The sequence below is a fragment of the Haliotis asinina genome, chromosome 2 (assembly GCF_037392515.1).
Source record: "Haliotis asinina isolate JCU_RB_2024 chromosome 2, JCU_Hal_asi_v2, whole genome shotgun sequence".
NCBI classification, from domain to species: domain Eukaryota; kingdom Metazoa; phylum Mollusca; class Gastropoda; order Lepetellida; family Haliotidae; genus Haliotis; species Haliotis asinina.
The window spans coordinates 7150788-7294966 of NC_090281.1; the positions used below are offsets into that span (position 1 = coordinate 7150788).

The 144179-nt window shown below is 40.5% G+C and overlaps 6 protein-coding genes and 1 long non-coding RNA gene across 13 annotated transcripts; 2 read left to right on the top strand and 5 right to left on the bottom strand.

Moving 5' to 3' along the window:
* Window positions 1-2495: 2495 nt before the first annotated feature.
* Window positions 2496-11761, top strand: LOC137272226 (uncharacterized). The gene is made up of 6 exons (XM_067804585.1): window positions 2496-2807; window positions 5265-5352; window positions 5755-5972; window positions 8728-8802; window positions 9224-9406; window positions 11287-11761. Exons 1-6 carry the CDS (start codon window positions 2511-2513, stop codon window positions 11407-11409), a joined length of 984 nt encoding a protein of 327 aa, XP_067660686.1. The 5' UTR covers window positions 2496-2510; the 3' UTR covers window positions 11410-11761.
* A 4461-nt stretch (window positions 11762-16222) lies between these two features.
* On the bottom strand, window positions 16223-36457 carry LOC137272227 (uncharacterized). The gene is made up of 17 exons (XM_067804586.1): window positions 36221-36457; window positions 34059-34342; window positions 33561-33706; window positions 32672-32909; window positions 31519-31618; window positions 28329-28425; window positions 27750-27845; window positions 27260-27310; window positions 26941-27025; window positions 26264-26323; window positions 25652-25828; window positions 24865-24991; window positions 24300-24411; window positions 22215-22287; window positions 21097-21261; window positions 20388-20521; window positions 16223-18841 (listed from the first exon to the last, which is right to left on the bottom strand). Exons 1-17 carry the CDS (start codon window positions 36279-36281, stop codon window positions 18535-18537), a joined length of 2313 nt encoding a protein of 770 aa, XP_067660687.1. The 5' UTR covers window positions 36282-36457; the 3' UTR covers window positions 16223-18534.
* Window positions 36458-37777: 1320 nt separating this feature from the next.
* On the bottom strand, window positions 37778-61293 carry LOC137273187 (uncharacterized). The gene is made up of 17 exons (XM_067805678.1): window positions 61212-61293; window positions 58767-59074; window positions 58139-58293; window positions 56248-56482; window positions 55616-55715; window positions 53847-53946; window positions 53601-53696; window positions 53017-53067; window positions 45531-45615; window positions 45007-45066; window positions 43619-43795; window positions 42747-42873; window positions 41955-42063; window positions 41290-41362; window positions 40932-41096; window positions 40234-40370; window positions 37778-39530 (listed from the first exon to the last, which is right to left on the bottom strand). Exons 1-17 carry the CDS (start codon window positions 61270-61272, stop codon window positions 39224-39226), a joined length of 2346 nt encoding a protein of 781 aa, XP_067661779.1. The 5' UTR covers window positions 61273-61293; the 3' UTR covers window positions 37778-39223.
* A 2489-nt stretch (window positions 61294-63782) lies between these two features.
* Window positions 63783-80350, bottom strand: LOC137273188 (monocarboxylate transporter 12-like). 7 transcript variants are annotated; one of them, XM_067805684.1, is made up of 8 exons: window positions 80126-80144; window positions 76986-77119; window positions 69191-69292; window positions 68625-68720; window positions 67108-67251; window positions 65753-66607; window positions 65221-65271; window positions 63783-64689 (listed from the first exon to the last, which is right to left on the bottom strand). In XM_067805684.1, exons 3-8 carry the CDS (start codon window positions 69288-69290, stop codon window positions 64481-64483), a joined length of 1455 nt encoding a protein of 484 aa, XP_067661785.1. In that variant the 5' UTR covers window positions 69291-69292; window positions 76986-77119; window positions 80126-80144; the 3' UTR covers window positions 63783-64480. The 7 variants fall into 7 exon arrangements, with proteins under 7 accessions (XP_067661785.1, XP_067661783.1, XP_067661784.1 ...); XM_067805682.1 differs by lacking the exon at window positions 76986-77119 and having other exon boundaries at window positions 80126-80350; XM_067805683.1 differs by lacking the exons at window positions 76986-77119; window positions 80126-80144 and adding an exon at window positions 79993-80096.
* On the top strand, window positions 79164-94639 carry LOC137273189 (uncharacterized). Its single transcript, XR_010956127.1, has 2 exons — window positions 79164-79373; window positions 93881-94639. It is a non-coding gene; the product is annotated as an uncharacterized lncRNA (long non-coding RNA).
* A 12150-nt stretch (window positions 94640-106789) lies between these two features.
* LOC137274780 (monocarboxylate transporter 12-like) lies at window positions 106790-113773 on the bottom strand. Its single transcript, XM_067808114.1, has 6 exons — window positions 113674-113773; window positions 111399-111494; window positions 110398-110541; window positions 109467-110213; window positions 107452-107502; window positions 106790-106899 (listed from the first exon to the last, which is right to left on the bottom strand). The coding sequence occupies exons 1-6, from the start codon at window positions 113771-113773 to the stop codon at window positions 106790-106792; spliced, it is 1248 nt and encodes a 415-aa protein (XP_067664215.1).
* Window positions 113774-119609: 5836 nt separating this feature from the next.
* LOC137274781 (monocarboxylate transporter 12-like) lies at window positions 119610-135239 on the bottom strand. Its single transcript, XM_067808115.1, has 7 exons — window positions 135140-135239; window positions 125162-125257; window positions 124776-124919; window positions 123459-124205; window positions 122914-122964; window positions 122378-122483; window positions 119610-119715 (listed from the first exon to the last, which is right to left on the bottom strand). Exons 1-7 carry the CDS (start codon window positions 135237-135239, stop codon window positions 119610-119612), a joined length of 1350 nt encoding a protein of 449 aa, XP_067664216.1.
* Window positions 135240-144179: the final 8940 nt, after the last annotated feature.

A 144179-nucleotide genomic window follows, 5' to 3' on the forward strand; every position in this document is an offset into this window, starting at 1 on the left:
CATCAACCCACCCCTACTTCACCTCAGATGTCACTCATGTTGGGAAGCTTTGGCAGGAAGACTTAGTTCTGCGTGATGCCGACGAGGTTCATCGAACGACTGTGATTAGCCAGTGAGGCATTACTGATTGTATGTTCTGATGAAACCTCCAACTTCATGACCGCCCTACGGTTGTCTTATAATAGGGTCTTCCTCTAATCACTGTGATGCAGCCAGTTAAGTTCGACTGTCTGTGAAAAGATGTTTACTGGCTGTGTTATCTTGATGTCTGACTGAGTGAAAGCTATAATATGACACAACAATACAACTTTAATGCATATTTCATTCACAATCGATACATCTACACTCATTAGCACTGTTCTATGTACAAAGAAAATTACTGACGTTTTCCGTTTCTTTGAAACTTCATTCCTCTGTGCAATACTGCACATTTATACCAACACGTTCCACAAAGTTATAGGTTCACATAGATTACCCGTATATTTGCCTTTTGGACCAGTCGATCTGGTGTTGGATCTGGTGTCTGGTGTACCAGATGGTAGCTGCCGCTGATGGTGGTGTAGGAGAGGTAACTGGTGTTGGCTTTGTACTCTCTGGTGACAATACAGGATGGGATACACGGTCGAAATTATTTTTGTCACTCGGCCAGATATACATATACACATGGACAAATGTTACCGCAACACTCATATCTTTCATAGTACAAGTAACTTAACATATACCAAAGCGCGGGAACTTATCTTATCTAATGATCTGGATAAACTGACCTTTAATGTTAAATGGAAAATCTCAATGTAAACGAAACGAAAACTTGGACTCTTCATAGTAGCAAATATGACCGAAACTGATCAATTTGTAGTGATGAAATGGTGATGACTGTGGGCTTATGACCTTGACAAGTGCGGGAATTTCCACACATGATGTTCTCCAGGAATCATATCGGTATCAGCAGCCGAGCACAATGTCACTATCTGGTGTAACCTCTGCCAACTGCAATAACATCTCCGATCCCCCTATGTTACTGCACTGGACAATGGATTTGGCGATGAGGTATTGCGTTTATCTGTTTACGCAAACCAATGAAGTCCTGCGACTTTAAGAGGAGCTGTACCCTCAACTTTCGTGGTCGACCTGAATGCTGGCGTTTTCTAGGCTGTCGACTGACAGTCGATGAGTGAAACCAACATCCCTCATCGTTAGCAGTTATTCGTTGTTGAGGCCTTATGCTTGCTTATCGACATTGAAAGCAATTGGTGTTTCAAATTATAGAGCTGGAGGAACAGCTTACTAAAGCTTGATTCTTGATTAAAGACGGTTAACGCCTTTGACGCATATGGAAACACAATGTATGGTGCGGTCGAAGGGCCGAAATGGACATACACGCATACATACATGGTCATATGGGGGTTGATATCATATATGTCGCGTTTTTCCACGGATATACGTTCTCAGCGACATCTATCTTAAATACTATCACCTCACCTAAGGTTGTAGCCTGGTGGCAGCTGATCTGAATCAAACACGTCCTATGATCTATTTAGTTATATTTCCAGCGTGGGCACATAGGTCAAAGGTGATAGTATATTTTTCCGTTATTTAATATCCTCCCTTTTTTATAACACAATTGTTTTAGGCTCCACGTGTTGCATGTAATATATACGTGAAATATAGATATTTGACAATCAATATTCCTCTGCTTTAAGCCAGTCTGGAAGACAAGCACAATATTGTCATGGACAATGAATGCAGTCATATTCAGTGAACCATGTTTATACCCAAATACGGTCATAATGAATTAACGGATACAACGAACTGTCCTGGGGGCCCATGTTTTAGGCGGCAGTTCGTGATATCCGTAGTTACCTGTACGTACAGTATTGCCTACAGGTATGTCGACCTAATCATATCCCTGCTTGGGATATCAGAATTCACTGAATTGGGTGCAGAAACGGAAAAACATCAGTCCTGACAAAACTGTGTTCTGAAACCCTGGTCCAGCAACTCCAGTATCTCTGACGCCATGACCAAATGCGTCTGTTTCCCAAGCTCTGTTGATGGCGTGGCTTTGTTTCCAATGCTCTGTTGATGGTGTGGCATTGCTTTCAAGGCTCTGTTGATGGCGTGGCATTGTTTCCAAGGCTCTGTTGATGACGTGGCATTGCTTCCAAGGCTCTATTGATGTCATGGCATTGTGAATTAATCTTTGCTCACAAAACGGTTTGTCAGATCTAGACCCGCATTACTAATACGTTGACGTCATACACCCGGAATATTAATAAGCTCGACACTGCCAAACTGAAATCCATAAAAAAGTTAAAAATCAGTTAGCACCAGATCAATCGTATCCTCTTCCACGCATGAATACATTCAATCGGACGTGAAACATGTCTATGATCTCGATGTAAAGAAATCAATATGGTTGGGTGTCTGCAGTGCAACCTGTTAACTCAGATGTCTCCACAATTCCACCATCATTCTGATAGCAAAGTCTGTGACTACCAGTCGATACCATGGTGGCACTTTGGGCTGTGATCGCATATTTCCTTTGGTTACAAGTGCCCAGGTCGTCCTCCTCTGAATGTCAGCGTGTAGACATAGTGCATGGTGTTAAAGTAACGTCAGGCGTGGACAGAGTGGACAGAGGTGTCTCCCTTTACAGATGCATTGCCCATTGCCAGATGACGATAACATGCAAGTCCATCAACTACCACACAGAATCCAAGACCTGCGGGCTTTTTGACACTAGTGCTCCAGGTCTGACCTCAAACGAAGACTACATATTTGTTAAAATTGTATTATTTCGGAAGGTAAGAAGGTATTCGTTGTTATGCATGCTTTTAATCTCTCCAGTGAGTCAACTGAACAGTATTTCTAGGGCATAATAAACGTTACCGCGATACAGTACTCAGTGAGCCCTATGACTAGTTGGAACATGCCACTGAGCGGATACCGTAACTATTGCGGGTTAGAACTGGCCATAAGATCAATCACATGATTGTCTGATCCAGCCGTTATTGTTTACGTAGGACTATTCCTTAAGTTGGTATAACTAATTGCATAAAATATTTTGTTATGTCAATGTAAAACTTAAATTGTCTCGATCACATAGACGTTTGAGTGTTTTTATCAAGGTAATTATCTGTATTAGTAATAAACAGTTCCCTCATTCGTGTCCCTTTATTCCCGCTGGTTTATTCGTATGTTAGCACCTGTTGATAGATCATGCCAGGTGATAGATCATGTTTGTGAGGACAACAGGCAGTCCCTGCTTGACCTCTTCATCTCTGTCCACATATGGCCGTTATTCCCTGTCAATTGTATTCTGCCAGTAATGACAGGTCAGTGTGACCAACCATCAGTGAGCAGCAAGTGTCCATGCGTCAATCAAGAGTATCCAATAGATGTGTAGAGGGGGACAAACTGGTAACACCTGAACATTGTTTTGCTGGAAGAAGTCTTGCCAAACACGTGCAAATTTAGGGCGTTGTCGTGCTCCAAAGATCCAACACTGACGTTTATGATGGTCAGCCGTGAGGTTGAAATGGTCCTCTGGCAAAAAAAGTCTGCCTTTCCATGGCCAACTGTGCACTGTTTGGTCGGAGATTTGGCGCAGTACAGAGATGTGGATTGTTGTTGATGCCGTCGAGGTTGAAAGAAAATGTCTAAACCGGATATAGCGATCCTTTGGTGTAAATCTAGGGCGACCCGACCTTGGTCTGACATTAACACTTCCAGTATTATTGTATCAGGTTCATACGTTTGAGATGGTCTGTATGGACAAGCTGAAGTGCCTTGCCACCTCATGCTACGATGCATGTCCTTGTAAAGGGCCGATTGTATCGTTGAGCTTCTGTCATTCTCTCGTCGTCTGTAGTGACTTAAGGCAATGCATGTGAAGTACCATTGATGTTGTTTTTTAAAGTCTACAGTCATAGGCTTCAGCTCAAGGTGATTTCATGACGCACGTACATTTCATGTAGGCTGCGTCTTTGTGATTTTCTATAGACGTGAGTATTGTATTACGTTTTGTTTAAAGTTTCCCTATTCACAAATTTTGTCGTCGGCATGTATTTCCGCACGTGTTGGGATTCATCATGGGCTGGTTTGTGCAAAATATTTTCCTATAATTCAACTTTGTTTTGTTTCAATTTTGAAGAGCATATATGATGTTCACAATGAATCAGGGTGAACTAAGGATGTATTCTCTGAAGAGGGAGCAGACTGATAAACAGACAAGAATTCCCATGCATTCAAGACCTACAGCCAACATACAGTTTACAGAGTTATACATACGTATTTTTCACAAGACGTCCTTTGCTTTGATCTCTTAATTTACGGGCATGTTTCATAAGCAGCGACAGATTTCTGACATTTTGTTCAAAGCACGACATAATAATGAGATGACAGGCAAAACTCTGATATATGTCGCAGGAACTACAAAATCTTGTAATACAATAATGTGTTCTTATGACGTATTTCCCCATGTTTGGGATAAGCAAGCGTGAGATCAGGGTCATTCGAATGGATATCATACTGATTTAGTAGACAGAGTCATGGGTTTCTGTACTGACAAGTGTCTTTCAAAGTCTCGGATGTCTTGAAGTTGTCTTCTGTGTGTCAATTTTTCAAACCGTCTGTGTCCTTAATCTGGACATGTACTTGTTAGGAACTTTGCATATCTTGGGGCACTGTGCTACGTTTTTACAACCTGGATCCACTATCGATAATTTGCGCCACCTGACACGATTGCATTTCGATGAAGCCTACCACTTCACATATGAGGTTTGTCCTCAAAGACATTCGAGTGTGGTTATCAAACTGTATGCACATATTGCTTTGATAATAGTAAGGACAATATTCAAGTTGGCGACAAGAAAAGTATGTGGTACATATTTTCATATCATTTCTCAATATTCGCAAGGCTCCTTTTCAAAATGTGTGACTAATATCGGGTGAAATTCGCCACAGAGTTGATATAAAAGCTCTATGAGAGCAAGTTCTTAACTGATTATGAAACTCCGGTTTCATATATAGCGCTGACCAACCTAAGCCCGTAATCAGGGAGAGATTTGAACGTGTCTAGGATTCCAACATGCCCAAGAGACGCCACTCTGCACAACGAGTTGCCTCCCCCAGTTAGGAAACTGGACCACTCGCATTTCCAGTTTAAAAATCACAAGCCTATATTTGATCAGTGGATTGTGTTTTCTCATCTTGTAAATGGTAAGTTTCAAAAGATAATCGTCTTACGACTTTCATTTCAGTCTTTGGCAGGTGGCTGTTCCAAACTGAGGTGTAAGTCTGGTGCGAAATGTATAGTGGACAGACTGCACAGGGCGTCATGTGTAGCTGGTACGTTATCTGCAGTGATCAAGGAATATTTAGATATGTACATGGGTTTAGATAGATAGTTGAGTTCTAGGCTACCAATAGCCAATGTCATCTTGAAATACATAATGAACCAGATACATACTTCAATACTAGCAACGCCTTCTATGAATATATCGCAATAAATCATGTAATTACTATCAAATGTTTTTGGTTCATTAGATTCAACGAACGAACAATACTAGTTTTGTCACTGTTCAGTGGTGGCTACAAAGTACGTTAATTCAGAAGAATTGTAATTAGGGTTTGGCTTTCCATAGTTTAATTGATTACCGTATTGGGAGAATCGATTGATGTTTTGGTTACCGGGTGAATAGTGGAATTCGATTTGGTTTTTTTCACTTTCTGAACCTACATATTCGTCAGAATCTACAAGACCAACTCCCACGCCCACAAAACGCTGTGGCAATCCTCAAGAACATGACAACGCCACGGTGACTGTGATGGGACACGACGTGGGCGACGTGGCCACCTACAACTGCACCACAGGCCACATGATGTGCGGAGCTCACCAAGTTCGATGCCAGGCAACAGGAGCGTGGACGAGATCGGACTTCCGGTGCCAAAGTGACTATGTGCCTGTGGTATGGTTCATAACATAGCCCAATTACATCGCACAAATTTTTCTTATAACGCAGAAAGTTTAGAAAATACCTTTAACCAAAAGCTTGAGATTGCACTCAGTTTGTACAAAAGCCTGATATTGTACCATTTTGTACATATGATTCTCCCTTATTGTATATATGTTGTCACAGATAGCCAGTTTGCATACCTGTTAACAAAGGCTGCTCACACTTAATGACTTGTCACATTGAAACCCCGTGCACCGTGCGACGCTGTATATCGGTTGTTGCAGACAACTACCAGGAATGGTCTCCGAGAAGAAGGAATACGTGTGAAAACTCCAAAGGTTGCCCCCTTCCTTGAGAGTTGTAGTTGTGTCGCCATAAACCTGAACCTAATATATCTATATAGTCACGGGGAGGTTTATGACTGGATATTGTGCGTTGTGGCTCCAACCATTTTGGGTTCCAGAAAATAGGGCGTAAGAACTTACGTTCGCTCTCAGGTTACTAGTATTCCACGCTCACTGATGGGATTCTGGTAGCTCTGATACACACATAAGTGCACGAGTGAGTGAGTGAGTGAGTGACTAAGCCACCGAGTTAAGCCTTTAAAATGTGACGTGTGCAAAGGCACTAAATCACACTACACTTCTAAAATATGAATGCGTTTCTCTCACTGATAGTAACTATCATCCCTCAGTGAAGCCATCATATAATTAATTCTGAAAAAGTTACTTATTTACTTTACAATATTGAATTAAGAGGTTCGAGTGAATTAATAAAACCTCTACCGGTCGATCATGATTTCAAGCGAAAACCATTATATGTGGTTCACTGGTCACGGATTACTCAAGGAACATAAACAAATATCGAACGTATATCAACCCAATCCGAGTAACCACTGAAGAACGTATGTATTTACTAAGAATATCAATCTTAATTAAGAGATGATTGAAACTCGGGTACAAAACCTTTCGTGGCCTTTGCTACACTTTGCAGACGACAAGAGAGGCAGATTTAGATTTTAGATTTATCTCCCTTATATCGATTTGCATTCGCAATACATTGATAATTTCCGTACATCATACCTTTAACTCGTGACATCATATGTGATTCAGTGTTATTCGAGATATAGAATAACTACCACTAAGGACCATATGAGTTCGGCATTCTCAGCGAGCGGCTGCATAGAAATGTAACTCGCTTGTATGCGGGGTACATTGCAAATAATAGAAATACGACATTTGTGTTTGAGGTAAGATAATTATCGTTATATCTGCAATATTTCAGTCATATCGTGACCTGCACACAAACGCACAACCAAGACATAGAGGATATTACTTGAGTGTTCATGTCATACTACATTCTTCAAAAGAAAAAAAGAAAGAAAAGCGAAGCCAAAATATCAATGAAAAGGTGAACGACATGCGGGCGGAGAATCTGGTCGATGTATAGGCTGGCCATCAGATTGCCTTGGACAAGCACAAGTTCCGATCTGCGGGTGTATGAGAGTCTCATTTTGCGTTTCCTTTTTTGAGGAATGTATGTTTATGACTTGAGTGCCTAAATGTTGGTATACTCGGCACACAAAGAAACTGTGCATACAAAAACTTTAAAATCTAAATTGTTCAAACCTGTGTAGATACATAAGGATTTAAACTCAGAGATTAGTGGCATGTATCCAATATGCGTGCACGTGCCACGTTCCGTAACGACAGTGGTTTCGTTCTTGAGATGTGCAAAAAGTTGTTGCACGTGCATTCATGAAAAGAGAAACAGAGCAAATGAATGCCACACAATACTGTCACTTTGGTAAGCTCAACCCCTGCCCTTGCGATCGTTAAAAAGATTAAACGGCTATTGAAACGCATACCATGCCAAGGTTAACGTCTGTGGCTACACATTTCCACTGCTACCGGAACACCATGTCTGCACTGGTGTGACGCAACCAGAACACAAATGACGTCATGGATCGGCCACGTGCTGGACGTTCACGTGCAGCAACGTCATATGTCAAGTGGTATAATATTGCCGTAATATATTACATAGGGAATCTCACCCAAGTGTCTACTGATATCAAATATATCAACACAAGTTGATAAAGTAACAAATATCCGACATTTTTACCATTATCAACTAGTATTGATATAATTGATATCGGTAGACCCGAGGGTGAGATTCTATTTACCATCCAAAATCATTCTTCATTAGTTTTCAATGAATATTGTACGTCTCTGAACACTGCACTGGCACTAGATTTGCAGTGAAATGATGTCATAGCATTGTGACGTCATCAAGTTCATGATGTCATAGCATTGTCAGGGCATTGTGCACAATCTACTGCCACACAAGCTATATCTCCAGTGGAACACAGTGTTGGATGATAAACTGTAATATCTTCAACTGGCGAGTAATAAAGAACATTATAATGAGTGCTTTGTCCGGATCAGTGAGTAGTATTGTTCTACGACTTTCGCACGAAATGCAAGGCGATACAACCAAAGTGACGGCACCAAGGAGAGAGTGAGTGAGCATTAGTTTACGACTACTGTGTCAGATGCAAGGCGCTACAACCAAAGTGACTCCATCGGGGAGTGAGCGAATGAGGACTGTTTTGCGACTCTCATAACAGCTGAATAGTGAACACGTGAGTGAGTGAGTGAGTGACCACTTTTGTAACAGTTGTGAGGCAACGCAACCATGGGGACACCCACAATTTCGTATCATCGGATGATGTATATTTTATGATTTGGTCAATCTTGGTTTACCACAGGTGGAATGGATGGCTGCCTGCTTGTTAACTAGAGGATCCTCGGTGGTGCTGACTGCAATAACACCTCGCATGGGAGTAAGTACCACAATCCATTAGATTGCACCATCACTGCATACCGTCACCATCTTCATCACCACCATTGTCGTCGTCGTCGTTTCTGTCCTCGTCCTCGTAGTCTTCCTCCTTCTGGAAGCTTGAAAACGTTTTTTTGCTGTGAGTTGTATTGTAAGTGTCCACTGAACTCTTATCGTTGTTGAAAAACTTCTCCATAACACCATCCGTGGGCGAGAATATTGAATGCGAGCTGGGTCGCTGGGTACGTGACAGTGTGGTTTGACAAAGTCACCGGCTCCTCTGGTCCATGTAATAATCGTCTTTACAACATAGCAATAAGGAACAAACTGTGGTGTAGATAGGAGGAAAGGGAGGTATTCTTCTTTAAAGCCGTCTAGGCCGTACTTATTTATGACATGCAAAACATGTACCATTATTTCAGGTTCTTATCATAGAGATTGAAAGTCAAAACACTGTGAACAACCGACTGGAGATGAACCTTGTTACGGGGCATGCGACATGGTCACGGGGTGGAGGAATTACCTGGTCCGTGCCCGAGATGTACAGCTTTCAAAAAGAAACGTTCATCACCTTGAACATCACGTTGACCATTAACAGGATTGAGGTAAATAGGGTTGCAGTACTATCTGATACAGCGACAGAAGGGTTAGCCGGGCGTAAATTAGCTATAATTTGATGAAACAAAATAGAACATATGGCTCGGAGTAGAATATCTATAATTTGATACGAAATTAGACATAGGTCTACAAAGAAGAATTATGATCTGCTACAATGAACTAATACAAAGGTTTATTTAGGTTTATTTAGAATCTCTATAATCTGATATGACGAAATAAGACATAGGTCTACAAAGAAGAATTATGATCTGCTACAATGAACTAATACAAAGGTTTATTTAGGTTTATTTAGAATCTCTATAATCTGATATGACGAAATAAGACATAGGTCTACAAAGAAGAATTATGATCTGCTACAATGAACTAATACAAAGGTTTATTTAGGTTTATTTAGAATCTCTATAATCTGATATGACGAAATAAGACATAGGTCTACAAAGAAGAATTATGATCTGCTACAATGAACTAATACAAAGGTTTATTTAGGTTTATTTAGAATCTCTATAATCTGATATGACGAAATAAGACATAGGTCTACAAAGAAGAATTATGATCTGCTTTATTTAGAATCTCTATAATCTGATATGACGAAATAAGACATAGGTCTACAAAGAAGAATTATGATCTGCTGCAATGAACCAATACAAAGGTTTATTTAGGTTTATTTAGAATCTCTATGATCTGATATGACGAAATTAGACATAAGTCTACAAAGAATAATTATGATCTGCTACGATGAACTAATTCCAGCGTTTATTTAGAATGTCTACAATCTGATACGACGACATAGGATATAGGTCTACTTAGAATAACCATCATATGATATACTGATCCGTGATGAAAACGCACAAGGGTATTTTTTCCCCAGATCATTTTTTGAAACAGAAGTAGAAATGATGCTCTGAACATTTGAAATGAATGTTCAAGACGTGATTAGGAACAGTTCAGAACGGCAGCGGGAACAACGATAGATAGCCATGGAAGAAGGATCCGCCCATCGACATTCATTCTACGCCTGAGACAGGCCGGACTGAACTGCCGACGTACGTACCATGGCCCAGTGCTTCAGCCCCGTCACGGCAAGCCCGGCGTCAGTTTGAACAGCAGTATGCGCAACAACAACCGCTTTTCTTCCGTAGGCTTGTCTTTTCAGACGAGTCACGGTATTTTGTGTCATTTGTGAGCGGAAGACAGTGTGTTCACATAGGTCGTGGGAAACGTTTTGCAGAGGCCCATGTGTCAGACACGAAATCGAGAAATCGAGTTAATGGTAGCAGTGTAAGCCAAGCAACGAGGTTGCACTGGTCTTGCAGCAAGAATGGAGAAACATTCCCTCTTTGACTCATTGCGCCATCATCTCAATGCCTTCGTTAGGGAGGAGTCGAATGGAGGTCTCACAAGATACTGACAGTGTTTGAAGAGGTGGCCTTAACTGTACCACTCGCATCTGCTGATATCCAACATTTTTCAAAACTATAATCATTGTTTATTGCCCATGTCATAAACTGATAATGATTTTGCACCCAAATCTTAGTTTTTTGTCGTTTTTTTTCACATTAAAATCAATAATGCGTTTTCATTGCGGGTCTGTAGTACGGACTTGGGCATCGTACTCATTGTAATAACTAAACCATGATACGTTTACATGTGGTCATACATATATATAATTCTGGGTAAAATATATATAATAAGACATTGAACAACGTAGAACAGTAATTCCAAGCAATAGAACATAATTAGTTGCTGAATAACGTTAATTAGAATTAGGACATAATCCTGTGCAGAATAATCATTTTCTGATCAAATAGGGACCGTGAATTTACTTAGTGTAATTTATCGTATCTTGTGTTCTGTTTTCATCCTTCAGGTGCGAACCAACGGAAAACTGCATCCCAGTGCACGTGGTGGCTTATTCGAAGAAGCTTACAGCATTAACATCAGATCTTCGGAGGACACGGAGGCTATCCGTGTTGGCAACTGCTGCCTATAAGTATAACTGCACAATTTTGCAACTTCCGTGATTTATTAATACCATCCACAGCGTGTCCATGATTTATTAATACCATCCACAGTGTGTCCATGATTTATTAATACCATCCACAGTGTGTCCATGATTTATTAATACCATCCACAGCGTGTCCATGATTTATTAATACCATCCACAGTGTGTCAATGATTTATTAATGCCATCCACAGTGTGTCCATGATTTATTTATACCATCCACAGTGTGTCCATGATTTATTAATACCATCCAGAATGTGCTGAAAGAAATATAATGTTCTGTTTCCTTCAAATAGCTATGCCCATTGTGTCTTCAAGAACTAGGCTACAAATGTTACAATTAACCGTCTTTGTGTCCAAGAGCATTAAATGTGAAATGTGAATGTCTTTGTTCATACCGTGTACATTAAGCAAGGTCCTAACAAAGGGATTTGTCAAGATCATAACGACTGAACGTTATAACATGCTGCGTCAAAAAAGAAGGTTCATCTTCTTTCTTGAGGGCACTATAAGAACAAGAGATGGTAAGATGGTTAAAGAGTTATTATTTCATTGCTGAGATCTGTGTGATGTACCCGATACACCGACAGTGCCACAATCAGTTCCATTAGACTACACCGCCGTTCCAAAACATGGGTATACAGAATGTCAAGTCACAAGAATAAAAAGTCGAAGTTTCTCAGTTCAATATTGTGTGTGGCCGCCCCTCGCATTCACCACTGCCAAACACCGTCTCCTCATCGACTGCCTGATGCTTGTGAACACGTGGATGGGGATTCTCTTGCAAGGCAGCGTCAAGTTCCTGCAAATTCTGAGGTTGGTGCCTAAGACCACGAAGCCTTCTCCCAAGTGCACCCCACAGTGCTCTACTGGATTAAGGTGAGGGGACCTCGATGGCCAGTCCATGACGTTGATTCCTGCGTTTTGAAATAAATTTCGTGTCAACATCGCGGAATGCGTCCGAGCATTATCATGCTGGAACTGTAGACCTTGGCCATGAAACGCCATGAAAGGAACGAGTTCAGAGGGGAGCACCCGGTCGCGGTAAGCAGCAGCTGTGAGGTTTCCACGGATGACCAGAAGTAGGGAACGGTTGTTCCCACAGAAAGCACCCAACACCATGCAACTTCCGCCCCCGAATCTGTCGACTTCCTGTACCCAACATTGGGTATATCGTTCACGACGTCGTCTCCAGACTCTATGCCTGCCGTCCGCGAGTCTGAGGGTAAAACTTGATTCATCGCTAAAGACGACTCGATTCTAGTCTTTGGGCGATCAGAAGTGGTGCCAGTTTGTTGAAGACAAACCTGATTTGGTACTAACTTCATTTGCACAACGAAAGGATGGGTTTGAGTGTGTTTAGCTAACGTGTTTCTGGAGTCGAAAGATAGGGATACCATTTCGGATACATAGATGTATCATCAAAGAAAAAAATATTGATTATTTTTAAAAATTACATTTTGAGAAGTGTCTTTTTTGAATCAGTATATACAACGCGTGGCCATATTATTACGTTACAATTTTAATGGCGTCAACATCGTGTATAGCGATGCTCGTTTTCAATATACTGTAGGTCAAAAAATGACACAGCATATAGTTGCCATATTTTGTCACATGATCGACCACGATGTCACGTGTCTTTCACATGATGCTATTTTTAATCCACTTGTCGTCTGCTACATATATTCTGGTCATTTCCGGCAACAATGGGGAAATCGACTGACTTGTCGGAGTCACTTATGAAATTAACCGTACAAAAGTTTCAAAGCGGCGAAAAATGTTCTAATATTGCAAGATTCTTTGGAATGCCTCGAAGCAGTGTGAATTCGCTGGTAAAGAGGTTTATTCAACGTGGATCAGTTGAAAATGCGCCCCGAACAGGCCGTATGAGGAAACTGACTCCTCGGGACAATCGTAAGCTTTTCAGGTTGGTCAGAGGCAATCGGGCAAAATAACTGATAATTTTAACAACAATAGGACAACACCCGTATCGCCAAGGAGAGTAAGGAGGCGAATATACGAAAATACATTTCACAGGCGTTTTGTTAGAAGGAAAATCCGAATTCGTGACTATAATGTCAGTAATCGTTTAGCTTGAGCAATGGGACAACGACATCGCTCAGTGAACAATTACTGGAATCAGGGTTAGGGTCAGGGTTGGGGCAAGGGGACAACGATATCGCACAGTGAACAATTACTGGAATCGAGTAATCTTTTCTGGTGAGTGCAAAATTATCATAGGGGAAAACAATCATGTTTTTGTTTGGAGACAGCCCGGTGAAGAATACCTCCCACAATGCCTTTGTCCGGGACGACAGCCACCCGTCAGGTTGATGGTGCAACTGGAATGTTGTGGCCTGCACAGAGTCCAGAAGCAAATATTATTGAGAACTGTTGGCTCTACCTGCAAAGTAGACTTCAGAGACGCCAAAGAAACATCCAGTCGGCTGCCGACTTGGAACACGAAGTTCGGGACATCTGGGAAAATATTCCCATCAATTTCATCAGAAATCTTTATTCATCGATTCCAAGGCGGATGTTGAAAATAATAAGAACAAAGGACACGTCACAAAATACTGAGGCAAGACTGTTCATATTTAACGAATTACGACACTTTGAACTTTCGCGTAAGTTTGTCGTCAACAGTCGGTCCGCCATGTTTGTACCTAATAATATGGCCACACGCTGTATATCAGAAATAAGTCAACTAGGCAAAGTCTGCCCTTCCGTAATTATATTTATGCTATGCAGGAGGACAGAGCCGACTTCAGAACATTGTCTTGGTGTAAGCTCAGTCATCTCTTGGTCCGGTGAAGATCAAAGTTAGAATCGATCTTCAGTAACGCATGCTTGTGGTAAGATGCGATAAACGGGCTAGGCTGGTCAGGTTTGGCTGCTGATGATGTTGATCACTTGAATGTCTAGTCCAGACACGATTATTTACAGACCACCACCACATATCTGGAATATAGCGGAGTGCCGCGTAAAACTAAACTCACTCACACTCACAATCTCTTGCCAACGTATCCGCGCCGTGGGAGTTGTTGAAGTTGGAATAGTCGACTGTGTACACGTTGCAATACAGCGGGAACGTTGCTGACTGCAACTGACAACAATAAACAAACAAACAATGTTCTGGTTTACTGAAAAGCGTTGTTGTATTTGGGAGTTTTATTATGAGGACGAAGGCATATATATTGGAATGCAATACACTTGCAATAGTTATGAACAGTAATGCAAAATAAGAAAAACGAAGGTAAATGTAAAGTAAGTATTGACGTAACAAGGTAAGGGTTTCGGCGCTTTACACAGTGCCTAACAAGCGACTTCAGGATTAAAACGTCACCCAATGCTTTGTGGTGAATGCTGACCATTGGATACGGTCTGTAATCCTGTTCAACCCAACCCCAGTTGTTCTGGCTGTCTGCAAAATCTATCGATGGTCGCAAAACGTGTTGTTCCGTCCTTTAAGCCAGTCAAACCTAGCATTGAGGTGTTCGGTAAGCTAAGTACGTTGTTCACTGGTCCCTCGGAGGCCCGCTGAGCTCTCATGACCAGTGAACAACTTATATTGTCACCAAACAGTTATTGCACATGCAAACGTGGTCCATGTCATGGCTGATGCAAACTGTTTCACTCGCATGTTGTTAGAATATTATTAATTTATGTAACACAAATACATCAGTTATTTCAAACTTTCAGTGACGTCATATTCAGCTCGGGGGACACGAATGTAACAGCGGGGTGTACACAAATCATGATTCTATGAGCTAAGACGGAGACAATGACGCTGCATTTTCGTGAACACGCTAAGTAAGCTAGACATAATACATTTGGCAAACAGAAAGATTACTAAAATTCATCCCACTTTGATGAAGTTGGAAACGAGAAAGTGACCATTTCTTAAACTGATTTGTCGGACGCCAGTGGGTAAATACCCTGGTCCATTGACACATTACTGGCAGTCTGGCAGCTACTTAAGAAATATAGTTAGCTCTACCACTACGTATAGTGTGATGAAGCTTTAAGTGTGCTTTACTACACTATACATGGTGGCAGAGCGAACTGTCTTTCTTTTCTCAGAGGCCATGTTTCATACTTTCTAAGGATAAGTACTATTAATGCCTCGCACTGACGCGCAATATGTGGTGGCAATGCGTGTAATTTGTATGGTACGCATGAAAGTGTGAAGCCTAGTATGTGCACTGTTTGCGTCCTGTTAACGCATAGGTTACACACTTGACACACAATACGTGACCAAAACTGATGGCGCACATTGTCACGCAATGGCACGCTATCGCACGACTTATTTACGTCTTGGTCAGTTATTGTTGGCGCATTGTACACGCCTGGTGTACGGTACGATACGCACGACGCGCATGTACGAAGCAGTCATGGTATTTAATGATCCCGCTTTGTCCCGCTTGACCCCACGCTATAAAATAGCACGCATCAGCCCAGCTTAATACAAGATGTTGAACATCAGAGGACAACCTATTATTGCACAAAAGAACAGGTGTCTATCCACAAGGAAGATCCTAGAGTCTTTACCGACATTGCCTGAGAAGTTTCCCTGACTTGTTCCAAGAGATTGTGGAGAAGTTAATCCCTCATCTTGAAAAGATGACCACATTTATGAGAAAACTGCTGGCGGCGGAACCCAAGCTGGCAAGCACTCCTCGCGTTATACATAACACGCGAGTGATCACGCGAGTGTGTTTTTGGATGGTTAATATCCTGTACTGGGGATAAACATTGTATTTAGCGAGCCTTGGCGATATCTAAAATATATAACATAGGATTTCTTTCATATTTTTATTCATAGCAAATGATAATACCAATATATAATGTAATACAATAATATATGGCACATCTTCTCACATGTGATGAGATGTGATATCCAGTTGTGCAATATCTTCCTTTGCATCCCTGGATCACACATTTCCAGTGTGTAGCTAGCTGACCTTCCACATTCAGGCGCTACCTTCGGCCTGCATGTAAAACTTGTCTTCCTCCCCTCTGAGACGAGACAAACTCTGCTAGCTGAAGATTAGCCATCTTCGATGACTTTCTTGCCTTTTGACTTTCCCAGTTTTATACATCAGTATGAGATCATTCTATCCCAATGTTAAACAAAATGAGTGAGTGAGTGAGTTTAGTGTTAGGGCACACTCAGCAATATTCCAGCTATATGGCAGCGGTCTGTAAATAATCGAGTCTGGACCAGACAATCCAGTAGTCAACAGCATCGATCTGCGTAATTGGGAACCGATGACACGCGTCAACCAAATCATCGAGCCTAACCACCCGATCCCTTTAGTCGCCTCTTACGACAAGCATAGTCGCCTTTCAGGGCAAGCATGGATTGCTGAAGGCCTATTCTACCTTGGACCATCACGGGTTTTAAACAAAGTGATTAGTTTTAACTTTGACTTTTTAAAGCTAATTAAGACCATGTACACTATCTCTTTTACTCAAGTGCAACAAGAGGATTAATATTTGTTCATAATCACAAACTGTTGTAAGTAGTTCACTGCTATTATTGATCTTCTGATAAAGTACTGTCGGTTCCTTTGCTCTTTCACCGAAGTATCTTAGAAGACTGACTAATGAAATATGGACATGGAACCATTTAGGACTTCGTGCGGCCTTTCCTTTAGAAAGCTTGATACAACAGTCTCCTAGAGCACCTCGCACTGATCTCACCACCGGAACTGTACTATATGTTAAAGTGACCTGCTGTAAAGTATTTGCCACCTAGATCCTCGACTGAACGGTCGATCGATTCCAAAATATTAAAGCGGAACAGGCCTAAACCAGGAATTGACTCAATTTACAAACTTTACGATAAACCATTAATCATGAAAATTTATCATCACGTACCAGGGACGTTAAATTGAACTGTGTTAAACTTTCAGTCGCACACAGTTTCTGTTTGGTCAGATTTCACTGAATATTCATTTGAACAGCGTTGTGAGATATTCTCAATAATACATGAGTGTCTGTATAACGACCAGACTTTATAATACATACTTTTGACACATTCTTACTAACAAAACAAGCCAAGTGAACAAAGTAGTATAGTAATATGTATGTATGTGTGTGTGTGTGTGTGTGTGTGTGTGTGTGTGTGTGTGTGTGTGTGTGTGTGTGTGTGTGTGTGTGTGACAAAACATTCGACAGGCCAAACAATTAATGCAGAGGAAGAGTGAGTGAATGAATTTAGTTTTACGCTACACACAGCAATATTCCAGATGTATGGCGGCGGTCTGTAAAATAATCGAGTCTGGACCATGCAGTCTAGTGATAAACAGCACGAGTATCGATCTGCGCAACTGGGATACTGTGACATGTGTCAATCACGTCAGCGAGCCTGACCATCGGACCCCGTTAGTCGCCGCTTATGGCAAGCACGAGCGGTTGAAGATGAAAGTCTAACCCGGACATTCATAGGAAGAAGAACACTTACTCGCCAATTCTAAGTGACAGTAACAAAGACTATTTGTTCGCGTAGCGGTATTATTATATACATAGAAAACAGGTTTCTAATAACATTTCCCGCCATGCATGTACTATTGCAGTATTCACATGGAGTCGATTCCATGTGATATAGTTCAACACTGACAAAAAGGGCTTATTTTCGGGATACGCTTTTGTGGGCACAGATTCCGATCCTTTATTGCGAAACGTAAATACTAAGGCAGGTTTCACCTATGGTACATCATTCAGAAGCTATTGTTTCTTGGAAATGACATGTTAGGTTATCATGTGGTAATTATTGTACGTAACAGAAAGTAGCTCAGAACTACTGAAAATATCTAGAATGGCAATTATATTGCAGATTGCTTGATGCTCTCCATATTTGTCATGACCTGTAAGAACGATAGCTCTGTTTGTGGCAAAGAAAATTCTGCAGAATTTGGAACGATAAAATGGTTCAGTTTTAAATCCGCACCGAATTTTAAAGGAACCAAAACACGAAATCGATCAGTACGGAATAAAGAATTATGCCGTAACAAAGTAATTTCATATTAATACAAAACTAATCCCATGGGATGAGATGGAGGTTTGGCCATGTGTAGACCAACCAGTAACAATGCAGACAGTTCCGTGTTACATCATGAACATCACTGTTGCTAGGATACACATGACAACAGCAACCGTTGAAACTCTTTTGAGGTGAGATTTGTTAACAGGATGAGATTTTATTTCATATATGACACTACCCTGGCCGTCTGCACCTATAATAGTTTTCAAAGCACCGAACCGTACATCGTCGGCAAACCACATCTCAACACTCTCTCCCGCCTGACCCTTGACGTAGACAGTGATGACGTCACCGACGGTGACATTGACGATCCTGTTGCGGGACATTGGTACCCACTTGTCCAGTTCACCAAGGACGAAAACTTCTCTGTTTCTGCAACAAGACAAGAGTCAATGCGGGGAAGTGTTTACTACAGCTTACAACAGTGTTTTCAGTTACATAATGGCCTGTCAAACATTGGTGCCTGTGTCCACGTCTCCAAATGCTTTCTGAGCCTTGGACTCAGGGAGCGACGATGGGAGAGAGTACTAGGGAGCGTTCCTGTCGAACTCTCAACGCTTACATGCAATGCAGAACAACAACTGTGCAGATTCTGACACTTTTCGGTATGGACAATAGTAACAAATTATCAAGAAGGCTGAGTTCATAAAGCTGAAAAATAACACGATGGAATCAAACGCCTTTCAATGGTCATTTGAAACTTTTAAAGGGGTAGGGGTGTGCGCTCCCCTGCACACGAAAGGACGCACGCACGCAACGCAAGCACGCAGACAGACTCTCTCTCTCTCTCTCTCTCTCTCTCTCTCTCACGCACACACACGCACACATCCCTCTGGATCCGCCTGTGGGTTAACAACATCGCCACGATACTGGAAGTACACCCCATTTTCCTCAATTGTGTACAAACGTTTCTCAAAAAGCTGTATCCGCCCCTAGAGTCTAGAGACTATGTATTGAACCATACCTAAAATCCTCGAATAACACCCATACGTGTACACGGGAAACTGCAGTCAGGTTTAAGGGATTTACAGTATAGTAACGTTGGAGTAACCAAGGTGTATAAGGTGATAAAGCTTTGTCCCTCAACATGGCACATTTTTGTCAATTCTATATTCTGGGAGTGATATTCTAGCATTCGGGGACACACGATGTGAACTTTACAGTGAGTGAGTTTAGTTTTACGCCACACTCAGCAATATTCAAGCTATATGACGGCGGTCTGCTAATAATCGAGTCTGGACCAGACAATCCAGTGACCAACAGCATGAGCATCGATCTGCGTAATTGGGAACCGATGACATGTTTCAACCAAGTCAGAGAGCCTGACCACCCGATCCCGTTAGTCGTCTCTTACGACAAGCACAGTTGCCGTTTATTGCAAGCATAGGTTGTTAAAGGCCTATTCTACCCCGGGTAGACCTTGACGGGTATGAACTTTACATACTGCACCTATGTGAATAACGACACTAGTTTATCGACGTGACGTATCTCATCCCATAAACACATACTGAAAACGACGGAAGATAACGAATCATATTATAAGGTCTATGTTCAAGACGGCAGATTCCTACGGCAGATGATACAAATACCCATTTCGCTGCTATTTTCTTCTTTACGTCGTGAAACACTGATAAGAATAACGTGAACAAGTTATCACGTAGTTGGTGTTGTACACTGACTGCCAGTGTTTGCTTTTACACAGCTTTCAGCAATATGGGTTTCAGACATTGTACCCAAGTGGGGATTCGAACCCGGGTCTTTGGTGGGACGAGCCAACGCTTTACCCACTAGGCTACACCACCACCCGGTGTTGTGGGCAGCTCTTAACGTTCTTAGATGTTCATAATTCACATCATATGTATTTGTATAGTAACATGGGATGCTGATTTTTGCGAAATAAGAACACCGGCTGCCTTACTTGTAGTTTATAACTGGTGACGTATAGTACATGCAGAAGTCCAGTTGGCATGGCGGGATGCTGAAGGGTTTGCTGTCGCTGAAGTCGTAATGCTTTGTTGGATTAGCTGCAGAGAAGATCTTGCTGACTGGGTACTGCAACAGCAACAGTGTATACGTACTGAAGCCTGGAGACTGAAGCACTGGAACTACAATTTTCTGATGTGTCGACATTAATTGTTGTTTCGGGGATTTTACTTCATTCCAGGATCCATGAATGTCATTTTAACGAACCAACGCTTCAGCCACAAGGTCATCAAATCTCAATCTATCTACACACAACTGAAATATGTTCAGCGTGCTGATAACCGATCTCATTGATGAAGATAAGGTACCAAGTGTGGATAACATAACATAGGTAACTCACACCCAACTGACATTTATCCATTTGAAGAGCAAGTATTGGAAACATACATTTTACAGCTTATGTATTATGTACTGACACGTATCAATTAAAGAATTGTTTGGGAATGGAATTCAGCTGCTTAATGCACAAATATGAATATTAAACAAATCTGCAGCAAACCGTCGACACACCATTCGAGACGGGTCCTAGCTCTGCTTGCATATTCCAAAGTGCATGTAGATCCACATTCGTCTCTAGATGCGTTCTTTATGGCAATGACGAACCAGCTATAATGTACGTGATGCTTGAAACACGTCATACTCACTTCAAACCCGATACCGGCTGACGTCGGGGTAATGTCAAACGTCCTGTTCAAGCCGGAAACATAGATGATCCCATACACCTGGTCCGGGGACGCTCCACCCTTATATACGCCGGTGAGGGTCGCCCAAATGTCGGCGTCTGGACCGCTGCCATCTTGAAATGTCATCTGGAAAATTGTGCACATTTGCAAGTTTACTTACTTTAGCAGACAATAGCATATCATGATAAACACGTCTTAAAACGTCGCCAGTTTTGACTGAACCTACAGTCAAGATAAACGCTGTTCATCTCACGGGAAATTATTGTGTGCCAGTCATTGATCATGTCATCAGTAAAAGTGAATGAGTATGGTTTTCCACCGCTTTATGAAACATTTCAGGCTATATCACCGCGTCTAATGTCAAAGTTGAGCCAGTTGAATCACAAAGACCTAGGAGTTACACCTTTAAGTTAGTGAGTCTCTCAACAGATTGGTGAAGAGTTTTGTCCCTTAGCCATTGAAGGATTCAATAGTGGTTTTACATGATGGTAAACGTCCGTGGTATGTTTCATATAGATTTACACTCGCATGCATTTTACCTCCCTAGATATTTCATGATGGTGAAAATAAATAATACCGAATTTGAAAGAATTTATTTTTGTTTGTCATATTTCTTTAATTTGAATGTGTCTGTTTACTTGTATTCCTGCAATAGCTTCTAAAAAGAATATACGTGAATGACTGCGTGAATACATCTACTGTTCTCTCGTTCCCCAAGTCACATTCCACCCTGGTAGGAATATATGCTGAAGTAAAAAGGGGCTTTGATGAGATATGACATACAGGAGATGAACCAGAACTTCTGTATTACGAGAAAAGGCAGTAAATCTTTGAATGTTCAAGACTTAAATCAAAGTAAAATTAACACAAAAATACCATGGTGACGCATTCCGTGAGTACTAGCCAAACGTTAGCACAATCTAGGTTTCGGTATATTATATCGCTAAAGATAATATACACATGGTATTTTCAGTTACAAACTATACGCATGCTAAACAACAGAACTGTATCGCGAATGTTGTAAATACATGACAAACTGTTTAAAACGTGGAGCTAGCCCGAAGTACAAACTGACTCACCTGTACAACCTGAGCATTCAGTTGCTGTGCAGGCCTGTTGGGCTTGAGAATAGTTCCATCAGAGCTACACATCCTGATAAGGAAATTGTAGAAAATCTCACCCGATTGTCTTTTGATATCAAATATATCACCACGAGTTGATAATGTCGCCATTATGTCATATGCTTGACATCATAAGATAACATGGTAAATAATAAATTGAAACAATTGCATAGGTGAATACAAAACAAAATCAATAAGGAACGTGCGTGTATAAAGGAACCCCCATTAAGTCCCTATTAGTCCAGGAGATGAGAATGTAATAAATGCAAGCTTCTGAAGTTAAGAAAGAAATACACTAGACGCCAAAAGAAAGGTTACCCTGCTGCCTTTATGAATGAGCTGAAAAACTATCAAAGATTTGTTAGAGGCCGTTAGTTTACAAGAAAACTGAACAACACGCCCATATGAGAATCATGAAAACAATTTCCCAAATGCATCTTTTTCAGAAGAGAAAAAAATGTCCCATTTTCGACCATGTCGAAAAAACCAATAACAGTAATTCAAATACTAGTATCCAAAAGAAAGGTTGTAATGAAATTCTGCTTTGAGACAAAGATAAACCATTTAAAGCAACCATTTTCAGCTATTAAAACAGGAAACGACCGTTTTAGAGTGTATAAATTGTGAAAGAATCATTCCAGTGATTTCCGTCTTTTCAAACATTTTCCGCTATTTTCCATTAGTGAAAACACGTAAAACGTGTCTTTGATATTGTGAAAAAGCGTTTGGGAACATTTAAAATGATCTTTTTTTACATTTTTTTTCCTTTGCAAAGTAATGCTTTTTCCCCATTTTCTGTGTACGTGTGGCACTATCAGTTACCAAAACGATGCAATATTAAGTCAGTATATGCATCCATTTCACGTGTAGGATACTTTCATAGGGTCACAAGAGAGACTAGAATGCATGATATGATACCCAAGTACGAGAAATATGCCACGACTAACAGCTGAAGAGAGAGAAAGAGCCACTGGGATGGTTCTAGATGGGGGTCTACATACAATGATATTGCCAACACCCTCTGATGCCAGCATATCACTGCTTCAAGACTTATTCGTCGATACAGGCAGATTGGTTTGAGACAGACCAGGATGTGGACGTCCACGCACCACAACACCAGCTGAGGATAGGTACCTCCGTTATTAGGGAGTTAAGGTAATGTTTTTTTTGGGGTTTTTTTGGCGTTTAGTGTATATACTACACGAGCTGAGAGTGGGATGAGAGTCACAAGAACTGAAATGAGAATAGTGAGTGAGTTTAGTATTAGCAATATTCCCACTATATATAAGTAATCGAGTCTGGCCTAGACACTCCAGTAATCAACAGCATGTGGTCGGGTCGAGACGGAAATAGGCTCTTATAGACCCGAGAGTGTCATAAATATGGACTGCCAGAGGGGAGCGCGGGTTGGATGTCACTAGAACTGAGAAGGGAGTAAATACAGGCTACAATAGATAGCGTATAAATATATTCTACTGGAGGTGAGAGTCAGATGACAGCCAGTAGAGCTGAGAAGGAAAAGAGAGCAGGCTGCTACAGGTTGGAGTTGGTTTGGTTGTTTTTCACCTCCGCACCCAGCAATATTTCAGCGACATGGCAGCTGTCAGAAATAATCGTGCTCCCATCATTTCGACCCCATCAAATACCTCTCCGAGAATGTGCAGACTGCCTAACGTTGCAGCCTTGTTGTGTTCCTGACAGATTACTCAGATGCTCTACCAATGAGAGTCAAGAGTTAGGGTGATGGCTAAACGTAAGACACCAAGAACAATGAGGAGTTGGACAACTTGGTGCTTTTGTTTTTTTCCTGATTCACATCTCTCTCAAAAGGAACAGAAAAACTACATGTACTTATATCCAGAGAGAAGAACTGAATTCACTTTCGTTTCATTCACTGCTTTAAGATTTTACATTGTGATGCAAAATTGCACTCTGGCGGTTACGAATGGGAGGCAGCAAACAGAAAGCCACTTGTTTCACTTGTCTGGCCATTTTGGTACACAAATGTGAGGGATAGATGAAAGGTTAACTATATATGTATACCTTTTGATGATGGAAGTATTGGTATGTCCGATCTTGTCACCAATCCCCACTAGACCCCCCGACAGGACAGCTATCACGCTGCTCTGGGCTGCAGACGTTGTTCCGGATACGCCTAGTCATGTAGGTAAGGCATATCTTACACATTCACAGATTGGAACAATTATTAATTATGAAGATATTTTTCGCTGTACCTGAGATGGTTTATATTTCGACCATGGGTTAACTCGCATTGTAATGAGTTTGTTGTATATCAAGTTGTATATTGTTGTCCGCATCCTATTTAAATATTCCAGTTAAGGAATTGTTCGGGTTATTCAGGTAGCTTTGTGCAAACAAAGCTATCGGTGAACTAATGATCGCTATCCCTGCTGATTTGGGAGTCCCATCAGAGGAATTGTGTATGTGTCAACATTCACGCAGGAATAGAAACCCGCTTTAAACGGGAAAACTATAGGTAAAGACCACTACGATAACAAGAATAAAAATGGTTCCAATAACAACATAAAAAAACCCAAAACCATCAAATATCATTAACCACAACTGCAACTATAAAATGTATTCTTACCTCCCTTCTGGTCTTGTGTAAGAAGCGCACCTTTGAAGGCAAAAACATATGAAAGTGCGGAGAATACGGACGAAGCAAGAATATTCCTCTGGTCCGATTCTGTGCCATGGCCTCCCAGAACGCGCAACTGGAAAGATCGATTAATGTCCTGCCTATATTCTCAGTAGGGATCAGAGGCATTTTGAACTACAGGCCTGATTTCTGTAGCTCGAAACGAAGTAAAACGACCGTTTCCGAATCTATTTAAGATTGCGCAATTATACTGTTGTGGGTGTTTCACAAACACAGTCGTTTCATGGCGTATGACAAGACATGTTCTGATGCGAACTGTTAGTTCTTCATACAATGGATTGCATACAGTTTCTAAAAGACTGGAACACACTCTTATTATGACTGGATGTATAAAATGACGCTAAAATGCTAAAGTGAGTGCGTTTAGTTTTACGCCACACTCAGCAATATTCCAGCTATATAACGGCGGTCTGTAAATAATCGAGTCTGGACCAGACACTCCAGTGATCAACAACATGAGCATCGATCTCCGCAATTGGGAACCAATGACATGTGTGAACTAAGTCAGCGAACCTGACCACCCGATCCCGTTAGTCGCCTCTTACGACAAGCACAGTCGCTTTTTATGGCAAGCATGGGTTGCTGAAGATCTATTCTACCTCGGGACCTTTACGGGTAGAATGCTAAAGTGGATGTCCGGGAAGCACATAATACTACAGCAAATACTGTGAAAATGCTAGCTGTACCGACATCGACATCACCAACTGTGTCTGACCTGAGTAACAGCCGGTAACTGCAGTGCCAAGAGCGCCATCGTCGGGGTGGCGCCACTGTACTGGATGGTGATATTGTGCCTCAAAGCAGACGCCGCCATTTTAACCAACCAATCTCGCGCAAAGTTCAGGTCCGTCTGCATGCGTGGGAAATTGCGGAATATTTCCGTCATGTTATCCTGTAGAAGATAATTCTGTTGACTCATACACATGGTTTAAACATCGCTGTCAGCCGTATTGCATGTATGTGTAAGCATCATCGGGACCATCAGACACTCCTGTATCAGTCAGTCAGGGTCTTAGAATGGTTTCATTCTTCAGATTGAATGAAATTGAATGATTATGAAACATATCGGATGTCTTGTTCCGTAAAGGATTTTCATATCATGTGTATAGCGCCGTTACATACTTACCAGAGGAATTATAACAGCCTGTTTTGTTCAATATGTATCACGAAACATTTCACGACCGCTTCTTCACAATGCCAGGTACTCAGAAAATGATTGTTTTATGATGTCATTAGAGTGTAACTTCACAAGAAACCCTTTTCCCTAGAAATATCGATGCATAATTCACTTCAGAATGTACCTCGAGCATATGGTGGAAAGTCCTACCTGTATATATGTGACCAACCCCCACTGCTTGGATTCACTGAAGATTTTGTCCCAAAACGCCTGGAAATAAACAAACCATTTACTGACGTCGTGTGACTCCGAATCGCGAAACTAGTCTTACAGCCCATTGACTGGTGGATTGTTCCATCCGTTGTTGAGGCAGACACAGCATCAGCAAGCTTTAAATATGCGGGTAGTCTGGAACTAATCGCGTTTGGACCAGGTATACATGTAACTGATGAAGTAAGCAACATTCCATGCTTTGTGGCGATGGTGTAGCCTACCGGTCAAAGCTTTCGTTCGTCACGCCGAACAACCGGGTTCAATTCCCCACTTTGTTATAATGTTTGAAGCCCACAAGCCATGTACCAGACAATTTACCCTGTCTTAAGGATCTTTTTGGTCCCCTCATACGACCGCTATAGAGCGCTTGAACTCAGATTCAGGGTGATTAAAGATGAACGGATCAAACGATCGTTTCTTTTAGCTGGTATTAAAATATCGTGACACAGTTGTCATATTTCAAATACTAAGCCATCACATTTCCATATTTCAGTAATATATGACTACAAGATAATCAATAAATACATGATTATATATCATTTTATAATGAAACAAGACCAATCCCGTCCACTCACTGTGGAGAATACGTTTAACTCAATAATACTTGTACATGCCTCATCTGTCGGTATTGCCATGTCTCCCTCGACTTCAAAGTTGAACGCTCCGCCATTTTGTTTTGCATATACGTTATCACTGGACCTGCAAGATAGATTGAAATGTGTTGTGTTTTGAAAGTGTCACCGTTCCACGGAATCAATGTAACAGACCTGTGCGTATAGAAATCGTAATTCTTATCGATAAGAAACAATGTCCTCGTATATGCAGGGAAGTTGCTGCCTCCAGGACAACTGGTCGAGACTCTCACGCAGCAAAGACCCAGAAAAGGTCATGTCCCTACAGCGCCGTGACATGTCCTAGTTCTCTGGAACTCACCAGAAATTGTTTTTCGCCACAATGGGTACGTTCAGACTCCTGTGGACATATCTGAAAACGAAACGGTAACAATCATTAGATATGCATCACGTTATCCCATTTCGCGCTGAAGGTCCGACCACTCAACGACACAATCCATATCATCATCGCCAAAAAGTTCCATGTTCTGTTTTTCGGATGCGTGTGTGCTTGTGTGTACGGAGTTTAACGTTGCTGGGATTCACCAAGTATACTAGTATTCCCTTTCCCTTTCAGAACTTATGATCAGAGCTAAAAACAATCTATACAAAATTGTAAACCGTATATAACTTGTCCAGTCAGACTACTTTTGTGTTTAAGACGCCGCCATTGTTGACTGCGGCGTACAACTAAACTCACTCACTCTTCCTAGGCATTAATTGTTTGGCGTCTGTATTGATTATCACTAACATATTTGCATGTATAGTGTTACCAGTCATACTGATATGTCATATCGAAACTGTGGACGTACTCGATCCCTTTGGGGAAGATGTCTGTCGGTGCTGTCCATTCCTTGACCCCTCCACCTTGACCTTTTGTAAACCACCACGTGTCCAGTTCAACATACCTGCAGAAGATACGAAACAGGAATGAGGGTCTACCTACAAGAGGAGGGCATTCTTTAGGAATAACAATAGATCGTTTGGAAAATACAAGACCAAGGAATAACGAAGACTTAGGAATATAGAAATATTAGCATCAAAAGAGGGGGAAAATGGGATGAGGATGTATATTTTGAGCGAATGGATCAATGAATAAAGACAATCTGTTGTACAAATAGAGATATATCACAGCGTATGGGGGGACATGCTACGATTGCAGGACTCAAGGCACTGGGACCATTTTTCATGTGTTTTGTTTGAAATATTCTATCATCGGAAGGAACGTAAATTCCACACAAATCTGCACCTTAGAAGATTCAATCAGCCAGATGTTTTAGTTGTCAAGATGTATATATTCCTGCAAATTATCCATACATATTTTGCTTTATCAACCCAAAATATTATCTTGTCAATAATTATTGTTGTACTATTGTAAATCAGGCAGGTACCTGTATGGTATGCTTCTATTATGGGCATCAGAAAACACTTTGATCAGTGTATCTTCATACGTTGACGTTCCATCAGTTTTATCGAAATAGTAGGACCCTGTAACATTGACATGGACACAGCAGGAAGTTGATGAACTGACAGGGAAACAGAAGGGGCATAAAGCATAAACAACTAAACAGTGATCCACTGAATCACTGACAATGAAACTGTTACAGTAATTCCCTGAAACACTGACACCGCAAAAGAACGCCCCTGAAACATAGACGACGAAATAGTATGTTCCTGAAACATACACATCGACATAGTAGGTCCCTGAACCATAGACAACGAAATAGGTCCCTGGAACATGCACAACGAAAGAGTAGCCCCCTGAAACATGGACAACGAAATAGTAGTCTAATGAAACATACACAACGAAATAGTAGCTAACTGAAAACTGTACAACGAAAAAGTAGCCCCCTAAAACACACACAGCAAAATAATGGTTCCCTAAAACATTAACAACAACATAGTAGACCCCTAAAACACTGGCAACGAAATGGTAGGCCCCTAAAACATTGACAAGGAAATGGTAGGCCCTGAAACTTTGACATCAACATAGTAGATCCCTAAAATATTGACAGCGAAATTGTAGATCCCCAAAACATTGACAACGAAATTGTAGACCCCTAAAACATTGACAACGAAATTGTAGACCCCTAAAACATTGACAACGAAATTGTAGATCCCTAAAACATTGACAACGAAATTGTAGATCCCTAAAACATTGACAACGAAATCGTAGATCCCTAAAACATTGACAACGAAATTGTAGACCCCTAAAACATTGACAACGAAATTGTAGACCCCTAAAACATTGACAACGAAATTGTAGATCCCTAAAACATTCACAACAACATAGTCGGCCCCTAATTATTGAGGACATAGTGGACCCCTAAAATACTGACAGCGAATTGGTAGATCCCTAAAACATTGACAGCAACATAGTAGACACCTAAAACATTGACAATGACATAGTAAGCCCCTAAAACATTGACAAGGAAATGGTAGGCCCTGAAACTTTGACAACATAGTAGATCCCTAAAACATTGACAACGAAATTGTAGACCCCTAAAACATTGACAACGAAATTGTAGACCCCTAACACATTCATAACAACATGGTAGACCCCTAGATACTGACGACATAGTAGACCCCTAAAATACTGACAACGAATTGGTGTCAACAACATGGTAGACACCTAAAACATTGACAACGACATAGTAGGCTCCTAAAATATTTACATCGAAATAGTAGACCCCTAAAACATTGACAACAACGTAGTAGACCCCTAAAATATTGACAACAACATAGTAGACCCCTAAAACATTGACAACAACATGGTGGACCCCTGAAACATTGACAACAACATGGTAGACACCTAAAACATTGACAACAACATAGTAGACCACGACAACATTCACAACAAAATAGTAGACCCCTAAAACATTGACAACAACATAGTAGACCACTAAAACATTGACAACAACATGGTAGACACCTAAAACATTGACAACAAAATAGTAGACCCCTAAAACATTGACAACGACATAGTAGACACCTAAAACATTGACAACAACATAGTAGACCCCTAAAACATTGACAACAACATAATAGACCCCTACAACATTGACAACGAAATTGTAGACCCCTAAAACACTGACAACGAAATTGTAGATCCCTAAAACATTCACAACAACATAGTAGGCCCCTAAATATTGACGACATAGTAAACCCCTAAAATATTTACAGCGAAATAGTAGACCCCTAAAACACTGACAACGACATAGTAGGCCCCTAAAACACTGACAACAACATAGTAGACCCCTAACACACTGACAACGACATAGTAGGCCCCTAAAACATTGACATGGAAATGGTAGGCCCTGAAACTTTGACAACAACATAGTAGATGCCTAAAACATTGACAACGAAATTGTAGACCCCTAAAACATTGACAACGAAACTGTAGACCCCTAACACATTCGTAACAACATGGTAGACCCCTAAATATTGACGACATAGTAGACCCCTAAAATACTCACAACGAATTGGTGTCAACAACATGGTAGACACCTAAAACATTGACAACGACATAGTAGGCCCCTAAAATATTTACAGCGAAATAGTAGACCCCTAAAACATTGACAACAACGTAGTAGACCCCTAAAATATTGACAACAACGTAGTAGACCCCTAAAACATTGACAACAGCATAGTAGACCCCTAAAACATTGGCAACAACATAGTAGACCCCTAAAACATTGACAACAACGTAGTAGACCCCTAAAACATTGACAACAACATAGTAGACCCCTAAAATATTGACAACAACACAGCAGACCCCTAAAACATTGAAAACGAAATAGTAGGCGCCTAAAGTATTTACAACGAAATGGTAGGCCCCTAAAACATTGACAACGAACTGGTGGGCCCCTAAAACATTGACAACGAAATAGTTGGCCCTTGTAATACTGCCAAAGAAACAGTAAGCACCTGCAACATTGACAGGTCCTTTATACAGTATCTTCGGTTCTATTCTATATCCAGCTCATCAGAACGCCTCACTGAAGTGGTACAGGTTTGAAACATTCACCATTTTTCCAAAACAAAGGTACATACATTTGGTGGTACCAAACATAGACAGATACGAATATTCAGTTATAGGAAACTGGAGGCTACACAGAGGGATTTCAGTGTGACATAACTTACTATAATCTTGTACCTTTGAACCGTTAGATCGCCATCTGTTCAGACAGGTAGCGGTTACAACATCTGCTCGTTATGCTGAGTTCGGTTCCTCACATGGGTACAACGTGATACGCATATATCTCTTGATATTACCGGAACATTGCTAAAACTGCGGAGAAACACTTTGCGGAGAAACACTTTCTGTCCGAAACTGCCCCAAAACGTTCGAAGTACAATACTGAAAGAAACTTTATAATTAACAACTTCTTTATTTCGTGAGTGAGACGTTTCGATACAGATTCTTGTATCATTCTAAAGCAGGAATGACAGCGGTACAGGAATCTGTGGTGAAACGACGCATTCACAAAATACAGAAGTTGATATCCATCAGTATTGCGTTCTGTATTTGCCACTGAAAGATGCCCTAAAATAGACTTTAATTAAGTTGTTTAATGTCACCTTCATCTGTCCAGTACCCAATTGCGTCCCCTGAAGGATCTTCTGGTTTAGCTCCTTTGTACACCAAGCTCCTGATTACGAAGCCCCACACAGACATACTCTGATAATAGAGTGGAGTGATACAGAAACATTAAAACGTCAGGATTATTTTTCAATGCCTCAATTCCAATGACCCAGACGAGATTATTCACATGCTTGCGAAAAGTAAGTGGAATATCGACTGCTGCGTAAAGCAACAAATATACACAACACACGCAGTTTCAGTTCCTGTTACCAAATTGTTTTCCCGATAGGTTCAAAGTTTTGAAATATTCCCCCTCAGAAACAGAAGCATTCAAATCCAAACACATTTGGATAACTTAAAATGCAGACCATCATCGAAATAAAGTAACAAATATTCCCATGGATATAGAGGCTGATTTTCAGGGAAGATGGCTGTCTTTAATATGCTCGACAAAACTGCGTCAATAACACGGAGCATGTTGATGACGACAAAAATACAGTTGCTGCTGGAAACAACAATACTGACACTCTGTTTTCTTATAAACAGCAATGACATTAACATTGTGACTACTGATAAAGGGCAACAACAGTGTGAGTATTGATAAACAGCAGTAATAGGGCTGCTTCTGATCAACAACATCGTCATATGCGTACACATGTCACTTTGGGACAGTAGCAGATCCTGGTGTGGGGGACGAGTCGGTTCCATAAAACAAGGTCTGCCGTGTAATGCTTGGTACATGGACTTCGTGTTTTCGTCAATCACACACGACCTTGTACAGGTGTAATGTAACCAACCTTCCTTACCTGTTGAAGACATGGACTACCGATATATGCTGACTCCTTTGTGTGGACGTGCCTTGTCAGGAAGTTACTACCCCACGCCCTCGCGGTACGGCAGCCATTTTGTTTATCCACTTGAGTTTAAAATCTTTCTCTTAGTACCTATGCCTAACACTAACTATTGATAATATATAGTGGCTGTATCAATATGATATTTCTTCTACAAATGGGTAAATGAATGGGTAAAACACTTTTCTCCGAAGACTAAATATTTTACAGGTGTAGTTTAACGAACACATGTACATCCCCATTTAACCTTAGAAAGAGCTGATGAGATGTTTGTTGTAATAGAATAATATATATTCACATTTTCGGGTCCTTCCGAGGAATATGCTGAGAAAATGTGGTAGGAGAAGTTTGTCGGGATCTGCTCAATTCCTCCCATAATTCCATAGTACAGGAAGTTGTTGGTTTTGTCCTGCCACAGTGGAGTTGTCATGACATTATTCAGCTGTCCAAATGTCAAGGCATTACCATTTGTGTCAAACACCGAGAAGGGGCTGGAACCCTCTAAACTGTCCTGGATGGAGGCAGAAGGACCCCATCTGAAGAAAAGACAGGTCATGGATCAGCTCCATCAGAGTGTCGTGAGTGACAGATACAGAATTGTGCAGGACTATAGGTAGCCCGGAAGAGTCCAACAACAGGGAGACATCATCTATGAGAAAAACGTGCAGTTTGTTGGGTGTTGTTTAAGAATTAAGGTAGCGTGGTGTACTCAATGCAATTGGGAACAGGGATACCTCTTCGTAATGACAAACTATTGATTCCACGGAATCACAGAGATGAATTTATGAGTAAATGGATCATATCAGATGCTCACGGTTGGCATTCGGGGGCAAGTCAAGAGTCATCTCATCAGAGACTAGACACAGACTTAGATCTGTGTATGTTAATATGTATGAATGACCTTTTTCATCTCTTGATTCTCTCCTCCGGATTTAACAAGCAACTCTTCACTACAGTAAAACGCTTTTCTGTATCTGTGCATTAGCTTCCCTACACTGCCTGCTCTGTACTGTTTTAGCAGAGTACGAATCAACCCCAAATTGTTGTTCAACATTGTAAATAAAAAAAGCTTTTTCTCATCCTTACTTAGAAAGCAAATTCTATATTGACATGACTTCCGCTTTATTATCGTCATTCTTACTTGCAGTGCAAACAGCAATTTTCCCTGTATTTACCGAACAGTTTACCTTCCAACTGACAGTTCTTGAACGTCAGCTCCACCGAAAGACACGTATCCAAGGTTTGACGTGTTGTGCAGCTTAAATCCGGGGAAACCACAGATAACACCGTCCATGTAGCTGTGATTTGTGTTTGATGCTCCGTCAGGGAAGCGCTTCATCCATGGAGCAGGGTGAAATAAAAGATCCATAATCATTATCACAATCATCCTGGTGTTACTTAAGCTGTCTCGTTATAGAAACATCAAGCACATATGGTTTACAACTTATTTGTAACAATGCAAGTAGACTGGAAAAGACGAAGCCGAACGTTACTATTCAAAAACACAGCTAAAACATTCCAGCTAGACAAGGAAGAAGCAAAGTTATAAGCAAAGAATGTTTGCTAACGTAACAATTATATAAAAAATGAAACAATCAATGTGTGATGTGTAAAGATTTTTAATGCAACATCCATTCCCAATAAAGACTGATTTTGAAAGTTGAGATATTCGAAATATACATTACTACTATAAATGACATGATTTGTGTCCCGTATATGACAATACTCGTGATGATGGGGACATCACCGGCGCGGTAGTGGAAGTTCGTGGAGAACTCGGCCCCGAACTGGCCACTACCGGAAGAGGTAGTGTTGATGCTGTCCAGAACGAGGCTGCCATCATCGGCGGAGAAGCGAGTGTCGTTGATGACAAAGAACGTTGGGGCGCTGTTCAACCACGTGACCGTATTGATCTGTATCTCGTAACGTCCGTCTGGGAAGGTAGCTACACTGAAGACATCGGCATCAGCTGAAACAGGTTCGGTTGTACGCGGTTAAGTTTTTAATACTTTGGTGGCACCAAGTACAATGGAGTGCGGCTGTACGAAACACCATTAATCCCACGACTGTCATAACTCATGTGTTTAGGTAAGAATAACGACCACCATGCGTTTTTGTACAGAGGGCAGTCGCGCTTCTCAGACAGTAGTTTGAGGTAGCTGAAGACGAATAAATTCTATGGATATAGGTCATTTTTTATTGGAACGTTTAGGTGTAATTGCTAAAGACCATAAATGTTATTCCTCTTCACCATACCAATTTCTATATACCATAAAGGCTGAGGTAGTTTCTTAAGTACTCGGCTTACGCGCAGTCCGTGAAAATATGTATTTGTGATAAAAAAGGCTTCTCCATTTATGCTGAAATGCCCCTTGAGATTGAACATCCTGAACCTGAGTGCAGTCTACATTTGCGTCGTGTGTCGTTTGTATTACAATCAGGTGAGTGAGTATGGTTTTACGCCGCTTTTAGCAATATTCCAGCAATGTCACGGCAGGGCACACCAGAAATAGGCTTCACACACTGCTCATGTGGGGATGTGAATCTGGGTCTTCACCGTGACTACGCCATCGTCCCTTTGTCCAGACGTCATGATGTTTACTTTCTAACAGACAGCTCATGCAAAACTAGCATAGGTGTAATAAGTCGGAGAATAAAACATATAGCTGGCATCATTAATGAAAGGTCAAGGTGTTGGTAAGACTTTCTCTTAAAAGTTCGATATTATTATATATAGCGGATTGTTTTACAAACTTTCAAACAGGCTGTCATTATTACGTTCTTTAACGTCAGATGCATTCTGTTACATTGATCCTGAGCCTGAGCAAAATCTACATTTGATTCATGCGTGTCTTTCGCATTAGACACAGGTAAGTAAGTGAGTATGGTTTTACGCCGCTTTTAGCAATAATCCAGAAATATCACGGCGAGTGACGGTATCCTCCCAGTCGATTAACCGAACATGCCAAAGCCAAGTCGCTAGCATCGAACAAGAGCATTTTAAACTGCAAGAAAATACTGGTATTTGACCTAAAGAGTAAATTGTCTAAATCTCCGAAAAGTTTTCCATCCACTGATTGCATGAAGAAGGGTTATAAAATATAACACCCTGGCCAATATGTTTTAGCCCAGGGAACCCTTTAAACTATAGACCCATCTACATCTTACTATAATTGTCAATGTGTCAATAAAACCACGGATAGCGTTCGAAATTGTGGAAGAGATAAGACGTGACCGTGTCACCATGACCGCGGGCAAACGGGAAATTGACTTGCGAAATCGATGACACGGCAGAGATTGTGTCTGGGTGATTTCATCCTTTTGTAGGTCAGCTCCCAAACAACATATTATAAGTTGTTTTTTAATCCAGCACATTTAACGGCACTGTTTTGTAAATAAATATATTTCTAATTTCAGTTGAGCACTGGTGGGCTTCGCATTTGAAGCGACTTACGTAAATACTTCGAGTTGTCCGAGATTCGATTCAGCCGAATTGCTGAATAGAGATTGCCTTCGAAGGGACAGACATTGTCTTTTGAGAAAAGTTCGACACAACGATGTATTTTGTAAGTCTAATGTTAACTACATATCATTCATTAGTCGTTACTTCGCAGTTAGTTTATTTGTAACACGTTAGTGATTATTTTTTTAAATATCAGGTTTTCTTAAAAAATCAGCATTATAATCAATACATATTAACCGTCACAGGCAGGAGAGTGAACCTCTAGGCCACAGAACTAGACCCTGTTTCATTGGATTGAGATAACAGGAGTCAACATGACCAGTTTCCAAACGTGCGTGAATATACCGATAGTATTATCTGTAACACGACACAGACGTAACCTACCTGTAATTAGGAAGCAGGTGAAACACACAGAGAGTAGTGCATGAGACCGGAAGGCAGCCATGTTTTAGTAGTAAGAACTGTTGTTGTTTAGAATTCGATGTAGGCGTTATCTGTCACCTGGATGACCTCATATTTCATCTCGCATATCAGGCAAAGTACAGCAGCACGTGTCGTATGAAGTCCGATAGTCACGTGACCCATAACCAAGCGACCTTATCAAGCCGTCGAAGTTTCAGTAGTGAACATACTGACACACAATGGGGGCTGGTTCATGGAAAATATGGAATGTGCGTGGTGGAAAAGAGTATTTCGTTAGGTGATGAGACGTTTTGTGGATATTTTGGTTAACTGGTGTTCTCCTGCGGATTATTCAGGAAACCTATGAAACCATTAAGTTTCTCACAACATATAAACAGAAGTTAATAAAGTAGAAACATATCCTATGTGAAGATGTTCAAAACGTGAAGTAGGGCTTGTACGTCTCACAAGGCACTACTTCTGGTATTACTTCCCGGCTCCCTTTCAGCGCTCCAACTTGCGATATCCCAGACGTCGAGACGGGCCCCAGCTTTGTCCGCGGGATCAGATTTCCGGTGTCAATTGTATATTTAAAAAAACCAAAAAACAAATAAAATTCTTATTCTAAACTGCGCGACCTCCAGATATAAATTTACAAAACCGGACCAGCTGTTGACAGTCGCAATAGTTGGCGAATTTGGTGATGGACAGATCGGAAATTTGTTCAGTCTAAGTAAAGTTAGTCGTTACACTCCTACACTGAATGTAACAAAACCCTAGTAAAAGGTCGCGTCAGGTAACCTTTGAGCAACCTATGGCCGCACAGTCAATTGTTAGACGGCCGAACGGATTTAACCAATCAGACAACAGCTACTATGTATGCTTCGGCGGAACTTAGGGAATTCCGTGGTCACTGACACTGATCTCTCAGCAAACGAAAATCCCCATAAAATACAGATATTTAATTTGACCTGCAGTATATACGCTCCTGGGTTTCTGTTGACATGGTTACCAATAGCTAATATTTCCGCAAGCTGACATCCTTGAATATTATCGAAATGTTATTTCCAGCGAATGTTCACTCACTGTTGATGCGCGTTCCAATTGTATATCACCCGGGAGCGGTCGTACGGAAAATAGCGTTCGGCAAATTTTCAAGTACGAACCTTTCTCAGGTAAAATTTTAATGGTATGTGCGAATGTCAACTTTCGCGATTTTGGTTAGCTGTGATCTGATTGGTCAATATCAAAGGTTACCTGACGCGACCTCCTACTAGTGTTTGTGTAACGAATAATACTGAAAAAAACATGATACCATACGTATAGGTATGAAACGTTGTTTGTCACTTTATAAGTGGAACGATGCCTTGCGTGTTTTGAACTGGCCAAAAGCCATGTTCCCTTATTCCCTTCCGATACTTGAGAACAAGGGAACCGGTCCTTGACTGGAGTTCGACACTTCTTTTTTGTGAGACACATTAAGACTCCATCCAACTCACTCTGTTTGACACGCTTACACGTATCGCATATCAACAAAAAAGGCACTAAAAATGTTTATTCACAGTATGTGCAAGACTAATCAAAACAAACTGAATATGGTTTCGTATTTCATGCGGAAGAAATTATTACCAATTACCAGTGTATCATTTTGCTGGTCCGATTCCTAAACATAACTGTTGTATCTCTTATGAGGTGATGTTGAGTGACGAGATGACATCTGGATAGTCACGTCACAGACACTGACAAACAGCAAGAAACTTTATAATTTTTAGCTATATCTTTGCCATAGAAAGTCAAAAAAAACAAAACAATTCAAGCAAGTATCATAGTATTAGTGACATAATAGTGAATGTCGCCATGTCTTATGTAACAGTGAAACAGTTGCAGCAGTACATGGAGTCTAACCACGTCATTTCAAGAAGTAATAATGTTTTCCTACCTTGTCATAAGCTACAAGTGTGTGAGTTTTCCAGCCCTTCCCACTAATAGAAAATGCATATATGTCATATTTCCTGCACGGAAATGCTAAGTAAATTGTAATGGAAAGCCGAACACTCTAGATATGTGTTCATGTCCAGAAGTTGTCAAAATGTCCGTGAAACGGTTGGCGAGAATAACATTTTGATCGTTATTCTAGAATTTGGTGAGTCAAGAATCCACGAGTGAGTAATAATGAAGCATACGACCTTATGGATAACAACTTTTTGCTTATTGTTTCGATGTGGTTTCTTGCAGAAGTTAATGCTTGATAATGGTGTACCAAGCTAAACCGAAACGTCGTGCTATGAGCAAGGAGGCCTTATCCATGAAGTTGTTTGATTTATGTTTAGCTGGACGTGGTGCATCAGTATTTCTCAACAACCCGATCCAGGTGCTTGTCATGGTGTCCCCTGTGTTTGAGTCTGTGTATTGCAGAGGATACATCAACTGACAAGGAGATGTACCTTGGGCCACACACCGACTACATCCCAGTTTATCTTACCTCACATATAAATGTCGCTTTCTGATTGGCTGAGCGTTCTTCAGTTATTTTCAGTGTACCCCTCTTACAAGCCAGTAACATTTCAATGTACCCCGCTGTCAATGGAAACTCATTTGGTACTTTGTGGTAGTAATTCTTCATCTCGAATAACAGTGAGTAATGTACGATATACGGAAATTACCGATGTTTTGCAAATACGATGGAGGGGAGATAACTCTAATTATTATTTATTTATTTTTTGTCAGCAAAATCCAGTGATGACTACACATTTAGGTGTTCGGTAAGATGGGTTGATGTACACGCGATGCTTGTACCCTCGGGCTCAGAGAACATAAACTAACATCGTGGGTACATCTACCCAATGTTCATTTCGAGACCAGTGAACAATTTGTAATGTGTTCCTTCCATCCCATTTCCCCCAACACCGAGACCGGTCAGCTACTGATTATTTGTTCTACACGATGCACAACGTAACGTTCAGCCATATTGATCTACATATATACCTATGACAGTTTACACACAAAGGTGAGAAGTAGCATGACGGCAGCAACAACAGCGTGCACTGGCTGACTACGTCCACCTGTGTTCAATGGCTTGTCCTCGAATACAAGAGTTGCCTCTCCGTCATTGTTCACGTCAATGGCTAGAGCCCCCATGTTTCCGTTCACAGAAAACCACATCTCCACCTTCTCCTGTTTCGCTCCTACCATGTTAATGGTGATGACGTCGCTGACGGTAACGTTGAGAACACGTTGTCGTGACATTGGTATCCATTTGTCCAGCTCGCCCATGATCAACACTTCCTTGTTACTGTACAAACAGAGGTTTAACTAGGTGTTTATGTTTTCACTAAAATTAACATATTACAGGTTAGAGAATAACATTGATGATGTAACGCAAATGATTCTCACTGCTCAGGACCTGTGAAGGTTAGGATTAGGTAGGGTAGGATTTCAGCAACCCATGCTTGCCATAAAAGGCGACTATGCTTGTCGTAAGAGGCGACTAACGGGATCGGGAAGTCAGGCTTGCTGACTTGGTAGCCACATGTCATCGGTACCCAATTGCGCAGATCGATGCTCATGTTGTTGATCACTGGATTGTCTGGTCCAGACTCGATTATTTACAGAACGCCGGCATATAGCTGGAATATTGCTGAGGGTGGCGTAAAACTAAACTCACATACTCGTGCTGCTCATTGAACCCGTTGATCATTCTTAACGTGCATTCCGTGCAGTTACTGGTCATTATACATACGTTTCAGGATAATCCTGAAAAAGGTATTCATTGCTAATTTCCTTTTAGGGAAAATGTCCCTGTCATTTTGCGTTGGTCGTAAAAGGCGACTAAATGCATCCGGTTGTGATATCTGTTTGTTTGTTTTTGTTTGCCTTTGTTGTGTGTACAAGATTAATATTGGTACATACTCCTTTACCGAAGGGTCGCTTATGCACCCGTGAATGTACGTGTTCAATCTGAGATCAAATATGTACAGCATGGTTGGGTGGCTTACTTGAGGGTGATGATGGGGGATGTGTAGTAGAGGCAGTATGTGTCGGCGGTACAGCCAGTCAGCGTGAAGGGTTTGTCATCAGAAAAGTCCTGCTGCTGACGGGGATCCTTGGCGTTGAAGATCTTACTCTTGGCATACTGAAACAAGTTTATTTGAGGGGAGAGAGGTATATGCAAATAGCTCGAGCAAAACTTGCAATGCCATTTCGATGCTGTGAGTGATACGTGTTTAACGCCGCTATGACCTCTATTTATTAGGATACTGCCTTCGTCCGTTTTCAGTTTACCTAGTTAAGAATTACGCCTTCAAATTGCGTCAGCCGTCATTTGTTTTGGGAACGAAGAGACCTAGGCCAGCGATTAGTCTGACTTTAAGGGGACGAACGTGAATGCCTCATTGTTAGGCTAGTCGCTTTACACCGCATACAAGCGATCCACCTGTCGAAGGGGCAAGGAATAGCCCAGAAACGTTGTGGAAGACGATCCATAATATTTTGTCTTATAAGCGATTTATTGTTTGCATTGCAGCCGTTACTTATCTGGATTAGATTGGCAGCTTTGCTGATTGCGGATCATAGAACATCGTCGGCGAGGAATTTGTGAGCGATTTGTCCATTACCTAAACACCGCCATTACTACTGAAGAAACATACATGTTTCATGAACACATACTATTATGTAATATAGTTTTGTGGTGTACCTCAAAGGTGAAACCAGCGATAGAGGGTGTGATGGCATATGATCCTTGTAGATTGGAAGCAAAGATGATACCAAACGTTAGCGTAGGACCAGTCCCCATCCTAGTGACGGTGGAGAAAGTCGACCACACTTCACCAACTGGTCCGGTGCCGTCTTGGAACGCCCTCTACAAGGGAGATAACATTCCATACCTCATGGTGTTGGCAAATAGGTTTAACCGAGCAATTAAGCAGTTCAATGTCGGATGAAACATTCCTTAGGTTTTGTTATATTGATCACAGGTAAATATTTGAAGTTAATCTTCAAGAAACAAAACGTTACAGTTTGAAAATTGTTAACCCTTTCGTAATCAATCCCACCTGTATGAGCTGGGCGTCTACAGCAACAACCGGGTAGTCAGGTCTCAGAATAGTCCCATCTCGGAGGCAGCTCCTGAAAGGTTAGGTGGTAATTTTGACGGGATATAACAGTAACGAAATTATCACAATATCGCCTAGAGATGAAGCATTAAAGCTGGCCATCTATCAGTAAATGAGGACTGTGACGAAATATCAAGTGACTGGAAGAATGCGATATATGTTATTTGTCAGACTCCATATTTGATGGGTAAGAAAATATATACAACAAATTTCGTAAATAATAAAACAGGACTGAATCCTGAAAAGCAATACAGGTGAAAAAGGGGAATGTGCCTTACTGTAAATATAGGAAAAGTCTTTCACGACCAACATTGTGTTGTTCTATAATGTTTTATTGTTTGATGCCGCGCTCTCTGGGTATTAATCGAGTTGCGACCACACAAACCAGTGATGGATGTTATGAACACCAACCGACTGGGTAACCATTCGATCAAATCAGTCAACATATGTAATGAGGACCTATACTAACTGGGAATCCCCACGGCGCTGCACTGCAAAACAAAACAAAAACAAACAAACAAACAAACAAACAAAAAAACACAATACAGGATTATTTTACACCTACAGAGCATGATGACGTCATACTGGGACCTGGTTGTACTCACTTCATGATGAGCGTTGTGTTGGCCTTCCAAGCCTCGTCGCCAGTCTCAAACGTGCCCCTGCTGAGGGAGGAGACCAGGCTTTGCCGCTCTGAGTTAGGATCCCCAAGAGCTGAAGACAGAACATTTCCATTGATACATGTAAGTCAAGCTTGTGGGCATAGAAACCAACAACATCAACTTTATCCTTTAGGAATTTCTGTCTACTTTTCAGTTTGTGATGTTTGTTTTAAAAAATACACAGTAACATGAAAATGACATCAGAACCTTCGATGATTTCTTTGTTTTGGCAGTGATATTATTATACTTTTCATGAGTACTTCACATGGGTACTGTGTTACATGGATACTTTACGTAGGTGAACATATTTAGCTGTTAATCATGACATGGGAACAAACAATTACAATGGTAATGATTATTCTCCCATTATACAGTCACAATGGGAAAATATTTGCGATGTCAAATTCAAAAGCATGGTTATCATGTTAGATCATTACACTATGAACTATGAACTGGAATTATTCCTACCAACTTTCCAGTCCCGGTGGATTAGCCTAGTGGTTCAAGCGTTCGCTCGTCACGCCAAAGACCAGGGTTCGATTCCCGCTTGGGTATAATGTTTGAAGCCCATTTTTGGCTTGTGATGCTGCTGGATTATTGCTAAAAGTGGCGTAAAACCATACTCACTCACTCACTCCAACATTCCACTTTGTGTATCCACCAACAAATATAAAAAGACAGCACGATACGTAAACTACACTTGTATTTGATCACTATGTGAGTAATATTTGGTACCATCTTCATGAAGCTGGGATAGAAACCCGTCTTTAGATATGGCGACTTGTAGACCGCTGGCGAATATAGACGTCAGCCCAATCTTCCACTGATCCTTTGACACACCGTAGTTGGGACTCACTCGAATCTTGCAACATGAAAGAAGGTTCATCATAACAGGGTCACAGATGTTGCATGTTTTCTTTTGTTTGTCATTCTCCCTTAACGCCGCACTGACTGTTAAGCTACAAGGCGGCCGTCTGTAAATAGTCTAGCCTGGACAAGAAACTCCAGTGCTTTACACCATGAGCATCTATCAACGCATGTTGGAATGCGATATGATGTGTCAACCAAATCAGCGAGGCACATCCCGCTAGTCGCCTCTTACGACAAGCATGGATTGCTGACTACATATCACAATAATCAGGAATGTTATTATTGCTATTATTTATTCAGTGTCCCTTTTGTGTGTTTGTTGTTTAACACCCTGCAGCAGCCTCCAACTATATGGCAATGTTCGTGTGACTAATCTCCCTGACAACGATACAAGACCAGATACTCTTAGACGGAGAGTATGGTCAGGCCAAACAGGTCATCGAGACTGACTACCTGGTCCAGGAGATGTACACTAGGGTACATTCCTAACAATGGATTCAGTGGGAGGGAAGACTTAAGAACCCATACGAAGTGCACGCCGCACAACATGACTGAAGACGGCAACCAGTTTCTAATACCCTGAAGTCATTCTCGTCATCTATCTTGATTTTACGCATGCTTCAGCTACTATAACTCGGGCTTTCCCTTTGGGTAACGTGCAAATTCTAGTCGAACGCTTTCGAACGAGTCATTATGTCTTCACCGTAACTGGTTATAATGCAAGAATTATCTCATACTTGTGTGACAGCAGGAATCTCCATAGATTGCATCACCATCCGCGGGGTGGCGCCACTGTACTGAATGGTGATGTTGTGTTTGGAGGCAGCAGTGCCCATGCTCATCAACCAGTTCCTGCCGTAGTGCAGGTCCGTCTTCAGGTAATCGAACTGACGGAATATTTCCGTCATGTTGTCCTGAAATTTCAAATGGATTCAGTGGACGTGTCTAAGTCAATACTAACAAATATATATTTAGTAAGGTAGGCTCCATTCTAGACGATTTCTTCATGCAATATTACACCGTCGCCGTCGTCTTCAGTTCCGTACTTAGGCTAGCAAGTATCATCAAATTCCCTTTACAGATTGCTCCCGTTTCCACCTGTCTGCAAAAAGCCAACCCACTTTTACCAATGCATTTATACAACCCCAACCACGCTCCATTCTCAACTCCTATAAGATGAGCCATTAACCCCCCTCTATATTCGCAACAATTCAGCAGTTCCGCCATGTATTCAACCAGTTCAACCACCAGAAACCAAACCTCGCCTCCAAAGTCATCAACGACACTCTCTACCTGACACTACCATAATGAAAGCTCAAAGAGAGTCAATCAATCGCCCCTTTGATGCATGCACTGTTAATCCGTATTCACAACACCAGGTAAGAGGATGTATACTGTAATGTTGCATCTTAACGAAACGGGGAGGATGATTGTCATTCTTTAACACCCATCCTTTACTCATCCACTGTACTATAGGTTTATATATCGAAGGCCATATATAAAAAATAATTGTTTCTCGGGCACAATTTTTCGTGTTTTTTTTTTAAATTTTGACACAAAAACGTGACGAGAGAGGAACACATTTCCATTTTTCTCTCTCAGAAATACACTTTTGGTAGGTTAGCACGTGTGAATGAGTTGTACATTCAGTCACATTCCGACACTCATTGTGGTCAAATGGATGATAGCGACGCGGCCATGACTAACTTTTTAAAAAAAATGACAATAAAAACGTGTTATACGCACAAATAAAAGTGACATGCCGATGCCCGATAAATACTTGAAAGTTCCCTTTTTTTATTTAGCCTAATGTAATGTAGCCTCTAGAAATAATGAAGGATTTTTTAACTTCGTCTGTGTAGTAGCTTCTGTCGAAACGGTCACACATGCAGGGCCCGCGATATGACTGACAGAATATTTACCATATTTATATGTTTTATGTTCATACCCAACTGTTGACATAAAAAGGGGCAGCAATTGACATGCAGCTCGGAGTTTCATTTCGGTAAAGGGATGTAGAGAGTATCCGAACGCAAAGCAAGGTTGGTAATTTCACAACTGGACCAAGAGGCGACGCAGTACTGAAGTATCCTAAAATATGCGCACACCACGTGACACAACTGACCTGAACGTAAGTCGTCATCCCCCACTGTTTGGCTGTTCCGAACAGGAAGTCCCAAAACGCCTGCGCATACGCATGATTCATGTAAATAATGAGCATGTCAATAATATTTCACATTAAAAAGAAGAACACAAAATATTTCAAAGTTCGATACGATATATAGCATCAGTTGAAAACTGCATGTCATTAAGAAATATAATGGTATTGACATATACGCATTATTATTATTCGATGGACAAACAACATACCAAATGGTGAGGTTACATTCTCAACCTCTAAATGCGTTACGTTCATCTGGTTATTCTTTTGCTGCCCGGCCATAGAAACACAATCAGTTTTCGGGTTTGAACACACTACTAGTTGATCCTGACTTGGGTTACAACTTTTGCACGTACGAACTCGCAATCCATATTTGTGGTGTTCATGTCTTTTGGAAAGGACGTTTTACCTGAAGAAATATCATGACTTGTGACTTTTAGGGTTTGGCTGAATATAATACTTTATTAGAAACGTTTATTGTACTATACCTCATCTTTAGGCAGAGCCATGTCTCCAGATATGTCGAAGTTGTACTGTCCCTGGTTTTGGGTTGCGTAGACTGTATCGCTCGACCTTCAGGACAAAGAATGTGAAACAATATGAAAAAATCGGATGAAATGTCGCTAATTTTTTAGCTTTAAGTGATAATTCCCTGGACAGTATCGGGGAATTATGATTTCATACAGATATATTACATAGAAAGCAACTTGAAAACAAAACAATGTTGTTTTGTTGTGTTAATTTTGATTCTGAATAGTGATACATAATTGTGTTATTTACAAGACATACAACAATGTGGTATTTACTGGAGGGATTTGGTGATGGTATATACGGAATGCGCAAGGGGATAGTGATAGTGATAGTGACGTTAAACAGCAAGTATACAAGGGGATAGTGATAGTGACGTTAAACAGCAAGTATACAAGGGGATAGTGATAGTGACGTTAAACAGCAAGTATACAAGGGGATAGTGATAGTGACGTTAAACAGCAAGTATACAAGGGGATAGTGATAGTGACGTTAAACAGCAAGTATACAAGGGGATAGTGATAGTGACGTTAAACAGCAAGTATACAAGGGGATAGTGATAGTGACGTTAAACAGCAAGTATACAAGGGGATAGTGATAGTGACGTTAAACAGCAAGTATACAAGGGGATAGTGATAGTGACGTTAAACAGCAAGTATACAAGGGGATAGTGATAGTGACGTTAAACAGCAAGTATACAAGGGGATAGTGATAGTGACGTTAAACAGCAAGTATACAAGGGGATAGTGATAGTGACGTTAAACAGCAAGTATACAAGGGGATAGTGATAGTGACGTTAAACAGCAAGTATACAAGGGGATAGTGATAGTGACGTTAAACAGCAAGTATACAAGGGGATAGTGATAGTGACGTTAAACAGCAAGTATACAAGGGGATAGTGATAGTGACGTTAAACAGCAAGTATACAAGGGGATAGTGATAGTGACGTTAAACAGCAAGTATACAAGGGGATAGTGATAGTGACGTTAAACAGCAAGTATACAAGGGGATAGTGATAGTGACGTTAAACAGCAAGTATACAAGGGGATATATAGTGACGTTAAACAGCAAGTATACAAGGGGATATATAGTGACGTTAAACAGCAAGTATACAAGGGGATATATAGTGACGAACAGCAAGTATACAAGGGATATATAGTGACGTTAAACAGCAAGTATACAAGGGGATATATAGTGACGTTAAACAGCAAATATACAAGGGGATATATAGTGACGTTAAACAGCAAGTATACAAGGGGATATATAGTGACGTTAAACAGCAAGTATACAAGGGGATATATAGTGACGTTAAACAGCAAATATACAAGGGGATAGTGATAGTGACGTTAAACAGCAAGTATACAAGGGGATATATAGTGACGTTAAACAGCAAGTATACAAGGGGATATATAGTGACGTTAAACAGCAAATATACAAGGGGATAGTGATAGTGACGTTAAACAGCAAGTATACAAGGGGATAGTGATAGTGACGTTAAACAGCAAGTATACAAGGGGATATATAGTGACGTTAAACAGCAAGTATACAAGGGGATATATAGTGACGTTAAACAGCAAGTATACAAGGGGATATATAGTGACGTTAAACAGCAAGTATACAAGGGGATATATAGTGACGTTAAACAGCAAATATACAAGGGGATAGTGATAGTGACGTTAAACAGCAAGTATACAAGGGGATAGTGATAGTGACGTTAAACAGCAAGTATACAAGGGGATATATAGTGACGTTAAACAGCAAGTATACAAGGGGATATATAGTGACGTTAAACAGCAAGTATACAAGGGGATATATAGTGACGTTAAACAGCAAGTATACAAGGGGATATATAGTGACGTTAAACAGCAAATATACAAGGGGATAGTGATAGTGACGTTAAACAGCAAGTATACAAGGGGATATATAGTGACGTTAAACAGCAAGTATACAAGGGGATATATAGTGACGTTAAACAGCAAGTATACAAGGGGATATATAGTGACGTTAAACAGCAAGTATACAAGGGGATATATAGTGACGTTAAACAGCAAATATACAAGGGGATATATAGTGACGTTAAACAGCAAGTATACAAGGGGATATATAGTGACGTTAAACAGCAAGTATACAAGGGGATATATAGTGACGTTAAACAGCAAGTATACAAGGGGATATATAGTGACGTTAAACAGCAAGTATACAAGGGGATATATAGTGACGTTAAACAGCAAGTATACAAGGGGATATATAGTGACGTTAAACAGCAAGTATACAAGGGGATATATAGTGACGTTAAACAGCAAGTATACAAGGGGATATATAGTGACGTTAAACAGCAAGTATACAAGGGGATATATAGTGACGTTAAACAGCAAATATACAAGGGGATATATAGTGACGTTAAACAGCAAGTATACAAGGGGATATATAGTGACGTTAAACAGCAAGTATACAAGGGGATATATAGTGACGTTAAACAGCAAATATACAAGGGGATATATAGTGACGTTAAACAGCAAGTATACAAGGGGACATATAGTGACGTTAAACAGCAAGTATACAAGGGGATATATAGTGACGTTAAACAGCAAATATACAAGGGGATATATAGTGACGTTAAACAGCAAGTATACAAGGGGATATATAGTGACGTTAAACAGCAAGTATACAAGGGGATATATAGTGACGTTAAACAGCAAGTATACAAGGGGATATATAGTGACGTTAAACAGCAAATATACAAGGGGATATATAGTGACGTTAAACAGCAAATATACAAGGGGATATATAGTGACGTTAAACAGCAAGTATACAAGGGGATATATAGTGACGTTAAACAGCAAGTATACAAGGGGATATATAGTGACGTTAAACAGCAAGTATACAAGGGGATATATAGTGACGTTAAACAGCAAGTATACAAGGGGATATATAGTGACGTTAAACAGCAAGTATACAAGGGGATATATAGTGACGTTAAACAGCAAGTATACAAGGGGATATATAGTGACGTTAAACAGCAAGTATACAAGGGGATATATAGTGACGTTAAACAGCAAAGTATACAAGGGGATATATAGTGACGTTAAACAGCAAGTATACAAGGGGATATATAGTGACGTTAAACAGCAAGTATACAAGGGGATATATAGTGACGTTAAACAGCAAGTATACAAGGGGATATATAGTGACGTTAAACAGCAAGTATACAAGGGGATATATAGTGACGTTAAACAGCAAGTATACAAGGGGATATATAGTGACGTTAAACAGCAAGTATACAAGGGGATATATAGTGACGTTAAACAGCAAGTATACAAGGGGATATATAGTGACGTTAAACAGCAAATATACAAGGGGATATATAGTGACGTTAAACAGCAAATATACAAGGGGATATATAGTGACGTTAAACAGCAAGTATACAAGGGGATATATAGTGACGTTAAACAGCAAGTATACAAGGGGATATATAGTGACGTTAAACAGCAAATATACAAGGGGATATATAGTGACGTTAAACAGCAAGTATATACAAGGGGATATATAGTGACGTTAAACAGCAAATATACAAGGGGATATATAGTGACGTTAAACAGCAAGTATACAAGGGGATATATAGTGACGTTAAACAGCAAATATACAAGGGGATATATAGTGACGTTAAACAGCAAGTATACAAGGGGATATATAGTGACGTTAAACAGCAAGTATACAAGGGGATATATAGTGACGTTAAACAGCAAGTATACAAGGGGATATATAGTGACGTTAAACAGCAAGTATACAAGGGGATATATAGTGACGTTAAACAGCAAGTATACAAGGGGATATATAGTGACGTTAAACAGCAAGTATACAAGGGGATATATAGTGACGTTAAACAGCAAATATACAAGGGGATATATAGTGACGTTAAACAGCAAATATACAAGGGGATATATAGTGACGTTAAAGAGCAAGTATACAAGGGGATATATAGTGACGTTAAAGAGCAAGTATACAAGGGGATATATAGTGACGTTAAAGAGCAAGTATACAAGGGGATATATAGTGACGTTAAAGAGCAAGTATACAAGGGGATATATAGTGACGTTAAACAGCAAGTATACAAGGGGATATATAGTGACGTTAAACAGCAAGTATACAAGGGGATATATAGTGACGTTAAACAGCAAGTATACAAGGGGATATATAGTGACGTTAAACAGCAAGTATACAAGGGGATATATAGTGACGTTAAACAGCAAGTATACAAGGGGATATATAGTGACGTTAAACAGCAAATATACAAGGGGATATATAGTGACGTTAAACAGCAAATATACAAGGGGATATATAGTGACGTTAAACAGCAAGTATACAAGGGGATATATAGTGACGTTAAAGAGCAAGTATACAAGGGGATATATAGTGACGTTAAAGAGCAAGTATACAAGGGGATATATAGTGACGTTAAACAGCAAGTATACAAGGGGATATATAGTGACGTTAAACAGCAAGTATACAAGGGGATATATAGTGACGTTAAACAGCAAATATACAAGGGGATATATAGTGACGTTAAACAGCAAGTATACAAGGGGATATATAGTGACGTTAAACAGCAAGTATACAAGGGGATATATAGTGACGTTTAACAGCAAGTATACAAGGGGATATATAGTGACGTTAAACAGCAAGTATACAAGGGGATATATAGTGACGTTAAACAGCACGTATACAAGGGGATATATAGTGACGTTAAACAGCACGTATACAAGGGGATATATAGTGACGTTAAACAGCAAGTATACAAGGGGATATATAGTGACGTTAAACAGCAAGTATACAAGGGGATATATAGTGACGTTAAACAGCAAGTATACAAGGGGATATATAGTGACGTTAAACAGCAAGTATACAAGGGGATAGTGATAGTGACGTTAAACAGCAAGTATACAAGGGGATAGTGATAGTGACGTTAAACAGCAAGTATACAAGGGGATAGTGATAGTGACGTTAAACAGCAAGTATACAAGGGGATAGTGATAGTGACGTTAAACAGCAAGTATACAAGGGGATAGTGATAGTGACGTTAAACAGCAAGTATACAAGGGGATAGTGATAGCGACGTTAAACAGCAAGTATACAAGGGGATAGTGATAGCGACGTTAAACAGCAAGTATACAAGGGGATATATAGTGACGTTAAACAGCAAGTATACAAGGGGATATATAGTGACGTTAAACAGCAAATATACAAGGGGATATATAGTGACGTTAAACAGCAAGTATACAAGGGGATATATAGTGACGTTAAACAGCAAGTATACAAGGGGATATATAGTGACGTTAAACAGCAAGTATACAAGGGGATAGTGATAGTGACGTTAAACAGCAAGTATACAAGGGGATAGTGATAGCGACGTTAAACAGCAAGTATACAAGGGGATATATAGTGACGTTAAACAGCAAGTATACAAGGGGATATATAGTGACGTTAAACAGCAAATATACAAGGGGATATATAGTGACGTTAAACAGCAAGTATACAAGGGGATATATAGTGACGTTAAACAGCAAGTATACAAGGGGATATATAGTGACGTTAAACAGCAAGTATACAAGGGGATATATAGTGACGTTAAACAGCAAGTATACAAGGGGATATATAGTGACGTTAAACAGCAAGTATACAAGGGGATATATAGTGACGTTAAACAGCAAGTATACAAGGGGATATATAGTGACGTTAAACAGCAAATATACAAGGGGATATATAGTGACGTTAAACAGCAAATATACAAGGGGATATATAGTGACGTTAAAGAGCAAGTATACAAGGGGATATATAGTGACGTTAAACAGCAAGTATACAAGGGGATATATAGTGACGTTAAACAGCAAGTATACAAGGGGATATATAGTGACGTTAAACAGCAAGTATACAAGGGGATATATAGTGACGTTAAACAGCAAGTATACAAGAGGATATATAGTGACGTTAAACAGCAAATATACAAGGGGATATATAGTGACGTTAAACAGCAAGTATACAAGGGGATATATAGTGACGTTAAACAGCAAGTATACAAGGGGATATATAGTGACGTTAAACAGCAAGTATACAAGGGGATATATAGTGACGTTAAACAGCAAGTATACAAGGGGATATATAGTGACGTTAAACAGCACGTATACAAGGGGATATATAGTGACGTTAAACAGCAAGTATACAAGGGGATATATAGTGACGTTAAACAGCAAGTATACAAGGGGATATATAGTGACGTTAAACAGCAAGTATACAAGGGGATATATAGTGACGTTAAACAGCAAGTATACAAGGGGATATATAGTGACGTTAAACAGCAAGTATACAAGGGGATATATAGTGACGTTAAACAGCAAGTATACAAGGGGATATATAGTGACGTTAAAGAGCAAGTATACAAGGGGATATATAGTGACGTTAAACAGCAAGTATACAAGGGGATATATAGTGACGTTAAACAGCAAGTATACAAGGGGATATATAGTGACGTTAAACAGCAAGTATACAAGGGGATATATAGTGACGTTAAACAGCAAGTATACAAGGGGATATATAGTGACGTTAAACAGCAAGTATACAAGGGGATATATAGTGACGTTAAACAGCAAGTATACAAGGGGATATATAGTGACGTTAAACAGCAAATATACAAGGGGATGTCATGTATTGCTCTATGTAGTGATGTAGATACGGTATCTGATGATGTTGTATACTCGAGATATATGTGATGTTATGTACTGTTTATATGAGCTTATGGCATATGGTAACGACAGATGGTGGTGTTAGATAACGGAGATATATGTGATATTATTTACTGGCTGCATGTGGTGATGTCCCGAAGCAGTCCATGCTTGCCATAAAAGGCGACTGTGCTTGTCGTAAGAGGCGACCAACGGGATCGGGTGGTCAGGCTTGCTGACTTGATTGCCACATGTCATCAGTTCCCAATTGCGCAGGTCGATGCTCATGCTGTTGATCACTGGATTGTTTGGTCCAGACCCGATTACGTACAGACCGCCGGCATATAGCTTGAATATTGCTGAGTGTGGCGTAAAACCAAACTCATTCACTGCTGTCTGCAAGTGATGATGTTATATGGTAACTTCAGATGTTGATACTAGATAATGGAAATAAAATACAATATCATGCACTGGCTGCATGTGGTGATGTTATATGGTAACTACAGATGGTGATGTTATATACTGAGGATATGTGTCATGTTATATACTGGTTGTATGATTTGATGTGATATCAACAGGTGATATATTGTTATCTAAAGATGTATACTGACTAAACAATATGGTGTGTTATATGAATGAGGTACATGGCGTGATAACGGTGGTAATTGGTGTCATGTAACGGAGTGACTCTGGTATTTTTCTACGAACCGCCAACAACTGTTAACCTCACCAGAAGTTGTTCTTGGCAACAATCGGTACCTTTATCTTGTTTTGAAGTTGCCTACAACAGAAGGCGATATGGCGTCAGGTACAAAAATGAAACAAACTTCAAAAGTCAACAATGGGTCAGCATTATTCTGAACAATTTTGTCAGACGAACGTTAACCCAGGAAAGTCCCACACCAAACTTCATAAATGCGGACAGACCCTTCCAACCTCAATGACACCCATGGATTCCACAGAATTCCATACAGGTTTATTGTGCCCCTTCGATACCGAATTTAGAAATGGTATAAAGATGACCTATCGGCCAAACCTTTCCTGGTACAACCTGGGAATCGAATCACCCACTTTTAGTCGCCAGACAGACGCTTTAACAACGGGACCATTTAACCTTCTAAATAACTTTCCAAAGGAAAATGAAAACTGTCCTGTACTAGATGCAAGTCTCAGCGCTACGACTGTCGTAGGTTTATGTCGGGAGTTACGATCAGCCTGTGGAACTGAGCTAAGTGTTTGGTTACATTATCTTACATTACTTTACATTACATATCTTATCTTACTGTTCTGAATGTTAGATAACTGTAGACGTACTCGATCCCGTTGGGGAAGATGTCTGTTGGTGCTGTCCATTCCTTGACACCTCCACCTTGACCTTTCGTGGGCCACCAGTTGTCCAGTTCTAAATAACTGCATAGCAAAGAGTGAGGTGGGTAAAAGGCTTGACCATTCAATTGACAGATGGATGTCAGTGTCGACTGGAAGAATTACATATTCAGGTAGAAGAATTATCTGCACAGGTGAAAGAACTGATATTGCCTGTGTGGTTGAAATATTTACCTGTAAGGTAGGGATCTATTAACTGCCTCTTCAAATACGTTAGTAATAGCATCTTCATAGCTAAAACCCACGGAACTTCCTTTCTCGTAATAGAAGGATCCTGCAGCAACAGACCAACGGAAAGTCACACAATGGTGTTCGTATGCTTCAGGTAACAATGTTCCAGGAATACGAAGGCCGGTTCACACTATATGCGTAAATCGTTCATGCGACTGACAGTCCATGGTGTTATATCACGTTGCAAACATAATTAAATTTGCAATACATTAAAAATAGAACAGAACAGTCAAACGATTATGTTAAGTGATGTGTGTAGTCAAATATTGATATTTCAATTAATGCAGATCATCTTTCACGAGGAAATAGATCGTGATGACACACGACTCGTTAAAAGGAACCAGTGAGCGAAACGGAATGGCTTGAAGACCTAGTGGTTCTGTCGGTACTTAGTTCGAGGTAAAGCATACATTTAGAAACTAGGCAACGGCGGCCTTGGAGGGGTGGTTGCTGACTATGACCACTACCTGGTAATATTACTCGACAAAGAACCAACAAATTAATTATTATTGTAGCTATTTTTAACACTGAATTAATTTCAAATACGCCTATAATACAGCAACGGCAGGGTCTATTGACCAAATACAGTGTACGAGGGGCGTTCAGTAAGTAATGCCCCTGACCCACTTCCACTTGTCTGGTTTAGCTAAAATTTTGCATGTGATTTGAATGATATCTCTACGGGTAATGTGGCAAATTTGAGCTCTGAACTAGTCGTGGTTTCAGATTAAAAAGTGTTTGAACTGAGTAAGGTGTGAAATGGAGCCTGTTGAGTGTCGCGCTGTGATAGGGATTTTATATTTGAAAGGACGCACACCACGGGAAACTTTTGATGAAATGAAAGAAACTTATGGTGATGAAGCCCCATCATATGACCTTGTGAAACGCTGGCATCGTGAATTCAAACGTGGCAGGAAGTCTGTGGAAACAGCTCCCAGACCTGGTCCAGTCAATGCAGTGGAAGCACTTGGTATCACCACCTCCAAAGAAGGCAAGGGTGCAGCCGCCCTCCGCTGGCAAGGTCATGTTCACAGTCTTCTGGGACCAGGATGGAGTAGTGATGACAGATTTCCTGGCAAAGGGTACCACAATTACAGGAACCTATTATGCTTCTCTTTTGAGGAAATTAAGAGAAGAAATCAAAGTCAAGAGGCGGGGAAAGGTCAGCAAAGGTATCCTCCTCCTGAAGGACAACGCTCCGGTGCACAACTCTCATGTCGCCAGATCAGAAGCACAGGCGTGTGGCTATGAAATCCTCCCCCATCCTCCCTACTCTCTTGACCTTGCCCCCTCTGATTTTCATCTCTTCCCAACCATGAATTCGTTTTTGAAAGGAAAGCGTTTCCAGATGATGCAGCCTTGGTTTCTGAAGTCACTTCGTGGCTTGGGGACCAAAATGGGGTGTTCTACAAAAACTGTCTCCAGAACTGCATCAAACGATGGGGAAAATGCGTTACTTTGGGTGGTTCCTATGTAGAGAAAGACTAATAAGTGTGCCAAGTTTCATTGCTCTACTGCTACGGGAAGTGGGTCAGGGGCATTACTTATTGAACGCCAGTCGTACCTAGCAACAACACTGTCGTAATGGAACTCATCATACACTGAAGTTATTAGAGTGTATAGCAATATCAGATGCTGAAATTGTAGTTCTTGTCAGCTTTCAGTCATTAAATCTCCCGGAATCGCAGACTGTCTCACGTGGTGTTACTGACCTTCACCCGTCCAGTAACCGATTTTGTTTACCACTGGGTCGGAGGGTCGACTCAGCTGATTGTATAATCCGGAAATCGCGTATCCCCACACGAACATGCTCTAAACAGAATAATCAAACATGGGTCATGAATGGGTCAGTGACTGAATAGGTGGGTGAGGTGTGTTATGTGCATCTGTAAACAATAGAAGACATATATACTGTGCAGCAAAGGAAACGCATGTTTCGAAAAACATAAATCTCATAGTTTGGATTCACGTTTATGTCTATTCAAAAACTTGCGTTTCTTTTGCTGCACAGTTGAGAGTTTATGTTACAGATGACGTGTTGATGTTATAATGGTGTCCCGACGAGATAGTGCCAACCGTGTCTGAAACGGTGTGAATCGGACATTAGGATCCCAATTATAACATACTATCATGCATAATGGACGCAACGCTGACCAGCGAATAAGATGCTGGAATTGACATAAACGTACAACATACAGCTTTAAATTCGATAAAACGCTAAAAATTTAATTTTGGGATTACATGCCCGCTTGCAGCTCATGAGACTCACACCAGTGTGTCACATTAGCCTTTACGTTAAGAGGCGGTTTATCAAGAATGTTGTAACAAAGTTGTGCAGTATTACCTGTGTGACGTCAGCGGAATAGGCCGTCAAAACTTGGTATGTGAAATTAGCTGGAATTTGATTAACACCGCTCATAATCCCCCAGTATACGTGGTCGTTGTCGATGTCACGCCACAGGGAGGAGGACATGAAGTTGTCCTGTGGGCCGATGGTGATGGCGTTGAAACTTTTATCAAATAAGTTGAGTGTGGCCGATCCTTCCAGGCCGTCCTGGATGTTGGCCGACTTGTTCCATCTAGATAAAGTATGAAACGTCATCGTCATTGAATATCATCTCGCGTTCCATCAAAATATATGAGAATGGGCTTAAAGGTAACGTTTTGTGAATGGATCACTTTTGACACCTCAGTTTGTAAATGTAAGCATAGCCTGTCGCCTCATCGGCATTCTTCAGCAGTACGTCAGCGGTCTGTTAACACTCGGGTAGTGGACCAGACAATCAAATGATGGACCAGAAAATCTAGTGATCAGGCCCCCCTAAGTAATTGAAGGAATTACAGCAAATTTGAAGGAATTGCATCTCAAATGTAAACAAACGCAGCCCACTCGCGAAACAATTGCAGCGATATCGGTAGTTTAGCGGTAATAACAGAAACACATCGGCCCTATCGGAAGCAATGTCGGTAATACTGGAAACACGATCGGCCATCTTCGGAGATTTTTCGGTCGCGAGCGGAAACTCACGCAGCAAAACATGGCGTCGTTGGAAGAAGCACCCGTCTCGGTGAGATTTGTTTTCAGTTCCTACTATTACATTGTCATACTTATCCATCTTTGACCACCCGCGTTGAATGCGTTTAGGTATGAGGTGTTGTCGGGGCAATAGCTTATGTTTTTAGGAAAAGATTGTCACTGCAGAAGAGTGTCACAAGTCATGCCCCTGGAGATTGTTTACATCTGAACATCGAAGTCGTGCCGATGATTACGAACATCATGAACGTGCGCCATGAAGAAGTTTATGAGCCCTAATTTTTCTTGTTACGAAGTGCAATTGACAAATTTAAACACATTTTACAAAAAAATGATGTTATATCTGGCGCACGTTCGTAATCATCGGCACGACTTCGATGTTCAGATGTAAACAAACTACAGGGGCATGATTTGTGACACTCTCCTAGAGTGACTATCTTTTCCTAAAAACATAAGCTATTGCCCCGACAACACCTCATACCTCACACGGGTGGTCAAAGATGGATAAGTATAAAAATGTAATAGTAGGAACTAAAAACAAATCTCACCGAGACGGGCGCTTCTTCCAACGACGCCATGTTTTGCTGCGTGAGTTTCCGCTCGCGACCGAAAAATCTCCGAAGATGGCCGATCGTGTTTCCAGTATTACCGACATTGCTTCCGATAGGGCCGATGTGTTTCTGTTATTACCGCTAAACTACCGATATCGCTGCAACTGTTTCGCGAGTGGGCTGCGTTTGTTTACATTTGAGATGCAATTCCTTCAAATTTGCTGTAATTCCTTCAATTACTTAGGGGGGCCTGGTGATGGACCAGACAAGCCAGCGACATGAAGTAAATGTTACGTACATTCCCCAGTCTATTTGCAACCATGTTCGCGTTGCAATACAGAGGACAACATATAAACTCAGGGAAACAAATAAGGGAACACCTGAAAGTACAAGACTTAGTGTTCTTCTGTTCTTTTCCAGAATTTCTTCCACAGTGCAATACAAAGCTTGAGAAGAAACCTGATAAACAATATAGGCACCCTTGTACTTTCGGGTGTTGCCTTACTTCTTTCCATGAGTATACACTTAACGGATGAATAATACAATGAAAGAAGACGTTTCCTGTTAGATTTACGGGATGTTGAAACAACAGTTTTATATAGATTGAATGAAGGCAAGTCGTCCGCCTCTTTGCTGATTGTTTCTTCTACCTGCCCAGCACCTGATCCGTGTAGCCGGAAAACTCCCCACCCAGAGACATGAAGCCGAGGGCATACAAGTCGTTCTCCATCTTGAAGCCGGGGAAGCCGCAGATAGTGCTGTCGTAGTTGAGGTGATTGATGTCTGTAGCACCCTCTGGGAAGTGCTTCAGAAGCAAAGTGACAATGTATTTAGAAAAAGGGTTGTTAACGGACGTTGTTCATCAGGGAATTACTCGAGAACTGAGGTCTTGTAATCGCTGTATAAAATTGCTTCCATTAGGTCTGTCGGAATTCAGTGATCATGGATACATGGAGTCAAATCTAAAATGTTCAAATCTAACATTCACCTGAATATGCCCGTGGATTATCGGCACCGTTGAAGAAATCATTGCGTTTATGAAAGTAATAAACGCTTGAGACACTTCAATTCACAGTTACTTTATGATATAAAGATATAAATATTCCTTCTTAATCATTATATCGGGGACTATAGTGAGTTGGTAGGCTAACAGGTCCATTTTTTAGGAAACAGATAATTCTATTCGCGGTGCTCCAGATAACATATCTGGACTAGCACTCTGAACGGCATCAGGCCCAACAAACTCACTCAATCCTTCACAATGTCTTCACATCTTACCACTTTAAATGTAAGCAGCTCATCGGATGCGTATGCCAGTACACTTGCAACGATGGTGACGTTGTCAGCCTTAAAGGTGATTTGGGTCTCCACGCCAGGTCCCAGCCGGTCCCCTTGGAAGTTGATTTTCTGGACGGACTCAACCGTCAGTGAACCATCATCGTCTCCATACCTCTGGTTGTTCAACACGAAGAAGGTGGGAGCGCTGTTCAACCAGGTCGTGCCCTTGATCTTGAGCTGGTACGTGCCGTTACTGGCGACAACCACTTCTAAGGCAGGAACAGTATCTTGTACCGCTGGCGCTTGTTCTGGAAATGATAGGGAATTGGAGAAACTGAGACTTAGTTGAGGGTGTTTTCATATTTCATTATGTACGTATTCGGAAATCAAGTTATATTATGCGCGTGCAGAGTGTACCACAAGTGTTTATTCCTCATGTATGACATTTACATTACGGAATGTTTGAGGAGTCTTTATCAAAACATGTCATTCACGGTCATTGCTATCCTCAACTTAATTGGGGCGACAAGGTCACCCAGTGGTTGAAGTCTTCTCCCGTCACGCCGAAAAATTGGGTTTCGATTCCCCACATACGTGTAATGTGTAGAACCCATTTGTGGTGTCCTCCGCTGTAATCTTGTTAGAATATTGTTAAACGCGGCGTTATACCTTACCCCCTCGCTCTCAGCTGTAATTAATTAACCGAATAGGAATACCGGGTATGAGTATGACTAATGATAACAGTGGGTGAGAGTTAATATTTAGCGTCACATCTGCAATATTGCGGCCATGTCGTGACAAGGACAATTTAACTTATATCAATATCAATAAATTTAGAAGGTAAAAACCGTCCGTTCCTATCTCTCAGTGGATACTATTCATGCCAGGTCAGAGCCCTCATCACTTTAAGATTGGGTTCTTGCAACAGTGAATTGTTTAGCATTCATCAGAAACTCTGTGACAGACACCAGAAAATCCAAAACACTTCCGTCAGCATCATTTATCGTCTCCCTAAACGCTCTCATATTAAGCCAGTACTGAAGGAGCTTCACCCGTTGCCAATAAAAGCCAGGGTCGAGTATAAGATACTGTGTCTGACCTACAAAGCCATGCAAGGTCTTGCTCACCAGTACTAAGTCTTGTCTAACATGTTGTCATTATACTCCAGTTCACGCAATCTTCGTTCCAACAGCCAGGATCGAGCATAAGATACTGTGTCTGACTTACAAAGCCAAGCAAGGTCTTGCTCACCAGTACATGTCTAACATGTTGTCACCATACTAGAGTTCACGCAATCTTCGTTCCAGCGGTCATGGTCTGTTCACCGTTCCCAGCTTTAGACTGAAAACGTCAGGACACCTATGCAGCCCCTCCTCTCCGGAACCTCCTTCCTTATGACCTCAAAACTATTGGCAATTTCGACCTGTTCAAGTACAAGCTTCAAGCATACTTCTTCCAGCAGTATCTCATTTAATGTGCACTAGTACCAGTTCTGTACATATGTATATACTTGACTCTGTAATGCCTTGAACATGTCTGTCGAGACTGGGCACGCACAGACACACAGAGACACACAGGGACACACACACACACACACACACGTGTGTGTGTGTGTGTGTGTGTGAGATTATTACGAGCATCTCGTGTAGGGTGGATGAACAGTTAGGTGACGTTTCACGTTTACAAGATGACGACAAACGGCCATTGTTTTGTGTTTCGAAGACCAAAGGCGTAACTCAAGATAACAAGATGGCCAACAGCCACACAGCGTAAGAATAGGACTTTGATATGGGTAAAGTGGTGATGGGTGTTATGTAGAAGTGTGTCTATAGGTGAGATGAGACCCTTCAATATTGTCGTTTGTTTGTTGTTAAACGCCGCACTCAGACATATTCACTGACGGATATGGACTCATCGACTATTCAGCATAGACAGCCCAGTGTAATTATCTTAATACTGAAATTGTTAAATTGTAAAACAAGGTGTTATTTGAGTCAGACTCTTTCTGGGACGGACTGCACTTAGTTCTTAGGTCTCGGTTCAATCATATGAACATTTACGCCCCAGTGGCGTCCGAAGCAGATATCACTAACTTGCAACTGGTCACAATTCATGGCTACTGTCATATCGCAATCTAATCAGTCAACAGAGAACGCTAGGTAGCTTTCCTCATACACTCAAGACACTGGCAAAATAGAATTACGACCATTTGGGGAGACAAAACCTCCCGTTTATGCTTTTAGATATCTATATAACAATCTTGATAAACTTTCAACCCTCAATGGAAAGCTTCGGAAGATCAATTCAATTTGTATCGACTAGGGGTGGTATATGTCATGTCAAAACACATATTGGTAAAATGTTTCACTTTCGGAATGATAGATTGCAATTGCTGGCAATTCCACCCCTGCACTATGACAATGTAACAATGTATGTAGAACCTACCTGTGATTATTACAAGCAGTAAAGTGACAGTTGTCAGAAGGACGAGGTTTGTCGCCGACATTTTGTCTCGGGCCACGTGAGAGGTTGTGAGATAACAAGTATTATCATATCACTGGGTACAATAATAAAGATAATGCTTCGAATCACGAACGACCACCTTCGTAGCGCTGTATGTGATGGGTGTTATGTGGAAAGCGATTTATGTACACAGGCTAGATAATTACGACACATATTTGGCGCTGAACTCCAAATAACATGAAGGAACATGGCACACCAGCGAAGTGTTTGAAGGGTCTGTCTTCAACGTTAAGGGAGGTACAGAAAGCAGGAATTTGTTATCTGAATCAAGGTTTCTTAAAGGGTGATACGCTGATGTTAGAGGCTGGAGATAGAGATACAAAGGTTCGATACACTGTCAAGATCAGGAGGATGGATACACGGGCTTGGTACAATGAAAGGATAGGTATACGGACTAGATGAACAGGATGGGCTCAAGGACTAGATTCAAAGGAAAGGGTAGACCACGGACTCGACACAAATAATGAATATATAGAACATAAGATAGCTTTGTTTTGATATAAGTGTAATCAAGTATTTAATAATTTAAAGATGAAATGAATGTAATTCCGATGAAGTTCAGCTTCTCCCAAAACGACAATATTACTATTAGTGGCATTAGGCAGGCCAAAATACGTTTCTGGAAGTTGGTCTGTACATGTCTATTCTTTAGTATGGTTGGTATTCCTAGATTTCAGCTCTGTAAGTTAGTATCGGTAGTACCATTGTGTCAAACATCTTGATACAGTAGTTGTGGGTAAGCCGATAGGTAATGCCTGTAGGTAATGCTCTATAAGTTATTTCGATAGTACCATGGTGTCAACCATCTTGATTGCAGTGGTTGTGGGTAAGCCGATAGGTAATGCCTTTCAGTATTCCCTATTGCTCTCTGACGTTCGTTAGCACTTGAAGGTGGCATGCTCACTGTTGCATGATCATCGTAAGAGGAGGGACATTATGCAAAGAATGTAACTACACGACCTGTCACTCCGGGCAAACTGAGAACCATTCAGTTAACATTTTTGTGGTGCTAGACGTCACGTGTGTTGCGTCTGCGGCAGACATGTTTCTTTTGTCTTTAAAAACAGTATTAACGGAATTAATTACGCATCGGAAACCCATTCAACACATTGATAAATCTCGCGTTTCTTTTGGCGGTGCCCATGATGGAAGTCTCTCTTTCGAAGTTTTGCCAAAACTTTACAAAGTAGTTGGAGTAAGAAAAATCCTCTATCATCATTGACGTCATCTGTCAAACTCTTCTCATGAAGCGGATATATAATGCTTCGACAGCATGCCTCGGGATGCACTCGTGACGTCATGATTTGGTTGACCATTTTAACACACAAACGAACTTGGTCTATGATATCAATTGAGTATTGAAATAGTTCTGCTGGTATTCCATCGCACCCAGCAGCTTTCTTGCGTTTTAGCTTCCTTATTATGTACTGGAAGTCTTTGTGTGTTATCTGGGCGCGGAGTTGATTGGGTGTACCAGATTGAAAGTCTCCAAATATCTCTGTGTCGTGTCTCTATGCAATTTCGGCTGATAGTGATGATGAACATACTCTGTTTATCGGTCTTTGAAGTAGTTGAATATTCGCCTGGTTTGATGTTGTTTCTGTCCTTGACTCTTTCACAATGTATATGAAAATCACGGTTTCCGTTTTAAATAATAACTGCATCGAGTTGGTTTGCAATGGACAGCGGGTACGCTGGATATGCCACAGAATATCGGCAAAGTGACTGCCTCTGCATAATGCTTTGCTTATTGAAAGATGATCGATAAGACTGAGAAACATTCAAACATGAGGGTATACCTATAGATGTGGTGTCGTTAACTTCCATGCATGTTTAGGTCACTTTGTTGTGCATGTGTGTATATCTGCCTCTATGTGTTTGTGCGACTTTTCCCGACTAATGCCCTTTTCCAGACACAATGTCGTAATAAAACATCCACAGCCCAATCATTCAGAGTAGACCATTACACAGTCAATCTATTGTATCCCCAAAATATCAGGCAGGGTTATAAAAAGCACCGTCTCTGAAAGTCGGACCGCTATCAGGTATACAGAGAACTTAAAAACAGCCATATGGGACACATTCTATGTAAATCAGCCGATCCCATCCAACGTTCAACGAAAGACGAGGATGCAGTCAAAGATAACGTTACGTCGACAATGTTTCAGACCTATCGTGCGACATGGCTGGAGTACATTCATCGTTAGTGATCCTCTCCCTGCTACGCCATAAAATGCACTGTATGTGTTATGAGACGTCAGCGCAAAGGAATACACATTCCCATGTCATTTGATTCATATGATGCGAGTGGTAAAATAGTTGGGAAAGCTAGGGATGACACCAGGTGTTCGCGAAATAAGGGTGAGATGTCCTACCCTACCCATAGACACGCCATTCGCACACTTTGACTAAAGTTAAAATATTTTGCAACACCAACAGTAGCTCTATATCTAAACTTACAGTACGAACACAAATAAATGAAGTTTCAAGTCGTACTTTTAGCCGTTTATAACAATTAGCACACATCTTTCATCCATTTTCAAATTTTTAGGTTTCATCCATTTTTAAGTTATTTATAAGTTTTGTTTCAGACCTTTATTATTTGAGATTATATAAACCATTGATAGAAGGATGCAAAATACGATCCATAATGAGGGTAGGAACAAAAAGATAAACACATAAACCATACAATATCATTTATGATTAACATGCCTGAGATGCTAGTCATCCGATGTGCGTTAATTCACCTGTATTGCATCCGGTCTAATACTAAACACTAACGGGGAAAACTACACAGATAATCAGTCTCAATAACTTATTGAGACAGGTTCCCCAATAAAAAGTGGTGTGAGGTCTAAGAATCGATCAGTAAAATTCATTGGCACCAGAAAAAGGTGTTGTCAAAACCTGCTCTAACTTGGCACCAACCATGGTAACACTATACGACTTTTCTCTCTTATTGTCACATGCTTGGTCGCATGTACGAGGAGGAATATGAGGCAGTGATTGTTGCAACCTTAAAGTAATTCGTGATTCTCTTTGTTCCCTATATCAACAGCGAAGTAAAAATACATGTGCACAGGAAGTCCGTGTCAGGAAGGGTATGCCAATCCTCAAACGGCAACAAACGAGCACCTTGAGAAATTTCAAAGTTCATCCATTTGATCAATGTAAACTCGTCAGAAAGCAGCTCAGCATGGACTATCTATGTATTTCTTCTCCAGTGATATTTTGTCCTCTTGTGGTAGAAGTTTCTCCATGTTCTCAGGAATAGGTAGCGGTTCTTTGTCTTCTGGCGGAACCAAACGTTCCTTTTTGTCTGGCTCCCTAGTGACTTTGGTGTCTTTTCTCAGGATGGGTATTAAGAACAGGAGCATAGATCCTAGCAGAGACACGCAGCCTGGAATTATATAATACATGTATATATGTACATCACAACCATGGATGAATATGAATTATATAACGAAGTTTGTAGCAAATCACAAAACAACATACATTCGGAAATAAGGTAAGCGTTATATTTCTTTGCCTTTGTTTCTACAAAAGATGTTAAAATTAGGACTTTAAGCTCTTCGATGTAGACATAACCCGTGAAGACTATGAACTAATGGTTTGTTTGAAACACAAAACTAAAGTGTAGAAAACGGCAGGAGACATCCTCCTGCAGAGAGACAACCACCTGCAGACAGACAACCACCTGCTGACATGACTGGGAAGAGCTGAGTTCATAAAGGAAAATCTGATCCCGAAAATGTTAAAACAAATGTTTAGTCTGCCTGTTTTAAAGCAAATAAATCACCCGTGGATATAAGTAAATGGTAAGATTTGTTTCGGTTCTTTTGTACAGACAAGATTGGTCTCCTTTTCCCAGTGATTCCCTGACGTCTAAAACGATAACAAATCCTGTCTCAAAAGGACATCGTATGCTCACCACCAATGTAGAATCCGGCCGAGTAAGATGATGTGATGTCGTACAGAGCACCTACAACCAATGAAGACGTGTAGTAATACACTAACAATATTAGGTTATTGTTGTAATAACGTTCGCAGTTGTAACTACCAAATTTGAGTATTTAAGACAGGAATTCTGACATTCCCCTAAAGTTCACCATCGGTACTTTAATTGCTTTTACTAATTGCTTTTACTATATTGAATGTTAAATATTAGGGTCAGTACACTAATTGCAATGAATGTATTTTATGTTTGAATGGTCTTTACGTCACATTTGTCCAGAAATATTAGAGTCTTCAAAATAATCAAAAGTCACGCAGAATAATGCGAGGGTGCGATCTTAAGTCTAAGTGCATTAATTTCTGGTAGCCGAAGTTTCAAGACAAAATGTAGTGGTCAGTGCTGTGGGCACTATGTAACTATAACCTCTGACAGAATAAATGTGCTTAAAATGAAAACGGCGTCTCTCGCGAATATCCAGTCAGGAACATTACGTGATGAAACAACATACCAGCAATGGTTGGACCAATCAGATAACTCATACCACCAACACACAATGTAACTCCGAACACTGTTGCCAGCTTGTCGACTCCAAACAGTTCCACGATTATAGGTGTCAGCAAGATGTAACTAAATCCGAAGTATACACCATATATAACTTGGTATAGAACAAGTTGGGGAAATCCATGAGCGAATAGAGGCATGAATATCACTGCTATGGCTTTAAGGCCTTGGCACGATGTGTACACCATGAGTAGATCAATGTCTTTCTGGTTACACACAGCCCCGCCAAGAAACCGAGCTACAGTAAGCGTGAGACCGTAGGCGGTGAACAGTGACGGAACCTTGGTCTGTGGCACTCCAACCGAACGCACATAGGATGGCAGATGGACAATCTGAATGGAGTAGCCCATCATTTCCATGAAATAGTTGAGGCTGTAGATCCAGAGGATTTTATCTTTTAAAACCGAGCATGAACTCTCATGTTTGCTATTTTCTACAACGATACTGCGTTTTTTCCAACACTGACAGGAAGTGGTTTCAGATATCACTGGGGGTTCCTTCTCTTGCGCGGAATTGTTCTTCCGGTAGCAACACGAAAACATATTTTCTTTAGTCTGAGGTGTCCTCTCAAGTGGAAATATCAGAGATCCCATGACCACCATCTGTGCAGTGATGCATCCAAGCGTGGACATGGCCATCCTCCAGCCAAACTGGTCAATCAACCAGCCAATCAGATGCGGGCCAGACAGGATACCGATACCCGCTGATGCTAAGGCGATTCCATTGGCAAGTACTCTCTTCTCCTTGAAGTAATGGCCAACAGCTATTGCAGTTGGGGTGTATACAATACCGAACCCAGTCCCTGTGGGAAAGAGCTAATCAACTTATATATGGATCAGTCATTCCTCAGTACATATATAAATACGTGTAAGACCTTCTTCACAACTAATATTGACCTATAAATTCACACATTTGCATTTGAATTATTGCAGAAAAAAACCACAAATATTGAACCACCCCTTTCATATTTCTTGAAATAGTTGTTAAAATTGATAACAGTAAGCAATAACCGAAACACTCGGAGAAATATGCAACATGCCTTTGTGGTATATAAGGTCTAGAGTTAAAAAACCTACACAACTGCGTTTCATGAAAACAGAAGGGAACATGATAATCACAGTTATACCGCCATTCTTAAAATCAGAAAAGAGGTCTGGAGGGTACTTTGCAGTGGTTTGGATCCTCCATGCTACGGTCTCTCTTAAATTTCTGTATGAGAGAACATAATGTGGAATGTTTATGTTACTTGAATTATGTTTAAAAGGACAAGGGATATTGGCGACATTTGCACTTCCTTCTCACCTGCGAGTATCCCAAAACAAGCCATTAGTTGCACCAGTGTTTGAGTACTGCTTGAGGCTACAAGTCCAACAGACAGCAGGGTGCCTCCCAGCATCACTGACGTACGTATACTGAACGTGTTGCAGATGATACTCGCCACGGGACCTGGCAACAGAACAGCAAAACCTTTAGGACAGGTTCCGTCTCTCACTCAATACAAGTTTTAAGCAAATCATGTTGAAACCAACAAAGCCAAAAACGTTCATTTGTACACCTATACAAATATCTGGTCGAACACATTGTCGAGAAGACACCAAGATGTTAATGTCGGAAATGTTACAACTGTAATACGCTCATAAGGCGAGAAATGAGGCAAAAACATCATGACAGAAAATGTAAGGTTCAAAACCCACGACCCAGGATATGACCGGCGAGAAGCAACTTTGCATGGAAAATAGCTTGCATAATGGGCATCCAGTACATAAACTACACTGTTGCAGACGAAACAAGGTCAAGTGAACAATGATTGCTGACATATAGTCTCCCACTCTCCTCTTTGCTGCAGAGGATAGAGCACCTGCCTCTTGAGCGAACTGCCTGTGGTCCTAATCATCCAAACAGACGCCGAATGATTGAACCGGTTTTTACCCAGCTTGGAACGTATTTACTGTGTATTCACAGGTTCATAACAGAACTCCTCATTGATTACATTTTGCCAGCGTACTTAATATAGACCAACGATAATGCAACGGTGGAGCTACAAAGAATCGGGTCTGCCAGTCTCAACTGTTGAGGGTAGAATTAACATTTTCTGTAACCCATTTGATTGATTGGAAAACTTTGAATTGACAACACGAGTGTCAAGAATAAGGAAACAGTACTGGATACTCACAGACACGGGACTACGACATCACGAAACATAACATATATGTGGCTCTATAGCACTCTCCCATTACATGTATTTTTGACAGGTCTTTGTTTGGTCACGTTTATAGGATCAAACTGGCAGCATCATGATCATCATATATGTAAGCTTCAGGGCTTTTGTGACGTCAGAGTTGATACCAGACATACACACACAATTGTAAGGGGAGTGGAAAGGCTGGATATCATTACAGCTACGGATGAACGATTGGTTTGTCATTTAAATTACAAGCTGAAATATTATTTTAGCATGTTTTGTTGATTTGTTTTTAATTACTTCTTTTTCTACCGTTTTGAACATAAACAATAAGCATTCAGGGGCATGTTTCCTATATTTTAGAGACATCAGCCACTTTCGTTGTGGAATGCACAGGAACTAAATTACACCCTACGTTCGGTATCAGTAAGTTTGTTATATGTAATATCATATTCCAAGTAGATAACATTTTACAATTCTTGGAGAGGATAGGTTTGCCATACTTGACGAGCGCAAAAGTTTCAATGATTATAAGAATATAAAAACCAGTATAGCGGGCTGCTCCTGGTTGCCGTGGGTAACACAGATACCGTAGCTACCTTGCAGTGGGTAACCCAGTTACCGTAGTTACCGTTACCTAATATTGACTGTAGGCTGATGAAGAGGGAGCACACCAAGCTTATAAAACCCGTGCTGCCATCGTAATGCTGAAGAAATTGGTCCTGGAACATCCCTAGTAAAAGAAATGTTCATTGCACACAACCATCTCTAGGAGGTTATGTATTATCCTACATGCTGACTGCATATGTTAATATTGGTACATACACTGACATCACAAGAAAGTCGTAAAAAAGGAATGTAATTCATTAATAAATTCAATAAGATTATGCATTTCATAAATAGTAAACTGTTCGCTTCATTTCCAGTCATATTCTTTCAAAACGCTACTAAACACGTTTAGGGCAATATTTAAACTGATCATCAGTGAGTGAGATGTACTTTACGCTGCCTTGAAAATATTCAGTTCAATGTTGGTCCGAAGTGATGCAGGTCTGAGACACCTTGGTAACAACAGAATCAGAAATACTGAATATTTCATACAACGATTTTAGGTTTCTGGCTAGTTGGGTGAGCGCAATTCTAGCAAATGGAACACAATCCCACTAAACAAGAGGGTTTTAGTGTAATATAATGATGAGGTACCCAGACAGACGGTGACAGTCCCAACTACCGTCAGGTTGAAGACCACCGCCCCAAGAACCACCAACGCCCAGCCGCCATCGATGTTCGGTTGTGACTTCATCACTGGAATGCATAAAAGGTCTTCATCGAAATGTCTAGCACATATAACAGAGTCATATACTGTCTGATGATGACGCTAACCGTTAGGAATTTTAAGCGCAGGAGGACAAGGCTAATTACCACACCATTTGTTTAATGCATTGGAACAAAAATGTTCGCATTTGAATACATGACACGTTTGATGGACAATAATTTGTTTTCTAATCTTTATATAACGTTTCAGTGCTAAAGCCCCCTTTACATACACACATTTACTTCTGTAAGTATATTTACTTTTTTGTGACTTGAACTTACAGAAGTAAATGTGTCTTCTGTTCACATGGATTTTTACCCAACAGGACTATATCTATGATTACACGATGCCATTTAGAAAGTGGTCAAATGCAACATATGTCATATTTGGGATTTCACTTTCTTAGTAAAGTACAATTCTAGTACTGTTTTTGGTTGATTAGACATCTGGAGGACAGACACTGTGCAGAGCACCTTTGGTGATAACCATTGGGTACCGAATTTTCAGATGAGTAAAGAAATGTTTACTAAACAGGGACAAGACCTTCTATAGCAAGCACCTGAATCAGTTCAGTTTCATAACGTGTAAAGGCCCTTGTCCTAACGCTTAAAAAAGTAGCTTATGATGTGTCGTGAAAATTTAGAACATGATCTATTTGTCACGACTGATCTGATTCCACAAGTTCTTTTCCTTATCATATTATGATCTTTACAGTGGAACTTGTTATTTAATGATTATCATTGTCCAAGTTACGTCTTCAGCGAAATGACGAAGTGGATACGGCGTCTGACTTTCACATCAAAGCCCCGAATGTGACAAGGAGGCTGGAACATATGCTTGGTGTCCATAAACAAGACACCTCCATCCTCAAGTCAACTGAGCTGTACAACTGAAATCCATAACGATGAGAATATGAACCATTAGTCCTCTGAGCACCTAAACAGGTAGCGAGGCTGTATGTTCCCCAACTAGCTGAGAAAAGTAATGGAAGGTACAATGGCGTCCAATGATGGCACGTTGCGTCCTCGCTCTCTCTCTGCAGCTGATGCTGAACACAAAATCTTCTTCTTGTTGGGGGTCATGCTGCTCTTTTCTGTCGTGATACAATGGCTGATGTTGCTTTATGGCCTTGTTTTTAAACCGTGGGCACAACCGTACCCCAAAGTTGTCATGCGTCCACGATTCATCCGTAGAAAATCTTGATTTAATAAGCAAAACGTGTCAAAACCTTGATCAAAACGTAAGAAACGCGACGGAACCCATGAGAACTCGCCAGGCAGTGAGGAACGAGGACTGCTGGCCGAGCGGTAGTGTCCCACTGAGCTTCCTGGAGTCAGGAGCATGTTTCCCAACAGCCCAACACTCATGTCACAGATCGTGAGAAAACCTGACTTTGGAAGGGAACGATGGCCAAAATCCCACAGTGCATTACATGTCAGGGAATGTCCAATGAACCACTGATGAACCTAATACAATAATAGTACTTTGGGTGATATGATGCAATACATTTACTTTCAGGAGTAAATCAAAACTTTTAGTGTCATTTACTAGGCCAATTTGGTCCTGGAGTAAAATACTCCATGAGTAAATACACTTTTACTTTACCTCCGGAGCAGGTGTCAATTTACTCCAGGAGCGTAAATACTTACTTGAATAAATTTATTTTGTAACGTTTACATGGTCAGTTAACTTATCATATGGAAACTTACTTACATAAACAAATATACACCTGTAAGTAAATGTGTGCATGCAAAAGCTGATCAAGTCTTGCTGATATTTTACACAAATGCAAGAAGGGAAAATGTACATTGTGTTGCATTTGTTTCCAAACACATCCACAGCTGCAACTGTGACTGATGAAGATGACAAACGCCTGGCACGATAACATTCACATCATATTCATATTATTGCCGTGTTGTGACTTTCACTTTACTCATACATCAGCTACCAAACTCTCCACACAGGAGCAGGTGGTGATGAAACGCATTCATGGTTACTCGCGCTCTAGGGTATCAGTGCCAGAGACCCCAAACTTTGGCTATTCAGGACTTTCCGTATTCATATCTAGGCCATAAGTCTGGTGATGCGATATTACCTTCTTGGAAAAGTTTAATGACACTCTGGAGAACAATGACACCGGTGTTTCCATACGCCCTCGTAATATCCCCTTTTCTCGTCACACCATGAGTCGACAAATGCTGCAGAAATTATAGAACTGTGAACGTTATTCGAACAGCGTTTGCTATCAAGGCTTTAAAAACTTGTCGTCTCCGTATTTCATGCCAGAGATCATCACAACTAATCATCACCAAAGGGAGATAATTCCCAAGTTCTCATAATGCGGTGCACAGCTAAGTGATGCGCTTTGAATACCACTAAATAATATAAATAATTGAATCCGGGTATTTCTGATGTCGTCATGTCAAAATTCCATTAGCAGAGAGAAAGTGCCTGGTGTACAATTACGTGCATGCGTATGAACGTATGGCTCTTTGCCTGTCGATTGTACATGTGTTATGACTGAAACACCACATATAATACATGTGTGCAGGATGACTTTACAAACATTTCCACATCCGTTGTATGTGCAGGTGAGCCATAAATGGCAGCTACTCCGTTTACACGTCCAATGTCGTGATGACATTTTCCTACGCCTGTGGCAATACAGTCCCTGAATAGCCTAACAACTGGTCGTTGATGCGAGACGTACTCAACGTGTCACCTGAAACAGCTGACGAATCACACCCCGCTGGACAAATATAGCTTGACAAACATAAACCTGATTCAGAGAGAAATGAAAGATACTTCTCTAAGTCATGGACGGATGGTGGATGGTGGATGGTGGATGGTTGAAAACATCCACTAGCAAGTACCTCCTGCTTAGACGAGATGTGTCCGTCAAAATGTCCCCTCATGTAGTTCCATGTGTGTCCGGGCGTATTCACCACACAGCTGTTAGGTCAGGTCAACTACTCCCAGCATGCTTATCATAAGCTGTGTAAATATTACTCGGGTGCACCCTCCTCAACCACGGTAATCTGCACTCCAATGTATGGCTCCTTAATGAGTCGGGTTTTGTAAGTAGGACAGCTCAGAATTACAAACATCTCACGTAACTGTGTGTACATTATGTTGAACCCTCAGTTATGAGGTGTCCGTTTTCATGGTTGATGACTACGATATATGTGAGAGCAAACCCAATTATTGGAATTTGTGACTGTGACTGATATTACATATACAATATGGTACAGTTGTCAAGATAACAATAACACAGCCTTTCAACAGGATCTGATTCTACGGACACTAGTGAGGTTTGGGCTGTACGTAACTTGTTTGTACAGGGAAGATGAACAAGTGAAACGCCTGTGGTTCGTTGTTACGCATACTGAGGGTCTGGGTGGGGTATAAAGGAGACTGTGATACCATTATGATTAACGTCTTAAAGCGATGAGCTGTGTTGTTATTGTGTGTGTGAGTCTACACACTCGTGAGGATACATGAATTGCATAAATGTGCCTTGGATCTGTCACATATGTGGACTATGTATGTAGAGTGAGTGAGTAAGTGATGTGTTAGCGGTGCTTCAGCTATAATTACGACGGGAACACCAGAATTGGGTGTTACACACTCAGATAATTGGGCACATGGTCTGGCGGGAAAAGGTAGGTAGGTGGGTGGTCGGATGGTAAAAGAAAGGTGGTGGATAGTTGATCGGGCGGTAGGGAGATTTGTTTATTGTTTAAAGTATTTGCAGTTCAGCAGTATTCCAGGTGTGGTGGTCTGTAAACAATCGTATGTGAACCAGAAATTCCACTGATTGATATGAATATCTACATAAATGTAAAACGATAGCACGTGTCAACTATTTCAGGGTTTGTCGGACACTCCAATCCCGTTAGTCGCCTCTTACGACAAGCATGGGTTACTCTGTTCTAACTCGGATATTCATCTGTTGTCAGTGACCTATGCTCTCTAAAATTTCGGGGACCAACTCCACGATTCGACCGATCTTAGGCGTGCTGGTTAATAGGGTTGTAACGATGCACTGAACAGTCGATTTATTGCAGTTGTAGAATCGCCGATAACAATTAATCGATGGTAGAAACGAAAAGCTATCGATGCATCGTGTATAGTATGTGTGACTACCGATAGTATATTAGTTGGCTTCCGTTAGAAGTGCGCAGATTGAACTACAGGTTCTACTACACTATATTAGAATCACATGCTCCCTGAGCGGGCACCGTATGGAAACAACCGAAAGGACAGAGACTTGTGAAAATGGTGAGAACGGATGAAATAGTGTAAGATGTTTATGTTTTTGGAAAACAGTTGATCCAGTAATTAAAACAAATTGATCACAATTTTAAGCATTTGGTGCTGTCATTTGTATCACCATGACTTATACTTATATGTGTAAGGATATTTGAAGCAGGTGACATTTTGTGCGAAACTGAGGTTGACGTGTTCTGCTTCCTGTGCTTGGAAAATACGTCGGACGAATTGGCCAGAAATTGTGTTTTATTGTAGTTTAAAGGCCTGGCTGTACCCATGTGTTCATGGAATATCTGTGGAAAGCCTGGATGATTTTTGGAAATAAATATTAAGGTTACGATAGAATTCAATAGGAAAACATTTGGTGTTGTGTAACCTACAGGAGATACCAGATTTGTTCACTTTGTTTTAGAGTTACCCGCCAGTGTTTACTGGTAAAGAAACATGGCGACACACAACCTACGAGTCGGAGTTTGAAATTGTAAATAACAACAGATTATTGCAACCGTATTGCAATTAGTAGCATGTTGCAATAATGTATCGCTATTGCAATGGTTGTTTTCTCCTCAACAGTCAGCTGTGGACAGCAGGTGTCCCATGCCTGTCCTATAGCGACCCGTCGCAGTCACTGGCTCGCGTAGGGTCATTTCAACACAAGGTATTACTTTCTGTATATTGAGATAGCATGTTGCCCAGGACGTAGCTGAGTTATATGGTGATATTTCACACCACACGTGCGTGTCTCCGACACTGTTTTCACTTCTAGCCTGTTGTTCAATAAACCTCTTTCACTGTCACTTGACTTCTGATAAGATGATATATTATGATTCAAAATCCTTTGTGTCGAACTTTAGTCGATGAAATAATTATTGTGTCGAAGTAGAATTGTCAGGCCTAATGCGCCCAGAGGAGATGTGGTGTCTGATGGACTCAAGACCGTGTTGAATGGAACCGGTTCTTTGGTGTTACGAACGAACGATTCAGCCACTAGGCTACCTTACCGTCCCTGAACACGTCGGTGCCATCAAGTTGGATTAAATCTGGCAAGTCATGCTTGTTTTCCATGACTTATGTTGTACCGACATTTACAAAAAACATGACACATATACTTCCATTTCAATTAATCAATCAATCGATCAATCATTAAGTTACACTTTCCTTAACAGATTCTGTTTCTTCGTGTAATTTTACTTGTATTCTACTCTGGAACGCCCATTCCAGTATTTTGCCGATTATCAGAGTTGAACCAATATTAATCTCTACGTTACGGACACAACCCGGATTCGAGTTTATGTTGCAAAATGCGTAACCATTAGATCGTATATTCCGGAATAAGTGGAATTTACAGGTGAAAGTGACCATTACCCTTCACCAGTCCTATAATACAGGTTTTGATTGCGTAGTGCATACATGTGCGAAACGTGATGATTTTAAGCTTGAAAAACGGCTTCACTTTGATCTAGTACAGCTATTTGTCTTACCTGACGGTGTATATGTCAGTATAGTATGTCACTATCCCCATACGTGACTTGTATTTCACCTGTCGTTAATGCAGACATTATCACAAACCCACTTAACCATGCCTGAGGCTGAACTGTCGATTGTTGCATTCTGTTCTCAGACACACGGATATAGAAACAAAACGTTGTAATTTATGAACGAGGCTGATCCTGGGGGCTGCGTGCTCCGAAGTCTAACCACAATCGCTGTCATCGTCACGTCACCGTCGAAGTTGCAGAAGTTTAGAATTATCTACATAACACTATGCAGAAGGCAATACATATTTGAGTTGGTCAGTTCTTACAAGTCACGCAAGGTCATGCACTGCAGCTGGTCAACTGCATATGATACGATAGTGATAGGTTAGGTGAGCTACAACATAGACTGTCAAGGCATGCCATGAAACAGCGTGACATTGCTATGTATATAGTACAGCTGTACCTAGGGGAAGGTCTACGTTGCGGAACGTGGGGCATCTAATGTCCCTGAGAGATCACCGAGGGCTTGTGTACCTAGCCTTGACTAGGTTTTAACTGCCATGCAGTGAAATCGTGCATCGACAGATAACATACCTGGAAACCTGAGCTAGGGATACACGGAACCAGGTTATACACTGACCAGTTCTAGTGTGATATTATACTATCTGGCTAGTTCTAGTCGAGTTTGGTAGTATAATGTCTGACCAGTCCTTGTTAAATATGATATGTTCTGACTTGTTGAAATGATTCACAAAAGACCAACAAATTCTGTTTGACTATTCTTCTTCTTATTATTCAGAATTTACTTCGTGAGAAAATATACGTGAGGTAGTGCGTGAAGAGGTCTTGACTGACGTGTTCAGAGGCATGGGTTTTCAGCTCTTTTGAAATGGCCTCAAGTTGTTTTACTCCTGCTCATATTGTCCAATCAAGCAAGTGTATCGAATCATGTCTTTCAAAGAGACCATAGTCTCTCCGTGACACGGGCCAGTTATCGAGGGGTCAGACATCCCGCCTGACCTGACATGAATAAATTTAGGATTTGTATTGCTAGTCATACAGTTATATATCAGGCATGAATAAGGTATGTTCATTATTTATACACGCAGGGGGAATAATGGTCAGATATCAAGGATCTGAGAATGTTTTCACCTCTATAATATGCCGTGCGGTGCACATACGTCTACATTAACGGGAATTTGAAACAAGAGTCCGGGACTCGCTATTGACCGATACGTTAAAGATACAAAAACAGGGATTGTGAGTGAAATATATACATAGTGCATTCATTTACTACTACCTGCCTTAACAACACCTGTTGCCGTCATTTCTCCTTTGCGCGTGAAGTCTCTCTCTCTCTCCCTTTCTCTCTCCCTCTCTCTATATATAGGTTCTGACTTCTTGAACTGGACAATAAAAGATCGTCAAACTCTGCCTCACGATGTATTTTAGAGTCTTATACGTGAAGTCGTGCGTGAACGTGTTTCGACTGACGTGTTCAGGGACATGGGCTTTCAACTCTTTTTAAATGGGCGAGTGAAGTCTCCTCCCTGTATTCATCTCGCTTTTCCCCGCCCCCCTCATGAGATAGGCAGACACATAGATTACAGACAGATGTAATTTATACTGTCATTAATGCCTGTGGAGAGTATATAAGTATATACGCTGTGGTGAATTGCTATAATATATGTTCTGACTAGCCAGGATAGGGTAAGCTACGCTCTGTCGACCTAGGAAAAAAACATTCGAGAGAGAGAGAGAGAGAGAGAGAGAGAGAGAGAGAGAGAGAGAGAGAGAGAGAGAGAGAGAGAGAGAGAGAGAGAGAGAGAGAGAGAGAGAGAGAGAGAGAGAGAGAGAGAGAGTACAATATCCTAACAATCACTAACGTGTCACATGCAAGCAGACAAGCAGAAGATCATCTAAAATACCATACCCTCATACTGGAAGATGCATCTGGGCTATCAGTCTCGACCCCTTGGTATACATCAGAGGGCAGGATTGGGCATCAGATCAGTGAAGATACATTTTTCATGAGGTCTTGTGCCACAATATTCAAGCTGTGTTTCCCTGCGAGAAGTGCAGTAACCGATAAAAACCTATTCATGCTGTTTAACGTTGTCAGAACTACCTTTGAAGACTGACATTGAACGGGATTCTTTTCGTACACCAAGGCCACAGTCTGAATGCACTAGTCGTTACATACACCACCCGCCCGAAGCACAGCCGACAGCAAACTATTTATACGTGCAGGTTGTTCAGTAAAAAGCTAGCGTGTGCACGACCAAAACATGGTGTGTGCATTAGCACGTTAACGCGCCAGTCATTGTGTTTTCCCGAGGTGGGAGGAGGGGGGGGTCATGCTGGGGCAGAAGGGCGCACATCCTCGTGCTTTGCATAAATAACATGGATTTTGGAGACAGATATATGTATATAGATATCAATATATGTAGATATCATGTAGATATGCAAAAGAATTTAGTTAATCTAGAAAATTTGTGGAAATTGGGCGGTTATATATGAAAATATTCCATTAGAGATAAAGGGAAGGAAGATGGAAGTTGTGAATGAAATTACGTTATTTGGGAATTGTATTTCACAGACTAGAATAAATTTACCACAGCAGGGAAATCTGTTATGGAGCAAACAACAAAAGCTGTGTATTCCAAAGGGCAGGTCTAACAGCATGTGAATACAGTGTTACCTCAAACGGCTTGTTGCAGTGGTGCTACCATTTACATCGTATGCTTGAGGGGCATGCGGAGAAAGTACATTAAAAAAGTGTATGATATATGGCGAGTTTGGATATACAACTGTACATGCGTATGATAACAGACTGGACAGGAATGCATTAGCAAAACCATCTATTTTGCCATACATGTAAAAAAACAGAACAAGTGGACCTGTACATCAGAATCTGCCTTTAGATAAAAGTCTTGTGTACACATGGCAGTCTCAAAATTTTTACTGTGTTCATTCTTGGTAGAAAACAGTGATTTAAAGACTTAAAGAACCTTTTTCCCAAACCTAGTTTTCTGAAGTCTATAACTCGAAAAGGCCACTACGTGCAGAATCCTTAAATGTGGGCTCTTTTTAGAGCTGTATTTTAGTAAGCACTCTAAAGGCAGTGGTATCCACGTAGTAATTTCCGGACACCATGTCACAAATTACCGGCTGAACTAGGCAGATGGATCATACCCCTAATGGAACGAACCTTTTACCTACGTCAGAATGACTGCGTTAGTCCTGAATAGCATCGGTTGTGTGTACGTGCGAGTATAAACAAATTGTTGTCACCGTACTTTCCTGTCCATACAAACGTGTACACCCTTGGTACTCTATTTAAAAGTAGGAGCAAAACTGTGCTTAGAAAGTCAAGTAAACCCTGCTCTCTCCGTGTGCTAAGCTACGCGTCCTCTGGATAAGCAAATTCTCTAATCTACCGTGTTCATGAAGTGTGAGTTTGTACGTATATAGGGCTGCATAAAATATTTAAATGTTTCTCGAGCACATTTTTTCAAAAGGGCGGTAGGACTTCATTTTTAATTTTTTATAGGAAAAAAAGTGACGAGGGAGTAACACATTTTTTGGTTTTTTTTCGCTCATAAATACAGCTTGGGAAGCACGTGTTAATGAGTTGTAGATTCAGTCACACTCGTTCTAAAAGACACTCATTCTTAAAGTGGACAAATGGATAATCAGGACGCGGCCAAGTCAAAATTATATTTTGTAAATGGCAATAAAACACTGTTACGCTTACAAAAGAAAAATGACGCGCCGAAACGTTTCATTTTTTTATTTAGCCTAAACATAGCCCATTTTCCAACCACCAGCGCGTTTTTTTAATTAATACCGTACATCTTCATCTGTCACGGAAAGTGGCCTGAAAACAATAAGTGTTCTGTTCATGGGCGCCAAGACGGCGGAGACACGTTTCAGCGGGTACATGCAACAGCATTGTTGGACTTTATTTTTAATTTTTGATCTCAGCGGGTACATGCAACAGCATTGTGTCTTATAAAACGACGAATAGTGCGAAAATAACAGCGTCATGCCTAAAAGCGCATCCACAATCGACGCAAAATAAATGAAATATAACGAGCGTAACAGTGGTGTGTCTGATAGAGCCCATCGTGTTTGCTATGCACGGAGACATCGTTACTCCAACGAGTGTGGCCTTAGCTTGAAGCCACACAATGGTTATATAATATGTTCTGGTCAAAGGGATCACGCCACTGTAGATTAGACTGCACAGGGACAATGGGCAGCTTGGACATTGTCAGCTTGGACATTGTCATTGTCAGTCCGATTGGACACTGTACAGGTAAGCATGGTAGCTCAGGTGTTGGTGGGAAGGGAAAGGCTGTAACATGGACCAAGCGCTATACCGTATCATTCACTTTTCTGTGCCCAAGGACTGCTTAGATAACAATATATACATTCGCCCTACGTTCTCTGAAACAGATAGTATACTTTGACTATTTTCAATATAGATAATATGTAGCTTACAATTGTTATTGTTATGCGTGTGTAAACCAGTTCGGACAGGTTTGTTGATAAATTTAGCGTGTAATGTTCCCTTTTATGTCGACAATAATAGATAAACTATGCGTAATTGAGGAATGAGTTGAAGGAATTAATGGCTGTAACGCCTTGATCCATGCGGAATCATTGTTTGCTAAAGCTTCATTCGTACAGTTGGAATCTGGGACAGTGACCGGTCGCTGGTTGCGGATTGACTCTCATACAACGCGTTGAGTATAGTCAGTCTCCGTCATGAACCACAGTACACATGACGATAACTGAAAAATATTATTATTTTACTCCTACCTGTGTCTGTCTGACCTTTTGCAAACATCTGTATGAGGCTACAGTTTGAGATCCATCCAGTTACACAGTCCAGGCAGCACGATCGTAACATCATACCTGGTGTACGGTTTTACCTGGCTATTGAGCTGGTATCTCAGAAGGGTTTAGTCCCCAGCGCCTTTGTCGGGAAGGGACTGCAGACACACTGTGTACATAACTCCACTCGCGCAATACTCGACAAATGTATCTAATAAACATGACACTAACCTGTTCCTAAAGTTCGAAATCTTGGCTGACTGCGTCTCACGGCTGACTGATTCTCGCGAGAATCATTTCAATGACAGCTGTTGCCATGTCAGCCTGATATTGCTGTGTGAGTTCCGCTGCCTTAATACTAGAGCTTTGTGAGGTGTACTTGTTGCTGTCACTCCATACTACCAACGTCTCCTCCTTCCCTTGCCCCACTACACCAGCCTCACCACCACACTCCTGTATCTGACTTCATCATCATCGTTTGTAGAAACCTATGGCAACAGGGGATCTAGACATACACCATATCACACGAAGCGTGTATCATATTCTCATTTCCTTGCAAGAGATCGAAGGTCGCTTGAACGCGTCGGTGAAAGGATGTATTAATATCAAGTCAAGCATGCATCATACACAGACAGTTGATGAAGTACGCACCTATAGATTAACCTCAGCAACATAGGCATAAAACAATACATTTGCAACACTTGGATTTTAGTTGGGCAGGATGTTCGCGACCTGTAACATACATATTACCGACGACATACTGGGATTATGTGAGAGCTTCTCTCAATACCGTAAACCCGTGAAGGTCCCGGGTTAGAATAGGCCTTCAGCAACCCATGTTTGCCATAAAAGGCGACTCAGCTTGTCGTAAGAGGCGACTAACGGGATCGGGTGGTCAGGCTCGCTGACTTGGTTGACACATGTCATCGGTTCCCAATTGCGCAGATCGATGCTCATGTTGTTGATCACTGGATTGTCTGGTCCAGACTCGATTATTTACAGACCGCCGCCATATAGCTGGAATATTGCTGAGTGCGGCGTAAAACTAAACTCACTCACTCACTCAATACCGTAAGTCCTCATCCTGCAGAAACATCAACACACATCTTTGTCACATGTTGTAACTGTCTGTCAAGTGAACTGACTGTACATTATGGACGGGTGATAACACTTTTCAGATGCCACAGTTATATATGCTATCATTTCATTATAGAAATCTATGAAAGCAACGAAACCTTTTCACATCCATGTGAGTGAGTGACTGCGTATGGTTTTACGCCGTTTTAAGCTATATTCTACATATACCTCACGGCGGAGGACACTTCAACACTGTACTCATGCGGGGAATCGAACCCGGGTCTTCAACATGATGTGCAGACGATTTAACTATTAAGCTACTCTAACGCCCCAGATCCATATGAACGCTCTGCAAACGATTCCGACAACGTACATACTGTTGTACCTAATGTATTGTGCCCCATGTATTATACGTTATGTTCAAATGGTGACAGGTGGCTAACAGTGGTCATTACGGCAATATTCCAGCAGTGCCGTGGCGTGAAATACCACACATAGTATCACGAAGAGAAACCAACCCGGATATCGGTCTTTAAAGACTAGGGTACCCCACCGCCCAGACAACTAACAGTAACTTTACAAACCTTATGAAAGTTGTCTGTCCGTTTGCCGGTAGAAGTAGCAACAATCTTGCTTTTCCACCCTGTCATTTCTTGTCACAGAACTGTGACATTAAGCATTCCGATATTTACAATTCATGAGCGTAATAGTGTAGTTTTGTTCGTAGTTGTAACAATTACTGAGATGTCTGGGTTTATGTAAAGAGATTACTTGCATGTACTGCAAGTATATAAGTATATTCAATGACTGTAACATAAACACAGGATACGGAATGTATGCTCATTTGTATCAGTGTGCAATGCATTTGATGCAAAAAGGCTCCTTTTGTTATAAAAAAAATCACCATAAGACTGTCAGATATGACGGAACGTTATATGGTGCGCTGTCTTTATGTCACCGTGTAACTAGCTATAGCGGGCTGGGGTAAATATACTTGATTATCTGTGTCGTGTTTACTGAGCATGAACCGCGTGCTGTTATCGTTGAAGTGCCTAGTATACGGATATTATCACGACCTTGATAAACTTAATTATGTAAAAAATGACTGATTCTGCTTGCATTGTACTCTTCTTAATACTTGGACAAACGTCAAATGTTAAAGGTGCGAAATTTGTATTTGTATTACCCACGTGCGAAAGGTGCGAAATTTGTAATCATTAACGATAACTGAAATTTATATTGCGGCTACATGCTCTTCCTATAACTTTTCGCTATAACGTGGAGATAGGAGTCGTGTGACGACGTGTTCATGTAACTTGTAACGTCATCCTATACATTGGTCTGTTCTGCTTCACTATAACAAATATCTGAGAACAGTGCTTATCATCTGACTGTCATAGCCTGCATCTACGATAGAGTGAAACAAAATAAAAGTTCTGAATAGTTTGAAATCGCCGTGACTCTTTAAGCGTAACAGTTGTACATTCTAAAATAGCAATAATTCTGGGGAATTTATCTGATAATTTTCAAGCCAAGAATTAAAACTAGAAGCGACTGCCAAATATGTGTTTGTTGATTTGACTGCATACGAAACACATGGATTCTGTCACGAAGTCTCACTTTACAATTGGTTTCACGTTCATGTCGACGTCGTCTGACATCCAGACGTCAATTAATACATGAACTGTATAAATTAGCATCACAAAACCTCACACGTAGCCAGTGATGATTACCCCAGTGTTGTGCGGGAGGAGTTCGTGGTTGGTGGCAGACGGCAATATGACGAGCTGTGATTGGCGGGGCAACACACAGCTACCGAACGTGGAGGTGAACTGTGTCTAGACAGTTTCTAACCTTGGCCCCGTACCACAAAACGACCGTAGCGGAAAAATCATTGTAACTCCCATACTTTAACAAAGACTTACGACTATCGTAAAGGCTACGATCGCTATGACTAAAAGGGCCCTGGATGAATTCGTAATCCAGTACCCAGAGGAAAGCTTTAGCAACCTGACTTGGCTTTTCTGCTGCAGTTTCACAGACCCTGCTTTAATAGTCAGTTCATGAAGAACATGACAAATGCTATCAGTATACTGACGTCTTATATTTTGAAACATGTTCAGGTCAGAATCTGCATATCCATGCATGGTTTAATTCGCTAGCTAAGGGCCATCACATAGCCTCCGCGTTGTAGCTGAAATATTTCGACGTGTAGTAACGGTAAATACCTAGTTTAGTCACTGTACACGTTGTCTGCGACATGCGGCGAATTCATGGATGCAAGGAGGGTGCGAGGTCATGTCACAAACCTTAGTATGTTCTGAAGAAGTACTGTTCCGAGAGTGTGTTTCATGTAATCTGTATTATTAGTGATTAAGAGATGGCTATTGTTGGGTTTCAATGCTTAGAGTTTTGAGTGATAGTTATTATAAGTCACATTTCGTATCACGGTAATAGCATTTTAGCGGCACGCCTTTTGAAATAGTGATTTAGAGGTGCCGCCCTTTAGGCACTCTTCCGTTGGGTGTTGGGTAATCGCGAAGGTTCCATACTTTGCTGGAATGCTCAAGAATCAGTGACTGTGTATATAAAGGCTGGTTGTTGTGTTAATTGGACACACACACGGACTTACACGTGGCGTTACACTGGAGTTGTGTCACCATTCGGCCTATCTACATCTGTCTGCCTCTCTGTCAACGTTCAGCCTACATTCAAGACCGCTTGGTGCGTAACATTTAGCATAACTGTTTCGCGGAAAACCAAGATTTGGTGAGTTGATATTATATTTGTCACCAATTACATAAGATTTGTCCCAACTGCATTGCACTAGAAACCTCAGTTGTAAATCGCTGTATCTTGCACTTTGGCCAATATGTATTATTGAACATGTTAGATTTGTCAGTGTTGTATTTTGTTGGTTCTGAGGGGATTTCTTGTACCATTCTTCAGGGCAAATTATTAACCGTAACAGTACTCACATTCCCACTAGTCTACATGTACATGTCTCTTTATTGAATCCTTCATTTTGCAACGTTAGATGGTAAATATCACTTTTGGTCACATCAAGAACTGAGCTCCACATCGTTTATCTTTGGAAGATTACTTTGGTGACATGCACCCATTACATACGGTGCCTGTGGTTGACATTTATGGATAAATATGTAAATGGTTCAAGTAGCTACACCCTTCACTGCCTATAATGAAATACGGCGCCTCCCTTGTCTGTCCAGGACTGAACTACACTTGACCGCGTGATATGTGGGACACAATGTCTTTAAGCTTGACAGTATTCCAGTTACTATTAGGACAGTGGATTATCCGAGCTATTGAAATCGTAGACGGGAACAGTCTTGGGTGAAAACTGTGAGCATGATTTTGGCGCTGACAAGCCATTCTACGTAGTCAAAATCTAGATTCGATCGTGACTATCTGTCACTATTGCTGTGAAGCACAGAACATACATACACATATAGTCCATATGTGTTAAAATGAGAACAACAAATGATTAAATAACTCAAAACAGGAATATGTGAACAGTGAGTGAGTTAGTTTTACGTCGCACTTAGCAATATTCCAGCTATATGGCGACGGTCTGTAAATAATCGAGTCTGGACCAGACAATCCAGTGATCAACAACATGAGCATCGGTCTGCGCAATGGGGAACCGATGACATGTGTCAACCAAGTCAGCTAGTCTGACCACCCGATCCCGTTAGTCGCCTCTTACGACAAGCATAGTCACCTTTTATAGCAAGCATGGGTTGCTGAAGGCCTATTCTACCCCTGGACCTTCACGGGTCAATATGTGAACAGAGCACCATGTTTCTTATGTATGTTTTCTGCACATATCCAAGTTTCGAGTTATTCAATCATTTCCCGTCCCCAAACCGACTATATGTACACACGTAAGAACAACAAAGCCCCAAGACAACAGAAATGGAGGCTTTTCAAGGCATAACCAGGACGTGTATACATAGGCGTTTACTGGTGTTTGACAAAGGGCACATGGAAGCCAACACTTATAACTGGTTCAGCTTAACCTGATCAAGTGTATATAAAATGCATTGCGTGGCCGCGTCAGGACAAAGGAACAAGGTCGCTGTTTGACATCTCAGTGTCGAGAAATCGTCAGCAATGTCGTACGTTTCTTTAAAAAGAAGCTAGATATGGTAGAGAGTGATAGCAAGAGTGAATCGGATTGTGAAAGCAACTGACTCATGTACATCGTAAAGTTAGTAAACTAAACTCGATAGCATATGTCTGCATGGACAATTGAACTAAAACATGAAAGAAGTGTTGTTTTCTGCGATATGTTCTGCAACGAATCCATGAATGCATGCTTAGAATGCTTAGCTCGAACGCAAAATGAGAACGAGAAAAATGATTCAATATCCCGATATGTGCTCAGTGCACCACGTGTCTTATTTATGTTTTCTGCATTGGGTTTTCTTACGAGTTTCGAGTAATTCAATCATGTGTCGTTCTCATATAAACACAAACTACTAACAGTACGTGAAATTTCAAATGGCACCACCAGCTGTTCCTGAGATGTACACTGGATCAAACGCTAATCATACACATACATTTGTTTTACTTGCAGTTAATAAATGACCCAATATCGCAAATACTACATGTCTGTGTCTGGTTGCACTGTGCCTGAAAAATTGAAACATACGGCACAGACAATACACAATATATAATTAACAATATATGTAAATATGCATTTATCGGTCATCACGAACGTCAATCCTGATGGATATAAGTATACCTTTCAGAATATGTAGACACAGACTATACAGTATACACTGATGGAGGCTGTGTCCAGTCCTACCGACACAGACTAGTGTTTCAGTGAGCACACATCATACTCCACTGGTCTGCTGAAACATGTATGGTGCCACTATCACTCTATCGGAATATCAAGTATATGCAGGGGACATATTGTTTTGATAACGCATTATCCGATACCCATTATTAAGAAAAACCAACTCAAAATACAAGCGGACAAAACCTTTTCTACATACATAAGAAATAACTACTTGAAGCAGATCTCTCATGTACAACTCCGAGTATGTATTTGTTTCAGCAGCAATACATCTGTACGATTTTTCTTATAAGCAATCGAGTCTGGGCCAGAGAAACAATGCTCCCACGATTGTGGTGACAGACACGTGCCCATATGTCTTTGTACGGTATTTAGATTTAGCTGTTACAACTTGTTCAGCTTTACCTGACCTATTCTACATATGCATGACCCGTGAGATCAAATGGCACAAACTACAGGTCGAGTTACCTTCATTAAGTAGAGGAGCAGAGAATGTTGTTAAGGTTGCATTTGAGCGAAGCATGCATTCATGGATTCCTTGCAGAACACGTCCCAGAAAACAACACTTCTTTCATGTTTTAGATGAATTATCTATACAGACATATGTCATCGAGTTTGGTTTACTAACTTTACAATGTGCGGACGTCAGCTCCCTTTGTTGTCTTGGTGCTTTTGTTGTTTTTACGTGTGTACATGTAGTTAGTTAGGGTTCAAATGAGAACGACACACCACTGAATAACTCGAAACTCGACACATATGGTGCACAGTACACTTAATCATTTATGGGACTCAACCCAAAAAGTACTAGAATTTGTACTTTACTGGGACAGTGAAAACACAGATGGATTATATATGTATGTGTGTATGTATGCTTTCTGCCTCACAGAATTCATAACCGACAGTCACGATCGAATCTAAATTTTGACTACGTAGCATGGCTTGTCAGCGCCAAAATCATGCTCAAAGTTTTCACCCAAGACGGTTCACATCTACGATTCCAATAGCTCGGACAATCCACCGTCCTAATAGTCACTGGAATACTGTCAAGCTTAAAGACACTGTGTCCCACAGACTACCATATCAGTATCATCGGAGCCGCTAAACTAACATGCGACTCATGCAGATTCAACACTCACATAAGTAAGTAAGCCAGGTAAGGTGAATATGTCTTTAGTCAGCGCACAATGATGGTACCGTGTTGTTGTACAATCACGTACATGAGTACAAAACATTTCGTTATAGAATACTTACATTCCCACGTATTCGAAATATCGGGAAAACCGAGCGTCGACTCTGATGATGAAGAAAAAATACCAGCAGGTTGTAGGAATGTTTGCTAATGTGACAGGGAAGAGAGTCAGTTATGATAAACGTGTTTGACATAATAGCGTCCCAGAGCTGCACGATCATATAATTCTGAACATATACTCTCAAAATCCTATCTACAGCTGTTTCCGATGATATATGTATTTTGTGGCGGTCCAAGTTAATATTTATTCATTGATAATGTACTCGGTTACAGAAATGGCAGCTGTTTAGATTGTAGTCATAAAGTATGGTTTCATTGTAAGGTTGAATCTATGAAAACAAGCGTCAGTTTTATTCAGCAAGTGTAGCATGCACGCAACACATGCTGGGAAATATTGCATTGTCCAGTTTGTCTTGGATAAATACTAAATTTCAAGCATATGACCGAATCCCGAATTGTCATTGGAAATTCTTTTCAAGACTGACGATTTATATATTTCATATTTGATGTGACGACCCGTAGAGGAACCCAATTAATTATCATTTTGTCTTCAGGAAACAGCGTGTCTGTATATATCTATTAAGGAATACCAGTTACAATGACTTAGGTTCAAAGGACCTCACTGACATTTTCGGAACATTTTTGTGAACATTTTGGTTGTCAACAGTGGGGTGAATCGATTTCGAAATAACATCAAACGTCACTGGCAGGTTGTGTAGGGTTTCTCTTTTCTTGCATAAAAAGTGATTTTTGTCAAATAGGGGGATGCTTGTAAACATTCCGTGTCCATATCCTTTGGCACTATCCCTCGCGAGACCACGAGTGAATCCCGAAAATACCTAATATCATATACCATATTTGTACCATATACCTATCAGGACAGACAATAATACCACCAATGCACAATTATCGCCATCACCATCTCCAACTGCAATGTCAAACTGTCCAACATCGATTATACTCCCCTTTACACAGAACAACAATATGTGTGTCAGTTAATCCATCTATGTCCAGTAAATCCTTCAGAGGCTAATGAGTGATCTCAATAACGTCCTGAGTCTACAGGATGATATGCACCACACCTAACCTGAGTCATGATGCATACCCATGTGTGTGGATAAATGGATGTCTTTGTGTGTTTATAAACACCCCAGTAAGTGCAAACATGTGCTAATGTGTTGTGATTAAAATATACAATGAACATGGCAAAGTTAAAAAGGGCATCGTATGTGCAACAGGTGCTCGTTTATTGTGCTTTCCATAATTATATTTGGTTACATTAGAATTTTGGAGAAAGATGGCGTTTATGTGTGCTTTTAGATGGAGAATACGAGATTCGTAATTCCAAACATGGTACCGCAGATTGAAACCATCCACTATTTGTTGCTAATGTAAACTTGTCCCTCCTACTGATCCATATTCAACTGTACTCAGATACAAACGAATATGAATGAGAAACATTCCTTTCTTTACTACGTTTGAACCAAAATTCGCAGAAGGTCATTGTCAAATATATTTCATACAAACTCCGTATTTAAAGACTGTGACATGAAGTAAACGATGAATACCATAACTACACGAAGTATATTCACTGAAGAAATACCTTCCTTACCTCATTAAAACTACTACAAGAGTAGAATTACGTTTGGGAATATATTGTATAGATGTAACTCCTGTAATGGTACTGTATGTGCTTGGCAGCTTTATATCGATGTAAGGTAATCCAAATGAGAGTGACATAGACGAGGTATGTCTTACAACGATGTTATAAGCAATATAACCTAAATTAGCAAGTGCAAGTTGATTGATTAACTATGTCTTCTCGTACACTATCATTACCTCCATAGTCACAACAGCTTGGAGTACATTCAACGACTGTCTCTTTCTAGACTATCTATTATATTTTCTAGCTTCGGATCAAATCTGCAGATAATAGGTTTACGGATCAGTACTTAATTTCGGACATGGTATTTCGTTGATTAACCAACCATGCTAGTTCGGTGGATAACAAAATGGTTGATGTTGAAGGAAAAGATCTGAAGCCATTTGTTCTCGGATATAATAACACCGAACTGTTATTGGATAATAAATCAGAGTTCTATTAACAAGGAAATGAACATTACTAATAATAACAGTAGATACTATGCAATGAAATCAAGTATGTACGACACCTACATATCGGATATTGATGTCACATTTGCCATTCTAGTAACACCTACAAATCGGATCACTTAGAATGACAAAACCAAGTTGAGCACAGTTTGACTGCGCAGTTTTATTTCTCCCGGAATATCTATTATCATTCAGTTTTTATCACTTCAGCCGTCATATATTTCGAGAGAAATTGGCTTACGACAGATTTGGACTAAATACTATGTACCCTAAAATACTTTTGCTTGTGAGATAAACTGAGATTACCGATGTTGGTGACACAGGATCAAGCAGTATAAGAGCGTTATGATAGCGCTACGGAAGACGGATAACTTTACAATATTAAAGAACGTTTAATAACGTGTTTGTGCGTTTGCAGATATTGGCTAGCATGATTTACAGCCGTTGGTGACTACATGTATAATCACGGTATACGTTCTTCAGTCTCAGTTATCTCAAAGAAGTCGATATCATCTTGTTGGTGTAAAGGTTTCAAGAATTTGAAGGAATTATCGTTCGCCAATAGCATCGTGCTGAACGGGGTTTCTTTCAAAGTAAGGAACGACAAAGAGGTAGGGAAGGAGTAAGTCTTGTTTATTCAGCCTGGAAGTCGGGGCGGCTGGAAGCAGCCCTGTCGTCTCTCTCCGCTCCTCTATTTTCTGCCTGGTCACCTCCCTCTATATAGCCCCTCGGTCAGTCGTAATGGCTCAGCCATCTGCAGCCCCCCACGTTGTATGAATCGCTGGGCACATGCCATAATTGTCGGCGTTGATTCCCCATGGATTAACTTATTATTGGTCACAGTAAAAGTAAAAGTGTCATTGCCGACATGGCGGATTACTGCGGTATGTTGACACACTTGGGGCTTACGTGGACTGACCTAGGACTGACCAGGGGAGAGGTGACTAGCCACTATGTTACAATGAGTTCATGCTTTCTTGATCAGTTGACCTAACGTCAACTAAAGAACGTCAGTGCAAAAGAACACCCAATCTTGGACTAAAAAGCAAGTGTAAGCAAAGAGTCACGTCTTAAGCAGTAATCCCAGGCTCAATAGGATTATCACAGATCAAAACAAATGAACCAATTAACTGCGGGCAGTTAACAGCCAGTAGGACGAAATCTAAACCTTTCACATATTCTTTTCGCTTTCCACGAAACGGAATTTGTTTCTGAATATAGACAAGACTGGATATTGTTCTGTACTCGATATTTGGCCGTCAGGTAAACCTGACAAATGCGTTTGGTCAATGTATTGTCCGATTTGCTGTCAGGTGCTAGAGCAGTTCAGCGAGAAACGTTCATTTCCATGTCGGCGTTTGTGAAGAAGTCTTGCTTCATCACTGCACCAGACTCCTTTCCTCACTGAGTTGTTGATGTAAAGTGTAGCCGATGCGGGACGATAGGGTAGCTAGTGGGTAAGGAATTCGTGCTGAGGACCTAGGTTCGTACTCCATATGGGTGCAATGTGTCAAGTCCATTTGTGGTGTCCCTCGCCGTGATATTGCTGTAATTTTTATTAAAGCGACATAAAACTAACCTCACCGACTCACTTCTATTGGATGCAAACGTTTCATTATATGGACAAAATCTTGGTATTATTTCTGAATATCTGGTACAGCATATATCTTGCTGTTCAGACAGTAACCTGTCCAGGACTAAGAAAGTCCCGGATGTAGCAATCACGGGTGCTGACTCAAGCTCTTCTAGAACGACCTTGGGCTGACCTGATCGGTATACTGATCCCATGTTCGAACGATATTATTCTTGTGTATGTTGAAATGTCTAGCAACTGCATACTGGAACTCTCCATCTTGAAGTCGTCATGTAGCAACGAAGCTAATGACAGCAGCCAATCGGAGCATTGTCCCACTTCCAGTAAGGCTCCATTCCTTTGCAATATGTCATACTACCTGCAGGACGGACATATGCAACTAGTTTGTATTTTACCCTAACAGACCGATCTTTAAGAGATATATGCATATGGCTTTGTTTGGTCCCAATAAGAATGTAACTCTTACGAGGATTCATCATAACTGTGCACGAAGCCTCATATGGCAAAATATGGTTATCGAGCTATGTACTATCTGTTTTCCGATGATGTAGACGTACGACCTGACGTTACCGCCGTCCATGAAGCTGTGGTAACGATGACGCAGGTAGTCAAAGCCCACGTACACGTCCCCGATGTCCCTGACACCATCGACGTCATCAACAGTGGCACGCCGTATGAGATAGTCCGACATAGCGTTTCTGCATAGAGACAGTACGACAGTTCGAACATGAATGAGTACGGTGTGCATGATAAGGACCTTGCCGGGGTTGAACTAAGCGTCGAGTTAGACACATAGAAGAATCATTCAAAAATGAATGTTTTGATTAGCGTGTAGTTTAGTCCTTACAGTTGAGACATATGCGCTTAGTTGGTTACATTAGCAAAGTGTCATGATCAACCTCCTACCGAATGCGTTCACTCTGTTTATTCATTATGGCAACTGTTGACTGTTGAAGCGAATGACAACTGGAACAGAAACGAACTGCTTTGGCATGATTTTGCCATTGGTTGAATAGACAAAACTCACCCTTAGAAAAGAAATGTGATCTTGAGGATATAAGGCATATGTAGCTGCGGCAAAAATAAAACATATATAATACTATTTCTTTCCCAAACGTCATGTTTGTGTGATTGTATGACATCCTCAGTGGCAAAACGCGGCAGTTATAACTTTCCCTTGTCTTAGAAACGTTTGAAGCAATAATCGCCAAAACGCTACGAAGCAAAGACGAGAGTGTATTGCGTGAAACTGTCACTGAGTAATCAGTTGTGTCCCAACCAACTATGATAAAGTATATGATATTAATGTGTCCGAATCATTGATATAAAATACTGGATTATCAGAGCCTTTGGCGAGAACAATACATATATATTGTTCCTAATATATGATATTATTGATACGGATTGACTGATTGGTTGAGTTTAGTTTTACGCCTCTTTTAGCAATATTCCAGCTATATCACCGCGGGGGACCCTACAATTGGGCTTAACATGATGAGTCCATGCGGGGAATCGAACCCAGGTCTTCGGCGTGACGACCAAACGCTTTAATCACTAGGCCACGCCATCGGCCCAAATGATACGGAAACGCAACAGGTCAGTCATCTCTTTATCACATGACATCATTCTTAAACCTGACTATAAAAATAAGTGGCAAAATCGTGCCTGGTTTTATCCGAAGAGAACAGTTTTCGCGTATGAATACAAACAGTACATCAAGGTAAGGGTTGTTCATGCACCATGTTTGCCCGCGCTGTGCAAAAACATCTTTAAATTCGCGACGATGTCATCATTTTAGGATTCGCGTGGCGTGTATGGAGTTTTGTGAAAGTAGTTCGTGTATTGGCCAAATATATACAGTGCTGCATGAACGATGTATCTAATATCAGTGAGTTTACGTATTCCACATATGCATGTAGCTCGAACACTCTGCACATGTAAAGAGAACATACAAGTATGCTTCTATAGACAACGTAGTGTTGATCGTTGTCACTGATATATTCCGTAGTTTGTTTAGACATGACGATGCATTTCAGAAACTGGCTGTCAGACATATCATAATCACTCTTAAGTGATGCCCGTAAGTCTCCTGGCCTGGCGTTGATGAAACATTTTTACTTTAATGATTTTTAGTAAATGATACTTGGACGTAATTACCTGTAATGGCTGTATGCAGGTACATGTCAATGATGCCTGTATTGTAGGTAGATGTCAGTGATGCCTGTATTGTAGGTAGATGTCAGTGATGCCTGTATTGTAGGTAGATGTCAGTGATGCCTGTATTGTAGGTAGATGTCAGTGATGCCTGCATTGTAGGTAGATGTCAGTGATGCCTGTATTGTAGGTAGATGTCAGTGATGCCTGTATTGTAGGTAGATGTCAGTGATGCCCGTGTTGTAGGTAGATGTCAGTGATGCCTGTATTGTAGGTAGATGTCAGTGATGCCCGTGTTGTAGGTAGATGTCAGTGATGCCTGTATTGTAGGTAGATGTCAGTGATGCCTGTATTGTAGGTAGATGTCAGTGATGCCTGAATTGTAGGTAGATGTCAGTGATGCCTGTATTGTAGGTAGATGTCAGTGATGCCTGTATTGTAGGTAGATGTCAGTGATGCCTGCATTGTAGGTAGATGTCAGTGATGCCTGTATTGTAGGTAGATGTCAGTGATGCCTGTATTGTAGGTAGATGTCAGTGATGCCCGTGTTGTAGGTAGATGTCAGTGATGCCTGTATTGTAGGTAGATGTCAGTGATGCCTGTTATTGTAGGTAGATGTCAGTGATGCCTGTATTGTAGGTAGATGTCAGTGATGCCCGTGTTGCAGGTAGATGTCAGTGATGCCTGTATTGTAGGTAGATGTCAGTGATGCCTGTATTGTAGGTAGATGTCAGTGATGCCTGTATTGTAGGTAGATGTCAGTGATGCCTGTATTGTAGGTAGATGTCAGTGATGCCTGTATTGTAGGTAGATGTCAGTAATGCCTGTATTGTAGGTAGATGTCAGTGATGCCTGTATTGTAGGTAGATGTCAGTGATGCCTGTATTGTAGGTAGATGTCAGTGATGCCTGTATTGTAGGTAGATGTCAGTGATGCCTGTATTGTAGGTACATGTCAGTGATGCCCGTGTTGCAGGTAGACGTCGACGATGCCACAGGCAATATCATATGTCTGCAGCTGAGAGTGGCAGCAGGAAGTGGGAAGAAAGCACAGGGCATCCAGTTCCACTCCAGTAAACTCTTCGCTGTGGGTTCGAAAAGGGTGAAGGATAACTAACTTAAAATTGACTAACAACATGTGAAATTACGAAAGACCACCACCAGCTGGTCCTGAAAATGTACAATAGATTTCACTCTACTCATACACTTATACAGTTTTTTTCTTTGTTAGTTTCAACGTGCGTGTTTATGTTTTCGCTGAACTGTTTACATGAGGAAACAGTGACAAGTTATCGCAAATGTTTGTGTCTAGTTGCACGTAACATTACAAACCATGCCTGAAAATGTGAAGCATAAGGGGTTGAAAATACACATAAAATTATCATATGATTTACATATACATAGTCTGTCTTTAAGGCCCTTTCGGAAAGTTTAGGCACGCATCATTTACGATTTATGGTGGACGCTCTGTGTATTGATAACTGGAGCGAACGACAGTTTCATCACACGCCATTTTCTAATGTTCCTTTGAAAGACGGGGACAACACATTGTTTGGAACTAACAACTCTTTATTGTTCCGGATATCAAGAGCATGTCCAGGAATGATATGTTTTGATCCAACATTTTAGAGAGTACATCGTTTCCGCAAAATATAAAGCTGCACCATGAGCAGTGCATGATTAGCCGCTTATGCATAAGTTGTCTTGTGCAATAAAGAATGATACATACCAGGAGGAATGGTGGTTATAAACTTCTGCATTTTGGCCTTACCTCCAAGTACTTGCACGTGGTGTTGACATAGGACAACTGCACTGTCACGACTGCATCACCACCTGTACATACTGACAAAAACTAACCGTGAGTGGTTTTGTGTGGGACAATCGTGCCATGTACATGAATGCGACAAACTTCTGACAGCTACACGAAAGCTCCACAAAAAGCAGAAACGATTGCACGATTCAGATTGTATGTTCACTATGCAGCAGTTTCGGCAGTATTACAGCTGTACGATGTTGTTTGTAGACAATTGAGTCTGGGCCAGATGATCCCATCATTGTGGTGACAGAGACACGCATACATGCTTATGATATATTCTGAATAATACGTTAACCATCATAGCTACTAAAAAAGTAATTAACGATTCCCTTTTCTTTTTATCATCAGACTAATTTAACATTAGCTAAGTGTTTATAATAACAGAACAATTACATAGTATGCTGAACACTTAACTGTCCTGTCAAAACTCTAATGAGAAGTGTATTCTTGCACTTTTTCCAACAGCTGATGACATCAATGAGCAACTCATATACATCAGTGACAATGATATATTGCCTCCAAATGAGGCAGATGGCCACGATCGAATACCGATTGATTACGGATCAAGGTTTGTCAGCGCCCAAGCCAAGCTCAAAGTTTTCACAGTGACGGCCAATACCTGTCACTCCCATAATTCAGGCATTCAACTTCAGTCATATTTAATGGAATGTTGTCAAACACATAGTATGTATCGCCCATATAGTCAGCATCCCTTAACGAATATGTAATTCATGTGGATCCAATATCCCCATGAGTAAATCATGTAACATATATCTGTCTTTATTCAGTGGACAATGATAATTTCACATTGTTGTACATTCACGTATATACTGAGGACAATACATTTTGTTATGCCGAACTTACATTTGATTGTATCCATAATATCGAGATGAAGAGCGTCGACGCTGATAATGAACCAAAAACTAGCTGCATGTGGTTGAAATGTTTGCTGATACGTCAGGAGAGAGAGCCGACACGTCCAATATGATAAACGTGTTTGATAACAAAGAAACGTGCGAGAGTTGATTGACCATTAAAGTACTGTAAACCTAATCTACAGATGTTTCCGATAAAATATGATGTCTTTGGTCATTTGGTTAATGTATAGCAGGGTCAATGTGGAGTAAAACAACTACCAACACTCTGCTGGGTGTGAGGCTGTTTATTTCTGCCTGGATGATATGATTGGTAAGCGACACCCTGTAACAATGAATACAATAAGATGGGAACACGTCACACATAATTCATACACGACACATATAATTCCATGCACGGGTAAATACATAGGGGTAAATACCGAGAATAATGCAGTAACTCAAAGTATGAATAACGTTATTTATTACACGTAAGGAACATTAGAACTATACATTAAATATTACATCATTACGCATATCGTAATGATAATACATACAATGCAGTGCATGTAGGGTACATCATTACGCATTAGTTATGATAGTATAACAACAACGTATACATGAGTCGTCATCCATTGCATGATTATACTATATGCAATAGCGATATAAAATAAACATATACACATACCCTGTGGGTGGTACAAGGGTGTACACAATCAGGCATTGCACCGGTATTACGGACAGGGAGTTATCTGTTATAAATATTATTAAATGATAAGTAATATACAAGGTAATGTGGAGTAGAGCTAGGGATACATTCGGAAACATAAAACTGCTTCCACACATGGATAATAATTACACTTACATTGACAATAGTTAAAACATAGCAGCTTATAATAAAACACATTCTCTCAACTCACACATAAAGTTAAAGGATAGTAAACATAAGAATATATTAGTAATACTTATTTGTGTTTATAGCTTAGGATAAAAAAACTAACGTAATTAATTTAGCGCACTTTACATGCTATACAACGTAATGCTTATTTGAATAGTAGTAAATAAACATACTGTTATCCTGAAGTTACAGCAAGGATTAAATTCAATATTATCTTAATTAAATGAATACTAACCTTAATCTTACACTGTCTTTCTCAGCTGTCTTCAGTGGCAAAGATTCAGTGCAGAATGAGTGTAATTGTGCAGTGAATTAGTGAGACCAATCAACTGACAAGCGTCATGGCTTGGGCAATTAGTCGGTGTGGCCAAGCTCTAAAGCTTAACCCTTAACCTGCCTAATAGTAGTACAGCTAAAAAGGAGAGAAGGGGAATAATTAAGAGAATAAGACTAAAATAATATATTTACACTAAAATACGCCTGCCACAAATGTTCATTCATTGTTAAATGTGCTTAATTACCGAACTGGCAGTTGTTCAGGGTATTATTATGAACTGTGGCATCATTATATATTATTGAAAAAGGCTTCAGTATTACTTACTTACTGGCAATGTTGACCTGTAAACAGGTTATTTGATGGGGCAGAAAGTACATCTACATGATAACACATTTGCTGATTATATTGACAGTTTAATGTTAGTTCATTTTAAAAGAGGTATTTAGAAATACGTTGCTCAGGCTTTGGTCGGTGTAATGTTTGATCAGATGACTTCTGAAGAAGATCCGTATGCTGTGTTTTAAATCTTGCCACAAAGAAAGAAATTTCAACTGAAATTTAAAAGTTATTACAGCTAATCGGAGTTTGCTCAATGTGGAGGTTCTTCATGAAGGAATATTATAGTGTAAGTTTGTACACATTTATCTATCGGATCGGAGAGTAAACCAGGTGAAGTCGTTCAACCAGTCTGACCAGAGTAGGTCGTTTGTGGACAAGCTGTTTGGGAAGCTCTTGATATGCATATGTACAGGACGGACAACAGTAAGTATCAGTTAGTGGTAGCGTTGGAAGAGCCCAGATTTAAACACAGATGGCGTAGGTGCATTCTTGAGGTTAAATTGAGAGAGTTCCATAATGAGGCAGCTGCATGTGAGAAGGACTGAGCCCCAAAAGATTTCAGTTTATATTTTGGTACAGTCCAGAGCAGATGATCAGCTGATCGGAGATTTCTAGAGGGCTTGTAGTGGACAAACATCCCCTGAAGATAGACAGGGGCAACTTTATGAAAAGACTTATAGACTAAAGAAAGGATCTTGAAGTCAATCCTTTCACGTATCCTGAGCCAGTGCAGTGCCCTTAGAGCTGGGGAGACGTGAGAATGCAGCTTAGTCCTAGTTATGATACGGGCAGCCCTGGTCTGTATCCTCTGCATTCTGTTTAGCTGATCTCCTGATATTCCCACGAGTAAGCTGTTACAGTAGTCCAGACGAGAAAGGATGAGCGATCTAACCAGCGTGGCTGTAGTTTCAGCTGTAAGAAGATGACGGATAGATCCTATGTTTCTCAAATGAAAACGACATACTTTGCAGAGATGGTCCACTTGATTATCCATAGTAAGAGAAGCGTCAATGAAAACACCAAGATTTTTTACATGGGTCGAGAAAGGTATGAGAGACTGTCCAATTTGCAGGTGGGTTAGCCGGGATTTTTGCTGTCTAGAAGGTGGAGCGATGATGATGGCCTCTGTCTTTCATCATTTAACTGAAGCATGTTGGTTGACATCCAGGATTGGACCTTGTTAAGACAACTTTCCATATTATCCAAAGATTCCATCTGGTTTGCTAAAGTGGGTCTGAAACTGTCTACCAGCTGTGAGTCATCGGCATAGAGATGATGACATGTTGCTCTGATATCAAGTATCTTAGTAGTCTTGTGTACATGGTGAAAAAGATCGGACCTAGCACGGACCCTTGAGGGACACCACATGCCAGAACTTTACTATAGGGCATAGCTTTATTAATTTGGACAATCTGTTTCCTATCTGTAAGGTATGATGAACACCATTTCAGGACTGTGCCGTTCAAGCCATAGTCGTTTTCCAAACGACTCAGCAACATTGCGTGATCGATGGTGTCGAACGCAGGTGATATGGCTAAGAGGACTAACATCGCGATGTCTCCAGAATCAACAGGCATCTTTATGTTATTGAAAACACAGTTCAGAGCTGTCTCAGTGCTGTGTGCCACTCTGTATGAGGACTGATAATTGTCCGTCAGATTAGACTTTTGAAGATGTTCAAAGAGCTGTGCTTCAACAACTTTTTCTAGAATCTTTGACATGAATGTCAAGTTGGATACTGGGCGGTAGTTGCTCAAGGTCTGACCGTCAAGAGCTGGTTTCTTGATTTGTGGCTTGATAACTGCCTCATTTAAACATGATGGCACCTTTCCGATGGACAAGCTGGTGTTTACAATCTTTGTTATCACGGGAAGAAGCACGTCCACTAATCCAAGGAGGAATTTTGTAGGTAGTGGATCTAGTGAGCAAGATGTTGGTTCAGATGAAGTGCTTAATCTCTTTCATTCCAGTTCAGAGACTCGCGTGAAAAAAAAAACAAATTTGGTTCCCGCGAAGTTTGTATACGAACCAGTATCACAAGCGGACCCCAAACCATGACGTATCTTTGAGATTTTCTCTGAGAAATACGTACTAAAGTTCTTTGAAGGGTTGTATCGGTACCATGTGGCAACGTGACATCCGCCTTCTTGCCGATCAGCTTGTTCAGAGTGGAAAACAAGAGCTTAGGATTATCACTGTTAGTGTTAATTTCTTGAATAATGTAATCTGATCGAGCATTTCTGATACATCTATTTACTTCATTCCGTGCAGAGTTGTACATTTGGCGGTGGACTATGAGTTGTAACTTACGCTAGCGTTGCTCCGCAGCACGTCTATTTCTCAGCACGTTTCTGACCTCTATACAATACCAAAGTGCTGTATCTTGCGGACGAATTAGCTTGATTTTGATTGGTGTATGCTTTTAGCAACCAGTGCAGCCAGTTCATTAACATCAGGAGGGGAACGAAGGAGTGTTGATGCCATCAGATCATTTATGAAATCCTGAATATTGATGCTCTTCAGATTCCGGATCTGGGCTTCCTTCTTGATGACGGGAGGCCTGCTAAAGTTAAGATGACACGTGATCATAAAATGGTCCGACATCTGTCGATCCTCGACTGAGATTCCAAGAATAGTGTTATCATCTCCAGACACTATCCAGTCAAGGATGTGGCCAGATTTGTGTATGGGTTCAGCAACATGCTGCTTTAAGGCATGAGAGTCAAGAACTGCACATACGTTTTTTGTCAGTTTATTTTCTTTATTGTTAAACTGGACTTTGAAGTCTCCCAAAATCAAGTAGGTTGCAGTCTTGCCATCTAAGTAGTCACACAGTGATGAAAACTCTGTATGAAAATCTGAGATTTTTTGTTTGTTTTTATTGGGTTTTTTTGCAAGTGGCAGTCCACTCTGCAGACCAGGGCCCCGGTGGTGACGACTTATCGTCATTTCTGCGTCATCACTTGGTATACGTCCCTGTTGACTACCAGCTGTCAGTCTTTCTTCTGGAATGGGAGACAACCACATCAAATCCCTAGGTACTGTACATGCTCTGGTCTGGCCAATGTCTCGAGACCAGACGACTATGACCTCCATCCTAAAGCAAGGTGGAACAGTATTGCCATCACTTTTGCAGGAGACATGGCTGTTTCTACGGTGGTGCGACAAGTTCAACATTGAGGTACTGTAAAACAAGAAATTTTTACGTCAATAAAATTTTGTGATTGAACAGTCAATACTATGAACGCGACGATAAAATTTTGCGAGTTGTAAGACTTTGATCAGTATACTCACTTCGCTATTTTCTTTGCCTTAATTTGCGTTAGTAACGCACATATGAGAAGGGAAATCCTGTATTACCTGTTTATCTTCCGTGGGTAGACAACGTGCAGGCAGATGCTCTCACACAGTGCATTCTAGCTCCGAAATGGATGCTTCATTAGAATATATTCGGGAGTATCTCCCAGTTGTTCTGGTCATTCTAGGTGGATCTGTTTGCCACTGGGGTGACGGGCCAGACACCGGTTTTTTGCTCCCCAATTCCAGATCTGAGGGCAGTAGCCAACGACGCCTTTCTTCTAGACGGACAGGATACTGTTGGCGTTCCCACCAATACTGCTGATTCCCAGAGTCCTGTCGCAGCTAGCCGAAGAATACTTGTGCTTCTTACACCGTTTTCGTTCGCGCAAAGCTGGTTTCCTGAACTTCTCAGGATTCTACTACAACCTCCTGCAGTGTCACCTTTTCGAGCGGACTTACTATCCCAGAATGGAGCAACCCGTCCGAACCCCAGGATTCAGTAGGTGGCCTGGCCGCTGTGTGAGACTGCCTCCAAGCGAGCAGAATTCCGGCACCAGTTGCAGATATAATTCTGGCTTGGTTGAGGGATTCAACAAACGTTCAGTATGAAGATAGATAGGCCTGTCTTGCACGCTGGTGTGTCAGCAAAGTGATTCTCGATCCCTTTTCTGCTTATTTGGAATCTTGGTTCAAAGCCGGTCTGGCGACTTTAGCTGTCCGTGGATATTCAACGGCTATTTCTGCGTTCCACATACCTCTTGATGGTGCACTTTTGGGGCAGCATCCTCTTGTTTAGTGTTTTCTAGAAGGCATGGACAGACTCCATATGGCTGACCGACAGACCAGTCCCCCGTGGGATCTGTAAGTTGTTCTAAATTTGCTGTCTGGTAACCTTTTTCATAATCTGTCTGGGCTCTCGCTCCAGCTGTTTCTGTGTCTAATGAGCTTCCTGCTGTCAGGCAACCATCCCCACCTGGTACCTCATTGCAGTGTAGCCATTTTATAAGATGTATGCAAAAGCTGATATCAGACGAACAGCCGATATCCAAAGGGATAATCAGTTGTTTTGCTGCTATGGTTGGCAAACAATTAAACTATCTCCCGGTGGCTTGTTTCGACCTCATAAAGTTTGTGTACCACCTGGAGGTTTGCAAGTTCATTTGGTTAGGGCGGTTGCTACCTCTAAAGCTGCCCTGACACTTGCACGAATTTTGCCTCCACTGTTGTCTATCCACAGAAGATCCGAAAGGATATAGATATTACCTGAGAATTTCACCCGACTTGTTCCTAGACATTGTGGAAAAGTTAACCCCTCATCTTGAGAAGACGACCACATTCATGAGAGAACTGCTGGACGTGTGACTCAAGCTGGTAAAGAATCTTTGCTTCCTAGCCATGGGTAATTCTTCTGCTAGTCTACAGTACAACTTAACAATTGAAGTTAGTCCAATATGGAAGTTGTTAAGATGATTGAAAGGAGGTTGCTGAACGTTTTAGTTGCAGATGGAACTTCCACAACTGTCTGCGGGCTGTGGATGGCAAGTGCATTGCTATGAAGAAGTAACTCAAAGCTGGATCACTCTACTACAATTATATGCGTTTCCACAACACTGTACTCATTGCCCATGTAGATGCTGAATGCTTGGTGTGTTACGGTTAATAAATTGCCATGACAAAAGGCATAAAAAATCTCCCGTGAAACTAGCAAAATATAGCACAGACAAGTCTAAAATATTCAATAATATATTGAGCAAACAATGAGCAAGTTACAATGAATCACAATACAGATTTCTGGTACAATGCAGTTGAGTCACAAGTCTAAGGTAATGGGTCACAAATATAAAATATCAACTCACCAGAATCTTGGTATTACAGAGAGCAGACATACTAACTGGATGTACCTTACAGTGGTCCAGCATGAAGCGTCTTAAATGCAGATTGTAGGTCGGATGTTGTTGACAAACAGACGTTGATAGGCAGAGGCAGAACTCCAGAGTGTAAGTCCGTGTGTCCGTGTGTCCGTGTGTGACGAACACTTCACACAGAAAACTCTAAACTCTAAGCTGATGATGAGCCTTACCAGCCTGTCTGTGCCAGGACCACTCGAATCTTCTCTGCAGCATTTTCATCCTGATCTCTGAAACATGTCATTGATAAGAATTATATATTTTAATAGCGCCTAGTATCCAAATGTCTAGTCATTCATCGACGCTGATTATTGTTACCCTGGATAACACCAGCTGTCTGTCAGAGTATAGAAGATTTATAGGACATGACTTGTCCTGCCGGGTACCCATTATCTGCTGGGTGAACAGAGACAGTTTTGAACAAATCCATGTGCCTAAGGCGTGCATACATGCATCAGACGTGGTTCGTTGGTGGGCAGGACTGAATTCCAAGAAACTCTTCGTGCCAAACACGGTCACTCGTCCAGGGACTCTGCGCGCCAAACGCTGCCTATACTTAAACTGAAGTGTGACCTGTTTCTGCGGTTGCTTTAACACTCTGCACCTTTGTGAAAAAAATGTTCAAAATGTGAAATTGATTAAACATTAATATTGTTGTCTCCTGTATGTATGGTTCAGACAGATGTAAGGTAATTGACTAAGCTACACCAATATTTTTTTCAGACTGAGCAACTTTAATGAAGTGATGCATGAAACGTGTACGTACAATATTTCAATACCAAATGAATTTTAAAGTGAAATGAAAAGGGGATGGGGAAACATAACCAGGAATACATGACATATGAGCTGGTTAAGTTGAAAATGACCTCATTTCATGCGAAAAGCATACTAATTACACGCTTCTAGCACACGCGTACTACCGTGAACTCATCGTGTTCACGGAATTGAAGAATAAGGTCTTAAGTCCAAATACCGACATTCCATCAGTATCACATGTAGCCCTCCTGCATACGAACAACTGATTCATGACGCCTCCTTATTCTTTGGATCAATCTCTGGGGATGAGTGTGACGAATCCTGTTCCAGTCCTCGTCCAAAGCAGCAGTCAAACCCACTGTGTGTCTGGACAGATGTCGAACACGAAGATATTTCACGTGCACTGCTCCATGTTTCCACAAACAAATTATGCATAATGTAAATTATACAACAACATGCATATTGTTCGTAAATAATTCAGAAAAATACTAGTATGTTTTCTTAACTATAGGTCTTTGAATTAGTAGTCGGTTAATAAATTAAATAAAATCAATGTATTTATAGGTCCATATACCTGACACTGATCGCTAAACGTCAGGGATTAATCGCCGTTTGCCAGTGGGAATCTGAGGAAAAATTCCAGTATATGCTTTGAAATAGATCAGAGAAAAGGGAAACATAAATGAGAAATCATTTGTCTCATTTTGCTGCTTTGTTAAATCATTAGCCCACATACATCTGTACAAAAATTAGCAAACGAAGTCCAGCTAAAGATCTGAAACTGCGTATTGACAGAGGTGAATTAGGGATGACATTTTACAGAACTTCAGGTTAAATCCCACTTAAACAAATTATGACATTTGTCAGCGAGCCTGACCACCCGATCTCCTTTTAGTCGCCTTTTACGACAAACAGTCGTCTTCAATGGCAAGCATGGGTTGCTGAATGCCCATTCTACCCCGAACCTACACGGGTCTATTCAGTATTTAGATGGCGTCAGTGATGAGTCGGACAGAACAATTTGAAAGTTCCCTTTGGTTCGCCTCGGCAATTTGGCAGATATTCATGAGCACACATTTTTCCAGTACAACTTAAATGACGAGGACGTCCCAAGTGACCCAACAGGTGCCCCATTGGGTTTAGATCCGACTTCAAGCAGGCCATGACAATGGATCTATTCAAATTTAACTGTGCCCCATATGTGTGCTTTTCAAATACACCATGCAAATGATTTCCAACATATAAATCTGACCGTGTTCAGAGCTGGCCTGGACGAATTCAGGTGTGAGGTGACACAAGTAATGTCTTATCGGCCTCTCAGAAATATAACGATGAGACCAAGTTGGAGAGTTCTGGATGAACAGCTTCTTTATTCAGATGATGCGACGTTGTTTCCATACAGATTGTGTCGTTGTCAAAGAGATGAACAACGATACAAGAAATGTCCGACAGTTTTTGCAACATTTCGAGTGTGGGTTTAATGTAAGTCACATCGGCAGGATGTCATCCATTTTGTAACTTGACACCAAGTCATGCATTATGTAGTTGAACGCTACATTTAAGAACTCTGTAATCGATGGAAAGAAAAATAATCAGCAAAATATCACAGATGATATCAGTTACAGGACATTGAAACTGATTATTTGTCACAAATATATATATATATATATATATATATATATATATATATATATATATATATATATATATATATATATATATATACAGGACATTGAAACTGATTATTTGTCACATATATATATATATATATATACGCATACGCATACGCATACGCATACGCATATATATATATATATATATATGCATAACAACGGGGTTCGGTGCTCAGCAATGTAGGTAAGGCCACCCTCCTGGGGATCATGGAGACTTGCGGTACCTCTATTACTTGTAGGATTTCCCAGACAGATTTACACCTTTTTTCGTTTCTGGAGATAGGTATTGGGCGCAGATTAAAATTACATCCTTATTCAACAATTAACATTCAGTATATAATTACACTGTGAACATTGTGATCTTACCCTTTCTGGGGATGCTTCAACGCCCATTAAGGGCACAATCTCAGTATATACTCATTTTCTACCAATATATTAAAGATAAAATTAGGTAATCAGGTAATGATTTGAAAACACAACTTTGAGTGAACGTCTAGACTTGCTCATTTTGCACAATTTATGTACTTTGGAACGCATTTATATATTCATGTCTTCGAACGTTATTAAGAAATATTATATACAATGGTAAAATGGAGACATTTCCAAATATATACTCATGGAAAAATGTAAGGGAACGCATGTTTCTTTGAGCAATTCAATATTTTTGTTTACTAACTTCAGCGTCGTGTATTATCGTTTTCGTGAAGAGCAGTTCACTCAAACTCACCATAATGCTTTCCATGCATGTGCACTACATGCTCCTAAAGTTACATGCACTTAGATTTACACGTGACGTGTATGTGCACTGTCAAACACAGCGGTTAAAAACATTGTTAACATGGCGAGACAGTACTTAACTTTGCCACAGAAATGGGATACAACTGGCATGGTTAATGGTAGAAGCTCATTCGGACAGGTTGCAACAACTTTTCACAAGTCTGTTAGCGTGATATCCAGACTTTGGAATCTCTATAGAGCGACTGGTGTCGTCAAAATGAGGCGTGGTCGGGGACAGGAAAAGAAAACCACCCCACGGGATGACCGGACCCTACTCCTTATTGCTCTGCGAGACAGGTTCAAATCCTCCTCCAAAATCAATACGGAATTCAGGCGAAGAACAAACGTCAGAATTTGTTCACGTACAATGCGTAATCGTCTTAAATCGGCTGGTCTAAAAAGTCGTAGTCCATTGGCTAGAATCAACATGACTGAGCAACACAAGCGCTTGAGACTGGAGTGGGCACCGAACCGTGGAGGAAGAACCGTACGTCAATGGAGAAACACCATGTTTAGTGATGAGAGCAGGTACACCCTTGACCATAATGACGGTCGAATTCGAGTTTGGAGACGCGTTGGGGAACGTCACAGTGCCTGCACCATTAAACAGCATGATCATTTTGGAGGGGCTCTGTTATGGTGTGGGGCGGGTTTCCCTTTAACCACAAAACAGATCTTGTGCGTGTTGATGGCAGGATAACAGGTGTACGATATCGTGATGAGATCTTGAACCCGACTGTGATCCCTTTTGCGCGTACAGCAGGTCGAATGTTCGAGTTCCAGCATGACAATTCCCGCCCTCACATCACTCATGTTTGTCGGGACAGACCGAGGGCTGCAGGTGTCCGGGTGTTGCAATGGCCGGGTAAAAGTCCTGATCTTAACCCCATCGAACATCTTTGGGATGTTCTTGGCCGCAATGTTCGGGACAGACCTGTTCAACCCAACAATTTGGATGAACTTTTCGTGGCTCTCCAGGAAGAATGGCGTAGAATTCCGATTGGTACCATCCGTACACTCATTCGCAGCATGCCACGACGATGCCAAGCAGTTCTCCAGAGACATGGGGGACACACCCGATATTGATTTTCATCACTTGACATAAGCCTTTTCATCTGTATGAACTTTTCTCTTACTGTTTCAAAGATAAAAAGTCACGGCTATTTCATGCGTTCCCGTAAATTTTTCCATGAGTATAATTGAGCACCATGGGCCTGTGACTCTCTGTGCGAAGGTATACTATACATAGAATGCGAATACATTTCAGAATGTATCTTGCTTCTCCGTATTAGGAAGGATCCAAACATTCCCTGTTCTCAGGATCTCCTGGAAATTTTATTTCTCTCTTCAGTATTGGTTTCAGGAACAGCAGCATGGTGCCGAGAAGAGACACAGAGCCTGAAAGCAGAGGCGTATCAGATTAAAGTCAGCTTAGTGAAAGGGTGATATTTCTGAAACTGGTTTTCTTGTCTACTACAAGAAAGATTTGTACCCGTGCTTCAAATAATGCAAAATTTATACTGAGGAGTTCGGTAAGATACATACGTTATTGACTTACTTAGACCCTTGGGAACCATTTGTGGATGTGCCCTCGATGTTTGTTTATGTTCCTATAAACATAAACAAATATCGCGGGTATATCAACCCGTGTCCCCCTCGTGACCAGTGAACAACTTCTAATGGATATGGGCGTGACACGTGCTATATTACAATTTTTTCCAAATTATTCAATTTTACGTTCACTTAACGCCTTACGGATTGCCCGAAAGGGATTGAAATATTAACATGGCTCTCGAAAACAAAACTGTAAGTGTAAGTGGTTGATTTTAGCGTTGTGCTCCAAGCAAAGTAAGTATCGGTTGAACACAATCATGTGTAGGAACATGTGTAGGAACATGTGTATGTCGTGAACACTGTACCATTCTCGTGCAGTGAAGAGTCCATGCTTACCACCAATATGGAACCCTGCGGCGTATGATGATGTCAGGTCGTACAGTGCACCTGAAAGAAGTAGGATTACATAATTTAGATGTCGGTACAGTAAACAAGGTGGGTCTGAGTGGGAAGTATAGTAATTTATAAGCGATTCTAGGCATTGTATAAATGATATATCCAGACTGCTTATAACTCCTGTGAGAGTTGACGCCCGGCGCTCTATGTATAACTGTGACTACACCAAAACAAGGATTGATATTATGAGTAAAGATCCATATACTCAATTCATGATAAAACGCAATTAGTCTCGTTAAAAGCTTGGTTCGCCTCTATCACATATAACAACATAGTGGCGACGAAAGCCGTACACATGAAAGCTATAATAAAGAATATTTATATAGGAGAAAAGTGAGTGAGTGAGTGAGTTAACATTTAACGTCACATCGGCAGTATCACAGCCATACCGTGACGAGAACATTTAATTCTGAAATGAAATATATGCCTATTATAAAACCTGTCAACGAAGGACAGTAAAACAACTAGAATATCACTGAGTAGAATATAAAACTAGTAACTATACCTAAAACAATTTATCTATAGAGGACAATACAAGATAAAAATGGGCTATAGATTGCTAACAACTGAAGGTAGATCACCATACTAGGGACCATGGGGACTTACAGTACCTTTGCTACCTGCATGGACCCTAGCTGGATTTACATCAGCCCCTCAGCCGTCAGCAATTCGGGAAATCTAGCCATTCAGTAAAATTCACTTATTCTACGATTAAAAACATGGAAAGTTTGAATTTACTTTGAATGTTTGTGGACTTACGTACCCTCTCAGGAGGACAATAGTTTTACGGTACTTCAACCCCAACTACAGCCACCAACAAGCACAGTTAACAATTTAAACTTCCGATAAAAAAAATAAATCTATTTACAATTCATTTAATAAATCTAATTCCTTTAAAAATCCAATAATTAAATGAGAACTTTTAGTAAAAAGGTCCTTCATACTACGTGATTTAAAATAGGTATCCCTTGTGATGGAATATTCCACGCAGTCAAGCAAGACATGCTTGACCGTGATTCTTTCATCACAAGGGATACAAAATGGAGGATCCTCACCTTTCAAAAGGTATTTATGCGTATATCTGGTGTGACCAATACGACATCGTCGCATAATGACCTCTTCAAATCTGGACTGACAGCCCAAGTAGGTGTAACCAATATACGGTTTTATTTCATGTAATTTATTTATACCTACTTGGGTGTCCCACTTCTTTTGCATCAGATCACGTATATAAGTTCTAATGTTCGCTTTGTAATCTGAGTATGGAATAAGAAGTGGTGTCACAGATTTGTTGAGTGCTGCCTTGGCAGCAAGATCGGCCATTGTGTTCCCTGAAATGCCTACATGGTTGGGTAACCAACAGAAGACGATGTCGTATTGGTCAGTAGCAAGATTATTATACAATTTAATAATGTCAATTAAAAGTGGATGTTTACATGATAAATTTTTAATCGCCTGAAGACAAGAAAGAGAGTCTGAATAGATTATATATTGTTTACGTTTAGGGTGCTTTTGAATATATTTAAGAGCTGTTAATATGGCGTTAGCTTCTGCTGTAAAAATAGAACTGTTATCTGGCAATCTAGAAGATATTGTTCTGGATCCAATGACAGTAGCACAAGCAACTGCGCCACCGTCCTTGGTCCCGTTGTTATATTTATGTTTCAATTGATTATATTCTTGTTTATACTGTAATTCATTCGTTTCTGATTTTTTAAGTGTAGTTAATGTTAGGTCAACCTGTGGTCAAACCAATTGCCAAGGAGGAGAAGAAAGAAGACGGGAAGGAGCTATATATTCCAGCTCAATGCCGGCTGAAGAAAGCAATGGTTTAATTTGTTGGAGAATACATACTACATCTGTCTATAAACTGAAAGTAAGTGAATATACAAGAGCATGCACAAAGACATACTATTCAGGCACGCTGTATCATTACTGTTACTAAATGAACTTACCTGCAATGGTGGGGCCAATCAGATAGCTTATACCGCCAACACACAAGGTAATTCCAAACACTGTTGCCAGGCGTTCGACTCCGAACAACTCCACAACAATAGGTGTCAATAACATAAAGCTAACGCCATAATATATGCCAAACAGAACTTCGTATAGAACAAGTTCATCAAATCCATGTGCAAACAGTGGCATCAGTAGTATGGTCAACGAGTTCAGGCCGTGACACGATATGTACATCATCAACAAGTCGATGCTGCTGTCATTACAGATCCCACCAATTAAAATCCGAGACACAGTGAGAGAGAGTCCATAGGCGGTGAACAACGACGGGATTTTGGCCGGTGGTACTCCAACGGAACGTGCATAAGATGGCAGATGAACCAGCTGAATTGAGTAGCCCATCATTGACGTGAAATAGTTAAGAATGATGATAAGTAGGATCTTGTCTTTCAGAAGTGTGAATACGCTGACATTTGTACCAACAGCTTCAGAAGCACTTTGTTTCGACTTTCCGTGTGGAAATATCAGAGATCCCATGACCACCGTCTGGGCAGTGATGCACCCAAGCGTGGACATTGCAGTCCTCCAGCCAAACTGGTCAATCAACCAGTCCAGTACATGCGGACCAGACAGGACACCAACGCCGATAAATGATGAAGCGATTCCATGGGCTAATACTCTTTTCTCCCGGAAGTAATATCCGACAGCTATTGTAGATGGCGTGAAAATGATGCCAAATCCTATCCCTAAATCAAAACGAGAAAATAATGAGCACATAATATCATACAAATATATGACCTAGTTGCGTTGTTCGTCGACTATTATAAAATAATAATATGAGTGTATTCATTAAGAGACATTATTAAGAGACATTAGTTGTATGCTCTACCGAGGTACCATTGAGGAAATGGTACATGTCGTATTCCTCACCAGAGAGTATTCCGAAACAGCCTAACAACTGCGGAAGGGTGTTGGTAATGCTAGACGCCACAAGTCCAACAGACAGTATTGTTCCTCCAGTCATCATTGATGTACGTATACTGAACATGTTGCACATCACACTTGCCACAGGACCTGAAACACAGTGTTCAGTTCCTCCATAAAAAAACATGGGATTCCACCGAGGACACGTTAGCAGATCTATAAATATCCATGTGTTCAGATTATATAGAAACCAGTCGTTGTTCGAATTGTTTACTAGCTGAATATTCTGCTTCGGCTTATTTTGGAAACCTGAAGCCTGTTGTTGCATGACTTCTTTTACCATTGTAAACCAAAAGTTACTGTGTTCTGTAATCTGATTGGTTGAAAAACATGATCAAATGGTATTAGATTCCCGGAAACTGCAAGACTATTCACTGCGTATTGACACGCAAACAATTGTTTTGTTGTGTCATCAACAGTGGTGACGTCATTCAAATCATATTGTGACGTAAAGTTAGAATGACGTTACAAATGAACAACTCCAGATGCTACCATGGGAACAAGCTGATACGGCCAGCTGATGACACTTCACTGCTGTTCCCCTACTCGATGTAAACGAGTGCAGACAGTAAAACGCCTTTGGTTTACTTTTTTGTTTACGATGTCGATAAACATCGGAGGTTTCAAATGAAATATTCCCGTGCTTCAAATACTCAATAACACCCGGAAATTGGCCAACACATGATGTTTATCTCCTAATTGACCATTGCTCTTACCACATCCTCTTTTGATACTGACATCCAGTTGTGGAATGCTATTGACTTTGGAGAAGCTTGTATTGATTTGTAAAGGTAGTTAATGTTTAAGATAGTTGGATGATAACAGTATGCTGGCAAAATGTTTCATATTGATCATCACGTACAACGCAATCTTCTAGAACTGAACATGATTGAGTCAGTAATGGCCTTTAAGGACATCAAGGATCGGACTACGTTCATTGTAATCACCTAGTATCGACTGTAGGCTGACGAGGAAGGAACTCAACAAGCTAATATAAGCCGTGCTGTCATCGTAGTGCTGGAGAAACTGGTCCTGGAACATACCTGGGAAAAGAACGTATGATAGAAATGCGTTATGGAGTAGAATGGACGGGTTTCATGCCATTGGCATATGTGAAAGCATATGCAGATACAGGTAACAGATTTTAAATAAACATACAGTGGAAACCTGATAAGTAAACATTCCAGGGACTTATCAAAATTGTTTACTTATCAGGTTTTTTACTTATCCAAACTTATCAATATCTGCAAATGACAGATTAACAGACAAGATTTGTAAGTAATATAACATGTTTTATTTCATAACATTTCACTGAATAAGTATAAAACAAACAAAACATTTCAGTCTAGCTTGTGGTTTAGTTTAGGAAAGCTGTCATGAGGGACTGTCGCTTTGAAAAACATTTATTCATTTCCTTCTCTGCAACATAGTTAGCCACCATGTTGAAACCTGTCATTATAGTATTTCCATCATCTTGCGACATCACACATCGACTGACAGCTTCAAGGGCTGCTGTTGTCTCATCAAGAGAAGGTGGTAGAGGAGGGGGCACTTCATATTCATCTTCGTCGTCACTGGGCGGCTGGGTCTTAGTCTTTGAGTCAATTATGTTCTGGACATTAGTTCGTCATCCACACTGGCATACTGAGCAAGAGTGATGTTATTTACCATTAGGGTGGAAAGGGGTACATCATCCTCAGGGTCGCTGTCAGCATCATCATTGTTTGTCTCATTGGAAATTATGAAACCTGCATTTAGATAGCACCTGTTTATTGTCTGGGGTTGAACGCAGTCCCAAGCCTGTTGTAAATGTCGCATGGCATCAAGGACTGATACGTTTATGGGCTCCTTCGTGTCGATGGCCTTGATGAACTTGGTCATAAGCTGTTTTCTGTAGTGGACCTTCAGGTTGTTAATGATGCCTTGGTCCATCGGCTGAGTTTTAGAAGTTGTGTTTGGAGGCAAAAACACAAGCCTGATAGCCTTGAGGTCGTCCACATCAGGATGAGCTGGGCAGTTGTCAATAATCAGTACGATCCGTCGCCGCTTGTGTTGCATTCTCACATCCAGCTTGAGTAGCCAGTCTTTTTGTTTGCTGTGTACGCCGTGGGAAGTGACCTAACATTTTCAAAACAGCGAGGATTCATTGCTTTGCCAATCACAAGAAGTGGCAATTTTTCAGTGCTTGTCATATTGGCTGCAACCAGGACTGTCAACCTTTCTTTGCTACGCTTTCCACCATGACACTGACTACCTTTGAAGTCCATAGTTTTATCAGGTAGCAGTTTATAAAAAATCCCTTTCTCATCTGCATTGAAAATGTCTTTGTTGTCATATTCTCTCAGTGGAGAATCAAGAGTTTTATGCCACGTTTTCATGCTGTCAGATTCTAAATCAACGGAATTTTCTTCACCACACACTTTTTTAGGACAATGCCATAACGCGTTTTGAAGCGTCCTAACCAACCAACTGAACACTTGAAATCTACATGGCCGAGCCGACTTGCAAAATCCTCAGCTTTTGTCATCAGAAGCGGTCCAGATAATTGAATGTTTTCATTTCTTACATGTTTAAACCATGTTAATAAGGCTTCTTCAACATCTTCGAATTTGGACAACCGAGCTCGTTTGCGAGCATTTGAATAACCAGACTGGTGGTACCATTCACTAATTTTGTCCGAATTTCTGATCCAGTTGTACAAAGTAGTAGTGGGTATATCGAATTTCTTTACAACATCTGACTTTGCCATACCATTTTCAATTTCTATGAATTTGTCTTTTAGGTTGTAGGACTATCTTGTGTTCAGCAAATATAGTAACATGTGTGTACTAACAGTCGAGGAATACGCACGATTTGGCACAGTCACGTAGTTTACCACAGAGAAAGAAACGAAACACGATATTTCCCTTACGTTTGTTTGCAGTCAATATTATCAAAGATCTAAGTCAGTTGTGTGTAAACAATTGAGCTTTGTCTTGACCATTGAGGTAAGGAGTTGAAATCCATCGATCAACAACATAGGCATCGATATACGCAATAGGGACACAATGATATGTGTCAACCAAGTCAGCGATTCTGACCATCCAATCCTGTCAGTTGCCTCTTACGACAAGCATAGATTGCCGCAGACTACTTCTAACTCGGATCTGTATTTGTATTGAGAACCAATGATTTGACAACAAGGTTACCAAATACACCCTTCAAGACATGCAGTTTACATACCTACAGAGATGGCCAGAGTCCCCAACACATACATGTTGAATACTGACACCGCCAGGACCACCCACGCCCAACCACCGTCTGTGTTCCTTCGTGACCTCATTCCTTTGAAAACAAGCAACTGGGTTATGGATTGTTTCTCTGACACAATTTCACAACGTTTGGTACTTGGTTTGTGAGCGTCTTACCCGTGCTAGCGTGTTTCATCAATGAGAGTTTCAACAAGGACATCTACCTGCGTGACTTACAGTTCCGCTTTTATTGTGAGTTCCGCGATTTCAGATGGGGGTAAAACCATTTCACGCACTTGCGCACAAGAAAGAGCGATTCCACATTATACTGGAGATAATAAAATAAGCTCTTTTAATAGGTGACTTTTAAAAGTTACTGATCCTCCTTTCTCCTAGAGATGGACAACAATGCATGTTATTCAGGAGCGATTCAAGCGTTGACTTTGAAAACATAAGTAAAAGGGTATATACGCAACCCTGAACAATGTATGTGCTATATTCGCAACCCTGCACAATGTATGAGCTTGGGACAATTTCAAAACTAAATGGTCGTTACTCAAACACGAACAAGGGACACCAAAGTACAGATGCGAGACAATTTACAACAATACTAATGAGCAATAGTGCATTCAGGATGGACACGATGTCACAACGGGGAAAGAACGTGGTTACGAAAGTACACCACTAGTTGTGAAAAACAAAACGAAGCAATGTGACGGATGACAAACCGAGATAAGAGATAGTCAAAACATGATGAAATGTGAACGTTCTTCACACTGGACAAGCATTTATTGTAAAGCTGCCATGACTCGCTTTACTACAAGGAATATAGTTACATTTTAACTGAAATATCATACTGCTACTCTGAAACTGACCTATTAAACTGGTGTTTAAATCTTGCATTCTCATTTGATACATATTTTAAGACGATATTACTGAGAGTTACCGAACTCGATCAGCATTTTAGACTAAAGTGTGAAGATTGTAGCGTTAGCGTTACTGTGAGTGGGATTTTACGTAAATTTAATTCTGACTTACTTTCAGCAACGGAGGGGATTTCAGGCAAGACAGGAAGAACTCAGTGACGAGCTTCATTTTGTACCCGAAACGTCTTTTGTTGGTCACTCTGTTTGTAGACAAGCCGTGTAAGGCTAACTGCAATTATATGACGCTAATCTCCAGTCTTAATTTCCTTCACGATCGCTGTGTACATTGACTTGTTAGCAAACCCATTCTGTCAGTTTCATTAATGACAGTGCATATATTAACTGTGTTTATAATCTTAATTGGTAAGCGCCATAGTGCGCTAGCCATCACACTAATTAGTCCACGGGAATGACTTGTTTTGATATTGCGGGGGAGATGTCAACTGAAGAGTGAATTCTAGTTCATAATACGTTTTACAGATGGAGAAAAGTAAGGTATACATGTATTTAACTAACCAACACAGTGAAACCGACGAACCAAACGCTAACAAACTTGACGTTCTTGAGAGGCATTTCATAAATATTGGCACGGTAATAGGGCCAACATTCTCAGCTAGAAGAGATCTGTTCTCATGCGTTATTATGCCCTTTGCTGCAGCAATTACAATGGAAAGGTTTATGACGCCTACACCGTTCCGAATGCTTATCACGTGATCTTTGACGCGTTGCCGTGTACGGCCGCATATTTTGCAATCCTAGCACGAGTCCCAGGAGAAAAGTGATTGTTCTCCCCTTTCCGTTTGACATAACGTTTTGTCACACTTGTGTCTTGTGTTCCCTTCATACTTTCTTCAATCGCCTTCTTAGGGTCAGGTAGTGCAGGAACAACAGGGTCGCTTCTTCAGTGTGATAAACTTCAACATTTTATGAAATGATAATCATCTTGCCTGACTGACAATTTAAAGGTGTTTAATTACGGACTGAGTTACTAATTAATTACCGAGTTAAGACAATGCACTAAGTATGTCAAGGGATGTGTGTATAAGCACACTTTGATCTTTTCACATGGTGGGCATCGAGTGTGTATGTACATAGCTATTGTCTTTGGGAATATATGTCCTCTGAATAGGACTATCCAGTGACTGTATTCCTAGTGAAGATGTCATGTATGTTGGTTTTGTGTATCTTCCCCCAGAAGGATCAAAATACTTTAATGACGATGCATTTTATGAAATTGACCAATGCGTATTACACTTCCAAATTCTCTCCGAAAGTGTCTGTTTGGTAGGAGATTTCTATGTGAAGACTAGCATATCGTGTGACTATTGTTGTATAGGTAAACATATCACTGATGCTCTAGACATTGACTTGTCAAATATCGGAAATGATTTTGATCCTGAAAGTGTTTTAGCATCTTTAAATTTGCCTCTTCCAAGAACACAAGACCTTAGGAGAATAAACAGTCATGGATATAATTTACTTCAAATGTGTAAATGCCTGAACATGTTTAACTGTAATGATCGAATACAATCGGATAATGTGCAATCTGATTGCCTCCCAACCAGTACTGAGAGTAATATCGAATTTTAATAGTGGAGAGTTTTTGCCGCTTTACTCGGATGTCCTCTAGCCGTTAAATTTCAAGCACTGAGTTTTGCAGTAGCCAAGCAGTCTCTTAGTCATAATAGTGGAACACACATGCAGGCAAATCAACCTAATCGTTTTGATGATAAACTTGCTGCCCGGTATCAGGACAACATTGGTGTGTAGAAGTTTGACATCATACCCGATCGGCTCCATAATATGTCCAGTGAAATCGTCGACAAACAGTTTGTGAGTAACATGGTTACTGATATCTCTAATGTACTGGTGATGCTGCTCGGTCCACTTTCGGTGTCAAACGTAATAATGCTCATGTCTCAAGTAAAGTTAAACATAATAAGAAACATAAACCATAGTTTAACAGGGAATGTAAAATCATGCGAAAAAGCGTCTATAAAACAAAACACATTTTATAGAAAAACAGGTTCTTGTTAAATAAAACCAAATAAAAATGTGTATGCAAATCGTACAAACAATGCCTGGATAAACATTTTAAACAATATAAATCTAAGACAAGGACTATTTTACGTCCATGTAAAACATATGCTCCAAAGGATTATTGAAAAACTTTGCATGACGGTGGGAATAGTAAACAAGTAAAACAACCTGATCTGGACACTTGTTTCAATTTTTCAAAGAATTAAGTGATCGGAATGTACATTTGTTAGCCCAAACCCTACTGAGTCAGGTATTCTTAATTAAGAATTTTTTTAATGATGAAATCATCTCATCAGTTAAAACGCTACAACGAAATAAAGCTCCAGGAATTGATTTTATAGAAAACGAGTTCTTTAAATATGCTCTCGAGGTGTTACTTCCCGTACTAACTAAATTCTTTAACTTAATAGTCATCTGGATTTATACCAGAGGATTGGCTAACAGGAATGATTAAACCCGTGTACAAGAAAAAGGGTGATAATATCAGGCTAACAAAATTTGTTGAATCTGAAAATATCATAATACCCTCTCAAGCCGGTGTTCGGAAAGATTTTTCAACCATGGATAATATTATTCTCATTATTATTCGGCCTTCTCAAAAATGCCAAACAAAAACTATATTGTGTGTTTATTGACTTTTTTGACTGTTTATTGACTCTTTGGTAGTGGTACTGCAAAGTCATCTAAGTTAAAACTTTACTGTGGTGAGGTGCCTCTTGAGGTAGTAGACTCCTATTGTTACCTTGGTATTTTCCTTCATCGTAATAGAAGATTTATTCATGCAGTTAAGGCACATGTATCTGCGGGTACAAAGGCTATGTTTTCTCTTCTGAAAATATCAAGTAATATAAACTTACCACTTGACTGCACTCTTTCAGCTTTCGATGTAATGATAGAACCAATTTTGTTATATGGATGTGAAGTTTGGGGGTTCGAAATCATCACCTTAATTGAAAGAATACATATAAAATTTGTGAAGCTTGCTGCATGTCTTCTAAATTCAACTCCAGATTATATGATATACGCAGAATTTGGTCCATACCTGTTGCATATTAAATTAAACAAAAGACTTTTACGTTTTTGGCACAAGCTGGTAACAAACACCCGCCAGGTTAAACTATCATATAACATATATTGTATTATGCTACAAGCTCGTTCTGAACTGATTATTTCCCTGGGTTGAGTTTGTAAGAACGACACTTATTGACTGTGGTTTATCTGAAATATTTGATAGTCCATTTCACTGTACAACTAAATGTCTCTCCTTTTACACTGAACAGATCTTCAAAGACCAATTTTTACAGAATTTGCATACCTCCAGGATAAAGACTTCAAAATCGTCTTTTTATCGTATTCTAAAAAAATAATATAGAATTTGAGAGATTTCTCTTTCTGCCGAGACATATCTATTTCCCGATTTTAGGATTCAGAACAAGTACTCATCACCTTACTATAGAAGTTGGCCGTTGGGGAAATGTTCCTACATAATAACGTCTGTGCACTTTATGTACTTGTCATGCAGCGGGAGGTGAATTTCATTATCTGTTCAATTGCGATGCTTTATTACAGAATAGACAAAAATATTTACTTTCATATCTGAATTCAGTACCATTGTGGAAAGTGGTCAAACTGTACTCCTCTACAAAAAACCACGCAATGTTTTCGCCTTTTATCTGCCATCGTGCCATATATATATTTATATATATTTATATTTATTTGTATTCTCATGTACCACCGTTGGTGGTGTTTTGAGTACTAATGCATTGAATTGAATTGAATTGAATTGAATTGAGAGGTGTGTTTTTCACAATTATCGTCAACAATTCGGCTCGACTCTCCTTGGTCGGGCAAATAAAGTTTTATTATCATTAAGAGGTGGTCCCGCAAAACAAGCAAGACGTAGAACTGGCTGGGTTGTTTATCTCGCAAAACAAGCAGGACGTAGAACTGTCTGGGTGGTTTATCTCGCAAAACAAGCAGGACGTAGAACTGGCTGGCTTGTTTATCTCGCATAACACTGCCGAGCTGGAACTTTGTCGATTTACAGTATTACATCACTTATTTCAAATCACGAACTATGAATGATCTTTCTAATAATATCAGATGCCATTTAATTAATCACGCATTTTTGAAAAAAATAGTTTTGTTAAATGATGTGTAATATAGTTAAATATTTTATTTTGGAGAGTTTGAATAAGTAACTCAGATTGTTAGTGGTTGTATCCTCGATGGGGTTTAAAGTACTGTAAACTTATTGTCCCCTTGAGAGGATACGTAAGCCCCCAAATATTCAAAATACATTTAAACTTCCCACTCCTTTTTAATTGTAGAATATCCGCGCTTTCAATTTATGAGAATATTTGTGTCCAGCCACTACTGACTGAAGGGATGATGTAAATCCAGCTAGGACCCATGCAGGTAGTGCAGTTATATGAATTTATAGCTTTCAAGCCTCGATATGGCTGAAATATTGCCATTGTGGGCATAATTTTTAATTTACACACTCAAAGGTCATTCGTCGTCTTGGGGTGACGTCTGTCCTTGTGTCGCTGGTTCTGGCGTCCTGACTATTGAATGTCCGGTAGTCAGTGATGAGCTCCATAAAACAAGAATTCCAGCTAACAAATCTCATCTTGTCCCTTTTGATACAACCAATAAATTTATTTATATCATTGAATTTTTAGTCCCTTTTGACATCACCGTGATTGGCAAGATTCAGGAAAAGCATGATAACTATGCGGACCTCGTCTTTGAAACATCTCGCTTGCATCCCAAGTACACTGTCGTTAGGCTCCCCATTGTTCTCAGTGCCCTTGGTTTGGTACCTCCTGATATCTTGGCGCAGAAAGGAGAGTGCCCACGTTCTCCAGCGGAAGCACAGCTCTTCTGACGTTCTTGGTAATACAGAAGACTGCAGTGTTGGGAATCGACATATTCTCCGTAAAGTTCTTGGTGAGTTCGGCTAGGCAGCGTTTCCTGGGAGCAGGTGCCCTGGGCTGATGGACAGCTCATACCAGCCTGACTGTGCCAAGATCACCCGAACCCTCTCAGCTGCATAGTCTTTTAATCTGTAAAACAATAATAATGCTAATGTTTGCGACTAGAATGCTATGTTGCTTCTGGTGTAACCTAATTACCCTGACGGAAGTGTACTTTCAAAGCCTCTACTAAGTGAGAAGCGCGACCGTATAGGTCTGTACATCCGCTTCTCAGGTATCCATTTTTGAACAACTCGATGGACAGAGTGCAAGTGCCATGCACAGGGACACAAACCCAGGTAACAAATGTTCGATGCCTCCACCTGGATTCGAACCCGGGCCTTTGACGTGAGAGGCCAGCATGCTAACTACTACACAAGTGTGCTCCATCGAATCAATATGTCCCAAATGTCCTAGAGACGGAGCAAATATTGTTTTAAGCCGCATCGGCAATTTGGCAGCTATTCGTGGCTTGTAAACGCATTTTCCCTGGCAAAATAAATAAAAATAATAGTGGTGACGAAGATCACTCAAATGTCAGTCCATTATCTTAGTACAAGAACGAATAAACCTTTGTGTTTTGTACTCTTGTAACCATTACATATGAACAACTTGTGGTTAGTCTTAAGCGGAACACCAAATTCATTCTTAAAAATACTTGTGGTTAAATATACCGAGCGATGAAAATTTGCCCAAAAGTTGTCTGCTTCACTCTCGACAAAATCAGCGTTACGAAACTCTCTCGGCATTGCACTGCAACGAACCACAGTGACGTCATGTGATGTGAGGAGGAACTTTCTGTTTTTCAGTTGGTTGTATAGCAAATGTGCAAGAAGCTCGTCATTTTGCTAACATTCTCACAAAGTCAACGAAGACACACCCAATAGTCGCGTTGTCGTCAATTATTCCAAGGGGTCGTGTGATGGTGTCATTATACCCTCCCCCCTCCTTTTCGCGCTAAATGTGTTCTTCGAGAGTGCAAAGCGAGCGCTGTGGAAGCCTGTAGTGTATATTAAATGGGATGGTTTTGTCCCTACCTCGCTTCCAAGATAGAAAATTCTATCTAAGTCTGCTTTCATCGAGTTAAAAAGTCAAGCTACTTACTAGTTGCAGTAAAAGTCCCAAAGGATTTTGCATGACACAACTTAACAAAATGATTGTTTCCTCGGAAGCAAAGTTATGGTCGAAGTAGTCTTGCATTGACACACACCTGGATTCCAAGACTGAAAATGGTATGTTATAGTGTACTGCAAAATCCCATCGCTCGTCAGTCAGTTACATATTTTACAGTAGAAGCTAGTTTAGATTTTGTAACTCGGAAGCATTTATTTTTTATTTTCAGATTGTCGTCACGACCTAAAGTCAGTTTGAAAGTCAGTTAGAATATGGCTTGTTTTCATCAGCATAGAGCTTTCATTTTTCAAAACAATTGTCACGAATTCAGGTTAAGACTACCCTATTAACAAGATAATCTACTCCGGGACATGTACATGAATACTACAGCAACCCTCAAATTTATTCTTCACTCTACGTCACGGAGGTGCGCCCCTCTGATAGGTTGAAATGTCGTTCGCGAGGGAGTACATACAAGGTACTATGATGTTATACCTATGCAATGTGCAATGATTCAGCGATTTTGCTATTAACGCCGAGTAACATCAACAAAACATGTAATGTCATTCTTAAAGCTGAAAAGACGGGGGTTGCCTTGAATGCTGTTCCTTATGTATAGTTTTAAGATCCTGACAAAGATTTCCGATCAACATGTAAATAAAAAACTGTTCATTGCTGCACTGGACTAATTCAGGTGTGGTGTAAGGAGCTAATACAGCATCGGCCTTTCGGGAATATAGTGTGAGACTATGATTATGCCCTGAAGCTCTTTTGGTGGCAATTTTAGAAATTGGAGAGTCAGATCAGGACACATGTTAAGGTTGAATAACTTCTTTACTCTTTACTTCGATACAGAGTTTTGTGTCATTGTCAAACAGACAAACAGATACAAGATCGAATCTGTATCGAAACGTTTAAACTGATTAACAAGTACTGACATTGCATAAAAGCATGGGAACTTACCACTGCTACCTAAATAGTTCCCCAGCCGGTTACAGGAGATTTTTGTAAGGTTTGGTAGGAGTCTAAAATTAAACACTAAAAATGCAGATAGACATAATTACACTTTGAAAGCTGTAGTCTTACATACCCTCTCTAGGGATGCTTCACCACACGTTAAGTGCACGGTTACTAACAATCTCAGAACCTACTCAAATCCTACCAATATATTAATTTAAAAAGACAAATATATAGTCACCAAAATTAAAACTGATCACAATAAATTAACAACGACAACATTAAATGATGAACAACAGGCTGCAACACAGGCTGTAGCCAAAGCAACCAAAGCCAGGCCACCAGAAAGGGATCACGGGGACTAGCGATACCTCTGATTCCTTTTGGATTGGTACAAACTGTAAACATACCAAGAGAAATATAATCTGTCATAATCAGGCAATGGTATGAAAAAACAACAACCGTGAGTAAACACACAGGCGTGCTCAGTTTGCACAGTCTATGAACTTTCAAGCGCATTTCTAAATTCATATATTGGAATATTATTAAGAAATATTACATGTACATATACAAAAATATGGAGACATTTCTAAATATAACTGAGCACCATGGGCCTGTGCGAATGTATACTATACACAAAATGCGAATAAATTTCGGAATGGACCTTCCTTCTTCATATTACGAAGGATCCAAACATTCCGTGTTCTCAGGATCTCCTGGAAATTTGGTTTCTCTCTTCAGTATAGGGATCAAGAATAGCAGCATGGTGCCCAGAAGAGACACACAGCCTGAAAGCATACAGATATGCGTGATGGTAGTGTACTGTATGACATATGAGGCATAATAATTAATAGACATGGGTCGTGACGTGTAGTATATCACGAAGGTATCCACAGTACTCTCATGACCCACCCATGTAATTCTTATACTATGCATTTTGTGGCAAATATTTCATCCTAGCGAATGAATACATTCTGTCTAATGAGAATACAGTCTGTCCTGCCATTTGCCATTTGTGTAAACCGGTTTGTAAAGTTTTGTCGTTAGGCTATTAAGACTACTTATGTATAAAATACGTTATTTGAAATTGAGTTTTTTTCAATTCTAAGTTCACTTCAGGTTTTTCGGAAATGTTTGATTTTAGCGTTGAAATAATTAAATGGAAGGCTTTGTGATGAACATTTTACCATTGTCGTCCAATGAACAGTACATGCTTACCACCAATATGGAACCCAGCAGCATATGATGATGTCAGGTCGTATAGAGCACCTGAAAGAAGTAGGATTACATGATGAAGATGTCGGTGCAGTACAGATGGTGGTTCTGTATAGGAAATATAGAAATAATGGTACTCCAAGCCAAACGTTTAAGTGAGCCAAAATCCCCCCAAATCCCCCTTTTCAGACATTTAACGACGCGAAAAGCTTGATGATATCCAGATCCCGGCGGTCCATATTGTGACTACACCAAACAAATGATTGATATTATGAATACAAATACATGTGTAAACACACGCAGTTAGCAAAGTGTAAAACCCTGACTTATTTCAATCGCATATAATATCATAATGGTGACGACAATCGTAAACCTGAACGCTATTATCTGTGTGAATGAAAAGAATTAAAATATTATCTAAGGATATTTAGTAAAATACTATATTTGCTTGTGCATCAACGGTACATGAATGTACATGAATGTCCAGGTACAAGTGTGTACACTCTTCAGGCATGCTGTGTCGTGGGCATGTCAGTAAATGAACTTACCTGCAATGGTGGGACCAATGAGATAGCTCATACCGCCAACACACAAGGTAATTCCAAACACTGTTGCCAGGCGTTCAACTCCGAAAAACTCAACAGCAATAGGTGTCAATAACATGAAGCTAACGCCGAAATATAAGCCAAACAGAACTTCGTATAGAACAAGTTCATCAAATCCATGTGCAAACAGTGGCATCAGTAGTATGGTCAACGAGTTCAGGCCGTGACACGATATGTACATCATCAACAGGTCGATGCTGCTGTGATTACAGATCGCCCCAATTAGAATTCGCGACACAGTGAGAGAGAGTCCATAGGCGGTGAACAACGACGGGATTTTGGCCGGTGGTACTCCAACGGAACGTGCATAAGATGGCAGATGAACCAGCTGAATTGAGTAGCCCATCATTGACGCGAAATAGTTAAGAATGATGATAAGTAGGATCTTGTCTTTCAGAAGTGTGAATACGCTGACATTTGTACCAACAGCTTCAGAAGTACCTTGTTTCGACCTTCCGTGTGGAAATATCAGAGATCCCGTGACCACGGTCTGGGCAGTAATACATCCAAGCGTGGACATTGCAGCCCTCCAGCCAAATTGGTCAATCAACCAGCCAATCAGATGCGGGCCAGACAGGATACCTGTACCCGCTGATGCTAAGGCGATTCCATTGACAAGTACTCTCTTCTCCTTGAAGTAATAGCCAACAGCTATTGCAGTTGGGGTGTAGACAATGCCGAACCCAGTCCCTGTGGGAAAGAGCTAATTAATTCACGAAAGAATCAATTATTAGCCAATACAATATGAACACACATACAAGACCATACCACACTGTTATAGTTCACGGCATGTTGAGAAATGCTGCATATTGTTGGGTAATAATTCACATCAAGTTGATATATAGTGCATATTGTTGGGTAATAGTTCACACCATTCTTAGATATACTGCATATCGTTGGGTTATGTACTGTACTATGTTGGGTTATATACTGCACAATGTTGGGTTATATACTGCACTATGCAGGGTTACATACTACACCATGTTGGGTTATATACTGCACTATGCAGGGTTACATGCTGCACCATGTTTGGTTATATAGTACATCATGTTGGCATTCGAACCCGCACCCCCAGATTCAGGCACCTAGTCGCCAGCACACAAAGTCAGCTGCCCAACGCGCACAGCCACCGCGACTTCCACAAAAATGAAAATCGGACCTGTGGTCTAAACTGAGGACTGAGGCTTCCTCGGCCGAAAGCTATTATTACACAATGCCAATCAGAAAGTGGTCAAATGAAGCACATGTGCTATTCCTCACCAGAGAGTATTCCGAAACAGCCAAACAACTGAGGAAGAGTGTTGGTAATGCTGGAAGCCACAAGTCCAACAGACAGTATTGTTCCTCCAGTCATTACTGATGTACGTATACTGAACATGTTGCAGATCACACTTGCCACAGGACCTGAAACACAGTGTTTAGTTCTCCATCAACAACATAGGCATCCACTGTGTATTTATTTGTAAAGGTAGTTAACCTTTTACATCGTAGGATGATTACGGTAACAAGGTTTCGGATTTATCACAAAGTAGAGTCATTACAACACAATCAAATTGAACTACACATGATTTGGTCACTACTGACTTTTAAGAACATTACACGGCTTTTAAGGATATCAATGATTGGACTAAGTTCCTTGTAATCACCTAGTATTGACTGTAGGCTGACGAGGAAGGAACACACCAAGCTAATATAAGCCGTGCTGCCATCGTAATGTTGGAGAAACTGGTCCTGGAACATTCCTGGGAAAAGAATGTTTGATAGTATAGGTTACCATGTGTCCGCGAGTTTGATATGGAGAATTATCATAAGTCCGAGTTAAATATGAAAGGAGTAAGAACCAGCGGATACGTAAAGGTAAATTTGTGCTGGTTTATTCTGAATGACTTTTCTCATACGTTCTTTCTGAGAATCGACAGCTCGCTGATAATCAGAGAGAAACACTCTTGTGGTCAGTGACGGGCATAATTTGAGCTTCACACCGACAATACTGTGACAACGGTGGCAAGGATAGAATCCATTCTGTACTCTAGATTGCAACTCTTGCTTAATGGTGGCATGAATTTCCTCGATTATAAAGAAGAAAATGCTATTTAGATTTGTTGTCATGGAGTTTAAAAAACAAAACTACTTACTACTTGTAGTAAATGATTGATGACCAAAATGATTTTGCATGACACAATAATATTGTAAGTGGTATAATATTGACACTTACCTCGTTTCCATGATTGAAATTGTTATGTTATAAGCAGTATCATACAAACTCCTATTGTCCATCAATGAGTTACATATTTTACTACCAGTAGAAAATAGTTTAGATTTTGTAACTCGGTGAAAACGAACCTAAATAGCATATATATTCTCCGACCTGCGGATATTCGTTGCGTTATACGGCCTGAAGTTATTTTGATAATCACTTAGATTATGGATGGTTTTCATCAAGTTATAAAATCAAGTTATGAAGTACTTCCTTCTCGTAGTTTAATATGATTTTCGGTCATGACAACAAACGTTTCTGACAGAATCGTCTATGAAAACAAACTGTAACTAGAAAGCTATGCAAATCAGATGACAAGAATACATTTTCCACAATTGTCACAGTTGCAGGTTTAAACTAATCTAAGACTTTTACGTGAATTCTACAGTGCTAAACATAGGCATACCTCCATTACGTCAACCCTTTGATTGGTTGAAATTCCGTCCGCGGGAGAGAATTGTGCACTGGTCGATTTAAGGTTGTTATTAATGACGGTTTTTTTAAATAGTTTATACGGCAGTATCGAAAGCAAAGAAAGCAATATACGCCCATTTGCAGACGATAAATGCATTTTGTATCATAGATGACGAGCATATCCGCAGCGAAGAGAATTAATAAACGATTTAACAAGAATTTGAAATTGGGTCCGCAAAGGGCTGGTAGGATTCAACCTCAGTGAGATCAAAACTATAACATTTAGCCGTAAAGTCGGATCTAGTGTCAGATCCACTTACACATGGAGGGCACTGTTAAAATTAAAAACCAAAGTCATAAACATCTAGGAATTACACTTCAAAATTATTCTTCATTGAAAATACATATCAGCGAAGTTATCAGCAAAGTAATCATCAACTGCTTCAACAACAGACTGACCAGAAAAACGCTCGATTCTATGTATGTCTTTTATCTTACTTAACTTTGACTACACACAATCATTACTATTCGAGTATTTTCACGTGGACGCCCAGAGAGCTCTTTGTGGGCCAGTTCGTTGGACTAGTCATGCCAAAATATACAACGAGAACGAAGACATCATTTTTATTACATTTTATAAAATGAGAAATGGTATTTCACCGGAATATCTCAACACACTTAAACCACCTCAGGTCTCTCAAAATAACAATCATAATCTTAAAAATAGAAGCAACTTACAGATAATCAAATGTAGAACTCAGCCTTGTGTCACATCATTTCTTCCGGACACGATCAACTTGTGGAATAATCTATCTGATGAAGTACCTATTGCATTAAAAAATTTAAATAATTAATCAGCCGTTTTCTTCGAATTAGGGATATCCCGGACTCGATTTACATGTATGGTTGGAGTTGGTTCTTCTGGTTCTAACTTGTCCACTGTCGCCTGAGACTCGGCTGTAGCGACGTATAGGCGCTATGTACGAGGGGATGTCAATATGTTTTGAGCCTTGCATAGAAAAACACAAATTATTGGTATGAACCACATTTATTTTTCAACATAGTGCCCTTGTGAGTCAAGACACTTGTTCCATCTTTTCTGCCAGTCGCTGATGCCATCTCTGTAAAAGGCGCCATTCTGGTCCTCTAACCAAGCCTCAGTAGCAGCAATAAGCTCATTATCATCCTGAAATCTACAACCACACAAGTGTTTCTTGAGATTTGGGAACAGATGGTAATCACTTGGTGCCAGGTCTGGAGAGGAGGGGGGATGCGGCAAGATTTCGTACCTACATTCCTGGACAGCAGCGGCTGCAACGCGAGAGGTGTGTACTGGAGCATTGTCTTGATGTAGAAGAATACGACATCTGATCTTGCCCCGGCGCTTCTCCTTGACTGACTGTCGCACGTGCCTCAACAAGTTAGCGTAATATTCCCCATTCATTGTTCTTCCTTTTGGTAAGTAATCTATCTGGATGACGCCTTTGCTATGCCAGAAGACTGTCGTCATTACCTTCTGCACTGATCTGGATGCTTTGAACGTTTTGGTCCTGGGAGAAGCGCCATGTTTCCATTCCATGGAGGCACTCGTGGCGAGCCACCTCCTCGTGGTGGGTGCTGGGTAACGCGAAGAGCTCGCCGACAACCCCATTGTGGGCCCGGTGGGATATTTGGTCCACCAACCCGTTTGCCGTGGGTTGCGGCCCTGTGTCGGTGGAGGAGGGGGATTCTGGTGGTTGAGGACAATAGGGGCCAAGAGCCAGGAACCGTGTTCCTGTTGCTCAACACACCACTTTGACCCTGACTGCACCTAGACGGGTGGTAGAACTGGCCCGGTTCTATCAATCGGCTGGTCACGCCATGCCCTGCGCGTGGACAGCATTCTTATTGCATCAGTTGAATGTCATTGTACATTTGTGAAATGAATGTTTATGTCAGAACTTATTTACTATTCGTTTGCCTAGAGTCCTGTGTCAGAAGGCGGTGGCTCATGGGCCAATCTGGTGATGTCGACCTCTAAATTCTGTATGTCCCCAAGTTTCTGTTAAGAGCGGAACCAGCCTGACATTATATTTGGTGGACAAATATAGCTTTTTATGTCGTATTCACTGGAGTATATCACTCTTGTATCCCTGGTGTTTGCTTGCTGGATATCCGCTGCAGATGGACACTGTCCTTGTTGACACTCGGTGGCGGGTGGGGAGCAAGGGTGCTGAACATGTCAGATACATCATGAATCAATTACATTCTGGTTCTGCTAGAAATGACAAGAAAAGGCGTCTGGAGGCTGAAGATATTTCAGTTCCAAAACAACAAGACAACTGGTCAAAATTTATAGTCATTGAGGCTACAAATGGTGAACCCCTCAAATTAAATCCTTTTTTGATTTCCAAGACAATCCAATCTATATGTGGAGAAGTCAAAAACGTCTCATGTCTCCGTGGTGGTCAGCTCCTTGTAGAATGTGCAAGGAGACAGCAGTCAATTAATCTATTGCAACAACACCAGTTTGCAAATGTCAGCGTTGAGGTCACTGAACATAAAACACTCAATTCGAGTAGAGGAATTGTGCGAGATCGAGCCCGTTGTTTGTCGGACATGTCAGTAGAAGAAATCGTTGAAGAACTTAAAGATCAAAATGTCACGTCTGTAAAGCGTTTCACAGTCAAGAAACAAGATGGTAGAACTGTTCCAAGCAACACCTATCTGTTTACTTTTTCATTGAGCACAATCCCTAAATCATTAAATGCTGGTTATTTCAATATCGGAGTAGAAGTGTACATCCCGACTCCACTCCGATGTTATTCATGTCAGAAGTTTAGACATGGCTCAAAATCCTGCCGAAATGTACATCGTTGTCACCGTTGCAGTGAGGATCATGAAGATGCTCACTGCAGCAAAGATCCTAAATGTGTAAACTGCAGAGGTGATCATGTTTCGTTATCAAAATCCTGCCCTGAATGGCAGATCCAATCCAAAATCCTGAAGTTGAAATATGAAAGTAACATTTCCCTTTCTGAGGCCAAAAAACAAGTACATCAAATGCAGTCGACATCATCTTCGACCATCAATCATTCAGCTGCTGTCTGCAGAAAACCCTCATCAGTGTCAGTTTCATGCCAAACTGATTTGACTTGGACTAAATCCAAACTACCAATCTCTGTGCAAACTATTAGTGACCAGACTACTGTGACATCAGCATCTCAGACCGTCAGCCAATCAGATCAAACGGTTGCTCAGAAAACTGTTAATCTTGATGAGAATGTTGAAATGTCGAAAGCTTGCCGGAAACGCTTAAATCGGAAACAAGCATCCAAAAATCCCTCTATTGTAGAGACGCCTGTTACAGTAGAGGTTCACAACTCCTTTGAACCCCTGGAGATGGAGGTAACTCCACCTTCAAAAAACAAGCTTAGGAGTTCTCGTGAGAGGTCGCCAATACAACCACCATGAGACAAAATCCTAAAGTAATACAATGGAATTGCAGAGGCCTTAAGACCAAATATGATGATCTACAATTATTATCTCAAGACGTTAAACCATCAGCCTTTAGTTTACAGGAGACATACCTGAAAATACAGGCAAATTTGATCTTCGCCAGTACAATTCATTTCATTCGTTTTCGCCTCCAGGTGAGAAAGCCACTGGTGGCGCTTCCATCTTGGTGAGGCAGGGTGTGATAGATAGTCCTGTTCCTCTCCAAAGCAATCTTCAGGCCGTTGCTGTCCGCCTCTCTTTACAGATAACATTTACGCTTTGTTCACTGTACATTTGTCCATCTTCGGCTCTTCAGCAGTCCGATCTTCAGGGTCTCTACGATCAGCTTCCCCAACCCTGTATTATCATGGGTGATCTTAACGGACGCAACCCTTTGTGGGGAGGTACCAATACTAACAATAAAGGCAAAATCCTCGAAGACTTCATTTCTAATAATAATTTATGCATATTTAATGATGGATCAGCCACTTATTTACATCCTGGTTTTGGAACTTATTCTGCACTTGATCTGTCTCTAACAGATCCCAATATTTATAACGAATTTGAATGGTCAGTCCATGATGACCTGTGTGGAAGTGACCATTTCCCCACAATACTTTCTGCTATAAACCCGATTGATGACCCACCTGCAACAAGGTGGAATTTTAGTAAGGCCAATTGGCCATTATTTCAAACAATGTGTACTGACAACTTGAAATATGAGTTTGTTTACACTGCTTAGGATCCAATTCAGTTATTTTCAAATAAACTGAAAATTACTGATGATTAAACTATACCTAGGTCCTCCGCAATTCCACTTATTCGTAAACCATGGTTTAGTCAGGACTGTAAACAAGCCAGAAAGAGTAGGAAGAAGGCAGAAAAATATTCTCGCCGACATCCTACAGTACATAATTTAGATAAAGTTAAAATTTTAAATACAAGGCTCGACGTGCTTTTAAGCAAAATAAGCGTCTGTCTTGACGAAATGTTTCCAACATTAATTCACGCACACCAATGTCAAAGGTGTGGAACATGATTCAACGCATAAAAGGCAAAGGCTCAAAATCTACTGTCCACCATTTGAAGGAGGGTGATAATTTACTGACGGAAAAAGCTGACATTGCCTATAAGCTTGGCGAAACACTTGCCAAGCATTCCTCTTCATCCAACTATGCAACAGAGTTTCAGAAACATAAGGCACAACAGGAGAAGATAACAATTAATTTTAACTCAGACAATGGTGAAGACTACAATGAACTATTTTCACTACATGAGCTACGAACTGCCCTTGAGCAAGCTCATGATACAGCAACAGGGGCTGATAATATACACTATCAGCTCTTGAAACATTTACCTGAATCATGTTTGGGAACACTTTTGAATATATTTGATACAATATGGACAACAGGGAATTTCCCAACTTCGTGGCGTAATGCCATTGCAGTCCCTATTCCAAAACCTGGCCGGGATCATTCTGATCCATCTAATTACAGACCAATGTCTTTAACGAGTTGTGTCTATAAAACCATGGGACGAATGGTAAACAATAGATTAACTTGGTATCTTGAAACCAATAACCTTTTAACAAATATTCAGTGTGGTTTCAGGACGAATCGTAGTACCATTGATCACTTGGTACGCCTAGAATCCTTTGTCAGAAATGCAATAATAAATAAGCAACATGGAGTATCGATATTCTTTGATCCCGAGAAAGCGTATGATACCACCTGGAAACATGGCATTTTGAAGGATTTACATGATTTTGGGTTGAGGGTTCGTTTACCTCTTTTTATATCTCAGTTTTTAAAAGATAGGCAATTTCAAGTCCGGGTGGGCTCTACTCCTTCTGACCATTATAATCAGGATCAGGGTGTTCCCCAAGGCAGTATCTTGTCCGTCACACTTTTTAGCATAAAGATAAACAGTTTGTCCAAAGTTTTAAACGATTCAATTGATGGATCGTTATTTGTGGACGATTTTAATATTTCTTGTCGTGGTAAAAATATGCATACTATTGAACGGCAACTGCAATTGTGTTTAAATAAGATAAATAAATGGTGTCTTGAAAACGGCTTTAAAGTTTCTAAAACCAAGACTAATTGTATCCATTTTTGTAGAAAATATAAACCGCGTAAAGATCCTGAACTGTTTCTAAATGGATCTCCCATAAAAGTTGTAAAGGAGGCCAAGTTCTTGGGATTAATTTTTGACTCACACTTCTACCACATATCAAATCCCTCAAAACTAAATGCCTGAAGGCACTTGACTTGTTGAAAGTCGTTTCAAATTCTAAATGGGGAGGGGACCAAGCTACCCTCCTGCAACTTCATCGATCACTGATCCGGTCAAACTTGATTATGGTTCCATTGTATATGGTGGATCCTGTAAAAGCAACGTAAAAATTTTAGATTCTGTTCACCATCAAGGTCTAAGACTTTGTCTTGGCTCCTTTCGAACTTCACCTGTTGACAGCCTGTACGTTGAGGCTGATGAGCCATCTCTTGAGCAGCGACGTATTAAATTAGCTTTACAGTATATATATAACAAAATTATATTCCAGTGGGTCAAACCCTGCATATGACAGTGTTTTCAGTCCTTTGTGTGAGGATTTATACAATATGAAATCTTCGTTTGTTCCGCCTCTTGGTTTAAGAATTAAACCATTTCTTTCTGCTGCCGGGATTGAGCTGGAACATATAGCTCCTTCCAGTGTTCTTTCTTCTCCTCCTTGGCGGTTGGTTAGGCCCCAAGTGGACCTAACATTGACCACATTTAAAAAATCAGAAACTAATGAATTACAATATAGACATGAATATAATGAAAGATAAATATAGCAGTTATAAATCCTTATTTACAGATGGGTCCAAGGACGGTGGCGCAGTAGCTTGTGCCACTGTCATTGGATCCAGAACGGTATCTTCTAGACTGCCAGACAACAGTTCTATTTTTACAGCTGAGGCTAACGCCATATTAACAGCTCTTAAATATATTCAAAGACGCCATAAACATAAACAATATATAATCTATTCCGACTCTCTTTCTTGCCTTCAGGCGATTAAAAATCTTTCTTGTAAACATCCACTTTTAATTAAAATTATTGAATTATGTAATGATCTTTCTACTGGCCAGTACGACATCGTCTTCTGTTGGTTACCCAGCCACGTTGGCATTTCCGGTAACGCAATGACCGATCTTGCTGCTAAGGCAGCACTCAACAAATCTCTGACACCACTTCTTATTCCTTATTCTGACTACAAAGCTAGCATTAGAGCTTACACTCGTGATCTGATGCAGAAGAAGTGGGACACCCAAGTAGGTATAAATAAACTACATGAAATAAAACCCTACATTGGTTATACATACTTGGGTTGTCAGTCCAGATTTGAAGAAGTCATTTTGCGACGATGTCGTATTGGCCATACAAGATACACTCATGCATACATTTTAAATGGTGAGGATCCTCCGTGTTGTATCACTTATGATGTGAGAGTCACGTTCAAGCATATCCTGCTTGACTGTGTTGAATTCTCCATCATAAGGGATAAGTATTTTTCTGTAAAAACCGTTAAGGATCTTTTTAACACAGTCAGCGCCCATTTAATTATTGGTTTTTTAAAGGAAATTGAGTTCTTGGTTGAGCTTTGAATAATACGTTCTGTATAATTGTATTTTAATGATTGGTAGTTTAGGTTAGGAACCAGCATTGTTAGTGGCTGTACCCTCAAAGGGGGTTGAAGTATTGTAAAATTATTGTCCTCCTGAGAGGGTACGTAAGTCTACAAACATTCGATGTAAATTTAAGTCTACCAGGTTTTTAATCGTAGTATTCTTGTTGTTTTAATTTTGGTTAGCATTTTGTATACTCGCCAGCGGTTGAAGGGATGGCGTAAATCCAACTAGAGTCCATGCAGGTAGCAAAGGTACTGTAAGTCCCCATGGTCCCTAGTTTGGTGATCTACCTTCAGTTGATGGCGATCTATAGCCTGATTTTATAGTGTATTGTCCTAATGGTGTTGTTGTTTTTAACTTTCCATGCTAGTTTTAATTCCATTTGTGATATTCTAGTTGTTTTACTGTCCTTCGTTGACAGGTTTTGTAGTAGACATATAATTAATTTTGATATTAGATGTTCTCGTCACGATATGGCTGAGATATTGCCGATGTGACGTTAAATTTTAACTCACTCACTCACTCACTCACTCACTCCATTCCATGGATTCTTGTTTGCTCTCAGGATCATAGTGGTGGATCCAGGTTTCATCACAGGTTACTAGCCTAAAGTGAAAATCTTCTGGATTCTTGTTGTATCTGGTTAGCATGGAGTTGCGTATGGTGACCCTTGTTTGCTTCATTTCATCTGTAAGCATTCTTGGCACCCATCTTGCGCACACCTTAGACATGACGGATTGTCTCGATGGATCCGTGTGAAATGCCTGTGGTCTCCTCTAACTCGTGGAGTGTGGTTCGACGATTTTCCAGCACACGTCTATGCACTCTGTCAATGTTTTCCTGACTAGTGCTTGTTGTTGGGCGACCTGGACGAGGGTCATCTTCAAGACTCCCTCTACCATGCTTAAATTCATTGGCCCATCGTTTGATGGTAGCAGATGAAGGGGAAGACTTCCCATGAACTGCTGAAAGCCTTTCTTCAATGTTCTTCGCCGAGTTTCCTTCAAGAACTAAAAACTTAATTACTGCTCTATACTCAATTTTATTTATTTTCACTGCCGTGAGGTTGGTCTCTTTCTGTTAGTGTGAGCTGTTCAATAACTTCTGAGAGTAGGATACCAAAACTTATATATCACATCAGCTACACCCCAAGGTTCAATGTCGTACCATAGGCTGTGACACCTGGGTATGAAAAATGCTCAAGGCTCAAAACTTATTCACATTCCCTCGTATCAGAATCTCTGTACTGCTTATATGTGTTTCAGATTGAGGATACAAATCACCTTTCCTTTACCTTCCACAAATACTATATTATCAGAAACTTGCATGGGTATGACCTGACACCAATACTTCATGGCCGTCGTTCAGTCTCCAGTTCCACAAACATGGAAATCCTTCAGTCAGTATCATTGACAACAAAATATTTTAGCAATTTTTAATTCATACGCACATACATATGTATCCACCGACACCGCTGACTCCAAAATACCGACTTCATATATTCTGTTTGTTTCAATGTATATGATGTTTTGCACTATATTGTAAAAGATATTACCAGCTGTGTCAGCTAATTACCTGTGGAGGTATTTACATGTGCAAGTCTTGCTTTTCTACCGATTCAGATTTCTTTGGAAATAAAAATATGTTTAAACCTTATGTCAACCATGTCAGTGAGTCTGACCGTCCAGTCCTGTCTGTCACCTCTTGAATACTAATTCTAATTCAGATATGTATTTGGGCTGACAGTCAATGGTTTGACAACAGGGTTTCCAAACACACCCTTCAAGACATGCAGATTACATACCTACAGAGATGGTCAGAGTCCCCAACACATACATGTTGAAAACCGACACCGCCAGGACCATCCACGCCCAACCACTGTCCATTTCCTTTCGTGACCTCATCCCTTTGAAAACAAACAAATTGGGTTAAGGGGCCGTTCATAATCTATGGCAAGAGGGCAAGAAGATTCTTATGCGAAAGCATGTACAGTGTGAATGCCTCCTCTCTCTCCCTAAAATAAATGTACCCCCAATGTTCTCCCCCCCCCCCCCCCTCCCTCCCCCTCTCTCTCTCTCTCTGATTGTTGTCACTGATGTATTTTCCAATACATAGTGTTACGAGAGTGTATTTTCTGTAAATTGTATTATTAATTAAGTAATAATTATTATTGGTTCACAACGTTTAGTATTTTGAATGATAATTATTATGAGTCACATTTCGTATCATAAATGTTCAGGACTTTAAGTATTTTGGCCGCACGCTTTCCGAAAGTGCTTTGGAGTTACCTCCTCTTCAGTTTATGTTTTGATTATTTGTGCGTACTTCCAGGAGACTGTTTTAGAAGATTCCACGTTCATGGCGATGCTCGTAAGTAGTCGAACGTTCAGGAATTATTGACTGTATACATAAAGGCTTGTTGCCATGTTGTCGACACGGAAATACACACAGACTACTGGAGTATATATCTGCCTCCCCGTTAACGCTTGATCTACATAACCGCTGCCTGACAGCTCGCTGTGTTACATTCTGCATAGCCGTTTCTCACTCTCGCACCAAGACTTTGGTGAGTTGACATTATATTGTGACCCATTACTTTAGATTTGACTCAGTAGTATTGTACATGTAACCTCTGGTGTAGCTTTGTATCGTGATGTTTCAGCTGAATACAAATATATTGAAAATATCAAACTTCTCAGTGTTGTATTTTGCTGGTTCTGGGGGATTTCTGACACCTTTTGTCGCGGCAAATTTTTAACCGTAACAATAGCTTATCTCTTGCTTCGTTTCTCCCTGGAGCGGCGGAGTAGCCTTGTGGTTAAAGCGATAACGCTGAAGACCCGGGTTCCATGTCCCACATGGGTACAGTGTGTGAAGCCAGTTTCTCGTGTCCGCCGCCGTGATGTGCTGCTGGAATATCGCTCATTTATGAGCGCTTCTTATCTCGCTCATACTCTGGTTGTAATACCTGTAGTATCTTGCGCATTAATTACCTGTTCCGTGACGTTGTCATCTCCAAATTTTGCCACTTCATCTAACGAATCATCTAATCTAATATCATCGTATTCTGATTTTTTTTACAGAAAAAAACGACTTTTGAACAACTACGCCGCAGTCCGAGTTATCGGCGGCCCGAACCCCCGACACTGATAAAGGGTTTTCAGCGTCCAGATTGATTTCATTGGCAAGGCGAATAAAAATTATAATATTGCTGCCGAAAATTTAACATTGGACTTAAAATCATTTGAAACAATTCAGTTGTAATTTGTAGCATATGACACACCGAGATGAGATACAGATGGTCAAAAGATGCTGAAATGTAAACACTGTAAACAAGTTTTGATTGTAAAGCTGCCAAGTTTTCGCTTTAGCAAAATGCATTTATATTTTCACTAAAATAACTACATAAAAATGGTGATGAAGAAGAACGTCCCGAGTTGAATCATTCACAAGTGTATGAACACACTGTCGCAATCAAGAAGTGTGCCACTCAGACAAGAGACGAAGTTGATTCAGCCATGTCATCTTTGAGGCTTAAACTGGGAACATTGCACTGGCGTGGAAACTAAAAAAACGCTATGCAGTCTACAATGGAGGATATTTTCACTTCGCAAGTGGGAGGTACTCATGCATCCTAATATGGGTCCATCATCAGGTCGGTTCCTCAACTTATTCTTGTTTGCCACTCATGTATTCAACTTTGTCAGAAAGTTGTCAAATATAACGTGGAGTTTAGGAGATCCTAGAAAATCTGGGCCAATTATGTCAGACATAGTCATATTTTCCTCAGTTCTTGTCTTGGCATTGGTATAGCAAGACGTCGGATGTCCAGTTTGATGTTTCAACTTCTGTCAAACCAGACTGAAAGACATGTGTAGCGCAAAACATGACGACATATCTACATAGCTCGTTCCAGCTATGAATGTCATGCAAACTTTAAGCCTATCAAAGAAAGAATTAATATACTTCATGGACTCCAAATGATCCACATTTATTTGTTACTGACTGAGTTTGACAAGGCCAATATTATCAGTGGGAGACATTCCCAGTTTGAACCAACAGGTACATATTGCAACCTTGCCAATGCCGAAGATGTTGACCAATTCGCCTTGGTAAGTCCATTGCTAAAACCCATTCGAAAGCAACATACGTGTATCAACGTGTAATATAACAAGATTTACAGTTTTAGGCACCCGTGGCGAGCCACCTCCTCGTGGTGGGTGCTGGGTAACGCCAAGAGCTCGCCGACACCCCCGTTGTGGACCCGGGGGGATATTTGGTCCACCAACCCGTTTGCCGTGGGTTGCGGCCCTGTGTCGGTGGAGGACGGGAGTCTGGGGGTTGAGGGCACTGGGGGCCTGTGACCGCGTTCCCTTTGCTCAACACACCTCTTCGACCCTTACTTCACCTAGACGGGAGGTTGAATGGGCCCGATTCAACCAATCGGCTGGTCACGCCATGCCCTGTGCGTAGAACTATTTTTTGCACAGTTAGTCCATTGGATATTGGTGTTTTTGATATATGTTATACAAAATATTTTCAAATTATTCCTGCTTTTATATTGCCTAGAGTCCTATGCCAGAAGGCGGTGGCTCATGGGCCAATCTGGTAATGTCAACCTCTGAATTCTGTATGCCTCCAATTACCTGTTTAGGGCTGAACCAGCCTGACTGTGCTTTTTTGGTAGGCAAATATGGCTATTCAAGTTGTATTTGCTGGAGTATACCACTCTTGAAGCCCTGGTGTTGTAGATGGTTGCCTCTGCAACATCGTCCTTGTTGACACTCGATGGCGGGTGGGGGTCAAGGGTGCTGAATATTACTCACACGCCATGTCTCAAAACCCCAATCCTGGTTCATTGAAGGCAAATAAACGTCGCCACGTAGAATCTTTATCCTCTGATGAAGAAGTTTCTTCAGATGTAGCTAATTCTTGGCCAAAGTTCATTGTTATCTCTTCTTTTGACGGAAACCCACTGAAACTTAATCCTTTCGCTGTGTCCAAAGGCATTCAAAGTGTATGTGGAGAGGTGAAAAATGTCACTGTTCTCCGAAGTGGTTCACTGCTTGTTGAATGTGCACGGAGGCAACAATCTGTCAATTTGCTGAACCTTCAGCAATTTGTTAACACCAAGGTTGTTGTCACGGTGCACAAGTCACTCAAATCATGTAGAGGAATAGTGCGGGATTATGTAAAGTGTCTGTCTGACATGACAGAAGATGAAATATCAGCTGCTTTAAAAAGTCAAGGTGTTACATCTGTCAAACGGTTCACTAGGAAACAGGATAACACTATTATCAAAACACACACTTACCTCCTTACCTTTTCCTTGTCCTCTGTGCCCAAATCTATAAAGGCCGGGTATTATAACATTGCTGTGGAAGTGTATATACCAACACCACTGAGATGTTTTAAATGCCAAAGATTTGGTCATGGTACCAAGACTTGCAATCACAAGGTTATCTGTGTCCGTTGCAGCGGGGCGCATGAGCGCTCTGACTGCAACAATGAAATCAAGTGTGCTAACTGTCACGGACAGCACTTAGCATCATCCAAATCATGTCCCAGTTTTGAAACCCAATCTAAAATCCTCAAAATTAAGTACACAAACAATATCTCTTTCAGTGAAGCAAGAAAATTAGTTTCCACTGTCACACAGTCTACTGCTTCTACTTACTCCGCTGCAGTTTCTTTAACTCAGCAAACTCAATTTTCACATGTTGTCACTAGACAATCAGTCTCATGTCAAACAGATTTGTCTTGGGTAACAGATAAGCAGATCAGCCTTGGTAACTTTATCTCATCTCCAACTTTGCAGAAATGTTCATCAGCCTCTCAGACGGACGATCTCCCTGAACCGCTATCTGTCCATACGCTTCATTCTACAAGTGACCAAGAAAATGAGAAAAGTCAAGTATCAAGAAATAAAAAGAAACATTCAAAGAAAAAGGGTAAAACGCTAATGCATTTGGAGCTGCCTTCCACTTTGGAAACCCCTGTGACGGTTCATAACTCATTTGAACCGCTTGAGATGGATATCACTTCCTCGCACTGAATCGTGCCTGGGAGTGGTCCTTCTACATGTCCTAGATCCCCAGTTCAGCCCCCATGAGTGGCTCAAATCTCATTCAGTGGAATTGCAGAGGACTCAGGAAAAATTTCAATGAGATACAATTATTAGTCCAAGATATTCAGCCCATAGCAGTTTGTCTCCAAGAGACGTATCTTAAATCTACTGACGACTTTGCTTTAAGAAGATACAACTGTTACCATTCCTTCTCTCCACCCGGAGATAAGGCTTCAGGAGGATCTTCTATTTTGATTCGTCAGGATGCCATAAACAGCTCCATTCCTCTTAAGACAAATCTCCAAGCTGCTGCTGTACGGCTGACTATGCACATTGTATTTACTCTGTGTTCACTGTATATCCCTCCATCTACGACACTGCAACAATCTGATCTTCAACAGCTATACGATCAGCTTCCTAGGCCCTGTATTATCATGGGGGACCTGAATGGACACAGCAGTCTTTGGGGAAGCATAAGTACAAACACCAAAGGGAGAATAATCGAGGAATTCATAAATGACAATAATCTGTGCATATTTAATGACGATTCAAACACGTACTTACATCCTGCCACTGGAACGTATTCAGCACTGGACGTTTCTCTTACAGATGCGAACTTATTAACTGAATTTGAATGGTCCGTTCATGACGACCTTTGTGGCAGCGATCATTTTCCCACTGTTCTGACAGCGACCAGCCCACATGCTGATTCATCGTCATCTAGGTGGAATTTTAAAAGAGCAAACTGGCACCTGTATGAGGTATTGTGTTCTTCAAATCTAACTCCTGACCATTTTAATAATACCGAAGATCCAATTCAGTTATTTTCAGATAAGCTCAATGCCATAGCTGATCACACAATACCTAAGTCCTCTGCAAATCCTCACATTCGTAAACCACGGTTTACCAATGAATGTAAACAAGCCAGAAGGTGTAGGAAGAAAGCTGAAAAATACTTTCGTCGACATCCCACAGTCCATAATTTAGACAAAGTAAAACTTTAAAACAAAGTAAAATGTCAAGGCTCGACGTGCGTTCAAACAAAATAAACGTCAGTCTTGGCACAACTATGTTTCCAAAATCATTTCTCGTACACCGATTTCAAAAGTGTGGAATATGATTCAACGTATCAAGGGTAAAGGTTCGAAATCTTCTGTTCATCATCTCAAGGATGGTGACTCTTTATTGACAGGAAAGGCTGACATTGCCAACAAACTTGGTTAATCACTATCTAAGCATTCCTCTTCAACCAACTATGTCCCTGAGTTTCAGACATACCAGAAACAACAAGAAAAGAAAAGGATTAATTTAACTCAGACAATGGTGAGGATTACAACGAACTATTTTCACTGCATGAGCTACATACTGCCCTTGAGCAAGCTCATGATACAGCAACAGGAGATGATAATATTCACTATCAGCTCTTGAAGCATTTACCGGAATCATGTTTGGAAACACTTCTACACATTTTTGATACTATATGGACTTTGGGGAATTTCCCATCTTCGTGGCGTAATGCCATTGTCATCCCTATACCAAAACCTGGCCGGGATCATTCTGATCCATCTAATTACAGACCAATTTCTTTAACGAGCTGTGTCTGTAAAACCATGGAACGAATGGTAAACAATCGTTTAATTTGGTATCTTGAAACCAACAATCTTATTACAAATATTCAATGTGGTTGCAGGTAAAATCGAAGTACCATTGATCATTTGGTACGTTTAGAATCCTTTGTCAAAAATGCTATCGTCAATAAACAACATGCTGTATCAATTTTCTTTGATCTCGAGAAAGCTTATGATACGACCTGGAAGCATGGTATTTTAAAGGATTTACAGGATTTGGGTGTGAGAGGCCGTTTGCCTCTTTTTATATCACAGTTTTTAAAAGACCGGCAATTTCAAGTCCGAGTGGGTTCAACCCTGTCTGACCATTACAATCAGGATCAGGGTGTCCCTCAAGGTAGTATTTTGTCTGTCACTTTATTTAGTATTAAGATCAACAGTTTATCCAAGGTTTTAAATGATTCCACTGATGGATCATTATTTGTGGATGATTTTAATATTTCTTGTCGTGGGAAAAATATGCACACTATTGAGAGACAACTTCAGTTATGTCTCAACAGAATAAATAAATGGTGTCTTGAAAACGGCTTTAAATTGTCTAAATCCAAAACTAATTGCATACACTTTTGTAGAAAATATAAGCCACATAAGGACCCTGAACTATTTTTAAATGGCACTCCCATCAAAGTTGTAAAGGAGGCCAAGTTTTTGGGTTTAATTTTCGATTCTCATTTAACGTTCTTAACACACATTAAATCCATTAAAGCTAAATGCCTGAAGGCACTAGACTTGTTAAAGGTTGTTTCAAATTCAAAGTGGGGAGGGGATCAAGCTACCCTTCTTAAATTATACAGATCATTAGTACGATCTAAACTTGATTATGGTTCCATCGTATATGGTGGAGCCTGTAAAAGCAACCTTAAACTTTTAGATTCCGTCCACCACCAAGGTCTAAGACTTTGTCTTGGATCTTTCAGAACTTCGCCTGTTGACAGCCTTTATGTCGAGGCTGATGAGCCATCTCTTGACCACCGCTGTATAAAATTATCTTTGCAGTATATCACAAAACTATGTTCCAATGAGTCCAATGACTGTGTCTTCAATCCTCTCTATGAGGATTTGTATAATAAGAAGTCTTCTCTTGTTCCGCCTCTTGGACTCAGAGTAAAACCTTTTCTTTCTGCTGCTGGCATTGAGCTAGATAATATAGCTCCTTCTCGTCTTCTGTCTTCTCCTCCTTGGCAACTGGTTAGACCACAAGTTGACCTTACATTAAGTAAATATAAAAAATCAGAAACTAATGACTTACAATACAAACAGGAATATAATCAATTAAAAAGTAAGCATAGTACCTATAAATCCTTATTTACAGATGGGTCCAAGGATGGTGGCGCAGTTGCTTGTGCCACTGTCATTGGATCCAGAACAATATCTTCTAGATTGCCAAATAGCAGTTCCATTTTTACAGCAGAAGCACATGCCATATTAACAGCCCTAAACTATATTCAAAAACACTCTAAATATAAACATTATATCATTTATTCAGACTCTCTTTCATGCCTCCAGGCTATTAAAAATGTATCTTCTCAACATCCACTTTTAGTTGACATTATTGAATTGTATAATGATCTTGCTACTGGCCAATGTGACATTGTCTTTTGTTGGTTACCCAGCCATGTAGGAATCTCTGGTAACACAATGCCCGATCATGCTGCCAAGGCGGCACTCAACAAATCTGTGACACCGCTTCTCATCCCCTATTCTGATTATAAGGCCGTCATAAGATCATATATCCGAGATCTAATGCAAAACAAGTGGGACACCCAAGTGGGTATCAATAAATTACATGGAATAAAGCCCTATATCGGTTATACCCACTTGGGTTGTCAGTCCAGATTTGAAGAGGTTGTTATGCGACGATGTCGCATTGGCCACACACGATACACTCATGAACACTTGTTAAAAGGTGAGGATCCTCCGTTTTGTATCCCTTGTGATGAGAGAATCACTGTTAAGCATGTCCTGCTTGATTGTGTTGATTTTGCCATCACAAGGGATAAATATTTCATTGTGAAAACTATAAAGGATCTTTTTTATAACGTTAATCATCATTTAATAATTGAATTTTTAAAGGAAATAGAATTGCTACATAAATTCTGAATATGTTTTGTACATAGATAATATATCTTTTAAGCATGATATTGTACATTAGCAACTGCGACCGTTAGTGGCTGTGCCCTCGAGGCGGGTTGAAGTAGCGTAAAATTATTAAAACCATTTCAATTTCTAATCTGTTCTCGTCACGATATGGCTGAAATATTGCCGATGTGACGTTAAATATTCACTCACTCACTCACACTGAGTTTTATTGTATATGAAAACGCCGTAAAGAGCCGAAATGTACTGCAATAAGTGGAAATGCGATGACCCTAATCTGCATCGTATGCAGTTCATATACATGCCTGAAACTTTCATGAATTCTTTGTCACAACTTGCGTTCAAATCAAACAGGAAAGTGGGAGTATTATGTACAAACCACATTTACACCCAACAGTCAACAACTGTGTTTCGGAAAAAACGTGTGAATTATTTCTTAATGAATTACAGAGAGAGTGACAGAGTGAATGAGCATGACTTTACGAAACCGTTTTCAATGTAATCCAGATATATCACATCGTAGTGCACCAGAAATGGGTTTGACGCATTGTACATGTTGGAAATCGAACTTGGGTTTTCAGTGACTGTAATGAGCGGATGCTTTAACCACGATGCTAAACCACTGCCCTGAGTTAGGTGGGGAGACAACAGCAAACATATCATATATCATAAGAAATCAGTAATAGAACATCTCAGCAAAGTGTCGATGCACACAGCAGCCAAGACTCAACAACTAAAATGTACATGTAAAGAATACTTGTAAAGTACAAACAACAAGTACAGATGTCATTCACAGCTATGGTGAACACGAGTTCCATGTTGTATAGTAGTGTATGACAGTGGCACTGAATGTACAGCTGCGGTGTGATTGTTAGTGAATATTTCTGTTATGTTTTAATAGATAGATATGATTGTGTGTTGTTGTATTTAGTTTTGGAGTCTCGGACAACCCGGAAGCAGCACGATCCACGGGGATACCCTGCGTATTAATAACTTCTGGAGTCAGTGAGTTAGTTAAAATCTACCGTCACATAAACATTATTTCAGCCATA

Excerpts from the sequence above, each read along its gene's own strand:
- LOC137273187 (XM_067805678.1), bottom strand. The coding sequence starts at position 61,272 with ATGTCGGCGACAAACCTCGTCCTTCTGACAACTGTCACTTTACTGCTT. Across the intron at positions 58,294-58,766 it reads AGCTGCTTACATTTAAAGTG|CACTTCCCAGAGGGTGCTAC; the intron begins GTAAGATGTGAA and ends TTGCTTCTGAAG. Across the intron at positions 42,874-43,618 it reads AGATTCCTGCTGTCACACAA|ATTCGAGTGAGTCCCAACTA; the intron begins GTATGAGATAAT and ends TCATGTTGCAAG.
- LOC137274780 (XM_067808114.1), bottom strand. The coding sequence starts at position 113,773 with ATGAGGTCACGAAGGAACACAGACGGTGGTTGGGCGTGGGTGGTCCTG. Across the intron at positions 107,503-109,466 it reads GATTGGCCCCACCATTGCAG|GTGCACTGTACGACCTGACA; the intron begins GTAAGTTCATTT and ends TACTTCTTTCAG. Across the intron at positions 106,900-107,451 it reads CGCAGGGTTCCATATTGGTG|GCTCTGTGTCTCTTCTCGGC; the intron begins GTAAGCATGGAC and ends CTCTGCTTTCAG.
- LOC137273188 (XM_067805680.1), bottom strand. The coding sequence starts at position 79,907 with ATGTTTGCAAAAGGTCAGACAGACACAG. Across the intron at positions 67,252-68,624 it reads CAGCCTACAGTCAATATTAG|GTCCCGTGGCGAGTATCATC; the intron begins GTAACGGTAACT and ends TTCTGTTGCCAG. Across the intron at positions 64,690-65,220 it reads GGCCGGATTCTACATTGGTG|GCTGCGTGTCTCTGCTAGGA; the intron begins GTGAGCATACGA and ends ATATAATTCCAG.
- LOC137274781 (XM_067808115.1), bottom strand. The coding sequence starts at position 135,239 with ATGAGGTCACGAAAGGAAATGGACAGTGGTTGGGCGTGGATGGTCCTG. Across the intron at positions 125,258-135,139 it reads GACTCTGACCATCTCTGTAG|GAATGTTCCAGGACCAGTTT; the intron begins GTATGTAATCTG and ends TTCTTTTCCCAG. Across the intron at positions 122,965-123,458 it reads CATTGGTCCCACCATTGCAG|GTGCTCTATACGACCTGACA; the intron begins GTAAGTTCATTT and ends TACTTCTTTCAG.
- LOC137272226 (XM_067804585.1), top strand. The coding sequence starts at position 2,511 with ATGGTGGCACTTTGGGCTGTGATCGCATATTTCCTTTGGTTACAAGTG. Across the intron at positions 2,808-5,264 it reads AAATTGTATTATTTCGGAAG|TCTTTGGCAGGTGGCTGTTC; the intron begins GTAAGAAGGTAT and ends CTTTCATTTCAG. Across the intron at positions 8,803-9,223 it reads CAATAACACCTCGCATGGGA|GTTCTTATCATAGAGATTGA; the intron begins GTAAGTACCACA and ends CCATTATTTCAG.
- LOC137272227 (XM_067804586.1), bottom strand. The coding sequence starts at position 36,281 with ATGGCTGCCTTCCGGTCTCATGCACTACTCTCTGTGTGTTTCACCTGC. Across the intron at positions 31,619-32,671 it reads CCTCGGAAGGACCCGAAAAT|AGTATGTCTGTGTGGGGCTT; the intron begins GTGAATATATAT and ends CTCTATTATCAG. Across the intron at positions 21,262-22,214 it reads TGAATGCTCAGGTTGTACAG|ATGACATTTCAAGATGGCAG; the intron begins GTGAGTCAGTTT and ends ACAATTTTCCAG.